General features: G+C 31.9%; 6 protein-coding genes, 2 long non-coding RNA genes and 1 pseudogene across 9 annotated transcripts; 3 read left to right on the top strand and 6 right to left on the bottom strand.

The window, feature by feature from the left end:
- Positions 1–30,357: 30,357 nt before the first annotated feature.
- LOC107956916 (GDSL esterase/lipase At2g42990) lies at positions 30,358–31,838 on the bottom strand. The gene is made up of 3 exons (XM_016892391.2): positions 31,390–31,838; positions 30,808–31,297; positions 30,358–30,727 (listed from the first exon to the last, which is right to left on the bottom strand). Exons 1-3 carry the CDS (start codon positions 31,807–31,809, stop codon positions 30,534–30,536), a joined length of 1,104 nt encoding a protein of 367 aa, XP_016747880.2. The 5' UTR covers positions 31,810–31,838; the 3' UTR covers positions 30,358–30,533.
- Positions 31,839–51,275: 19,437 nt separating this feature from the next.
- LOC107956414 (uncharacterized) lies at positions 51,276–52,327 on the bottom strand. Its single transcript, XM_016892094.1, has 3 exons — positions 51,711–52,327; positions 51,353–51,509; positions 51,276–51,308 (listed from the first exon to the last, which is right to left on the bottom strand). The coding sequence occupies exons 1-3, from the start codon at positions 52,325–52,327 to the stop codon at positions 51,276–51,278; spliced, it is 807 nt and encodes a 268-aa protein (XP_016747583.1).
- Positions 52,328–69,167: 16,840 nt separating this feature from the next.
- On the top strand, positions 69,168–72,002 carry LOC107955702 (60S ribosomal protein L18a). The gene is made up of 4 exons (XM_041116944.1): positions 69,168–69,374; positions 69,489–69,604; positions 69,705–69,768; positions 71,478–72,002. Exons 1-4 carry the CDS (start codon positions 69,360–69,362, stop codon positions 71,817–71,819), a joined length of 537 nt encoding a protein of 178 aa, XP_040972878.1. The 5' UTR covers positions 69,168–69,359; the 3' UTR covers positions 71,820–72,002.
- A 2,186-nt stretch (positions 72,003–74,188) lies between these two features.
- On the bottom strand, positions 74,189–83,644 carry LOC107955701 (protein VACUOLELESS1). The gene is made up of 15 exons (XM_016891497.2): positions 82,694–83,644; positions 81,666–81,959; positions 81,171–81,310; positions 79,662–79,767; positions 79,476–79,568; positions 79,146–79,235; positions 78,950–79,063; positions 78,744–78,851; positions 78,376–78,449; positions 77,847–77,901; positions 76,704–76,885; positions 75,820–75,949; positions 75,512–75,614; positions 74,754–74,851; positions 74,189–74,576 (listed from the first exon to the last, which is right to left on the bottom strand). The coding sequence occupies exons 1-15, from the start codon at positions 83,474–83,476 to the stop codon at positions 74,412–74,414; spliced, it is 2,535 nt and encodes an 844-aa protein (XP_016746986.2). The 5' UTR covers positions 83,477–83,644; the 3' UTR covers positions 74,189–74,411.
- Positions 83,645–85,180: 1,536 nt separating this feature from the next.
- Positions 85,181–88,542, bottom strand: LOC107955700 (uncharacterized). 2 transcript variants are annotated; one of them, XR_001700073.2, is made up of 6 exons: positions 88,113–88,434; positions 86,859–86,951; positions 86,584–86,694; positions 86,453–86,497; positions 86,295–86,354; positions 85,181–85,624 (listed from the first exon to the last, which is right to left on the bottom strand). It is a non-coding gene; the product is annotated as an uncharacterized lncRNA (long non-coding RNA). The 2 variants fall into 2 exon arrangements; XR_001700072.2 differs by lacking the exons at positions 86,295–86,354; positions 86,453–86,497 and having other exon boundaries at positions 88,113–88,542.
- A 20,427-nt stretch (positions 88,543–108,969) lies between these two features.
- LOC107955699 (uncharacterized) lies at positions 108,970–110,488 on the bottom strand. Its single transcript, XR_001700071.2, has 2 exons — positions 109,628–110,488; positions 108,970–109,336 (listed from the first exon to the last, which is right to left on the bottom strand). It is a non-coding gene; the product is annotated as an uncharacterized lncRNA (long non-coding RNA).
- Positions 110,489–111,953: 1,465 nt separating this feature from the next.
- On the bottom strand, positions 111,954–112,876 carry LOC107955698 (uncharacterized). Its single transcript, XM_016891496.2, has 2 exons — positions 112,493–112,876; positions 111,954–112,221 (listed from the first exon to the last, which is right to left on the bottom strand). The coding sequence occupies exons 1-2, from the start codon at positions 112,750–112,752 to the stop codon at positions 112,137–112,139; spliced, it is 345 nt and encodes a 114-aa protein (XP_016746985.1). The 5' UTR covers positions 112,753–112,876; the 3' UTR covers positions 111,954–112,136.
- Positions 112,877–115,849: 2,973 nt separating this feature from the next.
- On the top strand, positions 115,850–117,979 carry LOC107955697 (cytochrome b561 domain-containing protein At2g30890). Its single transcript, XM_016891495.2, has 4 exons — positions 115,850–116,654; positions 116,782–116,943; positions 117,248–117,396; positions 117,476–117,979. Exons 1-4 carry the CDS (start codon positions 116,508–116,510, stop codon positions 117,783–117,785), a joined length of 768 nt encoding a protein of 255 aa, XP_016746984.1. The 5' UTR covers positions 115,850–116,507; the 3' UTR covers positions 117,786–117,979.
- Positions 117,980–131,773: 13,794 nt separating this feature from the next.
- Positions 131,774–133,758, top strand: LOC107956392 (receptor-like protein kinase FERONIA; annotated as a pseudogene).
- The last annotated feature ends 10,421 nt before the right edge of the window (positions 133,759–144,179 follow it).

Here is a 144,179-nt window from a genome sequence, read left to right on the forward strand (position 1 = left end):
TATTTTTCGAAATTAAAATTTTCATTATTCCTAATTTTATCCTGTAAATTATTTTGACTTTCAATCCGATCCCTATCGAAACTGCGCATTTTGGGGGGTGGGAATTATTGCCTTTTCGGTTCCCCCTTGTTATTCACGTGTTCGGATAGGTCCTCCCCTCTATTTTTATTTCAAATCCACCCTGAACTTCTATTTTAGTTGCAATTTTGTCCTTTTCATCACTTTTGTTGTTTTTTTATATTATTACTATTATTATTATACTTATATATATTTATTTTATTCTATTATCATTACTATTACTACTTCTATTATTATTATTATTTTGTTACTATTATTATTTTTCATACACATATATTATTATTTATATTATTACTATTACTAACGCCCTTATTATAGCTATCATTATTCCTTTTACTATTACTATTATTATTACTATTATTACTATCTTTTTATTCTTATTTTTATTAATATTATTATTATAATCTTACTTTGTTACTATTATCCTTTTTTCAAATTATTGTTACTATTATTCTTTTACCATTTAATACATAATTATTAATATTTTCGTTATTATTATTATCACTATTGTATTATTATTATTATTATTATTATTATTATTATTATTATATTTTCTTTTCTTTTTTTTGTATTTACTTATACCTTATTATTTTTATATTAACTAATTTAATATATATATTTTAGCACACTTATTTTATTTATATATCATTACCCTTATTATTAATATTTCATCATTTATTTTATTTATATCTTTTTAAATAATTTTAAACTTTAGATTATTTATTATTTGTATTATTGTTATTACTATTTGTATTTACCATTATTATTACTATTATTTTCACTTTTATTACTATTACTATTATCATTTTTTTTATTTTCTATTACTATTATCATTATTATTGATACTAATATTAATATTCTTATTATTACTTTTATTATTATCATTAGTATTATTATTTTTACTACCACTATTATTATTATCAACATTATTATTATTATTATTATTATTATTTTCATCATTATCGTCATTTTTATGTTGTCATGTTTTATATTTTTTTATTTACTTATGTATTCGTTTATTTCATTTCCCTTATGCATTTGTTTTATATTTTTATATTACTAGCCTTGCTTTTATTTCATTTTTTATAATTGCTCATATTATTGTTATTAACACTGTCACACCTATTATTATGTTATTATACGTATTAGTACCATAATTTGCTTTTATATTTCACTATAAATCACGTCATAATTTTACTCGATACATTAAAATAATTCTTTCATAAAGCAAGCTTCGTATTTAGAAATTCGAGAAAATTGTGCCCTAACTTACTGGGTTTCGATTTTTCTCGTTTAACCTAAATAACGACATAATCCTCTTAAATCGTGACACGAGTTTTGAATAAAATACTTATCCTTGGAGATACGAGGTGTTGTGTCCTAACTTACTGGATATGACATCTCGTCACCTCGAGATGAGGTTTTTGCAAACAAAGGCAATATCCGGTATTTGAAAGTTCGAGATATCTTGCCCTAACTTATTGGGTTTCGATTTTTTCTCGTTTACTCTAAATAATCGAATACCCTTTTAAAAAGTTAAAATACACGAATTTCAAATAAAAGGCAAGCTCATTCTCAAAATTTCGAGATGTCGTGTCCTAACTTACTGGATGTGACATTTTATTACTTCGAGATGAGAAGGTCTTTAACATTCGAGTGTTTTTACAAAAAGATGGATCGTATTTTAAAGTCTTTCAAGTTTTCAATTTTCGACACTAAGACAGTAATTAATCAAGTAGGTACCAATTTTTGGGCGTTACAAGGGTGCTAATCCTTCCTCGTACATAACCGACTCTCGAACCTGTTTTTCTAAATTTCGTGGACCAAAATCGTTGTTTAAATAAATCAAATTATTTATTAAAAACAACCACTTTTACAAGGTGACCCGATCACACCTCATCAAAAAGGATTGATGGCGACTCCCCTTTTAATTTTCACTTCCAAACAAACTCGATTTCCGTTTTTCAAAAAAATGGTTTCGACAATTATTATCACAACCCGGAGTTATTATTATTTTGGTATTAATAAATGTTGAATTTAGATTATAATATAAATATAATAAAATAATTTATGACAATCTATTATTAATATTACGATATATGAAATATAAATTTTAATTTTTTAAAATAATTAAATATAAAATATTTATAAAATTTAATTTGAATATATAAATAATATTTATCTTTTATAATTAATATAAATGAAGGACTAATTTATAATTTTCCATCTAAATTGATTGTTGAAAGCTAAAACCTATTACTTTTTAACTTAGGCTTTTGGCAAGATTGTAATGTTTACTTTTTGCTTACAATGGGTTTCAAGCATCATCCATCAGCGGTTCAAACAAACAAAAATTGCTGAAGAGAATATAAGTTGAATTTTGAAGAAGGATATTGTTTGGAAGGGAAGTTTTAGATTTTGAACATAAATAGTAAAATGAATATAGAACATAAATATAATATTTGGTACTCTTCTATATATATATAACATTTGATAACTGAACTCAACATTTTTTCTTAATTCGATATTTAAGATTTTTTTAGTCTAATTTAGTACCTAAATTTGTCAAATATTATATAAATTACCCTAAAACACTAATGGGGTTAGTTTTTTTTTTATGAGAGGACAAAAATAGTTAATGTATGACTAATATGTGAAAGATGAAATGAAATTTAGTTGCATGATTGATTACATTTCTTCGGTTTTACTAAAGGATATGCTCAAAATTTACTTTTTATTAGGATTAATATTACTTTGACTATTAATAGTAAGAATGATTTAAAAGGTATAACATAATTAAAGCAGGATAGATGAAACACCATTTCGAGGTTTAGGAGCTTGATAATAACTTGTTGCTAACTATTCAAAAAATAAGTTAACAAGTGGGTCATTCTTATCCTTATCAGTCAGAGACTATTATCTTGTCTTTAAAGATGGCCCATAGGTGGAATCTTTGCGGATGTGAAGATCACAACTTTGAAGTTCTGGATTCACATTCATAACACTCATTTCACTATAGAAATAAGGAAAATCTTCGACTAATGACGAGACTTTGAATCATTTTGAATTTGGTGCTGTTAAAAAAAGTTTTGAGACTAAAAGCTTAAATCCCATAGAGCATCCTCTTCCGATAAGGTTAAAACTCCAATGACAAGCTAACTTTCGTCTCCCTATTCTTGTCCAAATAAATGTTTTTCTATGCTTGTGGTAGACTAGGTCGCACCTCTCACAGCTATTCTTGCCTATGATGGGAACAGTACCTCCAAATGTCCAGGGCTGGGCCTGGGGACAGTTCCACCCGTTCCTTGTTATGAGGGTCACTATTTCTTGGAGTATCTTTTTTTTTTTCATTAACTTCTTTGTTTATGCTTATACAATTAAACTTTTAGTAATGATGATAGATGTTTGATGAATGTACCACCTTACCATTTTCATAGCAAATTCGGCATATAGCAATTTTTATTTTTATATTTAAATTGCTTCCATCAATTAAAGTTGTTGTTATTTATTGGAGTTTTAAATGTTTAATATGAAATTATTTAATATATTGTCTAGAATTTTATATTTTATTAAATTAAGGCTCGGTAAGTATTTTATAAGAATATAATAAAATATTTAAATATATATATGTCAATTTTTAAAATTACATGTGAAATTAAAAAAAAAGTACACTAGTAATGTACAAAATTTCATGAGGTGGATTGTTGTAAATTGGCTTCTCAACCATAACTACGTTAGCATCCAAGTAAAATATCTAGTATTTTTTAAAATCTTAAACAATAAAATATAGTTAGTTAGCCACTCTAAATAAGTATAGTTTCTATTTTGATCACTCCAATTTTTTTTTAATTTGGTCACTTAAAAAAGAAAATTGATCAAATTGGTCACTTAAATGATAAGAGAAGGTTGAATATGTATTTCCACGTCAGTCACTCTAAAATTAGAATAAACTACCTATTAGTCACTTTAAATAGGGGTTGTTCTTATTTTGGCTACCCTAAAATAGTACGAGAAAATACACTGTCAGTCTTTATGTTACCATTTAATTGTGAAGTAACCAATTTGATCAATTTCTTTTTTGGAGTGACTAAATTAGGAACGACCACTATTTAGAGTGGCTAGCAGTGTAGTTTACCCAAAAAAATAAATTGAAGAATCACAATTCATATCAAATATGTAGAAACTAGTTTTCCTACTTGGTAATGCACGGATTTAGTTGTATGTATCAATTAAAATATATTAAAATTATTTTATAATTTATTGTTCAAAAAAATAATAGATAAAATTTAACTATTTTTGTATTTTTATTTAATATTCTAAAAAAATATTACAATTGTATACATTGATATTGGAAAAAAAAGGGTGCATAATTTAGGGCCTAAAATAAATAAATTAAAAGTTTAAAAAGGGACTCAATTGCAAAAATTTAAAAGTATGATAAAATTGAAAAATTTTAAACTAAACAAAAATATAATTACTTAAAATGCAAAAAAACCTCATTATTTTTTTACAAAACCCATATAAATACCTTCTTTCTATTTGGGTTCTCAAAAATCAATTATGCAAGGCACACAATCCTCCTCACTCGTTCAACTCTCCATTTTCTTTCACTTTTTTTACTCTCCTTAATTATGTTACTTTTTCCCAGAAAATATAAGGTTTCTATGGTTATTTTTGTCTCTCATCAACTAGGTTTTCTTAACTTTCACTACAGCGAGAATTCTAATCCGATAAAGTTGTTCATGTAATTGGAAATTTTGCCCTGTTAGTCTTAGAATTCTTCTCATTTTTCAAAGGATTTTCAAAAATTTCAAAATTCTTTTGTATGTAATAAAAAATACTAATCTATGAATTTTTAAAAAAATTAATTCATTTATAATAAAAATGATAAAAAAACTAAAATTAATTGGAATGGTTAATCTTGAACGTCTTGGGTCTCATTTGTCTTTGGATCTGAAGAGAGCAACAAAGAAGGTTAAGAACAAGATCATGGGGAAAATGATGATGATGAAATGGTGTTGGATGAGACTTTGCCAAAGAGAGTGTCCGATAAGGAGATGTTGATGAACAAAAGTGATTCAGAAAATGAATTTGACAAAGAGGATGTTGTTTTTCTAAATGATGATGAAATCTCTATTCATGAGGATGATGTTGAAATCTGTTTGGATAGGAAGTACCCTGAGATTTTGTTTTCAAAACATGTGAATGATTTAATTAATTAGAGTATGAAGAAAACATTGATTGTTCAGCTTCTTGCTAAAAAAAACAATTCAAGGCTCTAGATAGTAGAATCAAAAGTCTTTGGAATCTGTCAGGTGATTATCAATTGGTTGACCTTGATAATAACTATTTTCTAGTGAAGTTTGCTAGAAAAAAAGACTATAAGAAAGTTTTGATAGGTGGTCTATTCATGAGGATGATGTTGAAATCTGTTTGGATGGGAAGTACCCTGAGATTTTATTTTCAAAACATGTGAATGATCTAATTAATCATAGTATGAAGAAAACATTGATTGTTCGACTTCGTATGAAAACAAACAATTATAGGGTTCTAGATAGTAGAATCAAAGGTATTTGGAATCTATCGGGTGATTATCAATTGGTTGACCTTGATAATAACTATTCTTTAGTGAAGTTTGCTAGCAAAAAAGACTATAAGAAAGTTTTGATAGGCAGTCTATGGATAATTTATGGTCATTATCTGATTTTCCAGCCTTGGAGTAGAGAATTCACAATGAAAGAATCTAATTAGTCAAAGATTATTGCATGGATCTAGTTACTAGGTTTGTATTATAGGTATTATGGAAAAGGTCTCCTGAGGATTATAGGAGAAGTCATGAAAGTGGACTAGAATACTACTTTAGCCAAGACAGGTTGCTTTGCAAGGATTGCGGTTGTTGTGGATTTGAACAAACCTTTGGTCACATTTGTTGGTCTTGATGGTGTACCGTAACCTATTGAATATGAGAGACTGCCAACGGTGTGTTATGATTGTGGCAGATTTGGTCATACAAGTGAGAGTTGCTTTCATAGTACAAAGAAAGGTAATACAGAAGTCATTGGTCTGATAGTGGTTAAGAATGTTGTTGTAAATTCTATGAAATAGAAACAATCATTATGCGGTCATTGGATGCATGGGAACAGTCGAAGGAGAGATGTGGCGGTTGGCAAGAAAGGTAGGTTAGGAAAGGAAAAAATAAGGTAAGTGTAGTTTTTTCTCGATTTGATATATTGAATGAGGTGTTGGGGAAAGATTTTGAGGAGCAATCTAAGAAAGAGAGTAATGTTTTGCCACAAAATCTAGTGGGTGGTGCAAAATCCATGCAAACTTTACGTGGTAATGTAAAGGTTAATAAAGGTAAAATGTGGTAAGTGAGGGACCAAAATTATCTAAGCTTGTCACTAAAGTTTAGGTTACTAGTGGTGCATCGGGCAGTAGTTCTTCAGAAATTAATAGGCTTAAGGAGAATGAGCTTACTGACAATAGTGTAAGGCCCGTCACAATCATTGACCAACAAACCATGTTACTCATAGAGCAATTATGGTTGTTGATAGTGATGAGGATAAGAATGAGCTTCATTATGCAAGTCTAAGCTAAAAGAATTTGAATTCTCAAACTAAGGGGCGTATTAAAGGCATGAAAGAAATTACCAAAAAAAGGTGTTAAAATTTGGGAAAAAAATCAGATTACAAAACCCCCCAAAACAATTGTTGGCAGATTGGGATGATTTTGTTACTAGAGAACTTGACGAACAAGCCCAACAAATCAAGTAAGGATGGATTCTAATGCTACCGTGGTGGGTTCAAGGATGGAGGAAGTTGAATTGAAGCTTTTGGCAAACTTTGAAATTAATGTATTTGTAGAAATGCTTGAGGGAAACATTTTACGGTGAAATAGGAAGGGTAATCTCTACGATGATTACAGGATGTATAGGTTTTATGGTGTATTTTGTATATCCCTATGATCTATCATAATTTGATGTAGCAGATTAAACTAGTTTTTGTACTTGATGAGCATAAATACAAGAAATTTTATCATGTTTTAGTTAAAGTTTTTATATTTTAGTTTAAATTTAATAAAAATATATTTTGAGTCTTTTATTGACCTTAGGGGCCGCATGAGGCCTAAAGGCAAGCTAATGTACTTAGTAAGTGTGCAGGAAACCATTCAAAGGCGTAAGAACTCAAATCTGATTGTTGTGTTGCAACACAAGGAGTTCAATGTCACAGCATAACGAGTAGAATGCCAGAATTGCTATATTGCCTTTAGTGTCGCAACACACCCTTGAAGCTACCTCTAAACCATGCATATTTTTCCTTTGATGTCACGACACAGAGACGAAGGTGTCATGACTTCGGCTTTGTATAGGAAGCACTTACGAGCTAGGGATGTTTTGGTCCACACAATGGAAATTAAACATGAGAACGTTAGTTGAACTAGGGTTGAAGACGACGTCAACCCTAACTTTATAAATAGGCTCTTAAAACACTTGTTGATGACAACTTTTTACATTAATTTAGTTTTAGTTTTTCCCTGTTCTTAGGTCTTAGATTTCTTTTCAGTTTATTTCTATTAGCATTCGTCAAAGAATCTAATTTGTAGATTCAATCGAACTCTTTGTGGATTCTACGCTCATCAGTTAAATACAATCATCATTTCTCTTTACACTATATTCTTGAGTTACTCTTAATGACTATTTATTTTATTAAGTTTATTGTGTTTATGAAATTCATGAGGAATTAATCCTCTTATGGGGGATTATCGAGTGGAAGTGTGATTAATTAATTATTATGTAGGATTTTCTTAGCGGATCAACTATTTGTGAGAAGAAGAACTTAAAACCTAAGAAGTCATTTAGGTGAGAATTAACCCAAAATTGGTATGGCCTATAAGTGAACATCTTAGCCTCAAACCGGTCTGGATTGTGAGGTCGAGAGATAAGTAGATCTTGCCAACTCATTAGTTTAGTGAAAGATCGAGAGATCTTGCCAGGGTAATGACTAGTTGATTAAATAGAAACCTGACATCGGAATTAGTTATGATCGCTAAAGCGAACTAATCACCCATGTTTAGTTTTGATTAAGTTTAGAGATCCAGCTTTTTTTCGTTCTTATTTTATCCATGTTATTTCTTTCTTCAAGTTATAGGCAATTTCTCCCTTTTTATATTTATTCGTAATATGGTTTCTTTAAAATACTAAGTAGATCTATTTGCGTTTAGGTTAGAATTAATCTAGTACTTGCCTCCTTTGGGTACGATCTTTAGAGTACTCACCCACTCTATTGTATTACAACTTGACCCGTATACTTGCGGACATCACCTCTATATTTCATATATTTTAGTGTAGTATTCATACTCTGGACGTTAGTACATTCGGTGGCGGTCACCCTAGACTACAAATAGAAAGATTGAAATGGATTAAATTAGTTGAAGAATTTAAGGTAAAATCCATATGAAGATAAAGGACAATTGGAGAAGATGAATCAATGAGATAGTGGAGTATGAGTTTCCATCGGAAGAATCTTTCTGAGTAAATGATTGGTTATTAGGACCCATGAATGTGTTAGTAATTTCAACATGCCCAAAGTATCTGTCAGCTTTACGTATTGTACTACTTATGACCAAGAGTCGATTGAAAATAATGAGTTGAGAAATTGTAAGGAAATTCCAGGTAGTACTTAAAAGGTGGTCTAAATAAGGATTTGACTCTCTACAGGCTCGAAGGATGTCTCTTCCACCTGTGACGTGTTTATGCACTATTGTGATAATACGTTGGTTCAGAATTAATCAGGTAAAGGCAATAACGTAATAGACTTGTGGATCTCTGGAAAGGAAACTAGTATAATTATATGAAGGATTAGATGAAAGTACGAAAGTGATGTACGAAGGATAGATTGTGCAAAGGTACTCGTTAGAGATAGAGTTTAAGGGTCGTGATCGATAAGATTGATAGGATGTGTCATCTGTCACAAAGGATAAGTATTATTAAGGTAAATAAACTTTCCCTTCACTAAGTTCTTATGAATTCACTTCAGTTTATTGTGTTTTTAGGTTAGCTGATATGAGTTTGTACCTGGAGGGACGACGCCAGGACTACGCTAAGAAGTGGTAACTAAGGCTATTATGCATACAGAGTGAGTTATGTGGCATGATCAAAGAATGAAATTATGTTTGCAGATTTGTGAATTAAGGTACTTACATTAGCACGAAGTTGAAAACATAGATATCATTACAATTTAATTACCATGCATCGAACTTATAACCATTCATTGGACATACTTAAGAAATTCGATTCGAAATGAATCTATATAATGACCATGAATAGAAATTTTATTTAAGTAAAAAGGTTAAGTTACATTCGTAATAGGGCGTGACCTTCAATATTCAAGTCCAGTTTATTAGATCGGGTTTGGGGCATTACAAGTCATATGCCTTGCACGACATATGACACGATTGTTTGGCCTATAGCTTTTGATTGATTTTTAGTGCACACGTCCACAGTCTATTATAAGAACGTGTGACATATTTTTGAATATTTACACTTTTGACCCACACGGCCTTGGTGAGTGTACATGGTTGTTCACATGGTCGTGTGACTCCAATCCCACACGACATCAGTCTGTTGCACGGCTTGTCTACACGGTCATGTCTCCTATCCCATATGACCTTAACATTTCCACACGGCTAGGGGACATGGCCATGTGACCCCTATTTACAGATTTATCCTAACTTTTTTTTTTGTTTCAAAATGATCATTGTTTGATACCAGGTTGGTTTTATACTTTCGTAAGCTTGATATTAACTCGAAATTGATTGAACTACATGTTAAACTTGATCATATATATGATATGTTGATAATTAACTAAGATTCTGAACTATAATTTGTATGTAATTATTTGGTATTTGTTAATAGCATCATATTACTCGAGTTTAGTGACCGAACTAGGTAAGGGGTGTTACATTACGTGGTGGGATCGTAATACAGAAAGACAACTAATATTAGTAGATGAACTTAAACATGTCTTTAGTTTAATCAGAAATGAGCAAACCAATTGAGAGACTAATATGTTGTTTATCAAGTCCAATTATAAGGATGTTTTGTCTTGAGCACCGGAGCAGATGACTCCTAAAAGATAGTGACATAGATATGATTGACTGGATTGACAGTACATCAGATAAAACCCAAGTAGAATAGAACCTGAATCTATTTATGGATTTATTAACTTGTGACGTTCATAGTGTGACATATATTAATACTGAGTGGATGGTGGACTATATATGTGTGACTCGTTACTTTGATGTAAGTAAAAGCCTAAGTTCCAATAAATAAGGAACCGAAAACTGGTGTGTTGGGTATATGACTTCTGTAACATGTAGCACTATGCACAAAAGTGGAATTCATAGCACAAGAAATGGGTAAATTATTACCTCTCATTGGTATTACATGATAGATGAAAACTAAAAGTGGCCATGGTTGTTTGTCTTTGTGATGAATGACTTAATTACTATTCGGTAGTATTTGACTTTTCATGAAGGAAGATGTTATGATTACCATGAGATAAAATAGGATCATATAAATTTATCCCAAAGATATTAATGATTACCATGAGGGTACCCCACTTATGACAAGGTGATTGGACAAGTGTTGATCGAGTAACTTTCGTAATGGTATGTAATTGAGGAGAGCTTAGTCACAATACTATAGTGGAATGACTTTGTGACTAAATGAGTTTATAATTAATAGACAAAAAGCTAAAACTAAACTAGAAATTATTTTAGCCCTAAACATATATGTCCAATCGATCCCTCCGCTAGCTCGTTGAAATCATAAATGAATTGCATATAGAACAAAATAAACATAAATGAATGGAGACGATGAAGTTAGAGAAATGAGTTGCATTCACAAATGAATGTGTTTTCTCTCTGAGTATAAAAATTACTTAAGAATTAATTTAAGGTTTTCAAATTATTATTTAATTAATTATAATTAAATAATTGAAAATTGAAAATTAAATTAAATTAATGAGTCATTATGAATCCGTTGAAGATGGAAATTAAATATATTTCCTCGTAGATTCTTTTACGATAAAGTTGCCATGATTTTGATGGGAATAGAATTGGGATGAGAAAATTATTTAATTGAGAAATTAATTTAGTTAATTTGATTAGTTAAATTAATTTAGTTAATTTGATAAATTAATTAAATTAATTATTAATATTTATTTTGCGAAATAGAAAACAACTATTGGATTGGATAAAATTATAAAGTGTTTGGTCAAAAGTTCATGAAGCGCATATAATTGAACCCAATACATTAAAGGCCCAATACTACCCATCATGAATATAAAGGGCCACCCCTCTTTCAATTAGACTGGGAGGGTGGTTTCTATTTGATAGTCACTAAACTAACTATAATTACGACAAAGGCAAGGGCACCTATCGAACAATAGTATAGCTATGGTGAGTAGGGAATATCGTATCCACGAGGACTAAAAGTACTAGTAATTATTGTTTTTCTATTATTTAGCCTATAAAATGGGATAATTGTTTTTAATCTAAAATTAACTAAACTTATTTACTAAGAACGCAACAGAGAATGAATTGGAAAAATAAACGAATATAACCAATGAGATAGATAATAGCCAGGAGAGAATCCACCTAGACTTCACCTATTATTTTGAATCTGATTTAAACGATTTATTCACTTGTGCCTTGATCCATAAAAATCCCTAAATTATGTTAATATCTCTTTCAAGAGTAAGAACAACTGACTCTAGGTGGATTAATTGAAATCTCTTTTTAATTAAAACCCTATTGTCGCATTAACTCGATCTATCGATTCCCTTGTTAGATTTGACTCTAATTTGGAAGATTTATGTCGTCCTATTTCTAGGATTGCATGCAACTCCACTCAATTATGTTAGATCTACTCTTAAACAGGGACTTTTGCTCCACTGGAATAAGCATATTAAACTTGAATCAATATCTCAGAAATATTAAAACAAGAAATAAGCATACATAATTGAGAACAAGAATAAAGTATTTATCATATAATTTAGAAATCAAATAATAAGATCCATCATAGGTTTCATCTTCCCTAGGTATCTAGGGAATTTAGTTCATAATTTGGAATAACATCAACTTAAAGTTAGAATAACAACAAGACATAAAGAAACCTAATAAAACTTCTAAAGAAATTGAATGGAGATATTCAATCTTGAAGGATATCCGCTTCTGAAATGAATCTGGTGGCGTTCTTTGAGTCTTTTCTTCGTTCTTCTCCGCGTGCCCTCCCTTAGGTCTTCTTTTAATATGTATTTATAGATTTTAGAATGCTCAAAAACCCTAAAAATTGGGTTTTTCCACATGTTTGGGGAACAGGGTGCGAAATCAACATGGGCTGGCACATAGGCATTTAGCTAGCACGCATGGAAATGCCCAGGCCTTGTGGATCCTGGAAACAACTCTTTTTACTTGATTTTGGCTCTTTTTTCACTCTTTTCGCTCCCTAGTGCTCACCTAAGTAAAGAAACATGAATTTAAAGGATTAGGAGCATCAAATTCACTAATTTACATAATAAATCAACCAAAAATGCATCAAAAATGAGATTAAAAACATGTTACTTTTATGGCTTATCAGATATCCCCATACTTAAGTGTTTCCTTATCCTCAAGCAAAAGTCTCAACTCACAATTAAAATTAATCTTTTTCAACTGATAATTCTCATCAATAATGTTTCAAAATAATTCACAAATAATCATACATTGATAATTCAACTAAAAGAACACTAAAGATTCAAACAATCCAAGTCGAATATTTTTTAACCATGAAAACATAAGTATTTTCCCTTATCTAAGTAATTACCTTTAATTCAAAATCAACAAGAATCGACATCCTTACTAAAGATTCACCTCAAATCACTCAAAGTATTTAAGGTTCAAGAATAAACACTCAACAGTCAAACATGAAAAGTCATTACCATAGGCTTGCATGAAAATCAAATCTCCACCACTATAAAATGAGATGATACACAAATCAAAAGGTCTTTAAGAGGTTGTAATGGGGCTTATGTTAAGGGTGTGGAGAAAGGCTGAAAAGGTTGGTTAAAATCGAGATCGAATTGATAAATTACCAAACTAGAAAAATAAAAAATGTTGAATTAAAAAAATAATTACATCAATCGAAAACTATTCAAGAATAAAAACGAGCTTCTTCTTAAAATATGAATTTAAATGTTCAAGCTCAATTATAGAACTAAATAATAATAAATATATTTTTTCGATTTTCTTCTTTTTTTTTGGTTTTTTGCTTTTTTTTATCACAATAAGAAATAATTCAGCAAAACAAAAAAGAGTACAGTTAGGCAACTAACCAAATCAGACTCGACAAAAAAAAAAGAAACCAATAAAATGGGAAAAATTATCAACTAAAAAAAAATGAGTTTTGGGTTAACATTAATGGTTAAATAAAGAAACGATTTGTTAGGCTCAACGGGGTTCACTAAGGGTTAATTATGTAGGTAGGCTTTTTATGGGATAAGTGGATTAAAACCTAAGTGCCTTTATCATCTCAGTATATAAACTCAAAAGTGTGGTCTCAACATGCATAATTGAAGCAAGTTCTAGAATAACAAATCAAATTGGTACACTCATAACCAAATAATAAAATGAGCAAGAACAGTGTATACTCTAAAGGTTCAAAATCTCATAAAAAATTATGGTTTTGATGTCAAACTTGTAAATTTAAAACTTCAAGATAATACCTAAATTCAGAGAAACAACATAAAAATTTTAATTTTAAAAATAAACTTATCATGCTTGATTCTCTCATATCTTAAAGTTTAAAACAATCAATGCACAAATACCTATAAATTTAATCCAAAACATAGAAGTATGTGAAAATGACTTAAACACAAGACATAATTCAGGGATTTTCTAATAATTATATAAATAACCTCCCTACATTTAAGATGCACATTGCCCTCAATGTACAAACAGATATAATCGCAGTAGAAACAGAATATTGTAAGAGAGCGAGAAAATTGAAACTACCCTGAATATTAGATGAAATCCCCAGAATAATGAAAAGCGAAATTGTAGTCAAATCTAAATGTAATGCAAGATTCCAAGCAAACTAATAAGAAAATAAACACAAATAATAAAGAAGATTAAGGGGCTATAACTCGATTAGAAACAACCATAAAAATATATTTCAAAAGATAATAATGATAATAAGTTGAAGAAAATAAATAATAAAAAATAAAGCATCTAAACCAAAATTAAAAAAAAGATAAATAAACTAAACCAAAATAAAATAATAAAACAAAATAATAATAATAAACTCAATGATACCAATAAACTTAAAGGTAATTGTAATAATAATAGTAAAAAATACTAAAAAAATAGAAATAGCAAAAAAAAAATAAATATAAGTATAGGAATAATAAATTAAAAATAAAATAAAAAATTAGTAAAATAATAATAAATAATATAATAAATAATAATAAATAGAATAAAATAAAATAAAAATGGGGTGGCTTGGTTAGGGGAGAAGAAAAAGACAAATTAAGAAAGGAATTATAGGGTTTGGGCCAGACGGCCTTGTGGGGTATTTGCAGCCCGTGTGCAATTAAAAATTAACCCAGTTTTCACACAGGCATGTGCCATACCATGTATGTTTTCCTTCGCTTCTCCCACACCCATGTGAGATCCCACATGCCCATGTGGCCCGGCCGTGTCTCTCACACTATCGTGTACCTTGCCCGTGTAACTCTCTGAATTTGAAAAAATTAGCTCCAGGTTTCACACGGCCTAGGACACGCCCCTGTGTCCAAGCCGTGTGGGTCACATGGCCATGTCACCAGGTTGTATGTGTTTTCCTTCGTTTCTCCCATGCCCATGTGAGATCCCACACGCCTGTGTGGCTAAGCCGTGTGAGTCTCCAGGCCGTGTAACTCACTGTTGATTACCTCATTTCATACACGGCCTATGACACGCCCATGTGTTCAGGCCATGTGCTCCACACACCCGTGTGTCCAGGCCGTGTGGGTCAAAAACACACATTTTCTTCTTCTTTTTTATTTTTATTTTTTATTTTTAAGATTTTAAATTAGCATGCAGTTGAATTAAAAGTATTACCAAAAGTTAAACATTTAGGTTGCCTCTCGACAAGTGCTTATTTAAAGTCTAAGCTCAACTTACTTTATGCTCGCGCGGTCACTGTGGTTCGTAAAGTCGAAGCTCCTCTTTCTAGTTATTAATTCTATTATCAAAATAAGGTTTAATTCGAGTACTATTTACCTTAAATGTGACAAATTCAGAATGAGTTACCTTGACTGTACCGCATAGGAAGACATTTAGTACCATAAATGGTTCGATCCTTTTGCATCAAGCTCTGAAGTGGTAATTCGAGGATCCTTTTTTATCTAGAAGTACCTTGTCTCCAATCTTAAATTGGTTAGTTCTATCCACATGCTCATCATGGCATCGCTTTGGCTCTTCATCGTGTTTTCTTGGTTTCTTCTTGACATATGTCTGCCATTCATCTAGTTCATCGATTTGTAACATTCTTTCTTCATTAGTCATTCTGTTTCTGTCACATAGATTGGAACGTAGCTCTATCACATTTTTTTGAGGGGTTTCCTAAAAAGAAGTTTGAGCCACAATGTTATTCATATGAACTTGTATCATCATCTCGATCACTGGATATCTTAGCAGAATCACGAGCTTGGAGAGTAATCGTGCTATCACCTACACGTAGTATTAATTCACATGTACCAACATCAATAATAGTTCTGGAAGTTGCTAAAAAGGGCCGACCTAAAATCAAAGGTATGTCGCTATCCTCATCCATGTCTAAAATAATGAAATCAACTAGGAATATGAATTTATCAATTTTTACAAGTATGTCTTCAATAATACCTTAGGAAATCTAATGGTTCTATCTGCTAATTGAATACTCATCCTAGTTTATTTGCATTTCCCAAGACCTAATTGTTTAAACATTTTAATGGGCATGACATTAATACTAGCCCCTAAATCAGCCAAAGTATTATTAACATGTAAACTACCAATTAAATAAGGAATAGTAAAACTCTCTGGATCTTTCAATTTGTTGGGTAGTTTATTTTGTAATATGGCTGAGAAAACTATATTTAGCTCCACATGCGACGAATCATCTGACTTCCATTTATTTGCCAAAAGCTCCTTTAAAAATTTAACAAAATTAGACATCTGCGAAAAGCTTTAATAAACAATAAATTAATATGCAATTTTTTTAAAGGTTTAAGAAATTTACCAAATTGTTCGTTAGTGTGGTCTATGCAATTTTTTTAAAGGTTTAAGAAATTTACCAAATTGTTCGTTAGTGTGGTCTTTCTCTGTTGCATTTAAATATGGAACTCTAGGTTTATATTTCTTACCAACTGGTTTTTGTTCATTCTGGCTTACCTCTAACTTACTTTTACTTACCACACTTTCTTGACTCGGTTCTGGTTTAGGTTCAACTAACCCTTCTTCATCTCGTACAATAATTGTATGAAGTTGCTCCCTTGGGTTACTTTTGGTATTACTAAGCAAGCTATCTTGTCGTTCTAAAATCAACTTCGCAAGTTGACTGATTTGGCTCTCGAGCCCTTGAATCGACGCTTGTTGATTTTCAAGTGCTATTTTGGTGTTTTGGAAGCGGGTTTCTGACACCAAAGTAAACTTTTTCAGTTTCTCCTCAAGGTTTGACTTTTTCTCTTGTTGGTAAGGTTGTTGCTGAAAGCCTAGAGGGGGTTGTGGTCTTTGATTTCCTTAACCACCCCAAGAAAATTGAGATGGTTCCTCCAACCTGCATTATAAGTGTTACTGTAAGGATTATTCTGAGGTCTAGTATTATTACCCATATAGTTGATTTACTCATTCTCTGTGCTAGGACTGTAAGGTAAATATTCTGGATTGTTTGTTCTTCCTCCATTTGCATCGCATTGCATTACCGGATGTACCTTTGTAGAAACACATAAACCATCAATTTTCTTATTTAATTGTTCTACCTGATTTGATAACATGGTGACTGCATCTATATTAAAAACACCAGTTGCTCTATTAAGCTTTATCCACATGACTTGCCACTGATAATTATTTAGTGCCATCTCCTCTATAAATTCATAAGCCGCTTCAGGTGTCTTATTGTTCAGGGTACCACCGACTGCTGCATTGATTAACTGCCTAGTTGAGGGATTCAAACCGTTGTAGATGGTTTGAACCTATAGCCATAAAAGTAACCCATGGTGAGGGCACATTCTCAATAGATCTTTATACCTCTCCCATGCATCATATAAGGTCTATCATTCCTCAGCTCAACTGTTTAGCCAGTGGAAAGTACTTCAATAGGAATTTCTCGGTCATTTGGTTCCATGTAGTGATAAAACCTCGTGGTAAGCAGTTCAACCACTGTTTAGTTTTATTCCTCAATGAGAAAGGAAACAACAAGAGGCGAATAACATCATCAGAAACACCATTTATTTTGAAAGTATCACATACTTTCAGAAAGTCAGCCAAATGAGTATTTGGATCTTCGTCTTGCAAACCATCGAACTGAACAAATTGTTGTATCATCTGAATGGTGTTCGGCTTCAGTTTGAAGTTATTCGCAGCAATAGTGGGTCTCACAATACTCGATTCAGCCCCAGTTAGAGTTTGCTTGGCATAGTCGTACATAGTACGAAGATTAGGATTTGGATTTGCAGGATTCACAGCAACCACAAGAGGTAACTGATTATTCTGATTATCACCCATCTCCTCAGTGATAATAATAACATCCTTTTGCTTTTCTACTATACTCTGTTGACTCTGCTTCTCTATGATTTTTGTGATGTAACACCCCTAACCCGTATCCGTCACTGGAACAGGATTACGGAGCATTACTAGAACATTCAGAAACATTTACGGATAATTCATGTAAGTTACTATTCATTAACCGAGAATATTTATAATGTCCCTTAAATGGACCCTCGAAACCCAATACGAGAATTAGAAACGAGTTGGGACTTAATCAGAACCTCTAAGAATTTTTCACGAAAGTACAAAATTTTTCTAAGGTACAGGGCTCAGACACCCGTGTGGTCCAAGGGACATGCGCATGTAACCCTGGGACACCTCTGTGTTAGAGGCCGTGTTCGACCCCATGTAACTTTCTGACTTGCACACATGGCCATGCCACATGCCCGTGTGCTAGGCCGTGTGGTTAATTAATTTAATTTGAAATTAGGTGTAGGTTTCACACGACGAAGATATATGCCCGTGTTCTAAGCCGTGTGGCTTACACGGCTGAGATACATGCCCATGTCTCTACCCATGTGCTCAATTCTGAGCATTTTGTTTCTCAAAATTATGGTGCAGGGGACATACGGCCTGACTACACGCCCATGTACTCGACCGTGTGTCACATACGGTCTAGATATACGTTCGTGTGTCTGCCCATGTAGACAAAATAAAGCCATTTCTAGCTTCATTTCTCACCCATAATTTCACCCAAGACCTGCACTTGAAACACACAACAAATACCAACTATTCGAAGCATTCAAATTTAACAACCTTCATCATTCAACAAGGCATATCATTTCAAGCACAAGTGTTTATAACTTACCTTAATTTAACTTAGGCATTAACATCATTTGATCACTACTTAACATATATGTAGCTACCATAGCATGACCTTACAAGTATATCAAAACAACCATTGCTAGCCATTCCAATGGCTAGATTACAAATAAATCATTATCAATCCACTAATGGTCAAGTTTTCCTATACATGCCATTATACCAAAAATGACCAGTTGATAGTGTGACGATGCTCCAATGATCTCCAACCTTCACGAGTTTCCGAGCACTATAAGACAGGGGAAAATTAAAGGAGTAAGCATTACATGCTTAGTAAGTTTGTATAACGAAAACTAAACTTACCAATCTCGTTTATTAAATCTAAGTATATAATAACAAGTTTTCCATCCATTAGCAAAATTGCCTAAACGCATACACTTAATCAAACATGTTAGTTACCAAAATCTTCATATCGATCAAGTAAATATAGATTAGCTCATCATACAATATTCTTTCAAGACATTATCATTTCATCTCATAATTCTCATACCATGTCAAGATTTTTATGTCCGTTGAACCATTGAAATTCCGATGGATACTCAAGTAGTACACTCGAGGTGTACGATTCAATAATCCGTCAATTTCTTATTCAAGAGTACCCATTAGGGCACTTAATCAAGGAACGTACTCTCGAGCCACATATCGTATAACAGGATTACCAGTCCAGGCTAAATCTTTTATATAACGTATGCTCAAAAGAGCTCGATTAGGATTACCAGTCTAGGCTAAAACCTAATCGTAACGTATACTCGAGAGGTATTGTGTCGAGATTACCCGTCTGGGCTAAATCCTTTATATAATAAGGTCAATAGGACTACTCGTCTGAGCTAAATCCCGTCCGCAACAAATGCAGGACCTTATTCATTTCGAGAAAGCGCATATATTCATCGGAATTCAATATTCAATTGGGACTTAACCCTTTTTTCACCATTACAAGCATGTATTCAATTTATCATTATAGTATACAAGTAATGCACATCAATATTAATTATGTTACATACAAACACAACATTCAATTAACATAATTACATGCTCGATTAAGTTACACGAACTTACCTTGACACTTGTTCGCGTATTAAATCTACTAATCTGAAATATTTTCTTTTCCTCGATCTAACCTCGAATTTGTGTTGTCTGGATTTATATAAATAGCTTAAATCATCAATTTCGTATTTTTTATACTCATATGGACTCAATTTACGTCCTAGGAAAAATTACCATTTTGCCTATAACTTTTTCCATAAATTCCAATTTCGTCCCTAGGCTCGAAAAATGAAACTTGTGCAGTTTACTCCCTATTCCAAGCCTAACCAAAGCCCCATTTCAAAATTTACAGCACATGTATTCATAAAAATTTAGAATTTTTCATCAAATTTCATAACTTTACATTTTAGTCCCTAAATCATATTTTCATCAAAAATCACTTTGCAAAAGTTGTTTATCTATCAACAACCTCTCATTTCCTACCATAAATTTCTAATTTTCAGCATGTACATCCATGACTCATTTTCCATACTTTGATAACTCTTCAAAATGATGCCTCAAATAGATAGATTAAGCTATCCCAGTTTCAAAAATATCAAAAGTACTAAAAACGGGTCAAGAAAACTTACCCAATTAGGCCTTGAAAGTTTCCTCTCTCTCTCTCTCCTAGGGTTTCCATGTATTGTTAAGGTTGAATATGACAAAATAAGATGATATTTCTTTTTATCATTTTTAATTAAATAAATATTTTACTATTTCCAATTTAGTCCTTACCTTTTTCTATATTTCTATGGATGAGTCACTAAGAAAATCTACATACTTTTCTTAATGGTCTAATTACCATATAAGGACATCTAGATTTGAATTTCATAGCTATTTAATCCTTATAGCTACTAGAATTCAACTTTCGCATTTTATGCTATTTAGTCCTTCTCGTAAATAAACACTTAATTGATAAAATATTCGTATCAAATTTTTCACACGACATGTCTATCATATTATAGACCATATAATAAAATAAAAATAAATTATATTTTTGGGTTGGATTTCTGATCCCGAAACCAATGTTTCGATTTCACTAAAAAATAGGCTGTTACATTCGAGCTGTACTTTCAATCTCATTGTCAAGTAATAGTGGTCCCAACGAGTTTCTTTTAGTCATAAACTAAAGGAACCTGCCAGAAGCAACTAAAAAAAGTAGAAAATAAGAATTAAACTAAAAATAAAAATAAAAATAAAATGCAATAAAAATGGCTAAATTAATAAAAATTGAGTGTTCCTGATATTTTAGTCCCCGGCAATAGTGCCAAAAACTTGATTGTCACTAAACTAACTATAATTACAACAAAGGAAATCGCACCTATTGAACAATAGTATAGCTATGGTGAGTAGGGAATATTGTATCCACGAGGACTAAAAGTACTAGTAATTACTGTTTTTCTATTATTTAGCCGATAAAATGGGATGATTGTTTTTAATCTAAAATTAACTAAACTAATTTACTAAGAATGCAACAGAGAATGAATTCGAAAAATAAACAAATATAACCAATGAGATAGACAATACCCAGGAGAGAATCCACCTAGACTTCACCTATTATTTTGAATCTGATTTAAACGATTTATTCACTTGTGCCTTGATCCATAAAAATCCCTAAATTATGTTAATATCTCTTTTGAGAGTAAGAACAACTAACTCTAGGTTAATTAATTGAAATCTCTTTCTAATTAAAACCCTTATTGTCGCATTAACTCGATCTATCTATGGACTCCCCTATTAGATTTGACTCTAATCCGGTAGATTTATGTTGTCCTATTTCTAGGATTGCATGCAACTCCACTTAATTATGCTTGATCTACTCTTAAATAGGGACTTTTGCTCCACTGGAATAAGCATATTAAACTTGAATCAATATCTCAGAAATATTAAAATAAGAAATAAGCGTACATAATTGAGAACAAGAATCAAATATTTATCATATAATTTAGAAATCAAATAATAAGATCCATCATAGGTTTCATTTTCCCTAGGAATCTAGGGAATTTAGTTCATAATTTGGAATAACGTCATCTCAAAGTTAGAATAACAGTAAGACATGAAGAAACCTAATAAAACTTCTAAAGAAATTGAATGGAGATCTTCAATCTAGAATGATATCCTCTTTTGAAATGAATCTGGTGGCGTTCTTCGAGTCTTTTCTTCGTTCTTCTTTGTGTTCCCTCCCTTATGTATTCTTCTAATATGTATTTATAGACTTTAGAATGTTCAGAAAACCTAAAAATTAGATTTTTCTACGTGTTTGGGAAACAGGGTGCGAAATCGACACGGGCTGGCACATAGGCGTGTGGCCAGCCTGTGTGGAAATGCCCAGGCCATGTGGATCTTGGAAATAACTTTTTTTGCTCAATTTTGGCTCTTTCACTCCTTTCGCTCCCTAATGTTCACCTCAGTATAGAAACATGAATTTAAAGTATTAGGAGCATCAAATTCACTAATTTACATAATAAATCATCCAAAAGCACATTAAGAATGGGATTAAAAACATGTTATTTTTATGGCTTATCACTATTAAATAAATATTATTGATGTTATACTTATTTAACTAGGATTCACATATTTCTCTCTATAAATAGATGTCATTGGTATAGCGATTAACATAATGTGTTATACGAAAGTTTCATATACAAAAGTTTCTTGGAATTACAATTTCTACCAGTTTTTATTGAGAGAATTACTTTCCTATTGAAAGTAATTAAATTGTTTCTTGTCTTGTGTTTGGTTTGTGTTGCTCAAGCCCACACTCGACGCAATTCAGGGTGTGAGGATAGTGGAGAAGTTCGTTCAGTTGAAAGTTAGGAACGTTTCGGATCCGTCTCACACAAATTACATGTACTTTTTAGGAAAAAGTTTATTATTATAAATATCACAAACCAACTCAGTTTTTAAATTTTTTAAACTTGCATTGTGACTGAAAATTGTTTTCTAAATTGGAATTTTCTAACAATATGATCAACAAGTAAGGATTCCACAAAGAAATTATCAAGTTTCATATTATATAAACCATCAATAAGGTTTTCTGAACCTAAAACAATGTTTTTCTTAAATAAATTGAAATATGTCTAAGTGATAACTAGTATCCAAGACCAAATGATAAGTCTAGATGCCTTCAATCAAAGCCTTCATGGTTCCCTATATATAGGAAATATTTAGTTTGATATGTGGTTTGGATTGAAAGGAATCCATGCATCATGTTGGATACATGAGTAGTAGCAATGAACTCAAACCACCAAGTATTATTAGGAATTTTAATTAAGCTTGATTCGAAACATACAGAAACATAAAAACTACTTTTCTTTCATAACCAAGCTTTGCGTTTTGGCAATCTTTCTAATAGTGTCTTAGTTTCTTTACAGAAGTGACACTTATTTTCCATTCGTTCTTTTTTCTCGCCATTAGGGACATTCATAGATTAGTTTTTCTTCTTCTTAAACTCACTGGTTAAGTCCTTCATTAGCTTTTTGACCCACAAGGTTGATAGAATTACTTTATTGACTCTTTAATCTTGATTCCTCATGAACGAGCTTACTAGACAATTCATTAACATCTCACTTATCTTTAATAGTGTTATAGTTAATTTGGAATGGCCTATAATTTGGACGTAGAGAGTTTAATATGAACTATACTAAAAAGGAGTCATCCACCATCATTCCCAAGGTCTTTATCCGTGCTTCAATATTAGCCATCTCGATGATACATTCTTGCATTCCCCTTAACCTATCATACTTCATGGTGATGAGTTGTGCCATTAATGTACCGAGTGACTTATCCAAAGAATGAAAATTTTCTACCACAAGCATAAGATATGCTTTTGTGCTTTCAGTTTGTGAAATGGTGGCCTTAATATTGTTGGCAATAATCATTCGTAAAAATACAAGGCTCAACCTGTTTGATCGTTCCCATTGTTTATGGTATAACATATCTTCCTCACTACTTGAGTTAGTGATAGCAACGAGTTTTTCTTCTGATAGTGCTAAGTCAAGATCCAAAACACCTAAATGGAACTTGACTTGTTCACTCTATTTAGAGAAGTTTAACCCATTAAATAAAGGAACAGATGAAGCGTATGAATGAAAAGAAATAGTTGCAAAATAATACATAAAAGCAAAACAATACATAAATGCTCAAATATTGATTAATATATGCAAACAATCCAAGTATATACTAGTTCTCCTTTGGGTAAATACTACAATATACCATCATGAATAAATACTAATAACCTTAATGGACAAGTAAATAATTTTCATCAAATATACATGTTGTCTTTGGGCAGTCAAATGTATCTAACAAAAATATTAATTTGTCACCATAATTTTCACTATTCATAGGATAAATACTTCACCTTTAGACAAATTCCGAAGTTCTAATGAGTAGTGAAAGTCAACTATCTACTTTTTCATCATAATCATTTAACTAATTACATGAATATTAACAATTTACACATGCATAATTTAATTGAAATCCATAAAACTTTCTATTATAATCACTTTAGTAACTAACAAATTCACGTACACATCAAATTTTTTTTAAAAAAAATTACAACTTGAGAGGACAAAACTTTTAATCCCATTTATGTAAAATACTTAAAACGCTCATAATATAATATATCCTCAATTTCAATCATAATACTTAAAATATTAATAAAATAATAAAATAAAATTATGACCATTATCTTTAATCAATTTATGATATGTAGGCATCAATTAATTGAATCCTAATAACAAATATCGGCCATCATGAAAGTCATCGAGGGACACCACCTGATATGTAATCCAACAAAAAGGTTTCATGGTTTTAGACTTTAATAATTTTTTTAATATAACATTTAGTATCTAAATTGAATATTTTTTAATTTGGTATTTAAATTTTTTTTGTCCAATTTGATAGTTGAACTTGACGTTTTTCCTAATCTGATACCTAAACTTGATACTCTTTCTTAAGTTGGTACTTAATCTTTTTTGAGGTCCAATTTGATACTTAAATTTAACTTTTTTTCCTAATTTGATACCTATTCTTTTTTTTTGTTTGATTTGATACTTGAACTTGTGAAACGTTTTACAAATTATTCCAATATACAAATGATGCTATTTTTTATGAGGTAGCAAAAATAATTAATGTATGATTGAGATGTGACAGATAACATGATATTTTTTTGTACTTTATAAGTTTAATTACTTTAATTATTTTATTAATTGAAAATAATGAATTTCTTTTAATGTGAGTTTTTAAAACTCTTTTTTTTTCTTATTTAATATTAATTCATTAAGCTTATAAGTTCAATACATAATTTTTTAACATGAATTTACTCTAATATTAATAATATTTTATAGCATAACATTTGTTTTAATATCGTAGTGTCTTGTGTAATTTGTATAACATTTAATAAGTTTAGGTGCCAAATTAAACCTAAAAAAACTTAAGTACCAAATTAGAAAAAAAATGCTAAATTTAAGTACCAAATAAAACCCCCAAAAAAATTTAAGTACCACATTTTAAAAAAATTCATCTCAAATACCAAATATTATATTTTTTTTCACGTCAACAATAGTGTAAATATATAATCAACTCATGATATTTAATTTTTTTCATGAGAATTGTTTTTCAAAGTCGTGAGATTTATTAGTTTCATTAATCATAAAATAAAAAATAATGCACTAATTTCAAACGTATTTCAAGTGGACATTCATCTTAAGTTTAGTTTGAATCCCTTGTTAGAAAGGGTTATAGATTCTCTTACTCACAAAATCATATATATTTATAATCATCCTATTTAAAATATTTTAATCTAAAATTACTCTTTTGAATATTACAATTTTCACAAGTTTAAAAATTATTTAATGCGGGATTAGAGTTAGTCAATAAATTTGATGATGAACATTTGATAAATTGGTTTCTCCCTCTTAATCTCTTTGTTTAATTACACAAACCCTATATAATGAAAATTATAATTTTTATATGTATATTAAGTATTGAAACTTAATAAGTAAAGAGGATTAATTTATAATGATCAACTTTTAATTTAGTATATTCATCAATATTTAATTAAATAGATATAATTCAAAAATTATTAAAAATAAAATTTTTATTCCTTTAAATTAGACCATATTATTTAAACTAATTAGCATATAATTAAACTAAAATGTTACCAAGAAGTAAGAAGTAGCCATAAGATTTATTATTATTATTATTTTTTTTGGTGGTTTGACGTCCAAATCCTCACCTCACCTTGTGAAGTCGGGAGGAGGAACTCAGATAAATAAGGGATTTTTGAATAGATAGTGACGGTGGTGGGATGAAATTTTTCAAGTATAATAATTAATTTAATCGTGATAATTGGTTTTAACTATAATAAACGCACCACCCATTTTAAAGTACCTTAAAATTGTACACAAAGTTCGCAATCCAAAACGAAAGTGACCGCCACAAGGACCACATCACTGACCTGCTCACCCCTCGAGATTTACACACATGATTAAGCAGAGGACGGCTTCGGAAATTGAAGAGAGGCATGAAATGACTTCACCTCCACTATACTTCCCTTCTATTGGCTAAGTTGGCCGGTCAGATGCACCCCCAATCTCTTCTCCTCATCGCCATTTATGCTTTATTTGCACCCTATTTTTACCGTAGGAACTACCCTTTTTCATGCATGACTCTACATATTTCACCAACCAACTTGTTGATTTCTTATGACTATGATGGATTGTTATTTGTTGCTTTGTGAAGGACGTTAATGTGGATTGGTATATTTATCAGATCAATCGACAATTGAAAACAATTTGAGCAGAGATTTCGGACCTTAACAAATATAGGTTGAACTCCCAAACTAATTCTAATAAAAAAAATTCAAAGTATTAATCGTAACAAATAATATTAAAATTATTTGAAGCATTAAATCTTAATCATGCACTGAATTTAGCAGTTGGTCGTTGAAAATTATAGTTGTTGCGGAAGCGACGATAATATTAATAACAATATTATCAGAAATATTTAGATAATTATTATGCCAACAATTATACTAAGAAAATTCCCAGTTAAATTGGAGGGGTCACAATGGTCCCGCTTAAAACCCAACAACTAGACAGAACTCACTTAGATATTTATAGCAATAATAACTAAATAAATATAACCAACATAAAGCTATTAAATAAAAGCAAACAAATAAGAAATAAAATACCAGAGTTTTAACGAGGTTCGGCCAATTTAGCTTACGTCCTCGGACACTACCAAATTAATATTTCCTCTAGAAATATTACAAAGGAGAAGATTTTGGGATAATACAACCAAAGGGGGAGGGGTTCTATATATAACAAACCAAACCCCCTCCATTTCTATCTTTTCCTAATGTGGGATATTGCCAATATTCAACAAATCTCCACCTTGGCGATATTCCACATCTTCGAACATCTTCTCATAACACAAACTTCAATAGTGTCTTCAATTTTGCAACCAATCGCCTTCTTCCCTTTTGGTAGTTGTGCCAGCTTCCACATCTTGTTTTTCTCTAGAGATTGCATTTCCTCTTCCATTGCACCTAACCATCTATAATTCTCTAAACTCTGAATGGCTTCGGTGTAAGTGGATGGAATATTATCAACAACTGGAAGTGCATAAGCTACCATGTCAGTGAAACGAGCAGGTTTCTGAATTTCTCGTCTCTGCCTTCTGACTGCAATTGGCTCTGATTGCTGTTGAGGTTCTTGGGTAGAAACCTCTTCCTCATCTGACTCTGCATCTGCCAATGAAGAATCACTAGTGGTACCTTTTGCTGGAATTACCACACTCTGCTCAAACTCCACCTGCTGCGGAGTACACTCCACCTGCTGCGAAGTACTACTCACTCCTTCTGGATTTACCTTATTCAACATGGCAGATTCATGAAAGGTAACATCCCTACTGATTATCGTCTTCTTTGCCTCTAGACACCACAAACGATATCCCTTAACACCAGCATTGAAGCCCATGAATAGAGCCTTCTTTGCTCTTGGATCTAACTTTGATTCTTTCACATGATAATATGCAATAGAACCAAAAATGCGCAAGGTGTCATAATCAGTAGCAGGTTTTCCATACCATTTCTCCAAAGGAGTCTTGCCATTTATAGCAGATGATGGCAAATGATTGATGAGATGTTGAGCGTACGTCACAGCCTCAGTCCAAAACTTTCTATCTAATCCAGCATTAGATAACATACATCGAACTTTCTCCACAAGCGTTCGATTCATACGCTCTGCCACCCCATTCTGTTGCGGTGTTCCACCTACGGTGAAGTGCCTTACTATGCCACAATCTTGGCATATCTTCAGGAAAGGATCGCTTTTATATTCTCCACCGTTGTCTGATCGGAGAACCTTAATCTTCCTTCCTGTCTGATTTTCAACTTTAGTTTTCCACTTAAGGAAAACTTCAAGCACCTCATCTTTGTTCTTCATAGGAAACACCCAAACTCGTCTGGAAAAATCATCAATAAAGGTGACAAAATAACGTCTTCCTCCAAGTGATGGAGTCTTGGACGGTCCCCATACATCAGAATGCACATAATTCAGAATACCTTTAGTATTGTGAATCCCAGTGCCAAATTTCACCCTTCGTTGTTTTCCCAGAACACAATGCTCGCAAAATTCAAGTTTGCAAGTCTTTGTACCTTTCAATAATCCTTGCTTGGCTAGAGTTTGCAAGGATTTTTCACCAGCATGGCCCAAACGCATATGCCACAGCTGTGTTGCCTCAGCGTCCTTCTTGGTACTCGTAATTGCTGCTGCTGTTGTCCCGACCACTGTACTACCTTGGTAGTAATACAGATTGTTCTTTCTTATGCCTTTCAACATCACCAATGCTCCTGAAGTTGCTTTAAGAACTCCATCTCGTATTGTCACAACTAGGCCTTTAGATTCTAACGACCCCAAAGAGATGAGATTCTTCTTCAACTTTGGGACATATCGTACATCCCGCAAAATTCTAGTAGATCCATCATGACTCTTCAGTTTAATTGAACCTATCCCGGCTATTTTACATGTGTTATCATTACCCATGTAAACAACCCCTTCATCTAGTTTTTGAAATTCAAAGAACCATTCCCGAATGGGACACATATGATAGGAACAACCAGAATCCATGATCCACTCATCTGCATATAATGTTGAAGATGTCATACTAAGAGAAAAGTCTGACTCTGCTTCACTATTGCATTCTGCAACATTTGCATCTTGCGGAGTCTTCCCTTTTTTCTTCAATTTTGGACAATCTTTCTTCCAATGTCCTTTTTCTTTGCAAAAAGAACATTCATCTTTGGCAACAGCTCGACCTTTGGACTTTCTTCTCTTCCCCTTAGACTGACTTTGCTGACGACCTCTTGTTACCAATGCTTCCACTGCTGCTTCACCTGAACCTTTCAACTTATCCTTTCGGCGTAGTTCATAGCTATACAATGCAGCAGTTACTTCATTGAAAGTTACTTCCGATTTTCCATGAAGTAGAGTAGTTTCAAGGTACTCAAACTCCTCAGGAAGCGATCCCAACAACATTAACGCCAAGTCTTCGTCTTCAAAAGTCACATCCAAATTCAACAAATCAGCCACCAGCTGATTAAAATTGGTAATGTGCTCGTTCATCGTGGTACCAGGAACATAACTGAAACGAAACAGTCTTTTCTTCATATGTAACTTATTTTGACTGTTCTTCTTCAGAAATTTCTCCTCCAATGCTTTCCACAATTTACTTGCAGAAGTCTCTTTACTGAATGTATACTTCTGCTCTCTGGAAAGACATGATCGAATTGTACCACATGCCAATCGGTTGATGGTCTTCCATTCTTTATCATCAACCCCTTCTGGTTTTTCTTCCTCAATGGCAATATCTAGACCCTGTTGAAAGAGGGCATCTAGAAGCTCACTTTGCCACATGCCGAAATGACCTGTTCCATCAAAAATTTCCACTACAAATCTCGTATTTGCAGTTCCAATCCTCGGCAAAATGTACGAAGTGGAAGTTGTTGATATGGATGGTTTTTCTTCTGTCATTTTTGCCATAGCTTCTACTTAATAGCCACCAAATGTAGAATACCCACAAGCTTTAGGAAATGTTTCTGATGTGTAAGATCAGACTAAGCTGCAAACACAGAGCATACTACAAAACCTTGGCTCTGATACCAATTGTTGCGGAAGCGACGATAATATTAATAACAATATTATCAGAAATATTTAGATAATTATTATGCCAACAATTATACTAAGAAAATTCCCAGTTAAATTGGAGGGGTCACAATGGTCCCGCTTAAAACCCAACAACTAGACAGAACTCACTTAGATATTTATAGCAATAATAACTAAATAAATATAACCAACATAAAGCTATTAAATAAAAGCAAACAAATAAGAAATAAAATACCAGAGTTTTAACGAGGTTCGGCCAATTTAGCTTACGTCCTCGGACACTACCAAATTAATATTTCCTCTAGAAATATTACAAAGGAGAAGATTTTGGGATAATACAACCAAAGGGGGAGGGGTTCTATATATAACAAACCAAACCCCCTCCATTTCTATCTTTTCCTAATGTGGGATATTGCCAATATTCAACAATAGTACCATTATGGACAGTCAAATTACTTATTTTTATTCATAAAGGAATACATAAAAATCCCACATGCTTTCACTAAAAATTAAAAATTTACGAGTCACCTACACAAATTCACTCTCAATTTATTGCCATACAATGCCTCGCGTATTGGAGTTGGAAGAAATTGGCCATTGCCGAATAATTGGAGGAGATCATAGAAACGCTAGTTTGAGGGAAGGAAGCAGTTCATCTGACATTATCTTGTTTGCTCTTTCGGAGGGATGAAAGGCATCCCAAAATACATACTTGTCTGCATCTAAACAGGTGTGTGGAGTAAGGCGATTGCACAGTACCCCCGTCTCAAACAGCCCTGTTCCACAACATGCCGCTTCTGCAACCTCAAATCCTGTCACTCAGCCAACAAACTTCAGTCTTTATCCCACCTTATACCATACATATTCAAATGTGTGTCCATTAAAAACTTACCGTATCTGGAGGGTCGTGTGATCAACCGCGAAAGCAACTCATAAACATCTACGTACAACACTTTTAATCCTGGAAGTTCGATCATCAGCTTTACCACCGAAGCTTTTAACTTTTCATTGAACTCGAAAGCAACTTTATTGCGTTCCTCCGAGCAGCTATGAGGGTTTTTTCGGTTCAACGTTCTTTGCAGTGGCAAACACCCCATCGGTGGGAGTCCCGTCAGGGACAACTTCCGAGCTCCCAGACTGTAAATTTTCCTAATGAAATCCTCAGCATTGCCGATGAGGAAATCCTCGTATTTTGGAATGGTGAATTGGGTCCTCCTTTGAGGAAAGTTATAGTAGTTTATGAGGAAATCATTGGTCCCTACGCTTATAATATATAAGGCCTCGGAGATTACCTCATTCGCCTTTTCATCACCAAGATAGGCTCGTAGTTTGGTTTGGTAATCCTTGAAGAATTCCACTTCTTTCCATAAAGTAAACACTTTCTGTCAAATACATAGTCAGTCAAAGGGTTAAAGCGTTTAATGACATATAAGTTTGTGTTTTTTTTTAATGGCATATAAGTTCATTGAATTACCAGTATAGCAGCTGTAGAGTTGTCGTAGCCAGTTCCTGAAGAACCAAAGCAAACACCAGTGGCGAAGTCAGAGATGTTAAAGGTAGGGTCCAAGTAAGCCGGGACGATAGGTTTGAGCCCTAAGCCCTCGGATACGAAATCTGGAGGAAGCCGGCCATTGCAGAAACGACCGGTGGGGGTGCCACCGGGAAAATCACGGCCATAAGGCTCGAAATTGCACTTGGCAAATGTTGGGAGGTAATTGTTATTACCCGTATCAATAGATGAATCTCCGAAGACGATTATAGCAGGCACTGCATCTATAGCTTTAGAACTGATGGTTAAGATTTGAATGTAGAAAATCCAGGGAATGATAATGGATGATGCCATGCCACTTCGATAATCCCGGTGAGCATGGAGCAAGCTGCAAGCTACAAGCATTTATAGATACATTTATAAATTATTGTGCTAGACTGAAAAATTAAAACTATATAATAAATATATTTATAAAATATTGAATCAAATAATAAATGGGGTTTTGTTGAATGATAAACACAAATGTGAAAAGTAAGGTTGCCTAATGATTTTTTTTTTCACACTAACTCAAAAAAATTTACTTTAACTCTCTATTTAATTTTATAAATTTATAAATTTTATCAAATCACTCTAAAATTAATAGAAAAATTTATTTTTATTAACATTACTTTCTGCTATGCACGAAAATGACAAGTTAACATTTAATTAATTTTTAAAATTAAAAAAAAAATTATAATTTTTAAAAATAATTTTTATATATTTTTTAAATTTTTTAAAAAATTAAAAAATATTTAAATGTTGACATGTTATCCACGTGGCAATCCATGTTAGCAAAGTTAAAAATCATTAACTTTTCCATCCATTTTAGATTGATTTGATAATAAAAAAACACAAGTTTAAGGGCTAAAAAGGTGAAAATTATAATGAAGGGCTAAAATTACTTTTTTTATAAAGTTGGAAGGTCAAATAAGTCATTATGACTTCTTATTGTGTGTGTATCTTTTTCTATGTAGAAGATGTAAAATGATAAAATGCCCTCAAAATAATACAATTTACTTTATGAAGTATAATATTTTTGTCATTACTCAACCAAGTTAGTGTCTGATTGACTCGTAATACCAACACAATCAAGTGTTTAAATATATAGCCTAAATAAATTATGACAAGTATAAAAAAGATTAATCTTCATATATTGTAAAACGAACATTAAGATACTTTCATTATACCAAAAGAAAAGGCTCAACTTGTAAATTGGTACTTAAACTATACCATTTTTTTTACCTTGGTACTTCAAATTTTTTTGCTACAAATAATATCAAAACTACTTTTTTTTTTCAAGTTGGTACCTCCATTAGTTAAACCATTAAGTCTATTTATATATATAAAAAAAAGCTTAACCTACAAAACGATACCTAAGCTATGCCATTTTTTTCATTTTGGTACCTAAATATTTTTCTTGTAGAATATAAGAGAAAATAATACCATTTATCTTCTTCTTCTTTTTTTGTCACATGACAATTTCTAATTGATTATCTTTTATTAAATAGACTTGGGTTGAGTTTGGATGGATATATAGTGCGTTCACATGTGGTTAATGTAAAAACAATGGCGACGATAAAATTAGATATTATAGCGACACTGTAGCATGAGACAAAAAGTAAGTTAAAAGCACCGCAACCCACCACCCATCCAAACTTACCCTTAATAGGTACCAATTTATAAGTTAAACCTTTTTTAAAATAGACTTATGGTTTGACTAATAGTTGCACTAATGAAAGCACTAATTTGAGAAAAATTATAGTTTAGGTATTAATTGTAATAAAAAAAATTAAGTACCCAAAAAGAGAGTATACTTTAAGAGAATATATTTGGTACATTATCGATGAATTTTTTAGACTCTACAAACACGTGAGAGGTTAACAAATATCTTATAATATATAGTAAAATATTAAAAAAAATATTTTATGTCAATTTAAATACCCATTTATGAGTTAAAGTAAAAAGGAAATAGCAGCCAAAAAAATTGGGTGGAGATTTCCAGAGAATGAAAGAGACAGAAATTGGATCACGTGTTTCCTCTTAAAGTAGTTTAACATGCATTTCCCTGGCGCAAGGGTTTAGGGTTACTTAAATATAAATTATAAACCTCACATAAAATCATTAAAAATAAATTAAAGTATGAAAAATATAACATAATGAAAACATGTTTTAAAAATGAAAGGTATTAATTAGCTTCTAAACTTTGGTAAAAAAGAATTAATTAAGTTCTTCTAAGTCTTTAAATTCTCAAATTATATTAATTAAGTTATTTGACCAAAGTTTTTCATCTTTGACCATTAGAATAATGATATAGTTATTTTAACTGTACTGACATGGTGCTCCATATCAGTAAAAATATAAAAATAAATCTAAAAATTTATTTAAGTTTTTTCACCTGAATAAATTTGGACAAATAATTAAAATTTTTAAAATATTATTAAAATTTATAAAAATATTACAATTAATTTTCTTTAAAAATATGATATGTATATCAATGATTTAATTCTATTGATACCTTTAGATTATATAAAAATAAATATATAAATAAATTTTATTTTCATTAATTTTAATTTCTGAGTTAAGACTCTTGTTTGTTTACTCATTTAGTGAAAAGTTGATTCCTCCTTTGCCCATGGTTTTTTCCTATTTGAGGGTTTTTCACGTAAAATATTTGTATTCGTTCTTCTCCACTTTTACTATTTTGTTATTTATAAAGGTCGATCCCTAACAAATTTAATAACGTTTTACAAATTTATAATTTTTAAAAAATTAATTTATTTTATAAATTTTAAAAAATAAGTCTAAAATGAACCTGGACAATTAAAAGATTAATTTTTTTAATTTATTATGTTTTAATTTTCTTTATTTGTGCTCAAAAACTATAATTGGCATGGAGTGCCATGTTCTCTTTGTAACGATTAAAGACGGGAAAAAAATAATAGAGAAAGATGAAAAATGTTGCTCAAAGGATCTAATTCATACAATTTGAGAGTTTGAGGGATATTTGATTAAGTGTGTTTTCACATAGAGGTTTAATTGATTTTTTCACCAAAATTCAAGGAGTTATATACTCTTTAGCCAAAATAAAAGTATTGTTTTCAATTAGCCAAACATGTTTTGTACAAACAAAAGAAATAAAACAAAAAATTGAAAAATAAAAACAATATTTTTATTTTAAAAAAAATCAATATTTTTATTTTTCATTTTCAAAATACAGTTTTCTTTTTCTATTTTTTTTGAATGATCATATTTGTTCTTTTTGACTGACACAATACCTAGAACTACTAATAACCTCTCATCAACTCATAAATAGGAGGATAATGGATTTTAACTCACTCAAATTCACATCCGCTTGCAATGGCAACAATATCAATATCAATTGAGCTAAGACTCAATTTACAGATTCTTTTTTTATTTTATAGAAATTGAAAACCAACGTTAGAAATATGAGAAATGAAAAGATTTATATGGATTCGACCCATGTTTTATTTTGTTCAATAGGATTCGACTCATGTTTAATAAAATAAAAACAATGAAAATATGTTTATTGTTTCCAATTTTTGAAGCATGTTGTTTTTAACTTTTTTTTTAATAACAGAAATATAAGAATTAGAATAAAAAATTACATTTATATTGATTCGAATTAGGATATCATATTTAATATTTAAAAAATTGATAAAAAATATAACATTTATATGAATTTAGATGAGAATGAATTATTTTAAAGTTCAAACTTTTTTTTATCATTTTCACTTTTACAAACATTTTTAATGAAAACAACATTTTTAATTTTTTATTTTAGAGTTTTTTATATAAATAATATAAAATAATTAAATAAAAACTAAAAAAGGATAATGGCCCTAATATTTACCAATCTAAGCAAAGTCTACAGTGTAAAACTGATGATGTCTGATCAATCGGCGACACCCGTCTCCCTTGTTATCGATGATCTCACTTTTTAAATATATATATATATATATATTTGATGCCACCTGATCAATTGGTGACAGACCATCAAATTAGTATCGTCTAACAGCTCAGCGACACCGACCTGACGGTCTGCCGCCGATGTGACCCATCAATCACGGTCTCCCAACCCCCCACACATCTGAAGGAAGAAAAAATTGGAAGTTGCTCAAGGTCCCCCCTTCCCCCACCGAAGGTATACTTTGTTTTAATTTTTTTAGTACAATTTGTTATTTTAATAATAGTTTAGTATTATTAAAGTATGTTATTTTGTTAAAAAGTTAGTACTTATTATCCCCGAAAATCAAAATAAAAGTATGTTTTAATTTTTTAGTATAATTAGTTATATCAGTAGATGTTTAGCATAAATGTATGATATTTGTGTTAAAAGGTTAGTACTAATTATTTTGCATCTTTGATTTTTTTTTTTTTTAATTACAAATACTTGGATGGCCCTCCCTCCCTCTCCCCAACCGAAGGTCTCCCAAAAGAACAAGTATGTATTTTTTTTCTAATAAAATAATTATTATTAATAGTTTAGAATTGTATTAAAAGTTTAATTTTTCCTGTAATAATATGTTAACTTAGAAAAAAATTAAAATTGTGTTAATTTAGATATTTGTAATATTATATTTAAAAAAAATAGAATGGTGTATGACAATTCTGTAGCTTATGTATGCTTATTTTATTTGTAGTGTATTTTTTTTTTTAAGATAAGATTGGTAGTGCATGTTTATTTTAGTAGAAATGTTAGAATTTTGCATTAAGATAGATTTGTGTTGAAAGTAATATTAAGATTGATTTGACTAGTGTATTTTTTTATTTTAATAATAATTTGTATCTTTTAAGAAATAAAAGTGAACATTATATGTTCGTTTGAGTAATTAGATTTTTGTTAATTATGAAAATGAGCTTTGAAAAAAATAGTTGTTGTGATTTTCATATTGTTTATTTGTTAAGTCAATTATTCAAAATTTAAATTGATTGTGCAGATATCGATACGCGTTCTTTAATTACTGCAGAGGTTCACATAGCTAGGACGATCCATTTACCGGTAAGAGATGTTCTAAGGATGTCGCAATGCAATTAGGACTCCCCATGGACGGTGATGTGGTAAACGATTCAAGCCACATAGCAGATCTTGTGATGCTCTGCTATGACTTGCTTGGACCTTTCCCAATGATGGTACCATAAATTTACGGGTTTAAAACTTTTGTGGCCGAAGGCAAATTTTGAAATATTATTGGATTATGAGACCGAGATGGAGAAGATAAAGGCTGCTCAGGCCTATATACTATAGCTTATAAGGGGTACTTATGTCAGATTCCCATAATAATAAAGTTCACTTGATGTACCTACCCTTATTGACTAATTTGCAAGGTGCCCATTCCTACAACTAGGTTCGGCAGTACTAGTGACGCTATATTATGAGCTTTGTCGAGGAAAAAGCAAAGAATAGTCGACATAGGTGGCTGCCTGATACTACTACAATCTTGGACGCTATACAAGATGTCATTTTTGGCATTAGTGGGTTCCCAAGTACATGTGTTCCCACTTGTGAATAGCTAAAAAAAAAATTAAACTTGGATCAAGATTTTTTTCATGAAAATATGTTCTAACAAATTTGGTTTATATTTTTAGATGATATATTTTGAATATCAAGAAGTCGGAAACACTCATCGTATATTGACAGATGATCAAGGCATACGACGTGGATGGGGTAATTTATTTTTAAAAAATTAAATAATATTAATGTCATGTAATTAGTTTATTTATTAAATTATGTTGTAATTAGTATTTTAATCATGTGTTTAATTGTGCAGTTTGTGTAGATGCCATATATCGCACCAGACGTTGCTTTGGTCATTCCTTTGTTAGCTAGAGCCAATGTAATCGCGTGGCGTGTTAATGCACCCGTGATAAATTTTCAAATGGTGGAGTGGTACACCGAGGATCGGGTGCTTCATCAATTCGAGTGTCATCAACATATTCCAAACATTCCTATACAATTTGGCAAAGATGCCCACGGAATTGACAAGAAGGGGAAACATGCAAAGAATTGGGCATTAGAGTATGAACCATATATTGTGTTGTGGAACGTCTGGTTGGAGAAAAGACCTTATTTTGAATCATGTTTTCCTGATTTCACTTCCTTGAGGGATTATTAGCAATGGTACATGCGGAATGGGTTGCCTTACTTATATGGTAGCCAATTGATGGTAGTCCCTCCACATATGGAACGACGAGGTCCTCTACAAAGTCGTCATCGTTAGCCGTCTCCTCTTCCTCTACTACTCAAGCCGGCACTTTCATTGTCATACACACACTCAAATGATAGTTCCTATCATCCGAAGATAGGGGGTTATAGTTTTGCCCTTAAGTACTCAGGTTGCAATACACCAGAGATAGGCGATTGTAGTTCCTATCAACAACCGAGCTTACTAATGATGTTTAACATATTTATCCCATTTTCACCCTAATACTACACCTCTCCTGAGTAAACGTTTGTGACCAGTGATTTTTCGAGTTTGCTCAGTGCACCCCGAGGACCACTTATGGGTGATGAGAATGTCAGTTTGAGTGACATGGACATTGGCCATCGGGAGCACCTACAACGTGAAAGAAGGCCACCACAGCGATACACCCCATAGACAACCCTGTTAAACCATAAATTTTGATGGTTTTAATTCATATAATTCAGATTATTGTAATGTTCAGTTTATTTAAAGTTTGACTTATTTTATTTCAAGCTAAAGTTTATTGCATTTTAATAAAATGTTTGAAACAAGTTCATGCAAATATGCGTGCCTATCAAGTTCATTCAAAATTTTACAAGTTCATGCAAATATACATGCCCAACAAATTTATTTAAATATTTTACAAGTTCATGCAAATATACATGACAATCAAGTTCGTTTAAATATTTTACAAGTTTATGCAAATATATGTGACAATCAAGTTTATGCAAATATATGTAAATGATTGAAGTTGATACAAGAATGGAAATTCTATACATAATTTACATTATAGTAGACTGAAATGACTCTCCTGGGTCGTAGTTTCAATACTGGCATTTGTTTAGATTATGACCAGTTAATCTGCACACACCATAATGTTTAATGTCAACCCTCTCCCTTATGTCCATGTCATTTCTTATTCGAGTGACATGCGTGTGACCTCTAGGCTTCCTATAGAGACTATAGTCTGGGACCAACTTAAAAGTCGGTGGAGGAACTTCCCACGTTGACATATCCCTCATTGTTAGGAACTCGTTTCCGCAAGTACATAACGTGCGTTCCAGTGTGTTTACCTCATCGATATATTGTTCGACATTGATAGAGGCATCAGCGCATGCTGCAATGACGTGCGCACACAGATAATAAAGTGTTAGGAATTTTCCACAATTGCATCACTTGTTTAGGAGATCAACTCTTTATGACCTAGGCAGGATACCCAATGGACAACCGACAGTCTCTACCCAGTCGACAATCGACAGTTTCTATCACCCGAAAAGTTTTAAAATGTCAATAATATAATTCAATATTCATGATCCTCACTCTTCGACTATTGACCGCCATTGCCTTCCTAATTGCCTCGACATATACGAACCCCTCATTCATCTGATTTACTTTTTAAAACCCCATTCTCGGCATTAATATTTCATTCGGTAGAAAGTAGCTAGGAATACATATGCAATTGGGAAATGTTGTATACGCCTCAAAACCATGTTAACGACCTCTACCAGGTTGATGGTCATATGGCCTTATTGCAAATCGCCATCAAAACTTTGAGCGTATTGCCAAGGCTCCATACTTTCAAAACACTCCTATAATGTAGTATTTGTTTAACCTTGCATATCAGCTTTGAGGTCAGCCAGTCTTCGTCTGAACTGAGGTGGTTCTAGTTCGTACCCTGAACCGTTACAACATGTTATGTGTCATTTCACAAACTCTAAACATATGGAAAAAAATTAGACAGATATTTCATATTTTTGAATTCCTTATGGAAGTTCACCGCAATGTGCTTAATGTAGTAGATAGATCTCTACAGAACACCTGAATGCCTAATTACAGAAATTAACCTCTTTGATCTATTGGAAATGATGCAAATGTTTTCTTGAGTGACAACATACCTCTGAAAGTTCTCCAGGAAAAATTTCTACGACTTCATGTTCTCTTCTTCAACAATGGAAAATGCTATCGGTAGCAAGTTCTAATTCTCGTATTGTGTAACTGTAATAAGGAGAATCTGTATATATTTCTCATACAGCCAGGTCCCATCTACTTGCACAAGCGACTTATAATAGGAAAAGGCCCGAATACATAGATCGAATGTCTAAAACATATGGTGAAAACTTCTTTTCCCAAGATGTAGTTGGTTGTCCCAGTCATAATAAGGCAATGTTTGCTACTCAACAACAGTCCCTGAAACGTACTTTTGCATTGCAAAAATCCACCATTGGAGTTCGTTGTATGATGAATCTCAATTTCCGTACATCTGATCCATGGTCATTTGTTTAGCCAACCATGCCTTCCAGTATAAAACTTGGTACTGGTACCGTTCTTACATTTCGATAATCAGCACCGATACAAGAATTGTGGGTATGTCTTTAACCGTTGCCAATATGCAACTGCAAAGGGTTTTTGAATCAAGCTTGCGGTGGTCTTGCATCATACGTGCAGAAGTGCATGTATGAGGCCTAACATATTTCCACATCTATAACTTCTGAGACCTTTGTATAAATGTAGCTCGTACTCGCCACTTGCACCCTTCTGCCAACTTCCAACATTCACCAACATAGATTGTCAATTTAGAGTCAGCCACCCTGTAGTCGATAGACACCTTCATACTATAGCGTTTGATGGCATTACCACACTTGTCTTTGCTCACGAATCTTTGACCCCACAAACAACTCTTCCGATTCAAGATCTACTAACACCGGATGAGCATGTATTATGTCCGGGTACTCGTGTAATATTCATAAACAGGGTCTAGTAGTTTTGGGTTTTTTGGGGGGTTTCAATGTAAAACTAGAAATTTATAGGGTTTCTAGTAATTTTTAATTTAATTTAGGATGTTAATTTAATCTAAAATCGATTAAACAATAATCTGAAAAATTAAAAATTAATAAATAACATTTTCAAAAAAATTAATTTTAAAGATTTTAAATAATTATTAGTAAAAAATCAATTTGGGTTGAAAAAGAATTTTAAAATAATTTTTATTGGGAATAATTTGAGTAAATTTTAAATATTAATTAAATAGGATTTAATTGTAAAACAATGGAAAATTTAGAGTATTTGTATGGCAAATAAACCATAAATTTTGGAATTTTGGATGGAAATAATTAAATGGTAAATTAAGGGAAATGTGGGAGTGACTAGAGGTGAGCATGGGTCGAGCAACCCGGCTCGGCCCGAAGGCTCGCCCGAAATGTGAGAGGATTTGAACAAAATATAGGCCCGAAAAATGGGCTTGGACAAAAAAATAAGGCCCGTTTAAAAATGGGCCGGGCCTCGAGTAAGACATTTTTGGCTTGGCCAAGCTCGAATTCATTAAAGGACAAAAAAAATTGATTTTTTTAATATTATTTTCTTGTTATTTTCTCCCTATTTTGCTACCATTTTACTATTTTGTTGTTATTGTTTGGATTTGTATAAAACTTATTTTATTGTTAATTTTGTTATTATTTTAAAGACATTTGTTAATTTTGTTATTATTTTAGAGACATTTGCTTGTTAAGTTGCATTTATCTTAGTGTTATTTAAGTATACATGTTTTTTAAAATTTATTTTCAATTTGTTGGGAAATATTTATTTTGATGCTTTTAGTATTTTTAATATATTATATATATTTTAAAATTTTATAAAAATAATTAATATGGGCGGGCCGGGTCGGGCCTGGGTTTTAGCATTTTTATCCAGGTCAAGATTGGTTAAAATTTTAGGCTCATTTTTTGGGCCGAGTCAAGCCCAGGCCTAGCAAACGGGCTTTAATTTTTAGTTGGGCCCGGCCCGGCCCATGCTCACCTCTAAGAGTGACCATTAGACAAATTTCTCAATTTTTAAATTTCTGGTGGGTGGTTTCAATTTTAAAGCTAATGTATCTGGCCCACTTTTCACACATTTTAGAGCTTTAAAATTCGTTTTCTTTGTATGATTTTAAAGTCTATCATCAGAGAATAGATCCAGCCAATTTCCTCCTCAAAATACTCTCTCAATTTACCCGAAATTATTCTTAAAAGTAGCTAAAAATATTCTCAAAATTTCTCAAGTTTCTTGAATCAAGATTTTCAATCAACAAATTAGAGTGAATCAAAGGTAATATTCAATTAGAGTGAATCAAAGGTAATATTCAATCCTAAACCTGTTTTTATGATGATTAGAAACATTTTTACATGATTTGAGAGTCAACTAAAGGATTTTTATCAATGTCATCTTCTTCCAAGAATACATGGTTCTTTAATGGTAGATCTTGAATTTTTAGAGGAAATCCACAAATCAATGGATGTTCCAACTCAAAATGGATCTATTAAAAGGTTTTTGATCCTATTTATCAATATTAAACATGATTTTTGAGGTAATTTAAAGAAATCTGAATTTCATCATCTTCATGAACCGATTTTCCAGAATTTTGTGAAATTGATTTAAAGATGAAATTGATGCTTAGTATAAGTGTATTTGGTCTAGTATTGATAATTGAAAGTGTTTAGGAGGGCTGGATAGATCGATTTTGTGAGGAATCGAGTTTTCGACTTGATGTTACAAATCTAGTAAGGTACCTTTGTAAGAGTATTTCGATTAGTATAGTTAATTAAAATTCGTGTTTATTATAGCATTGGAAAGGTGGTCATGTCTGCTTTATCTCTATTGAAGCTCTAAATCTTGAAGAGGACCGAGTTAACCGAAATTGAAGCTTGGATTTGCTTGATTGATCACTTGATTGTGGTAAGGAAAGTTGGGTGGTGAGTGTTTCTAAGGGAATTAGTAGCTTAATTGATTATTTCAATTGATTAATTATGGTTGATTGGTTGATTTTCGCAAGATTAATATTAAATGTGCAAGAATTAAATTTTTAAGGAATAATGGTAAGTGAGCTTTTGGGTGGTGTTGTACAATTTGATTAGGTTAATTATGAGGATAAAGCATATTTATTGGAGTTTTTGGTCATGATATAATAGTGTTACAATTGGTAATTGAATATTGGAAAATGGCAAATTAAATACTTGATTAAATTGGGATGTTAAATAGCTATGTTACATGTTACACATAAGCATCTTGTCACATAAATTGAGCATAATAATGACTAATTTAAACGCTATGTTTGATTGAATATATTGGCAACATGCATGGCGGATTCATTGGATATAGTTGGCATGCCATAAGATTTGTGAGTACTCACCTTTATTTGTGACATTGTGAGCATAAGGCTCTAGGTGGACTGATTTGTTTAGAGTAGATAAGGGAGTGTTGAGCATGAGTATCCACTCATTGGGTTATTTGAGGCACTATAAGGGAGCGTATGCTTTGGCCCGCTCAACTTGGTGTATTGTATTTGATATTTGTAGGAGTTCGGAGATCTGTTTATCCGATGTATGATCACCCAATTAAGCCATGAGAAGTGTATGCCAATATATTTATATGTGATTATTGTTATATCATTCAATATTTGTAAGCCATGATTGATTGATTCTTGATAGTCATTAAGCATATGGAAATTAAATTGACATGTTTCTTAATTATGGCTGATAATTAGTGATTGGTCGGTTGTAATTTAAGCATGATTTGGATGTTGATTTACATGTCGTTTTTATTAACATTCACTGAGCTTTTTAAAGCTTACACCCTCATAATTCGTCTAGATAGTCGTCAAGCTTGATGAGATGAGAAAGATAGTTCCAAGAGACTTAAGCTTGTTATAGAATTTATTACATGTTTTAGAGACTGTAATTGGGCATTGTGGAACTCCCGAGAATTAGTTTAATTTTGGTTGTAATTGGACTTCAGATATTGAATATTTTATTTTGGATGGTTTTATAATAATTTTGAGGAATGTTTGAGTTTAATTATTGAATGATTTACGGTTTATTTTTTCTTGATAACATGGTGATTAATAACACGGTGTGTGTAAAGCATAAAATTTACACTAATGATTGTTTAATTGAAGCTTCCATGGAGTGGTTTACTAGCGACTAAGATACACCACTTGTTTGATTTCTTCGGTGTTTGATATGCATGAAATTGATTGCCTAATTCTATTTAATTGAGGCTTCATTGATGATAATAAATTCAATTGAAGGTGTATGTATATGTATGTTAATTAATCGTCGTTAAATCAGGTTTAATTGGCCATTAAAATATTTAAATTTGGGTTTTAAAATGAGTTTTTCTCAGAAATAGGAGCAGTGGTTTTCACACTGGTGTGTACCTGCCCATACGGGCGTGTGAGGGGTTGCACACGGGCGTGTGGAGACTGAAGCTATCACCTACGGGCGTGTTGGATTTCCACACGGGCATGTGCGATCGGTCTAAAAGTTTTTCATGACACAAACACGAGTATTTAATGACACACGGTCTGAGAGACATAGCATGTGGATTTTTGGGGGTTTGAATTTTTGTCTCCTTTAATTGGTATTATAATTTGTTTAAGTTACAATTTAATCTTGGAAATTCACTAGTCTAATTAGAGTCTTAGATGATAAGAAAACTTGGTAAAATTTTAGGATTAGTCTTGTAATGGGTAAAATTCGATAGGAACGCATTTAATTTATAATTCAGAATGGGTACTGATAGTTTGCATTTGCTACAATTTAGTCCTTAATAATAATACTTGAATTAGACATAGTAAACGAACTCAAGTTAAGCTGGAAATTTTTAGGCTTGTATAATTTGACTAAAAGAAGGTCGGTAAACACTTAGATCTAAAATTGAGTTAGTTTTACTATAGGTGGTAGAATGACAAAAATGCCTTTAGGTTAAATTACCTAGGAAAAGTTTAAAATTTGCTCATAATTTGCTTCTGCACTAATAAATAACTAATAATTAGATAAGATTAAGGTGTTATAAGGTCAGGGTGTGTCTTAGGTGGTCGTTAGCCAGAGAGTCACTTAAATGGCTAATGTAACGTTTCAAATTTGGGTCGTCCCAGTCGAGTTTGGGGTGTCATAACTTGGGGAACTTGGAAGCATCCATCGCATCAGGATTGACGATTGACCTATAAGCCTCGGGATCATTGCTATGACAATGCCATGACTCGGGTTTTGGACTGAAGAGGCATGATCATTTCCATCATCTGGTCGTTCGCTGTCGATATCGTCTGGGACATTGTCTAAATCAGGGTCACTAAAATCTTCACATTCATGATCAGAATAATCATTATTATCGGATTCATCTTCATCAAGCTCACCAGTTTCAATAAAAACTAGGTGTATCTGTAATCCACCACTGTACTGATATAAACGTCCAACGTCGAGATCGATGTCAAAACCGCGCACAGACGACCTCCTATTGACGGACGCACTAGGAACCTTTGTACGTGAGTCTTTAACTACATATTGTTGACTTACTAAGTTACATTTTCAACCGATTCCACATATGCTAACCTAACAAATAACTGAATCGATTCAGTGTTCACCCTCTTTGGTGGGCAATACAATGCGACCATTGTCTCGACGTTGTTATCGTCTAAAAATTCCATCTTGGTAAATTTGATAGGATTTGACGAAATTGGAAATTTGTAGAATAGTTTCGTCATTCTCCTTCCACAACACTGAAAATTTTTTTCACTGACCTTCTCTTTCATATCACCAACAAACACATTCCTATCGACTCTTATTCCTATATTCTAGCGAGTTTCAAAAATACAACCAATGGTTGTTTCTAAAATAACATCATCGGAATGAATTACTGCAAAAAATTGATTCACCATTTTTTTCTGAAACTGCAAAAAATACAACCAAATATCTTAGTACTAATCCTAACACTTAATACACTTTTAACACATAAATTGCTACTAAAAAAAACTAATTTTTACTAATAAAAACATTCTTAAAATTAGCTAAACAAACTAACCTTTTCTTTCTTCTTTTTTCTAGTGACCAGAGGAAGCTTCAGTTCTGTGTGCTTGAATATTTTTACCTTCAGATATGTGGGGGTTGAGGGACCAAACTAATCCCCTTTTATAATAATAAAAATAATATTTATACAACTTCTTTAAATCGAAAGCTGAAAAAAAAACCTAATATAATTAATTTTATCAGGTATTGGAACCCAAACCGTGATCGAAGGGTCACATCAATGGATGCTCCACCTGACACATCAACTTTAAAAAATATTTTATTATTAAATATTAGGGTGTCGCCTGACACATTGGCGGCCCCAATAAAAATTTTTTTTTTTCTGTTTCAAACATATAAAATATAGTGTATATTTGGGTGTCCAATACTAGTGCCGCCGATTGGTTAGGCGGCACCCAAAATATATATATTTTTTAAAGTGAGGTCATCAATGGTAGGGGAGAGGGGTGTCGTCGGTTGCTCAGGCGACATTGGTTTTACACTATAGTGTTTGCCTAGATTGATAAAAATTAAGGTCTATTTCAATATTTATTTAATTATTCTATATTATTTGGGTTAAAAAAAACTCTTATTTTGCATATTTTCATTTCCATTTCAAAAGAATATTTTCAAAACATGTTTCCTTTAACTTTTTCCATTTTTAAGAAAACAAAAACATTGTATTTTTAAGATGATGGATTTAATATCTTAGTGGCTGGTTGGGGAGTTTAAGGTGCCTTTCACCTATCACATGCCACCTTAATTTCTTGACTTAGCAGCAATTTCCTTTTTGGGTACGGATTGAGTTACTTTGAATTCTAATTATATAACATTCATATCTTTTTATTGTTTTATGTTTCAAAATTATGAAGTTGTGGAATTTATCTATTTTTAGATTGGAATTATTTATATATATGTATGTATATATATATTTTAAATTGTAGATTGAGCCCTGGTTCAATTAACATGTGCATTATTGTTAGTGTAAGAGGACATGGGTTCGAGCGCACTGAAGCACATTATCCTCCTATTTAAGGGTTGGGGAGGGGCTGTAGTTAGTTCTAGGCATTATGTCAAAAGAGCAGATATTATCATAACCTATAATGAAAATTTTCAAATAATATATATATTTCAAACTCAAAAATTTAAACTTTTTTTTTATATTTTTCGTATTCATTTTATGATGTATAATCTCATAATATGACATTCAATCAAGTGTGAAAGATTAGTTTAAGAATATATAAATATTAAAATTATACATAAATTTTGATTTTGTGTAATTTTATACATAAAATTATAATTTGATCTAATTCTCATAAATTATTAACCCAATTATTGATATAGTATTATTTTATGTTTATATATTGCACACGCATATAATCTTTTTTATCCAATATAAAAATAAATTGATGTATTTATTTCTTTAAATGTGTATAATTGAATTAAAATTAAAGTTTTATTTGTACTTTTGAACCAAAATCGAAGTTTTACATGTATAAAATGCACCAAATTAAAGTTCATATATCAAATTATACATTAAATTAAAATTCATGAATAGAATTGGTTGGGATATAAGACAAGGGCAAAAGGAAAAAAATCAAAGAACCCTCTATGTAACACTCCAAAAATTATGAGGTTAGAATTAATAAAATTATTAGGAAATGAGCTTTAGTCTAAGTGGAAGAGAGCTTAGTAATTCCTTAGTGAGCCAAGGTTTAAGTCTTTGTTTATTTCATTTTACCTCTTTTATTTTCAACAATTAATGAACAAAACTAAGCTAGTATAAGTATTAAATGTAGTAGAAAATAACTAAGAATGATTTTAGTTTAGTGGTAAGGCCTTAGCATATTTCCTCTTACACCAATGTTCAAATCATGGTTATACTCTTATATTTTTATTAAATTTCAGCAGAATGGGTAATTTGCTAAATCAACCCTCTAAAATTTGCCTTTAGTTGCCATTTGGTCCCTTTCCTAACCATAATAGGATTTTGGTTACCTTTTTTAACCCTATTTAGAATTTCTTTTCTCTCTTCTTTAAATACATCTTTTATCTTTTATTTCTCACATTTTATTTTCATAAATTTTTATATTTTTTTACTATAAATTTATTGTTGAAATCCCGAAACCTAATTCGACCCCGCTCAATCCGTTCTTCGTATCATTTTAGTGTAACTCCGTCAAAATCAGTTTCTAACGTGCCAAGATCGATAAGAGTTCTTATATTTAATTTTTTAAAACCCTATCATTCTAAAATAAATAACATTCTTGTCAATCTTTCAATTTATTTCAAATCTTTTACGAACTTTCCTGAAAACCTTGACAAATTTCGTAAATCTTGGAAATCGATATTAATTCATGCATCTTTGTCGATCAAAAGACCAGTTGTAGGTATCCCGAATCAGATTTGGGCGTAAAGATCGTCGCTTGAGACCCTGAAAGTCAGTGTGTGTTCTTTTACAAGAAAATCGAGGCAAAATCTAACCTAGCCAAGACGACACGGCCTGCCACAGGGGAGTGTAGACCAAATGGCCATGTGGCATTAAAACCCTAGGATTTTCACTTCTCACAAGGCCTGAACCCTCCCACTCAACCGTGTCACCTCTGTAGCTTAATTTTTTTTATTTTCTAACACAGCCTCAGTTTGTTACACGACCTGGGTGTTGAAAAAACATGATAAAAAAACAAAGTGGAAAATACATTTAAGGAAAAAACCAGAGTTTTAAAATTTTTTTAAAACAAGATCTTGGTTGTAAATATCTAAAGTAATAAACACTTAACATAAATTGTACCTTTTCTATTAGTCTAGGATGAGCGCTTCAACCGAGTAATCTTCTTCGCTATCCTCAAGCTCACATCTGCCGAGTGCGAGCTCGTTTTGACTCAGAAAATTTTTCACAAAAATTACTAGTAGGGTAATTTCATAATTTCTCTAGACTTTTGGGTCAAGTTGTAAATTAGAAAAATATCTCTAGAAATTTTCTGAAATAATCTCTTCAGAGAATTTTCTCTCTACAAGTTTCTCTTGAATTCAAATGTGTGTAAATAATAACCCAAAACTCTCTCTATTATTTTTTTTTCTCAATAATGGTAGAACACTACCACAATGAAGTAAATAACATATTAAAACACACCTACCCCCAATCAATCAAACAACCCTGAAAATAAAAAACCACTCACAAAACAGAGCCCATCCAAACACTAAACAAACCGAAATCCCCTCAAAAAGTATCTCTCTCTGATCAAAAGAAACAACAACCAAACATTGAAACACCATATAGACTCATACAACAACAAACCCATATTCTCAAACATTCTAAAAAAATAGACCCAACTCACCACCAAGCCTTAAACAAACATGGCCTACTCATTCCAGCACTTGCTAGTGTTTCTGCCATTTCATTACTATTCAAATTAGCTATTGAAAACGATATCTTTCCAACATAGGCAATCCTCCTTTCTAAGTCTGCAAATGTAGCTTGTTTCGACCATGATCTCCTTTTTTTTGTCCAAAATCTAGTTATAAACCACGCTCGAGCCCAATTCGACAATTAATGAACCTCCCTTCCAACCTATCTCAATAAAAATGTCCAACGCTGTAATGACCGCTCCTAATGCGTAATAAGGACCCGAGAAAAATACTCTAACACTACCTTCCTCATCCCTCATCACGCCTCCACAGCCCGAAGCACCCTCAGAAGCAGTTCCACCAGCGTTAAATTTCAGCCACCCATGTGGAGGATAACACCAACCTCTTGAGCCAGATTTAGAAAGACTGCACTTATATGGACAAAACCACCATAATCTCTCTTGAATCATGTACTCTTCAAAAGCAGCTCCTACCCATAATAATGCCCTCATCTTGGAATGAAAGATCAGCGTAGCCATCGACAACACTTTATTTTTAAACACCATCCCATTCCTTGCAAGCCAAATAGACTAACAAGACGTCGTAATTGCAATCAGCCAAAGACTCTTGCAAGAACCAACAAACTTCACTTTGAAACATGACGAATAAAATTCTTCGAAGTTGTTCACCTCTTTCCATCTAACGTCCCACCAATTAAAAATCCTCCTCCAAAACCCAGCAATAAATTTACACTTAAAAAACAAATGGTCCGTCCTCTTCAGCTCCCTATTACACCAAGGACACACATTCAATATGGTTCGTATTTTCACCCCTCTCTTTATTAAGAAATCCTTTGTAGGAACTCTATCTATAGCAAGCAACCAAATAAAGTTACGCACCTTAGGAGGGACTTTTAATTTCCATATTCTATCAAAGACAAAAATGGAATCATCCCCATCTCTCTCAAGCAGTAGTTTAGATAATTGTTTCACCGAGAACTCACCTTTAATATCGTGCGCCCATAATAGCTGATCCTCCACCTCCGGAACCAAGACCTCGCAACTCACCCTTTTAATGAGATGAAAAAGAATCTCCAATTCTCGATCCAGTAGAGGTCATACAAATAACTCTTCCCATTTAACATTACAGAAACCATTATTAAACGAGTAATAAAAAACTGAACCATTTTTTATTTTAGCTAAATAAAAAAGTCTAGGAAAATCCTGTTTTAAAGTACCATTACCACTCCATTTATCCACTCAAAACAACGTAGCCTTTCCATTCCCTATCTTCTAACTAAAATCTTTATCTCCCATCCAAGTATCCACTCTTGCATCCAACGAATTCTCCACTATCCCTCTCCAAACCGTCAACATTTCTTTCAATTTGTTCGTACTAAATCGCCATTGTTTCATATCTGTGCCATACTTGGCTAAAATCACTTTTCTCCACAATGCCTTTCTATCAACCGCAATACGCCATCTTCATTTTGCTAACAGAGCTTTGTTTTTTATCGCAAGATTAACCACTCTGGCTCCACCTTTTTCAGTTGGCCTGCATATTTGTTTCCAACTAACTTTGGCCATTTTCCGTTTTCCAACAAAGCTACCCCACAGGAAGCTTCTCCTTATTTTATCTATTTTTTAATAACTGACACTGGTGCCTGAAAAAGTGACATGAAGTAAATGGGCAAAGTCGATAATACTGCATTCATCAATACAATCCTAGTGCCCCACGAAATAACTTTACACTTTCAACCCAATAATTTCTTTCTAAATCTCTCAACCACAACCTCCTAAGTAGCAACTTTCCTCGAATCCGCTCCTAACGGTAAACCCAAATAACAGATAGACAACACCCCTATCTTGCATTTGCATAAAGCTTCTATGCGATACAAAAATTCCTCATTCACACCAAACCCCACAATGCATGATTTTCTGAAGTTTATACTCAAACCCAAAAATATCTCAAAACAACGAAGAATAGATTTCATATTTTCCACCACCCTTTCCTCAGCCTTTAAAAACAAGATCGTATCATCCGTAAATTGTAAATGCAAAACCATTTGATCCGGAATAACACCTTGAACATCTACAATAAGCCCTAACATCTCTACTTTTTCACCTTCGTTACTAGAATAAAAAGGAATGGTGATATAGGATCTCCTTGACGTAACGCTTTGCCAAAATTAAATTCATTTGTAGACGATCCATTTACAAGGATAGCAGCTCTCACTATAGAAACACACTCCATCAACCATCCAATCTATCGATCCCCAAACCCCATCATTCGTAACACTAATTCTAAAAAATCCCAACGGACGTAATCGTACGCCTTGGAGAAATTTAGTTTGAAAATCAAGTTTCCCCCAATTCCTTTGATTTTCTTTATCAAATGTATCACTTCATTAGCAATTAGTATACCATCAAAAATTTGTCTCCCTCTAATAAAGGTGCATTGTGTCTCACTCACCAATTCTCCTATAACCACTCGTAATCTATGAGAGAGGATTTTTGCAACAATTTTATAAAGAGAACTAACCAGACAGATTGGATGAAAATCAGCTATCTCACTCGGATTCTCCATTTTAGGAATTAAAGCAATAAACGAACTATTGATGGATCTTTCAAGCTTGCCAAACCTATAGAAATCTGACATCATTCTAAACAGATCCTCTTTAATGGTATTCCAATATTTCCTGAAAAAACACATGTTAAACCCATCCGGACCAGGAGCTTTCGATTCCTCACAACTCCAAACTGCCTTTCTAATCTCCTCTCTTGAAAAAGGTTCCTCCAGCTTCTCTACTTTAGTACCCTTTAATCTATTAAAATTAAGCTCCATCTTCATCCTCTAATTTCTCAAACGCCTCTTGAAATGATTTTTAAAAAATTCATACACTCTCTTTTTTAACTCTCTTGGTTCATTACACCAAAATTTCCCAATTTTCATTCTGTATATAGTCCTTCGCTTTGCTTTTATCTTAATAGCTTTATGGAAGAATGCTGTGTTCGCATCGCTTTCTTTCAACCACATCATTCTAGATTTATGACGCCATAACGATTCTTTGAATTTCAATGCACCCCAAACATCCGAATTCAATCTCTTAAGCTCCTCCATTTTGCACTCACTCAGTCTTCTTTGTTCACTAAATTCATCTAATACCTTAATCCTCTCTTCACACTTTAAAATATTATCTTCCAACATATTACAATTGTTCTCGTTCCATTTTCTCAAGACCCCCTTAAGCTTTCTCAACTTTCTAGCAACCTGACCATTCAAACAGTCCATATTATTCCATTCCTTCTCTATCAAGCCTGCACATCCCTCTATCTTTAACCATCCATTGATAAACTTAAATGGCCTGGGACCCCAATCGATTTCAGCATCTGCTAATAAAATTGGAATGTGATCAGAAACTGATCTCTTTAAACCCAACTGCTGAATATCCTTAATCTTAATCAACCAATATTCTTCCAGCAAGAACCTATTGAGTCTGCTTTTTTTTGTTATCATGTCCGTACCATGTAAATTTCTTTCCCAACAAAGGCAACTCAATGAGATTACAGTTATTGATAAAATAATGAACTCTCTAGACCCTTTCTCTGATCCCAAATAGTTGCTCCTTTCACTTCTGCAACGTACCACATTAAAGTCTCCTCCCTCCTAGAGAGGAGAGTTTACAACAAAGCTTTTTTTATATAGAGAGAGTTTAGAGAGTTCAATTATGATTAAACTAAATCACTTTAATATTAAATTAATATAATATTTATCAAGATAAATATTAGATTATATTTAATATTAAATGTTATTAAAATAATAGAATGTTTATCTTGTAGATAAACATTAAATTAAATTTAATATTAAGATAATTACTTCAATATTAAATTAATAAAATACTATTAAGATAAGTGTTAAATTAAATTTAATATTAAACTATTAAAATAATATTTTTTAAATAATTAATCTGAAATTAAATTCTCTAGTAGAGTCTCAGTAGGAGTGTAACTCTTCCACTGCTCAACCACCGACGACCAACCGCCACTGGCCATTGGGACGCCGCTGTCGCAACCACTGACACTGCCATGTCTAGTGATACAGATGCGACACCCTTACGGTACCCTGAGTCGGTTCAGTTGTTGTCAGTTCGATCTGAGTCAATGACGACCCAACCTGTTCGGTCTAGCCACTGGTTGGATGGTCGGCTCGATTTCACACACCAAGCCCGATTTGATCAGTTTTTGGGTTTTGGTCTCGATTTTAGGCTCCCAAGCCCAATTTACGAACTCAAGTTCAATTATCCATTGAGTCAATTGTCTGACTTGAAAATTAACTTCCAAAAATATCATATTAATTTTAATTGATTAATTTAATTTTACTTGATCAAGATTAATTTTTTCAAAAATCACTTAGATTTTCCAAATTAATTTTTCAGGAAAATTCTTTAATCAAATTCTCTAGTTGAACAATTCTTACGACCACCTAATTTAATTCCACATCGAATAAATCGACTCAATTAAAGTATGCCTAAAGTTGTAGAATTTTCTTCTGATTCAAATACAGTCCGATCGAGCTTTTGTTGAGCTAGCGGAGAGACCAATCAGACATTTACAATTACACTCTAGTGATTGCAATTATGTCCAGAAGCATCGTTCTAATAATTCGCAATTACTTAATCATGGAGTTAGTCCACAAGAAGTACCATGATTGAAAACTCTTTATTGTGTACTCTTTACGAAAGCAATTCATCCAACTGCTTTGTCCAATGACCTCATCATGTGTGTGTTACCCTAATAAGATATCCTTGATTCCTTTGAGTTAAATTTGTTCACTCAATACAATCCTATTTTATCTCATAGTCACCATTGTGTCTTCTTAATAATTAATATGATTAGTGTTAACAAATGACTATGATAAATTACTTGTTCGAGAACAAGCAACCCGTGATCACATTCTATGTTTATCAATACACACAATGCCAATGAGAAGATATCATTAACTCTTTAATTGAGCTATGAATTCCACTGTTGCTAGTAAAGCCATGCCATACACAAGTCATGTACCCAACATACCAACTATGGGCTCGATTATCTTTAGAGCATAAGCCTCCACTTATATCAAGACAAATGAGTTGCATACGCATGGTTAGTGACTAACTCATGATTTAGGTAAATCACACCATGAACGTTACAAGTGAATTAATTCACAAATGGATTCAGAATTAATTCATTTTAGGTCCGGTCCATGTATCATTCTACCAATGAATACATCTATGTCTTTACTCGTGGAGTCAACTACTCCGATAGCCAGGACTAGTCATCTCCCCAATTGGAATTCTAGACGACATAATAATTCTTCTCAGTATTTGAATCAAATGCTCACTTTGATTCTTTTAAAGGATTACGGACTCATTTAGATGATCTACTGAATTAAGTTATTTTTCTCGCAATGTAAATGTTCTTTACAATGTCACTTATCTTCAGTTTGAAGTTTAGACAATTAATGAGCTAATATTTGCTTGTCACAATTTCGCTATGCATGCAAAATATAAAAGATATAAATACAGAAATCATAATGGTGAAATGTGAAATTAACTTTATTTATTTATTCATCATTCAAATAAATAGAAAACAGTTACATGTTTACTACAATATGGACACATTTCCCAACATTGGGCACATGGCCATATAACCCTTCCACACAGCCTGAGCCATCCCACACGACCATGTGCCATTGTTTCTTAGATTTTTCAGTTTTGTTCAAAATTTTATGTTTTGTGCAGATTAGTCCTTGATTCCCAAACTAGTTTTAGAGTTTAATTTATGCAATTAAGTCCCTTATATTATGAATAATGCTTGATTTAATTGACTTTATTAATATTAATTATATACCCAATTGCATGAATTGTAAGTAACCATGTTTCTTGTTTTATACTTACGGTTTTTTTGTATAACATGCCTTATGACACCGCCAAGTTGAACCTTTGAAGAATATATGATTTGCCACTGAATTAATTGAATGAAAGCATATTTATTGTTGCAATATTTGATTATTTTTAATCATAATACTTTCTGTTGTGATCTGTTTTAAGCATGTCTTATTTTGTTGCATGGATTGGGATGTTTTGTAAGGAGGAAGTTTTGAAAAACTATAAATTCGCAAATCTGGTGGTTCATCCACATATTATCTGGCAACTTTTATCTTCAAAAATGTTGTGTATTCATAACCATCTGGCAATATATTAACCTGCAACTTTTCGTGGTTCATCCACAATCTGATGTGTACGGATGGACGAGTTTCGAGGAACTTGTATGCTATGTAGCGATGGGGTAGGATCTTACTTGTTAAACTGATTCCATTTGCATCCGAAAAGAATGAGCTTGAAATTCTGAAATTTTCGATATGATATGGTATATGTGTTTTTTCTTATTCATGGCGAAAATTTTTATGTTATTTTGATATACTGAATTTACTAAATATGATGTAAGCTATGTAAGTTGATTTAATATGTTTATCGGTTGTTTTGGTTGTCTTGTGATGGAACTCACACTGAGCTTCATAGATCACTCCACTTTTATTTTCATTCTTTCATATAACCCATCACGTTAAGACGTGGGCACAACATTCGGAGGTTCTTGGTATTATCATTTTTAATTCCAACACATTAAAGCTTAATCTTTTGTTTTAAATTTATTTGTGAACCATAATACTTTATTTCAAACTACGACATGGGATTTAGGGCTTATGTTTGCTTATTTTTGCATGCCATTTAGTTATAGTTTTTAATTTGGATATTAAATTAATATTCTTAGTAGTTCATGCATGAACCCTGATTTTTATTAAAAACCTAAAAACTTACCATCTTTTCTGCTGCTAAGTTAATAATTAAAACGTAAAGGAATAATAAAGCGACATTTTAACTAAGTTTTCTACTAAGTTAATTAAATGCTTTAAAATGATCATTTTCAAAAACTCTAATAATTTACAGGGTCATTTCGGTGACTAATATAATCTCCTGAATTTAGATCTAACGTCTAGACTGAATTGGAAAAATTACACTCAAAGTTTGTTGATAACCTACAATTTAAGAAACCATTTAGCCCAAAGAAAAATGTAAGATTTTATTTTTTATTTTTATAAATGTGGTAGGCAAAAAAAACATTCAAGGTCTTTAATTAATGTATTTTGGATTAAAGACATTATAAATATAATAATAAAAGTAGAGATGAAGTAATAAGGTTCATGTGTTTAGTAAGATTAATGAAAATTAGGATGTAGATTATACTTTTTTTGATTTTATTTTATTGATATGGATGGAAGAAAACAGCATTAGGACAACAGAACTATAACACCGCTAGCTTAATTAAGCACAACAAAACTACCACCAAGAACAAAACACATTTAGTTTTGGTCATACACTGAACTCAACATCGAAAACAACACTTAGCTTGCGGTCCTCTCACGCCTTCAATATCAAAATCCAACTTCAGTTGATGCAAAAACTTTAGGATTTTTGACTAATTTGTAAACACAAGTCCACCTCTAATCATGTTTCCTATTATTATTTTTATACCTAAAGATTTCTTTTTATCAATTCACTACTTGAAGTTTTCAACTGTGTATTATTTTACCCTATTAAGAAAAAGATGATGTGGACGTGCTCTCAGAGAATAAACTAGAAAATCAGAAAAAAAATAAGAAAAATAGAAAATAGCAAAAATTTCAGAAAAAAACTCAATTTTTTAAAAATTATATAAAATTCCTAAGAATTAAAAAATATTTAATTTTATTTTTAAAAATACGTAAAATACAAGAAAAAAGTAAAATATCAAATAAAGAGAAATTCCAGAAAAATATAGAAAATTAACAATATAGATATATAAATATCTATATCACTTTTTATTAACCTTAAAATTTTTCTTTTGGCGAAATAAAATTCAAGAAAATTTTTTAAAAATTGGAATTAAATTAAAAAAAGGAAAAAATTATATTATTGTTTAAAAATCAGAAAATTTTAATAATTATAAAAATGTCCAGAAATTATAAAATATACTTTTCCTTTTTAAAAAGATACATAAATTTCACAAAAAGAGTGAAAATTTACTTTTTTGAGTAGATAATACGTTCAATCATGTAACATAAAAATAGTTCCATTTTATATTTTTATTTATATATTTTGTATGAAGAAAATTAAGATGTAGTAAAATTGAGAAGGAAAAATCCGTACCTTCATATAAAACGAATTTTTTGGTGGTGAATTAATATATATATATATATATATATATATAACATTATGAGATGCTATAAGAATAACTTCATGCGAAAGGGCAAAGGTTGCATTCTTTGATGGTGGAAGTTAATTGACAATTTTATGATATATATATATATATATATATATATGTGGAAGGCTGCATTGTTTTATACAAATATCTTAATTCTCTTTTACTTTTTTTTTTTGAGATTTCTTCTTACTTTTTTTTTTGTATTTTCTCTCTTTCTTTATAGTATATATATTTTTAAAAAAGTACCTTTTTTTTTGAAGTTTTTGGAAATTTTATATAATTTTCCATTATAATTTTCTTATTTTTAAATTTTTTTGAATTTTTGTAGTTCCTCTTTTTTGTATTTTATGTATTTTTTAAAAATAAATTATATATATATGGTTTTCTTAAAATATCCATCGAGATCAATGACTAATTATCTGTGTTTTAAATTTTTCTGAGATTTTTCTAATTTGTTTACATTCTTTTGTATTCTCACTCTTTTTTGTATTTATATATTTTTAAAAAATAAAAGTATATTTTTTTTAAATTTTTGGAGATTTTATATAACTTTCCATTTTTTTCTAATTTTCTATGATTCTTTGACATATTTTGAATTTGTTTGAAATTTTTGGTTTTTTTTATTTTATATATTTTTAAGCAATAAAATAAGAATTTTATATAATTTTCTATATTTTCGAGCTTTTTTTCAAATTTTTTAAAATTTGTTAAAAAAGTAAAAACTGGTTACTTTCTTTTCATTCACGTAACTCTTCTTTTATATCTTTTTTAAATGCCGTTAACGGCTCAAGTAAAATGATACACGGTCGGAAATGTCACGTATTAAACTAATAGAAAATACTTTTGGGGTAAATTTCGAAGATAGTCACTTTTGTTTACCTTAAGTTACATTTTAGTTATTTATATTTAAAATGTTACGTTTTAGTCACTTACGTTAACGTGTTGTAATATTTTAGTCACTAAGCCATTAATTGCCGTTAACGATATAATGATAAGCTGATGTGGCACGTTAAATTATCATTTCAAACAAAAATTTTAGGTTAAATTATACAATTGGTCCCCATATTTTTTTCTTTTTGAGTAATTTAATTTTTTATATTCTTTTAACTTTTCTTTCATTTTTTCATTCTCTTCTGCTTCTCCCCCAATTTTCCTCATTTGAATTTTATTTTTTTCTGGAGGAAAATTATGATGTGGCATTAAACTATTAGAAAAGAAATATAAATGGCATGGCGTCATTGTTTCATACAATCCTGTCCCCATCACTTTAACCATTAAAATAACAGATCAATTAAATGGTGACACATAGCTGTTTCAGATTTAATCTAATAATTTTTTATAAAAAATAAAAATTATAAAATTAAAATTGATATAAACTTATAAATGTTATAAGGGTAAACTACCAGTCACTTTTGTTTATCTCAAGTTACATTTTAGTCACTTATGTTTGAAATGTTACATTTTAGTCACTTACGGTAATGTGTTGTAAACATTTTAGTCACTGAGCCATTAACAATGTAATTGTAGGCTGATGTGACATGTTAAATCATCATTTCAAACAAAAAATTTAGGTTAAATTATACAATTGGCTCCCATATTTTTTTCTTTTTGAGCAATTTAATTTTTTCTTTTATGTTTTTTAACTTTCCTTTTATTTCTTTATTTTTCATTCTCTTCTGCTTCTCCATTTGTTTTCCTCCTTTCTCCATCACTTTTAATGTAGTTTTTCTATATTTTCCATTTGTTAAATCTAAAGGGTAAGAAGAGAAGGAAACTAAAGAAATAGAAGAAAAAAAATAAATTGTGCAAAAAAGATAAAAGTATAGGGACTAGTTTTAACAAATGGGAAACATAGAAAAACTACATTAAAACAGACGGAGAATGGAGGAAAACAAAGGTAGAAGCATAAGAGAATAGAAAATAAAGGGAAAAAAAGTTAAAAGAACATAAAAGAAAAAACATTAAATTGCTTAAAACAAAAAAAAATATGGAGACAAATTGTGTAATTTAACCTAAAATTTTTGTTTGAAATGATTATTTAACCTGTCACGTCAGCTTACCGTTACACCGTTAACAACAATTAACGGCTCAGTGACTAAAATGTTGTAACACGTTAATGTAAATGACTAAAACGTAACATTTTAAACATAAGTGTCTAAAATGTAATTTTGATGTGAAAATATTTATTTTATTATTATTTTAATGTCTATAGCATGTTAGTATTATCGTATAAAATTTTCGTTAAGAAATTTTACCGTTTGCATGCTTAATTCGATAAAAAGGACTAAATCAAAAAAGGTGCAAAAGTAGAGTTCTAGTAGCTAAAGGTATCAAATGGCTATAGAACTTTAATGTAAGAGTTCTTATGTGGTAATTAGACTATTAATGAAGTTAGTGGAATTATATGACTTGGTATTAGTCAAATTTTTTATGTTTTAAAAGGTTATAAAGGTAATTTGGTAAATAATGATAAAAATAATAAAACAAAGCCAGAGTCTTTCTTTGTTCATCTTCAATCGAAATTTAAGCTTAAGATAGCCATAGGAGAAACTTTAACATTCATTCATCTCTCCTAGCTTGCATGGTAAGTTTTTTTGTCCCGTTTTTATTGATTTCTATGTTTTTGGAGTCCTTATAGCTTAATCTAGCTAGTCCATGGATTAATTTGTAAAATTTTTAAAAGTATAAGAGGTTGCCAAGAATGAATTCATATGGTTTTGATGTTTGATGGAAGAAAATGGATAGTTTTTGTTAGATAAACAACTTCTGTTAAGTGATTTTTGATGAAATTGTCAATTAGGGATTAAATTAAAAAAATAGAAAATATTCATGGTGAAATTGTGAAAAAAATGAAATGTATGGCTTGCTAGGAACCTATATGAAACTTTTCTATAGTGGGTTAATGGAAATTGCATGAATTTTTATTTTATGAGCTAGGGATTAAATTGTAATGAAATTAAAATTATATGGACAAAAATATAATTTTGCTAAAATATGAATTTGAATTGAATTGAATTGAATTGAATTGAATTGAATTGAATAATTATTGATTTGAATTGAATTTATTCATTTAGATCAAGATAAACCTCGTATGGCTTTAGATCGAGGCAAAGATAAAGTTTCAAATTAATCGACTCTATTTCTACGTTTTATCGTCGAAGTAAGTTTGTGTAATTAAATAGTGTTTATATGCTTTTATTTGAAAATTTATATGTGTTGCAGACTGTCATGAAATTATTGTCATATATCCAATGATGTTGTGTCGACTACCAAGCCCCGTTTGAACCTTAAGAATTCATAGGATACAAATGACATGACATTAGGGTTTACATGTTTCAGGTGCTGGTCTTAAATGTCCTACCAATGGCTGAGGTCCGACATGTGTTGCAGATACTTCACAACTCGTGTGAGCAGCATTGTGTAGCTACGTTCCAACCTCAAATGATTCAACGAGTATTATTCGAAAAGGAAATGGTAAGAGAACAATATGAATTAAGACATGTATATATATGAATTTCTTTGATATGGTGATACATGGAAATTATGTAAGTTAAAATGGGTGACAAACTCAAATAATACATGTTGAGATTAATGACTATCCATGTTATTGTGCCTATGACTTATATTATGTATGCTAACATGTTTGGTGTAGATGCTAAGGCTTTGGCTAAGCTTTGGCTGGATTATGCCATGCTAAATTTAAATGTTATATAATGAAATAGTAAGTTAAGTTTTACATTATACGAACTTACTAAGCATTCATGCTTACTTTGTGTTATTTTCCATGTTTTATAGTGAATAGGAAGCTCGTTCGGGTTGGTAGCTGTCGGAGATCTATCACACTATCCATCAGCTAAATCGGTAGATTTTGATGTTTCTAAGTCATGGTGATAATGGCATGTATAGTTGTTTTTGTTTGATGATATAGCCATTTATGTTGGCTTGTAATTATGGTCTTTTGGGTGATTGAATGGTGTTATGTTGGCATGTATATATTTGGCCTTGTAATGGTTGTTATTATGGTGTTTATGGTACTTAAATGATGAGGGTTTGGAATGGTAATTAAAATGCATACTATGAGTTGTTCTTTAATATGTTTGGGTATGGTCATTTTGGTATATGGGATGTAGTTGACATATATGGCTAATGGTGCTAGTGTTTAGTGATGACAGATGTTAAATGGCCAATTTGGTATTTTAAGTGTGACTTTGATATGTGAAAGTAGTGGTAAGTTTTGGCATGAAGTTGGTTACAAGTTGGTTGATTTATTCCTAAATTATGCAATTGTATAATACATGTTGGTTGTTGTGATTGAGGTGCCTTTTGGGCATATTGGTCGTATGAACATATACCATATTGCTTTATCTTGCTTATGTGTGGTTTAGGTATACCTTGAATGCTTAGTTATATGTGAAAAAGGGTTATAGGTGTGTGCATGCTTTGGGTGAGAAAAATGGCTTGGAAATGTCCTATTTTTCATCTGCACGGCCAAAGACATGGGCGTGTGTCTCAGCCATATGTGACACACGGCCATGCGACACGGCCGTATGTCCCTACAAGTTTCAAAAGGTTGCAAGTTAGGTTGTTACACAGCCTAGCACACTGCCTGGCACACGGGCGTGTAAGGCCATTTCGAAAGGTACACGACTTGGCACACGGGCGTATGGCTTGGCCGTATGACCCAAGTTAGAGTGTTACACGGGCACAGATACGGGCTGGGACATGGTCGTGTGTCCCTATTTCGAATGCCCACATGGCCTAAGACACGGGCGTGTGTCTCAGCCATGTGAGCCACACGGCCGTACGACCCCTGCAGTATGAAAATTTTCAATTTTTCCTTAAAAATTCTATATGTTTTTTATTTAGTCTCGACTCATTTCTAATATATTTTTAGGGCCTCGAGGGCTCGTATAAGGGACAATATGTATGTCATGGATTGATTTTACTATGAATGATGTTGTGAATTAAATGTTTTGAATTTTTTGATAGTTTTGATTTGTAAACTTCGATAATGCTCCGTAACCTATTCCAGCGACGGATACGAGTTAGGGGTGTTACATCAATAGTCGAAAAAGAAGAGAAGAATCACTCAACTTTATTCAATTTTGCCCAATTTAACTAGCCAAATCTTTTTTTAATATAGGTACTTACATAATAATGTTTAAAATAAATATAAACTCCAGAAAAATATAAAAGAGTTTCGCACTAATAATTTAATCTATAGCCAAACTAAATCTAATGAATAGTCAATAAATTAAAAACTTTAAAAACTAATTAAATATTCAATTTTACAAGTCATATGTAATTGAAACTTTAATTACACGAATAAATAAAATATATTAAATAAATTTCTAAGTAATATAAAACTCTAAAACTTAAGCCTAAAAAATACTCAGATCCCATCCAAAAATAGGCCACAGGTTGGTGGATGTTTCATCTCCTGATAAGTTCGTATCATTCTCCCTTCTTCAAAAAAGATTCACCCTGGAATCCAAACATTATGTGAGGAATGGTATAATTGTGCTACTCCCGTTAGATTCACAAAAACTTCATATGTATCTTCTCTTACTGTTGTGGGTTGAGAATATTACTTCGATTGCTCTCAGCCTCTTTACAAGAGGTGATCTCACCACCTAAAACCCCTCATAAATTTTAATTTTCATTAAATCAAAGGAAAATTGTAAGGGAAATAATGGTGCATCTAACCCTTCAAAACTAGACTCTAGTGTCATGGGGCTAGATCTTTCGTCTCGCAATCCATGCGACCTTAGGCGATCCGTTCATTCCAAACTTGCCTAAGTCAGCCTTAACACCACAAGTAAGGATTCCCTTAGAATTCCTCCAAGGCACTAATTTGTATAGCGAAAGCAATTGATGCTAAAAGAAGCTACAAAGGAACAACAGAAAGCCACAGAAAATAATGCACGAGAGGTGTTTGAGTAAATGCTCTCCAAGAATTCTATTACTCTTAAGAATTCAAGTTATAATGGATTGAATTACAAGTGAGGAGGAGGCTTTCTATTTATAGTTGAGCTCCCCCAAAACCTACGGTCCGGATTAAGTTACATCGATAGATAAGATTAGCCTTATCCCTTAAATTATGGGATTTATAAGATACACCATATCAAATTAAATCTACAAGATATGATTTTACTAAAAATAGCATATGTTGCCATATCATCATTATAGGACCAACCAGGTTTCAATCTGACAGGCTTCTCCAACAGTTCTTTGAATCGGGTTAGTTTTCGTGGGATAAATGATCCCCATCTTATCAATAGACCTTCATGGGGTGCATCTTGTGCCATAGCCACGAGCTTGGCCTGTGACACTAGTATATAACTTTTGAATTTATCGCAATTTACAATTCACTATCATTATTATTACAATTCTTCTTCTCACAAGATATTTCAATTAAACAAACTTAAAATTAGGAAATGACTGGAAAATTAAACCAAAGCTCCCTCAAAAATTTCTCTTCATGATAATCCTTCTTTAGACAATCATATCCTAAATGGTCTTTTTTACCGTAATATCAACATTCATAATTTGTGGTCCAATTGGTTGGAAAAAAAGTGATAGCTTGCACCTTGTTATTCATTTTATCATTGGTCTTGGGTTTTGTGCTTCATGTCTTATATACATTTTGCAATAATTTTCACAAATCTTTTTAAGAAATTTTTTTTGCCATCACACTAATAAACATCGTAAAAAAATCTGTAAATCGCTTTGAGTTCAATGTTTCAAAACGAAACCCTTGAATTTGATACCACAGGATATGAAAATCCAAGATCAATTAAAGTGGAAATAGAATTAAAGAGTTCAAATTGAATAACTTGTAAAAATAATTAAAGAGATTAAAGAAAAATGGGAAAAAGATCAAACTGAGACAGAAATAGAATTTATGGCCTTAGATGGGAATTTGGCCAAAAGTTTTTCCCTCATTTTTTTTATATACTTCATGTTCGTGTTTTACAGTCCATGTTGAGGTTTGTGGCTGCCCCTCCCAACAATGTTGTCTCTAACATTCAAACATAAGTCTTCCTATCACATCCCAAAAGTAGAGCTAAAAGAGTAGGGATAAAATTTAGATTTTATTTTTTTAAGCATAGGGTGAGAGAATTTAGAATGCCTTAAAAATTAATTTTGTTAAGAAATTAACAAGAATAAGCTTGTTGGTTTAGTGGTAAAGCTTTAACTTATACTTAAGTCTCAAGTTCAAAACTATTGTGCATCTTTCAACCAAAACATTTTATTTTCTTATTTTTACCCAAAAAGTACCAAAATTTCAAACTAGCCTAAGTTAAAAACTGCTTTTTTTTTAAATTTAATCCTTAACTTAAATCAAACCTAATTCTAAATGATTTCCTAAACATATTACAATTAGGGAAAGAAAGTTTATAAATAGCTTATCTTTTCAAACCCTAGAATTTTTATCTAGAAAAATTTTCAAGAAAAACTCCCAAAATCTTTCTTTTCTCCTCCATTACCGAAACAATTTTTAACCAAAGATTTAAAGGTTTTAAAATTCGTCCCTCTCCTCCCAATAGATTGTCTTTTCCTTCATCTAAAACCCTAGGTGTGTGAACCCTATATATACACCTAGATACACAAACCTTATATGTGCGAACCCGTAGATGCGAACCCTGTATGTGTGAACCCTTTATATGCGAACCCTATATGCGTGAGCAGATCCTACATGTATGAGCCCTAGATCTGTGAACCCTTTATGTGCAAACTCATATATACGAACCCTATGTGTGTGAACCTTATATGTGCAAACCTTAAATATGAAAACACTATATGTGTGAACCTTACATGTTAACCTATTATGTATGTGTTAGCCGAACTAAACATGTTAATATCCCAATGTTAATTTGCATGAAGAAACTGTATATGTGAAATTGTTCACATAAAGTAATTGAATATGTGAAATATGAATTAATTGCATGCCAATGATTATTAGTATGAAAATTCATACACTGTATTGAAAGGTAAATGTGCTTGATAAGCATAGTAATAGATTATTGATTGATAAGTTGCATGACATGCTGAACTTATGTGCATGATTACGTGAAATCGAGTGTGAAGGACAGAGGAGTTCTATAGGAGAAAGTGGCAATTTAAATCCACACCGAAAGTCAGTACTCCACGAAGTAGACGACGATGTTATCAAAACCAGGTAAACCAGGATGATAGTTTAAAAAGCCATCAAAATCGGGCAACCAAGATGGTAAGTTATTGTAGTAAAAGTCATCGTCATCGTCACCGAGAGATTCAGGATGGTCAATTTTTAACATGTGTTTCAGTGTGTCGAGCGATGCTCGGAGGCGTATAGAATGGATGGGTGGGAACTTAAAACTAAAATTGCATTGCATCATGAACATAACATGTTCATGCATTGATTTACTGAATGTTCCTTACATTATCTTAATTGTTATGTTGCTATAAATTGAATGCTTTATTGTTTGTATGATCATATGTAGCGGTTTAAAAATTAGACTCACACTGAGCTGCCATACGTTCACTTCCCTTTTTTCTTACCTTTCAGTTAATGCAGGAAACTAAGACTCAGAATGACATCGGAGGAACCTTGGACTAGCAACTTATTTTTTATTCTTATTTTAAAGTTTCCATTAAAAGTTTTCTTTAATCGCTTTTAGGGTTGTAATTATTAATTATTTCTTGCTTTTATATCTTAGGTTTGGGATTGTTTAGCTTATGAATTCTAAGCACGATATTTAGTTAATACTATGATAATTGCATGTTATTTGGTTTAGAAAACTATTACTCTTAATAATGTTTTTCATTGCTTTACAAATACTCTAAGTTTTGAAAAGTCTTTTTCAACTTTAACTGTTTTTTCAAAACTTTACATTAATAATAGTGTAATTGAATTGCTAAGTAAAGCCGGTTTAATTAAAGAATATTTCCCCTTAAAATAGAAGAGCGATTTTCATACAATCTAACTCAAAGCAAAAGATTGACTTTATAGGATCACCTCGGTGATCAATATAATGCCTTCGACTTAACCGAAACTCGTAGGTTGGGTTGGGGGTTGTTACACCTCCCCTTCTTTTAACACACCTAAGCTAGGGAGACGAAAGAAAGAAATAAAAAAAATGTATATTTTTTTAGAAATTCTAAAGTAATGACTTAAAAATGATAGTAAAAAAATTCAATAATAAGAGATAAATTTATCTTGTGAAATCTTAATAAAATAGTGATTAAAAATATCAATAATTGAACTATCTATGAAACTCCTAGAAAGATTTCTAGAAACATCGATAACTAAGAAATAAAAGAAAAATTACTCCACTCTAAAAAGAAACTTTCTTCCCACAAAAAAAGAATGAAAACTTCATGTTTATTTAATTTTGTCCAATTTAACTAGCCAACCTCCTTTCATAGATATTTACATGATAATGTTTGAAACAAAATATAAACTCTAAAAAGTAAAAAATTTGGCATTCATAATTTAATTTATAGTTGAATTCTATCTAATAAATAAAAAAATAAATTAAAAACTCTTAAAACTAATTAAATATTTGGCTTTACATGTGTTATATAACGGGTACTCTAATTAAATGAATAAATAAATATAAAATATGTAAAATAAGTAACATAAAACTTTAAAACTTACCTAAAAAATATCCTAATTCTACCCGAAAGATAAGTTATGTTTTAGAATATTAGGTTGATGTCAACCTCAGATAGTATTATAAGTAAGATAGGTGAAATTAAGGTTACTACATCAATTGTTGCATAGAAGATGAAAAGTACGAGTTTGCCATATTTTGAGAGTTTAGAATGAAATAGCGGATCATATGGCTAAATATGTTGCAACAAGAAATTTTTTGCTCTAGTTGTTTGAAGTTCCACTAAGTTCAATAAAAAATTTGTTGATTGTTAATCGTAATAATTCTAGATCAATTTAATATTAATTGTTTGATGTAGTTGCTTTGTTCCGTGTTTTTTTTACCAAAAAAAAGTTACGTAGAATAAACACAATTCCAGAGCTAATATCAACTTAGAGCATTAGGAATAATAACAAACATCGACTTTTTGCCGACACTTGAATTTCTCAAAAAACTTCTTGCCCTATATTTTTCTAGAGTTGTCTCAATCTCACTTAAGGTCTTAGGTTTGACTCCTTTCACTATGTCTCTGATTTTTTTTGTTTTTTTTTTTGTCAATGGAGGAAAAAAAAGGGTTAAAAGAGGAAAATATCTTACAATATATTATTTTTATTATTAAAATTATTTATAAATTAATAATTTTTAAAGTTTTTTTATTTTTTCAAGGTAAATGATGTGACGTTGTCACATATAATAATCTTATACTATCACGTCATTTTTTGTTATTACATTACAACCATTGGCTAAAAAAATTCAAATACTAAGCTGGAATAAAAGAAAAAAAAAACCATAAGTATCAAGTTAAAGTTAGTGTCAAGTTCAAATACCAAACAAGTATTTAAGCCAAAATATAAACTAAATTTTAGTTAGTTTGATTTATTTTGGATTTGATCAAAGTATCATTCATGTTTCTTTTATAGTTTATGAAAACTAATATTTTGGGGATCTGTGATTGATTTCTCGATAATATTATCTTTAGTGTTTGAACTCGAGTTCTCTCACTAAGACAACAATATGTCTTCTCATTATACACAACACTTATTAGTTAATTAGTATGAACTTTAATGTAATATGTATTTTTAAAATTAATACAATATATATTTTTTTACAATTGCACCAAACACAGTCCATATGCCATGGATAAATTTTGTCCATTTCTTTTCAATTTCTCGTTTGTTGACTTTGTACTAATTTGATTTTACATACTAATTGTTTGAATATTTATTTATACACCGTATTATATTTGTAATAGTAAAATTTTTTAAATAAAATTATCGTTAATAATTTGTATTAAAAAATAAGGGTAATTATTTGGTACACAGACAGTGAAAAATTCTCATTCCACAAGCGAGGTTGAGATTTTGTCACATATTTTTTTTAATTTTTTTTTTTAAAATACAACTCAATTGCACATTACAAAATCTCAAGTCAAAATTTTCCACTACCTAGGAGGGTTGAGCAAAAAATCGACCAAATTGAGTTGAACCGATAATTCAATTTTTTTATAGTTCAGTTTCGGTTAGATAATGTCATTGAACCACATCAATTTGATTTTGTTTCAGTTTATTTCATTGGACACCGAAAAATCCAAAAAAAAAAAGAAAGTTTAAAATTTTCAAAAAAAAAAAAGCCAATATTTTTTGAACATATAAGGCCAAAACAAAAACCCATTTAGAACCTAAAACAAAACCCATTGCTTTTAAATTCTAAAAATAACTTTTATTATGCTTTTACATATCCTATAATTAAAAAAAATAAACCCTAAATCTAATTTGAGTGTCAACCTCTCACAAATTCATTGTTTATTTATTATTATTATTATTAAAATTTATAAGAATTCAAGTGTTCATCTCAGTTATACTTAATACGTACTGTATTTATTCTTCAATTATTATTATTGTTAAAACTTTTAAAATTTTGGTTATCAATTAACATTTCCAAGTTGAACTATCATTACACGTTGAGAGTTCTAAAATATAAATGATTTAATATTTGATTATGTTCAATGAAGATCGAGAGTAATTAAATTAAGGTTTAATTAGATTTTTAACAAATATTTATAATTATAAATTTTACAATTTATTTTTCATATAAATTTATTAATTAAGGTTTTATGTATAATTGAAAAAAATTTGTTAAATAGTGTTTAAAAAACATAAAACAAAGATAAATTTATCTAATTAAAGTTGAAAAGTCCAAATCCAAAAATAAATTTATCTAAGTAAAATCCAAAAGCTAAAATCTGAAAAACAATATAAAAACTTGAAATCCGTACCAATTAAGTATGGTTCGATAATAACCGGTTTCTTATGTTAATTGGTTGAGTTTGCTTTGAAAAATGAAAAAAACAAAAAAAAATCAAATACTCCAACTCAATTAAAAAACTAAAAAACAGAACCGAACCGAGCCATCTCACCCTTCTACCACAGCACCGGAAAAATATTGGAAGATGGGCCTTCTATAAAAAGTTAGAATTTGGGTGGATGAGGTACTAAGGCCCAGTTAAGCCCCAACAACTTAAAAAGAAAGTATTATCAGGGTTTTTTATTCAGAGAGAGAAGCAAAGGGAGAAACCAGGAAACCAAACCAAACTAGTGAGCCGCAGCTTCTCTTCTTCTGTATCCCAAAATGGTTGCTTTTAGGGTAAGTTCAAATTTCTATTTTCTTTTCTTTTTCCATTTTTTTTGTTGAGAAAATGGTGATGGGATTTTGGGTTTTGATTTTTGATTTTTGATTTTTCTTTGAAAAAAAAAACAGTTTCATCAATACCAAGTGGTGGGCAGAGGTCTTCCTACAGACGCAGATGAGCATCCCAAGATTTACCGTATGAAGCTTTGGGCCACTAACGAAGTCCGTGCCAAATCCAAGTTTTGGTCTGTAAATTTGCAATTTGCTGATAATTCCTGATTTCGTTTGTTTTGATTTCCTTGATGAGATAGGGGATTGGAATTTTAATTTTGGTTCCATGTTTAGGTATTTTTTGAGGAAGCTGAAGAAGGTGAAGAAAAGCAATGGACAAGTTTTGGCCATCAATGAGGTATTCAACCTTACTTGTTCTTCAACTTTGAACCCCCCATTAGTGTATGGCTTAAGCAAGTTAATTGCATTGCATTTTATCATATAGGAACCTTATATTATATTGTTCATTAACTTCTACTATTTAGTTGTGTTGATTAATGATGAAAGATTACAGTTACTCTGTTCATTCATAATTGGGAGTTACTGCATTATGACATACAAGGTGTTTAAGAAAAGAGGGGGAAAAGCAAAAAATGTTGGCCTAATCACATAATTTTAACTTGGAGGTTCTCTTATGCCTATATTTTAAGAGAAAAGGTGTTGTAAATAAAACACATTGATTTTTGGTTCATTGTTTATTTTAGAAGAGAAAGCATTTTAAGCATTAATATCTTTCTTAATTTGATTGCTTTGTTTACCATATACTAGATGTAGAGTTGTCACTGCTAAACATGGTAGGCTTATGTTCTATCCTCTCGGTTTAGTTTAGCCAGATCTTGTTTCTCAAGAGGGAATGATGTTTCACCATTTCCATGTATATGGAATTAGACATTTTAAGCCACCCGAGTTAATTTTTGTGTGTGTTTTAAGTGTTGCATATTGGATAAGAAATGTTCTATTTTTTTTAAAAAAAATTATCTTCACATACTTGAGCTTGAAATGGTCTTCATCTAGAAACATGTTTTGATCAATCAGTTTGATTGGATTTAAAAGAAGCATCATGCTAAATGAATAGCCTTAGATCTAATCATGGATGGTATTTAGTTATTCATCTGAGCCTGGTATATGTCATTTGATGCCACCAGAATGAAGTACCACTGTGAGTGAAGATAAAACCTTAGATTTTGAGAAACGAAAATACTTCTTAAAACTCTCTTGTACCGGGAGTTTGGATGTTTTGGAGGTGGGACAGTTGAGCTATGTGAATGAGACTAGGGACAGGGGTAAGGATCCAAGTTTCGGGCACAGTAATTCTTGAAATCTCAAAACAGGGGAGTCGGGGACACTATCCAAAAGTCGGACACGGAGTCTCCCATTTAAAAAATATAATTTTTTTCATGCCTCTTATAACCTAATTTATTTCCAGCTTTGCTTTTCTTTTGAAAGGTGTTTTTTTTTTCTTTTTCTTTTTAAGCTTTAACTTTTGGCCCATTGTGAATTATAAAATAATGGGCTGGTCTGGAGTCTGGACCGGCGTCAAAAATTTTATAAAAAACCCCTAGAAAAGTGAAAAGTCACAACATTAGTCTTCTTCGCTATGCCGCCTGCTGCTGGGGCTTTACTTAGCAGATTTTTTTTCCTTTTCCTCCAGCAATTTCTTTGTCAGAAGTCGTCGATGGCCGACGTCATCGCCTCTGCTGTGTATACACCTTTCTTTTTCCTTTCCTCCTGTTTTTTTTTCCCTCAGTTCTCCCTGCATTGTGTCCGTTGATTTTTGCTGGATCTGATCCGTTTCCAGTGTTGGAATCCATGTTGGATCGTGTTGACACCGGTACAACACCCCTAACTGCCAAGTCCGGGTAACAGAGTAGTTGAGTAGAGTAGACAACATGCTTACATATTTACCCGTGCTTTATACCTTAAATTAGTGTCAAACCTTGTAGCAATGCATTTGTGCTTTGATGCTGGCTCACTTGTGTTCCTTTGTTATTTTAAAGAGAATGATGCATTGTTCCTAAATTACCATGAAACCAATTTTTTTCTCGCAATAAATGTTTTTGATTGCAGATCTTTGAGAAAAACCCTACCAAGATCAAGAACTATGGCATTTGGCTGCGATATCAAAGTCAAACTGGTTATCACAATATGTACAAGGAATACCGAGACACAACCCTCAATGGTGCTGTAGAACAGATGTACACTGAGATGGCGTCTCGTCACCGGGTGAGGTTTCCTTGTATTCAAATCATCAAGACAGCTACCATCCCAGCAAAACTTTGCAAGAGGGACAGCACCAAGCAGTTCCACAACTCCAAAATCAAATTCCCACTGGTATCCAAGAAGGTCAGGCCACCAACTAGGAAGCTCAAGACGACATACAAGGCAACCAAACCCAACTTGTTTATGTAGTTGTCTTTCATGGCTGGTGGTGATAGGTCTAATGCCTTATAGTTTGATTACTTCCCTTGTTAGATTGAGAGGGGTTATCAAATTTTGAACACTCTATATTAACTTTTATAGTTCTTTTATGTTTCGAAGATTGTGTTTTGATGACTTTACTTTTTAATTTAATGAACATGGTGAATTTGCTAATTTCTAGTTGGTGAATGATCTGTATAATGCATCTGCAATGCATGGTGCGGTTACATTTTATTGTGCAATTTGATATTAACTTTAATTTGGTGAATTTATTTGAAATTTTGGTTGTAATTTAAATATATACATAGAACTTTAATTTTAAAGAAAGAAATGTATCAATTTATTTTTAAATGGGGTAGATATAAATATTTTTGTGTAATATAATATAAAATGATGCAATACTACTAATTGTATCAATAATTTGATTCATGTATAAAATTGTACAAATTAAAATTTATGTATGTAGTTACATATTAAATCAAAATTAAAATATAATTTTGATATTTATCTTTTTTATTTTCTTCGGACTTTTTATTGTCTTTAAATATCTGCATTAGTGTGGATCCTAGCATTTGAAGGATTTGAGAGAACTATTGCATCAAAACCAGAAAATGTGGGAATTTGAGAGAACCAATAATTAGTCTAAAATCGAGAACTGGTTTATGCGGAAAAGCTTGAAAAAACTGATGTGTTTAAACTTTTGGCTTAGTTCGGCCAAAAAGCATCCACTTGGTTCATCTCTACGTATGGTGGATCTGCAACCTGTAGTGCATCTTGACCTCACGAGAACCAGTGAAGGGTGAACAAAAATGGAGAATGAAAGATACTCGAAAATTGTGGTTGTACTGGACGAGAAAAAAGAACCAATGAACGTAAACGAGGAAGTTCTAGGCTTCAGCACCACCTAAGAAACTTGAAAAATTTACCCTGACGATGAAGTTCTAGGCTTCAGTTTTTATTTTTTTTATATAATAGACAATTTTTTTTTTTGGTTACAAATCTGGTTAACACCACGAAAAACTAGCATAGATACCTATTACCCATTAGCCCGTTATGAATGTGGATAGAGTGGAGGAGGTGCTTGATATTATCAAGTGTTCGTTGGAGATTTCATCCTACTTTAGTGCGTTCACGAATGATATTCAACCATTTTTGTCACTTCCAAGAAACTTACGTGAAGAAATATTATGATTTTTTAGAGTAAGAATAGAATGGAGAGTGAGAAACTTGGCCTGAATTTTGTTGACAAAATTGAAGCTTCCAATGGACAAAATCTGAAAACCGCTATAATCCTGAACGATAGTAGCTCCACCAGTCATGTTATTTCGCCTGCAATTGACATTGCAATGTGGAGAGGGAATTTGCACCTGTCTCAGGAGCTTGATTCCTTGACTGATGATTTTGCGAAATGTCTAGAGAATCGTGCAGGCTTTGAATCTTGGGAATTGCCCTATTGGTGAGGGTTCAGCCATCCAAAAGATGAGTTCAGTCCTTGATTCCAAATTATCCAAAGGGTACAAAACATGTAAGTGTAAAGTTGCCTCGAGTTAAAGAGAATCAATGTTGTTTGAGTCAAGCCATTGACGAAACTATGAAGATAAAAGGAGGAATTTGGAGGGCAAAAGATCAGAGGACAAAAGGAGTGTCGAACCAGACAGCCCAAGCAAAACATCATTCAAGGAACAGGTGTTTCGTAGATTCTCTAAAAAGCTTGCAAAAAGGACAGAGATTATCAGCATTGGAGAGCAGATCCTTAGGTGGGAGACAAATTATGGAGTTTTTCCAGAGAAAAATGACAAGCATATCGACGTGAGTGGTTGAACTAATTGATAAAAGGAGGGCATAAACATTTTTAATGGAGAAGCGACGTTGAAATCGAATTTCCAAATAATTTTATCTTCTCCATATATCGAGAGTGTTCTGCTAAATATAATAAACAAATAAAAAGAATCAATTTTAATATTTCAATTTTCTCATGATAGACCGAGCCTTTCAACACCTTAAACCATAAGAGTAGGGGCTGAATCCTAATTCACACCTTATAAACCATCAGTTCAATCACTGATTCGGGTTTAGAAGATGACCAAATTCACAAGTTCTTTTATGAGCTTTGATAGGGGTTGTAGTCCAAGGAAAGACTGGTACTTGAGGTGTCATTGGAGCTGAAATGAGGTCCTTTTCGACAGCAAACTATGAACGGTGCCACAACTGATCGCTACTCTGTTGTCAAGGGTGACATGATATTTTCCCTAGACAATTAACTGCAACACAATATCACCTATAGGCAAAAGATAAACTCAAGACCAGCGAGCCTCGCATCATAGCATCCCATCCAATACTTCTATAACATTGAAGCAATCTCACTGGAAAAGATTTAGACTACTTGCACCAAGGCAACACTCACAAATTTATTGTCTGTTACACTCAATCTGCAATCTCTATTTCTCTTCATAAATGTTCCCACAACACTAGCTTTTCTACCTTAAAACAAGCAAAAGAATATACACAACAATACCTGAAACTGCAAAATCATTTGCATTTATAATGATGACAACGTTAATGTGATCATCTATATATATATAACTATGAAACACCTTGGAATGACAATCGATCCCGAAGAGTGTCAAAAAGTGAGGAAGCTGCTGCATTTTGTGCAAATGTTAATTTCAATCTACCCAGCAATTCACCATCTTTTGCTTGAGAAGCTGCATCAGCAGCTTCTTTGGCCATGCCAATCCTAGCATATGCCTGTCAGTCATAACCATAGACAGATCTTGAGCAAGGATATAACGATAAAATTTTATTACATCTACTCTAATCAGAAACAATATCACTTGCAGATCGATTAAATAGAAAAGTCAAAACCAATTATAATTCCCATGAAAGTGGGAGAACTAAAAGATCAAATTAGACATGTATTGTTACCTCGGCCCTTTCACGGAGATCAGCAAGCTTGGGTATATATTTTAGAGCTTCACCTTTCTCATCAGCATCAATGCATGCCTCAACAAATGGCCTATAACCTGTTTGATGCAGACAAGTAAAAAAAAAAAAAAAAAGAGATACCGTAAAACACCACTAATAGGCCTTGCAGAAAAATAGGAGAAGAAACACTCATTGTTGTGAAAAAGCTAATTTAATTCATGTATTCGAACAAACTCAACATATTTTACAGCATGAACTATTTCTGCACACATACTCTTCTGAAACAATAAAGAAGTCAAAGGGAGACAAGCATTTCGCATATGAATTAGCTAATACACAAAAGTACCATATGTTTACTTCACAAAAATAATTTAGGCTAAACCTACTTAAGAAACAACTAACTAAACTCTTCTTTCTAATAAATCAAGTTAAATTTTAATGTAAACAAATTTCTTTACTTTTCCCATTTTACTTTGTTTCTTCCTTTTGTATAATTCTTTTATCCCAGCCAAATCAACAATAAGGATACAAAAATTGGGAAGAACGTAAACCTTAAGAAAATCCAGCCTGTATCACTTCATCTTGTGATGTTAATTTAGAATCCAAGATCAGGTAATATCAAGTAACAAAGATCACTTGCAGACAATGCAATTATTATATTTTTCATAATAGCAGGTAGCCTAGATCACTTGCAGATATGCTTGATTTATGTCACCTATCTTCCGCCCTGTAATTGAACAAGAATGTTGATAGCTTACCAATTGGTGGTCTCTTCTCTTTTGAGAACTTCTCAAGAGCCTCCCAATCTCTAATTGTAGCCAAAGCAAAAACTTTAAGCCAATACCACCTCTTCTCAGAAACCTGAGACAAGAAAGCAATAAAGCAACAGTTATGATTCAATAAGTAATTTGAGCAATCTAAAAGGATGATGCCTAAATTGTCAAAGATGCTGAAGAATAAATGTTATATGTTGTGTGCCACCAAGGGAAATTCTTTCAGCAAGATAGAATTTAGGGGAAGATTTTTATGTGTGTGGCTAAATAGAAAGTAGGGGCACTTTATGAACCTTGAACTCGGTCTTCACTTTCATTGCAGCACGATGATTCCCCAGAACAATACATGTACGTATAGTATCACTGATACTTGAATCAACAAATATGGCCTGCTTTGTACTTACTTCTAACTCATGTTGTATTCTGTAACATAAATAGGTAACCATATTAGTAGGCAACTCATTTTAGAATAAAAATAAAAAGAATATTGAATGAGAAAAAAAGTACATCGATTTGCTTATAATGGTTGGAAACTAGGACGGACTATTGACAAACTATAATCTTCAATCATGACATAAAATTTCCTTTTTCTAATATAGTCTACATCTTGCTTATGAGCACGGAGAATCCATCCTTGGCTTTATTATCCCACTTTTCCCATATTGGAGGGTTTTTTTTTTTTTTTTTTTTTTGTTGGTGGTCAAACTTAAACTGATATAAAGATACACCATCACTTCATTCTTCCCACATATTAAGCATAATAGACCAACAGAAACATATGAACCTATAATGTCGACTCTGAAAGTAGGAAACAAATAATTTGAATTCTAACCCATCTTAAGAATCACATTAAAAACCATTTGGCAGTAGACCACAGGCTTATCTTTAAGAGAGCTGAGAACAAACCACAAGGTGACAGTCTTGTCGCTTTTCTTTAATAATACAATATTAAGCATCCAACATAAAACCAAATTAGCATCAAGCACAGATGGGAAAAAATACTTTGCCACTACCCCAAGTTTTGGCTTTTACATAGACATTATCATGTAGTTTATGCATCTCATCAACTATGATAGGCATTTGTAGTTATTTGCTAATTAGTTTAGGCCACTCCAATTGCAATTTAGTTTGGAGTTTGATGCCTTGAAAAAAAACACAATAAATTGATATCCCTCACCTCAACAACTTTGCATGCTCCTCAGCAGCCTTGGACTCAAAGGTATGTTCCTTGGTTTCTGCAAAAAGATGCTGGGCCTTGTCAATTAGTTTTATGCGTGGACCATGAAGCGGGGATCCTTTGCTTGCCATTGGATTTTTTCCAAGTTCCCATGACTCCTTCCACAAAAGAAATGCAACTTCCTACAATACAACAAACTTTACATCAAAACAAAATGGACAATCATTATTCACATATCCAACCAACTATAGAATTGTAACTTGGTCGGTCTTTGATGCATATTTAAGCTTTGACCAGTAGAAAGCTTAAAGATGAACAAAATTTCAACTTACAACAGAATGATGGACTGAATGAGCAAGGAAGAGAAAGAAATTCATCCTTTTGTTTTCCTAGCCATTTATGAATTTACCATCAACCTTTAACTTCCCCATCTCTTATCTACTGTTCTGATGGCAAGAAATGCCTAGGACGTCTTCATTGCTTAATATTAGATATTTAATTATTCATTCATTCATCATAGCACTTGATCATTTACACAGAACAGGAGGCACCTGGTTTCATGCCTGAATTTTATGCATAGTTACCTACTTATCTCCTTGAAAAATTCCTCATAGATCAATTAGATTGGCAAATTAAAATATTGCAGGGTTGTTAGTGGTCACGTCAAGCAGCATTTGATAACAAATACGAATTAAAATCTTTGATCCATAAGGAGAGCCTACACCAGTAAACTTCTTTGATCCATGAAATGGGTAGTTGACAGAGTAATAGAGGTCAACAAGTTCAGCCATAGCTGAAAATTAAGAACTCATAAAACTGATAACTGATTGAAATAATCCACAAGTCTTTGATAATCAGTAAACCTTGTATATTATATCATCTGAAAAATTAGCATACTCGATACTCTTATTATCAGAAACCCAAGCAATCTAATGACTTCAAAGCCGGGATATCTTTCCAATGCCAGATATCATTCAACAACAGACAATATCTTTTTTGGCAGTTGAATCTATTTCTTATAAACCATAATAAGAATCAGCAAGAATAGAAATAACAATAATGATAATAACACCAATAACATCAACAATAATTCTAAGAATGATAAGTAGTATAGCAACAAAAGCACCGAAAGCTAAAACTTACTTGAAGTTGTCCAGTCGAAAGAAAGAAATCTTTCAAAAATTCATGCTTATAGCACCTGAAACACAAAATATCATGAATAATCAACAATAAACATTGACCCATATAATCAAAGAATCTGAAAATTACAAAATACTTGATAAAAGCTTCATTTTGACCACCATTATCAAATAAATGACCGTAATAGCTCAATGGCCACCAGAACCAGAGCAAACACCTACTCAAGGAAACAATCCAAAATTGACAATAAAAGCATACCTCCTAAAATGATATAAATACAATTTTATCATTATTCAATAACTTCCACTACTTAATACTATAAAAGTATAACAAGCATCTAAGTGGTGCACCATGTCTTGCCCCTTGTATGATCTATTCAGCCTCTCAGATAACGTATCACGTCTAACAAGATCATGATTACATGTAGCCTTTCATAATTTTAATTTGGACATTTATTTGCAAACTCAAGTGCTATTAAAAATAAAATATTTAGGAATAATAATAATAATAATAGTATTCCTTGAGTACCTACCTTGCATAAGATATAAACAAATCACGTGGTAGGGGTCTAGCCTGAATCATTCCAAAGAACTCCAAAGGTGGCCTCTGCATGAACAGAAATGTAACCAGTTCAAAAAAAATTTATTGGCAACTCCATGTCTAGTATCCCCAGGCTACTCATGACAGGTAATTAGAAAGAATTCAGTGAGGAAAGTCAAACCAAGTCCTTTTACATAGATGATGGAAACCCTACAAATTTCAAGTATCACCAGGCTACTCATGACAGGTAATTAGCAAAAGACATACAACAAGGAAAGTGAAACCGTCTCTAACCTCAACATTTATTAACTTAATTTTACAGTTTGTGCAACAAAGTTCCTTGTTCTATCAAAACAGTACCTTTTGCCAGATATGGAAAAGAACAAGATAGACAAGGTCAGTGTCACCGCTTTCTGTTGCCTTCATCAAAGCAGTATCTTCTTCTCCTATGCTTAACAGAAGCGGCACCTGAAGTGAAATGATCATAATCAACATGCTTAATATGGTAAGATCTCAAACAGCACCTTGTAAACAAAATGTAATCATATAAGGATAAGGAATTTAACCTGTTTAGAGGAGCGAGGTTCATACTCAACAAGCATAGCAGCTAACTTTCGCCGGCCATTCTTATCTGCATGAGCAGCAACTGCTGCATATGATATCCCTCTGCATAATTTTAGCTGAAACTCAAAAGGCACATTAATTCAGGTAATGAATTTGCATGAAATCAAATTAAAAAATAAACCAACATTCTTTGGCTACCTTATCAAGGAGAATTTCTAAGAGAGTGGCATCTGGAATTGCTAATGAAGCTGTTATCTTCGAGCATGCCCAATGCATTATCACCACCTCCTGAATGAAACCAATCAGTGGAAAATGAAATCTTATGTATATCATTTTATACTTTCTACTTGCCCAATAAAATGCAGCAATTAGTTCAAGTTATGAAAACATAATAATTAATGAAGGCCTAACCTAATTCCCATCAAACAAATGAAGTTTGGGTGCAGTCTTATGGTTTAACTCTCCTTCTATGTATAAAGCAAAATTTGTGGAAATTTAATATCGGCAAAATCAGTGATCCAAACTTACTTGATTCATTCCAACATACTCTGATATCCGTAGTGCAAGAAGGTGGCGATGGGCATTAATCAAACGAGCAATCAGCACAGATGGTGTAAGCAACTAAGAGAAGCACATTATTCAGTAGGGAAAGTTAAAAAATAAAAATAAAAATTCAGAATCAAATTTAAAATGCAATCATTAAATCTTTAAGACCTTATATTGATTAATACTGAGAAGGATGCCAATCTCAGGATCACGCACAGCATTTAAGACCCGCAAGGTTTTACACATCTCCTGAATGCGATCACGTTGAAAAGTACTGCCAAAGCCAACTGGATATCATTATCAGGAGCATAAATCATACGGGAAACAAAACATCCACGGTAGAAGGTAGCTACAGAATTAGTAAATTATCATCACGATAATAATAAAAAAATGCACCATGGCTAATATAGGAAAAGTGGAGATTGCAGTAGCCAAAGAAAACCTAAAAGTGAAGAGAACTATGCTGGCTTCCTAAAACCATTTACACTTCTTGTAAATACAGCCTACAAGGTGTAGTTGGCTTACCACATGCCTTCCAAAATGCAGGGAATGTAAAGAGGCACGTGGAAAACTTTAGAACTATGTAAACTGGACAAAGAATAATAAATGTGTGGGCAACAGCTTGATGATCTTTCAACTAAAGATTCCAAATCAAAATAAGAACAGTAAGGCTCATTTTCAGATATGTGTTGCTCAATAACAACATAAATTGGTAAAATTACAGACTTAAACTAAGCAAATTTCAATCTTGTTTGACAACCATATAAACAACTAAAACAGTCAGCAAAGAAAACCTAGAACACATCACCCCAAACATGTTTCAAAGTTTGTTTCTCATACACCATACAGCGCTTGATACTGTCCAATGTTCCCCACCGTGTTACTTTATTACCTGTCACTGCACTATACAATTTTTTATGTGCAATTTCAAAGTAATTAAGGATAGTGTTGGATAAATGGGTTTCCAAAATTCAATATATGCAGTTCCCAAACAAATTAACCAAGTTCAGTTCTTCACTTTTAAATACATAAGATGTAGATTCATTTGTGTGACTTCAATCTTAAAAGGATTTAAAACTAACAGTAATAATTCAAATTTTGATTTCAAATACAAAAAGTTCACTTTTATAACTCAGCATATAACCACGAAACATATTTGATGTTTTACGATTAAATTTTTGCATTTTTATAGGTTTCAGTTAAGGAATTAATGGATACCTGCAATGCATTGTCTGCTTATGATATTTAAATCTATATAAGCAAAGAAAACTGAACTCGGTAGTTGCAATCAGTTTGATGATATTCATCAGAACTCCATACAACTACAAAAGGTATGCATATGAATTACATCTAAATAAGTTTCCAGCATCATCTTATCTTAACCTCCATTCTCATTTTTTTTTTTTAGTAACACCACCAGCATAAAATGTTAGATTCCTAAAGCTTTATGTTCTATATGCATCCCAATACTTTAACAAAAGCATAACCATTCTATTTAAATTCACTGAATCCATGGTTTTACATCTGGAGATTATCAGTCGCAGAACAATGACAAGTGTCTAGTTTAGTGCTAAACATGCAATCAAAGGAACTCAAATCAAATTTCAAGATGCTTTCATTTTCAAAACAAGCAGCTTGATCTAGCATCATATCAATCAAACAAGAATTCCAACTAACCTGCAGAAAGCTTGTCCATAGCTTGCAGCTCTTAATAGAGTTCTTTGACGTGAAACATCAAATTCATGACCAGCAGCATCAATGCAGGCTTCAACAGCCTCAGGCAAGGATGACTGAATCAATCTCAAATTTTCATCTGCCTGATAATAAATAGGCAACAAAAATATCTTTAAGAAATCATGCCAAGAAAAAATCATTCCGCCTCAACAGCAAACTCATTTCTTTATCGTTTCTTCTCTGAACTGTGGTTATTTTAGAGGAGAATGAAAAGGGGAAAAAATCATGATTATTAGGATAGAAAGGATAAGAAGCCCGCCAATAGCACTTAACATATTCTGTGCATATACACCAACATACATCAGCAAATTTTAAACATATATCAAGCAGCAATACAGCTAGCTTTATCTTGCAGCAAAGAAATCAGCGAAGTTGGCAACATTTACCAAACTAAACTCGAAATCAAATATTTCTCTCAGTAAAAGAAGGCATTGGTACCTTGGCACTTCTCCGGTCAAAATGATCCAAGGCATCATAAAGCAATGCAGCTGGTGATGTGCTACCAATTTTGAATATAGATACAGTAGAATCTGGAACCCGTTGCAGAAACTCCAAACTTGTGTTCGATAAAATCCTCACTCCATCACACTCTGGGATCAAAAGCAGTGGCTCATCGTAAAAGTAATGCACTGGATCTCCCCGAGGGCCCACCATCAACAATGGTGTATCATCCCAATATAGAAGTACACTATCCAGTCCACACCAAGCTAGCTGCTCTGGAGGAAGAGCTGACTGTATATGCACAATTAATCAATAACAAGCAAAAGTAAAAACTGAAAAACAGAGGTTAAAATTCTGAATGAAGGAAACAATTAGTAGCATTCAGATTCCTCCACAGAAATTAAATGGATTCACAACATTTCCATCAAAGCACTAAAGTTCACACAGTTATGAAACATCTATAATATCTATAACATCACTCATTTCCACGCATTAAAATATGAATTTCTAAAGCTCCATTTATCTCTTACTTCTGTTCTTGTTTTTATCTCTTAAAAACTTCATTTAAAGCAAAAGCAGCTAGCAATTAATTAAAAATGATCAAATGAATAGTGTAACTTCAAATTCTAACAAAACTGCTCTACATAAAACTATGATCATATATTTTGTTCTCTGAAAGAATTCAAAACTATTCATATATTTTGTTCTATGTAAGAAGGCAATCAGAAAAAGCAACAGCAAGTGGCACCAAACCAAATAAATAAAACTGATCAAACGCAATCAGATTTATTGTCCCTATAGAATTTTAATGATTTCACAAACATTTTTATGAATGTTATTGAAGTTTTAAGCAACATTAGTACTACCATCTTGAACATTTCTACTTTCATCATTTCAACAAATCAAAAAACTTCTAGAAAATTGGGTTTTTATAAGTTGTTCTCTACAATCAAGATATAAACATAAGTAATTACATGAACCAATTAAAAAACAAAAAAGCGAGGAAAGAAACATATCGAACTAACCTCACAATTATACTCCAACAAAACTCCCTTGAAATTAATATCCGTCACCAAAATCCGCCCATCATGCGTAAAAATGGCCAAATATTTGCCATCCCAAGAAACAACCATTTTCTGAACCGGACCCTGAACCGCTTCCCCATCCACTCTCTGTACTCCATCTTCATCCACAATCAAAATACCATCACCAACGCCGACCAACACTTCCACATTCCCCGAAACCGTGTATTTTGGCTCGATAACCGCCATGCAATTGGGCAAATCCTCCGCCCCCGTCTCCGCAAGCTGGCAGGGACGCATCACCTTAAAATCGGGGATGCAAAACAACAACCCTCCTTCGGTCAAGCACACAACGCCGTTTCCCCAAAAAATGCATTCCACCACGTTTTGCTCGAAACACTCTTTTCCGAGCGTTACGTTGGGTTCGATCGGCTCGGCGTGGATGTTGTAGCGGTAAACGGTGCCGTCTTGGACGATGCAGATTAGGGTTTGGTCTTCGGTCCAGGACATGCCGATGAGACGACCGCCGGGGTTTTTCCATACGGTATCGGAGATCAGGACGCCGGAGGAAGAGAAGATGCGAAGCTTCCGGAGAGCTGATTCGGAATAGAGCTGGACGATCTTGGAATCGTCGCGGATGACGGCGATCGGGCCACCGAAGGGAGCACAGGCGACCTTGTTGCGGGATAAGTCAATGTTTTTCCATCTCAAAGGGTAGAGCTCGGGCTTGCGGTAGTAGCGGTTATAGAGGAGCTGCCATTCTGCAGCTACTGAAACATTGGCCATTTTATGGTTTGAGAGTGAAATTGAGGAGAAATTAAGAGGTTTGGAGAATTATGAGAGCATGATGTGAGATCGGGGTGGGGAAGGCAGCGATTTGCTTTTCTTTCTCCTATTTTCTCAAATATCTCTGTTTTCAGAATCAGTATTTTTTTATTTTTTCGATTACTTGAAGATTTGAATCAGATTAATCGTTGGTTATTTGAATTTATCAAATATTATTTTGTTAAATTATTTATGTCAAAATAATATAGATTTTAATTTTTTTTGCAATTAATAATTCTTTATTTTGTGAAAAAATAATTAATAATATACATATTTAATTAAACTGGTATCATATTTAATTATATTTTGATATTTAGCTTTTAAGTAAATTTATTGTTTTTTAAATAATTTAAATTTTACAAAAATATTTAATTAAACTATAAGATGTTTTCTAGATAATTGAACATGGGAATTGGGTTAATATATTTATTATTTACTGTTTAATAGGATTAATATATTTATAATTTTTATAATATTGTAAATAAAATTTTATTTGCATTAAATTATAATTAAAAAAATATTTTTAAAATATTTTTATATGATAAATATTAATTCTATTATAATTTTAATTTATTTAATATAATCCCTATAATACATGCACTTACTAGGAACTTTAATCCATTAGTATCTTTTGTGCTTTAGCAGATTAGTTTTTCCCTCCCCTTCTTCCCACTGTTTATTCCCTCCCATTTCTGCATTTATTGTTATATATTTCCAAGTTAATTAGTTGTTCACTGTCCTACTTCACCATACCAAGTCACCATTAGTTTTTCAATTTTTTTAATAAACATCTATTGTATTAATTATTTATTTGTGTTAAATTATTAAAATAAATTTAAAGATTAAAATATATTTTAATTTTACTTTTATTTTTAAAAATTCAAATTCTTTATTTTTTGGATTTAAAAATGTAGATTTAATTGTTACGATAATTAAAATTCTTATATTAAATTTACTTGTGCTGAAATTTTAAAAAAAAAATCACTTCGTAGTCATATAAAAATAAAAATAACATTTACGTTTGGTTCACTGTAATGGGATAAGGCTGTAATTGAATAGAACTGCAATGGAATAAATCTGTAATCAGTAATTCAACTGTTTGGTTGAATGGAATAGAATAGAATTGTAATAGGATTCTTGTGTTTAGTTGAATGGAATAGAGTTGAATAAAATAGATGTTGTAATAGTATAAGGAAAAATACTTAAATGACCAAAGTACCCTTAACAAATTTTTTTATATAGATAATTATTGTTATTGTTATTAAATTTTAATAAAATTATTGTTAAATATATTTTAATAAAAATAAAAATATAATTATTATTAAATACAATTTAATAAAATATTATATAATTTAATAAAATTCTTAATATAATCATTATTATATGAATTAAAAAATCATAATATATAATATTATAAAAATAATATATAATCTACTTTATTATTTTTAAACTGTAATACATATTTAATGTACTAAAATATCATTAGTGAAACAAATAATTTAATTATTCTACAATAAAAAAATAAAGTATTAGAAGTAATAAATTGCTTGTGATTAAAAAAAATTAGACACTAAAATAGAATTAATGATATAATTTAAAAGTTAATTTATGAGTTAAGTAATAATTTTAATCGATACTTTGTTACCTATAACAAACATTATAATGTTGCATTTCACATTCTCATTTCATTTAAATTGTGAGATAAGGAAAGAGTATCACCATTGTCAATGGAGATTCCCATTATTTTTGTAGTTTCTAAAGGTCACTTTCTCAATACAGGAAAATTCTCATGACATGTATCATTCTTGTGATTTCATGCTAACCCAGCTCCACCAAATCTCTAAACTTGTATCTACAATAGGTATGCTGGAGAAGTACTCACATGCATCTCCGATTATGCACTTATCAGCCATCAAGTTGAATTTTTATCAGTATTGCCTTCTTGCTGTGCTTTAGAAGAATCTTCCTTTTTCTCCATGATCTACTGGATACCCTCTTGATATCCTTCTATGAAACTCTTAAGAGCATCTCTATATGCAGAAGCCTCTGTCATGTATAACCTCTGTAAAGCAGGCCTCAAAGTCTCCACCCCTCCTCTTGCAACAATCGCTATTAAATCATTTTCATAGACAACATCAAAACAATGTAAAATTCAACAAGATAAACTATAATACCAGGAAAATAAGAGAGAAAAGGGTGAGAACTAAATAAAGCAAAATGCAATCACAAATGACTCTGAGCAGCAAGGGGAAAAAGAAATCGATATTATACCACAACAGTAACTTTGAAAAACTCAACACTAAGGTTTTCTACAATAAAATTGAGGTCTCTCAAAACTGTGAACTTGTTCATCCTGTTGAGCCAACAGGCTTTTAGTGTAAGAACTAAGCTACTCCAGGCAAGCCAAAAGTATCTGCAAGGAATATCGATGGGATATTGATAGGCATATAACCTAAGTTTGACACAAAACTAGAATATAAAAAAGTGAAGTTGAAATAAAACTGACACTAGCATAAGGATACTTCTTTACTTTTCACTCGCTCTCCCAAAATGGAAAACCTAAGGCTTTGCTTGGTTGCAGAAATCTAAAAGAAAACAGCAAACGGAACCATGTTTCCAACAAAGCACATCAATATTTTCATTTGACACTAGTATCCCTTGAATGCAAAAATGGAGATTAACCCATTAAGATAATACGGTACCTAAAAAATGCCAGGCTATCTATTTTTCCTCTAGAAGAACTTTCGTGCAATAAAAAAACGATGACAACTCTTCTTACTTTGCCAAACCAAAGCCCTGCCATCTTATTCTACCAAATTTGTCAAGCAGGAAAATATACCTTCAAACAAGTGAAAAAGCATCTTCTCAGACTAACAAAACAGAACTGTATGAATATTAGTTATGTTCTTGATTAGGATATAAGAAACTTTTGATTACCCCAGTTAGAAGGTTCAGTATCTTATGTTCCTGTCTTGTGAAGCTCTAAAAGACAAAAATATAAAACATAAATCCATGAAGAAAAATAACACATAAAAATTAATAGATCATATGCATAAACGAAAACATACTTGATCCAGGCTTTTCAACTTCCCTCACAATATGGGTCATTCTGGCCTTATAACCCAAGAATGCAGTTAATCTGCATGGCTTAGTAGGATCATCTTTAGGGAAAGCCCTCACTGAAAACCATAAAATAGTAACATAGACTAGCAATTACAAATTTGGGTACAAGTCACAAATTAAAACACAAAACAAAAACAAGTTAATGTATTTGATCTAACAATTACAGCTATGAAATAAACATTGTTAAACAATTAAGAGGGAAAACTAGGGGAAAATGAACCTTTTCCTCGATGTCAGAAGGCTCTTTTCCTCTGGAGAAAGCCTAATGACTGTGCCTCAGATGCTCAAACTTGCGATGAGACATGCTTATTCACTAACAAGAAAGCAGCAAAATTCATCTGAACTCAATTTGTTTCTTAACGTAAGCTATAAGCCACAAATGTGAGCAAAGCTCCATATACAAAATTATTTGAAGTCAATATACATGTTCATGAAATAATCACATTAGAAGCAAAAAAGATAAACCCAAATACGAAATTGGGTATTTGAAGATTTCAACAATTACCCAAACATAAACTAGAAAATGGAAATCCACTGAATTAACCTGAACATATACATACATGTAGACCAAAACTATACAATCCAACCATAAAGTCGACAACCGGAATCCATTTGACCTAAACCCAAATTGATCCAAATACAAAATGACCAAAACATGAGCTTCAAATCCAAATCAGCTGGTCATAAAACAACCAAAACCCAAATAAAAAACAATCCGAACCCCAAATTGGCAAAACCCAAAATAAATGAAAATTTTAAAACTTAATTTGATTCAATCTACATTGATCCTACTCAAAATCAACCCAAACTGACAAACTGTTAGATCTATAAAGACGTATAGGAGATTACAACAAAATTCAAGCTAATAGGTAAACAAATAGATGGATCTGCTAGAAGTAGAAAATTGGGTTGATTAAAATTGTATTGATTAAGCTAAATCAAAATCCTTATTGAAATTTTGAAACATGACAGATCCATTTTGAAGCATCATAAAATGATTAAAAATGATTTTCAGAAATAATTCAATAAAATAAGTGTAAAATGAAAGAAAAAAGAGTTGAATCTTGATGTTGAGACATATGAAGAACAACAGATCTAGCGAACTGAATGGAAATGGATCCCCCAAAGACCAAAGGCCTATGGCGTAAATTAACGTACGCCAATTCTCGGGCTCCTTCGGTATTTCTTTCCAAAAAAAAAACCATTTCTCTTAGGATTTTTGGCAAAAAAAAGCCCTAATCGAGATTCCAGCCTTGATTTCTCCAATCATGGGGAAAATCCAATTCACATACAATCGCAGAAACTGAAGCTTACATCAATATGTTTTCACACCCCAAGATTAAAAAAAACCAGAAAAGTAAACAAAACTTATTAGCAAATAGACTAAAAAAAACTTGAAAGCTAATACCTATTATTTCAACTAATTTAACAAAAAAATTTAAAAAAAAAGAAATCAAAATGAGAGAAGAGTTACCTGAGGGAGGACTGCCGATTGTTTCTCTTCTCAAGTTTCCATCTCAATCGAAAGCCTTGTTGAGGGTTGGAGTTAGAAAAACGATTCTTAATTGAAGGCCTTGTTAGGGTTTGTGAAAGGGAGATAGAGTTGGTGAGAATAGAAGCATGAAAAAGAGGGAGACAAGTTTGGAAGAAAATGGGAAGAAGAATGAAAAAAGAAGAGATTGCTTCAGACGTGAGAAAGAGAAGGGTAAAGTTGAAAGTCTAACATAATTTTTCATCCAGACATTCGTTGAATCCCTATTCCTTGGGGAGGGTGCCGAATTGTAAACGGCACTTTTGCGTTAAATAAGGCTGTATTGAATGAGACTGTAATAACCCATTACACCCAACCAAACAAAATTTTAATGAGAGGCCCACTGAATTCAGCTGTAATGACTTACCATTACAGCCAACCAAACATGCTGTAAAAATATTTATGTAGATTTAAAAAAACTATTCATTCGAATATGTCATGATAAATGTTTTTTTGGTTGAAATAATGTTTCCAAGAAAAATTGACGGTAGTATTTTGATTAAAATAATTAACAATATTAATATTTAGGCTAAGTAATGACATTATAAAAGTAAAATAATTAAAGTATGTCAAAAATTAGATACATAGATTAAATCTCACGGTTTAGCATAGTGTGAGGGTTAAAACTAAAGTTTGATCATTGCTTATAATATACAAAAAAGAAAAAGAAGCAAGGCAAACCTAAATGAAATTAAAAAACTAAGTATCCGTATCTAAGATTTTTATCACATCAAATTATATATAACTACATAATATTTTAATCAAAAAAATCAATAATTTTAACTATTTGAATTAACCTTTTTTTCCGGAATAAATCTTCAACTTCTATTTTATCTTCTCTACCTTTTTAATCTTATCGTGCACCTCTTTTGCTCGGTGGCATTTGAGTAGACACCAACTTTGTTGCTCTACCGTGGCATAAACCCCATCCTATATTCTACCAATGCATATTGTAGTTTTAAGATTCATTTACAGGTTTTAAGTTACCAGCAATTTGCTTCTGTGTCAGAACTTTAACTCTAAATATTTGTTACTTTTGCAGCCAAATATGTTGGTTGTGGATGTTGAGAAGTTTGCATCACCCATTCCAGGTAATTTTTTCATTATTTTCTCGTATTTCTATCGTGATATTGGCCACGTCATGTGATTCGATTAAATAGACTCGAGATTAGGTCAAGTTTGAAGGGCCTAAATATAAGATGAGAACGTTCAAATCTATGCAACGTGTACAGGTGGGCTCTTTAGGCCTAAAATTTCGTCCATATTATTTTTATTACACAGCCTTTTTAATCCTAATTTAAATTTATGTTGTTGCGTTTTTAATATGTCTTAAAAGTATATTTTTTAAATATGGTAATTTTTAGTTAAATTGGTTGATAGTTTAATTAGTTAATTTTATTGCATTTTAAACGTGTCTTAAAACTAGCTATCTAATATGTCCATTTCATTACAACTTTATTATTATGTTGTTTCTTTACATGTTTAATGTGTTTTCATTTCAGCTTTATTGTTTCATTTTAAGGTGTCCTAATATCATGTTTAATGTGAGATTTAATTTTCCTAGGAGAGTCCAATGGCCTACCTATTTAAAGTTTCAAAGGGCTGCTCGTTTTTGTCAAAAGGAATCAAGAGTTTTCACACCATGTGGCTATTCGACTTTGCAAAAGCATCAATTATGTTCAAATGTAAATATGGTTGTTCGTGTGGGCTAGAAAGTGACCATTCGGTCAACACAAGGAGCCTTAAATACACTGTTCAAATTGAAGGAATGAATGGGCAGATTCTAGAAGCCGAATTTATTACCCAAGATGAACAAACATTTGCTTATGAATAAGGGCTTCTTCTGCGGCGTTTAAAAAAATATTTGCGACTCCAAAGCACTTTTAAAAAAAAACTGTGCTAAATAAATTATTTTTAGTTGAAATTTTTAATTTTTTAGAAGTGTTTTTTTTTAAATAAGAAGATAAAATTTTTAGTTTTTCATCTCTTAAAAACACTTTTAGTACTTAATTACTTTTTCACCCCTCCAATAACATAGTACTTTCTCTTTTTTTTTTGATGCTTAATTATAAATGTGTTAAAATTATTAATTAAAAATAAAAAATTTTAAAATACTAATTACAAATATTTAATGGTTATTTAAATATTTAAAATATAGTTTATATATTCTAATTAAATTTTATAAATAATTAATATTTATTGCTTAAAAATATTTAAAATTTATATTTCATATATTAAAATATTAACAACAAGTTATAATAATTTTTTTATATTCTTACTAAAATATAATAATATTAACTAATTTAAATATTATTTAAATGCATATTTGTTACTTGATAATAACATGTCTAAAATGGACATTTTATTTCTCAAAAGCACTTTTTGACAGCAATGCTAAACACTTAAATTTTAAACCAAACTTTTCAAAAGCACTTCTCAAAAGCATTGCCAAACTAACCCTAAGGATGCATGTATGGATGGCATGGGGGAGAAATGTGACTTAAATGTCATTCAATGGATGAACATATGTCATTGAAATCGATTCATATATGAGGTGATTCATGTTACTTATTAATGGCCAAAATTGGTTATTCATGTCCTAGTTTTAGTATAAATAGTTAGCTTGTGAACATGTAAAGGTTAGACAATATAGACTTTTCTGATTATAAACTACATTTGAGTTAATCTCTTTGTTCTTTACTAAGAACTTACCGAACTTATCAAGAATTCCTTTCTTGTGGCGTTCACCAAACTGATATTATCATTTTGTTCACCTTCCTAAAGTGTGGCGATCAACCTTATACCTTTGGTTCCAATCTCATTATAGATAGTGGGTCAAGGTTCTTTCCATCCCTAAACTTTTCGACTTTAAACAACCTTATAGAATTTGAGTCGTGTTGTTATATAACATTGATTCTTTTCTGGTTCGTTTACATTCGAGATTTAGATCCAAATTTACTTTAGCACTATTCTCTTCTTAATTCTACCAATATCCGAGCAAGTACCTATTTAGACGATCGGGCACATAAAATCGTGAATCAACTCGTAATGAGTTCACGTCAATTTCCTTGTTTGCTCTCATATTTTACTTTCAAGGTCATAACTTGTTTGCTACCATGTTTTACTTATAGCTCATTTCAGGGTCATAGCTTATTACCAGTTCAATAATTTGCACAAGTTAATATTGTTATTGGCCTTGTTTGGCGATTGGCTAATAGCTGATTGTAGTGGCTAATTTGACCAACTGATTCTATTAACTATTTATTTAAAAGTATTTGCTAAAACTTAGCTTAAAGCTGATATGTGTAAAATGACAAATAAGGGCATGACACATTTTATTGTTAAATATTTATTTGTTTATAATACTTTAGTCTTTATTGGTGAAATTATTGAAATAAAATGCTATTACCAAAGAATTAAAACATCCATTATGGAAATTAATTAGTGAATATTTTTGATAATTTAAATAAACAAATTTCTTAAGTTATTTATTTGCAAATATTAACCTTGTGGAAATTGATAAATATTAATAGTATATATACATAATTGTAAACTATATTTTTAGTAATAATTACATCATGTTCTTAGTATATAAATTAGTGATAATTATGTCACACTCTGGATAAATTTGTCGAGTAGCATATTTCAATTAATATAAAGTTGCATAAGAAACCATTTTACACAAGTAAATTGAAAATAAATTAAGAGTACATAAATATTCAAGAAATAGATACATATCCAAACAAGTAAAAACAAATATTTAAGAAACACGACGTTGTTGTCTAGCTGCAATCAAACTAGTAGTGAAGTCATTACGAACTTTTGTCATTTCATTAGTACTTATACGCTCAACTTCTTGAGTGGAAATGCATTCGGCATCCAAAAATGCTTTGGGAGGAATAAAATTCGGATTTGCATCTATGACTCTAAATGTTAGGTCAAGAAATTTACTTAATCTGATGTAGTTATATAATGCAAATGCAACACAAATTATTCTATTTTGATCTTGAGACGAATATATTGGCATTTTCGCTAAAATCTTCCACCGCACCTTTAAAATGCCAAATGCCCTCTCAATACAACTTCTTAATGATGAATGAATTCGATTGAAAATTTCTTGCAGCATTATTGGATTTGCACCATGGAACTCTGATGGGTGATACCTTATCTAATCATAAGGTGTCAAATAGCCTTGTCTTTTAGGGTACTCTTTGTCTACTAAGTAATATTTGCCTAAGCTTGACCAAATAGAGCCACAAATTTAAAAAGCCTTCATTTTAAAATTAAAATGACTATGCACAAACAAATAAGAATAAAATATTAACTAAAATGGTGAAATTTACTTGGAGGAGGTTTTGGAAAATTTAGACTTGGGTTCCCAATTGTATCTAGAAAAATATGCGAACCGTGAGCTGATCACTCCCAACCACTTAGCACATATGTAAAAAGCAAATCAAAATCACATGTCACCAATACATTAACGGTAGGTGTCCCTTCCTTCCTCTATAACACAATTGATTTTCCTCACAAATTATAACATCTATATAAGTATCATCAACTGCTCAAATGCAATCCTAAAATGAAAGAATTTATTATGATATGAGATATTGATAAGATTGCAAATTATCACTATTGAATAGAATATAAGGAACAACAATAACTATAAATAATTACCTTAAAATGTGGTATATATTTGGTATCATTGGCAATTTGTGAAAGAATTTCCTTGAATTTACAATCTCTCAGTCGTATTATGTCTCTTGACAAACCATCCATGGCATCTAAAACCTCTTTAAAAATTCTACTTAGAATTTCACTAGAATGTTGAAATCGCTCTTGGACATCTCGATTGGAAGCTCCCTTACTAAGTATAAAGACAATTAAACCCCATTCTCCAAAGTTGATATTCTATATGAAGGAAGCAAACCATACTTACATTCTAAATCCATGTACAATTAGCGAAATGTGCTTTGTGACATTATAAACATGTTAAAACAACGCTTTTCATAACCATTCAACAATTTACATCCATTTTCTCCTGTTTGAAAAGAAGTCATGCATGGCTCATGTGTATGTACTTCACATAATAAAGAGATATATAACTAAATGCAAAAGCTACCAAGTCCTAGAATTCACTATTTATGCGCCTCTTACGTATTCTATTGCATATTACATGCAAATCCATGCCTACAAATATATATAAACAAACTATAATTGCTTCAAATGTCGCCCACATCAAAAAATTAGGAGAACAAACATTGCTTTAAAAAAAATCAAAAGTAACAACCAGACTTTAGATAAGCCACTTTCGCATTACAAATAAGATCCATTACAAAAGGTATATGTAGCATGAGCTTGCTCTTTAAAATGTCATCACATATTGCATCAAACAACAAAATTTAAGCAAGCATACATTTGCTAATTACTAACTGAAAGTTGACTTCAAAATATGTTTACAATTCGATAATAGAACTAACTAGAAGATAAAAACTACATTAAAGTTAGTATGATGTTTATTTTCCCTCCTCATACAAGTATTTAATCCAATGAAGTCTAGCATCATCATCTGGTAGGCTATTATGAATTGTCCTTTTCTTGGGATCCTTAATCAAGGTGCAAGCAAAACAAAATTTTGGAGTACTAGGTATTAAGCCAGGCAACGATACTAACTTTGCTAGAGAATTAATAAGTGTGCGTGCTTTAAGATTCATTAACTCCATATCTTTAATGCTCCTCTCAATAGCAACTTGAACCATAGCATCAAGTTTTTCCATCAACATTGTCGATCCTCCAACCCTTCCAAAGGATTCAGTCTTAGAACTCTTATTACGTCCAAAAGCATCATTCCCAAAGCCTTGTTTGTTTCCTCTTCTTCCAACTCCTTGTTCATTAAATTGTGGAGAATGAGAGGGGGAAGGAACTAGGCTAAAATCATTCCAAACTTCTTGCCATCCCATATTAGCTTGGTTATGGTTAAAACCATTATTCTCACTCATTACATCATCATAATCATAAGGTGCATTACCAACATTATAATTTGGGAGAGAAAGGATATAAATTGTTTCCTTTTCACGCTCACCAAGAGTAAACTGAAGAACCTCTTGTGCAACTAAAACTCCAAACAATTGTTCTATCTTTTATTTTAGTTCAGGTTCAATTCCTTCATCTTGAAATGCTTTAAAATACATATTTTCCTATATAGCAAGATAAATTACATCAATTCTAAAAATTTAAATCAACTTAGTTTGTGTAATTTTTTGACAATAAAGTAGTAAAACAAGTGTAGATAAATAATCTAACCTCAATTTTTTTCATCCATCACTCCTGACTAACGTTTATTGTTCCCTTTTCATGATCCCAACCTAATTCTGTTTCCCTTCTTTTCAAGGCTTTCCAAAGGCTCCATTTATTGCTCATCCAATCCCACTTGTTCTTAAGTTTAGCCTTGTCATATGCTAAGTTGTCTTTTTTTGAAACTGCACTTCTATGATCTTCCATAGCATTCGTTGTAAGATCGTTGTACCACATTTTCCCTTTCTTCTTTCAACATATTGGATACACAAATCACAAAATATGTGTACATTTACTTTCAACCAACTAGCTCGACTTACATATTTCCCCCCCATCTTCACTTTCTTCATTGTCCCTTTTCTTTTTTGATGCCATCTAAGTATTATATAACATAATTAAATTCACTTATTTTTATTATATACCTATAAAAAATTTTGGAGCAAAAACACTTAGCATGTCTAATAACCATTATAATCTAATAACATTACAATCCAATACAACTAATAATAATAAATACCAAGTAGCCCATAATATAATTTGGTTAGCTTCTGTGAGACAACAAAGCATTTAAGAGGATGTAATTTTGTGTAGATATTAGAGACAAATGATAATGCAGTGAAACTTATGACATCAATAACAAACATTTGAACAAGTAGGTAGCCAATGAAATAGAGACATTGTAAACTAACCTCAAATTCTCAACTGTAATCTTAGTTTGGAGGGGCTTCTCTTCTCTTATCATGCAAATATTTCCTATGCAAAATCATTTAACAAAATAAAGAAAAAGAAAGAAAATATTAATGATAAGAGGCAATGATGGATGGAAAAAAAAAGATTTTAGAACAAGTATAATGTAAAAATTGAAAATATAATGCAAACTATTTTTGATGTAAAAAATAAGATTTTGGTAGGAAACAAAATAAACTATAATTGATGGGGAAAACAAAAAAAAACGACTTACAAGCAAAAAACAACTACATAAACTAAAAATATTGAATTATAGGGACGAAAAAAAAGTCAAATTACAGGGAGAAGAAAATTTGACTTACAGGGAGGAAAAAATTAAACTACATGGACAAAAAATTAGAATTATAGGGACCAAAAATTTAAATTATATGGACAAAAAAAAGACGAAATACATGGAAAAATGGATTAAAAGGGAGAAAAAATCAATTTACAGGACAAAAATTTCGACAAATAAAGGTACAATAATTTAAAAACATAGAAAGAACTAACCTTAATTGATGAAATCATCTTGCAAATGAATCTCCATAGTTGAATTTTGTAGATTCATGGTGAAGTTTTTTTTTTAGATTTATTTTGGACTTTGGAGGTGAAAGTGAAAATGAGAGAATGGAGACTAATGATATCTTGACACCCCTATTCGGTTTGAGAGCATGTGGCAAAGAGAGTAATTTTTGAGCAAGTATGGTAAGATATGTCATTACACATATCTCATTCTCAATCAACTGTGAAAAACGTTGCTCATCCTTGCAAATTTTTATCTTGGAGGTCTTAGCTCAATAGACTCTTATAAATCTCTATTCACCAAACACTATAATTAGGGGGCTTAACTGCTCAATCTTCCATTTGTGCCCAAATAAGCTAAAAAAGACCCAAAACTCTGTTTACCAAACACCTCCATTGTGAGTTCAATCTAATTCACCTTTTCATTGATTATGTACCCCAAATGAGAAAACTGGTTTTGTAAATGAGAATCAACTTATTGTTCATGTCCAAGTTGAAGTCATTCAAGGGTTTGATATGAAACCTTCAAATTTAAATGGTCAGCTTTAAATCTGGTTTCTTGCATTTTCACCATGTAATTTGTTTTTATGGTCATGATTGGATATATAAATTTCAAGATTTACTGATCCATATGTTAAAGGGACACTTAGTTGGAAAAATACTGTTTAGAAAACATGTTTGAAGCACAACGAAAATTTAAATTTTTTCTAAAAACTGAGTCATTATGTTATTTATGGAAATTAACCTTCTTTCCCAAATTATACTCATGTTTTCTAAATAGGCATATTAGGCCATTCCCGACTTTCAACCTCTTGATCTTATTCGCTAATTTTGACCTCGCTTTGCTAGAGTATGGACTTTATTCTTGAAGCTAAAAACTTTCTAGGACTAGAAACCGATTACTCAAGAAAAATAGATTTATTTCGCATGGAATAATTTCGTGGTTTTCTGACAGAGTGACCTTATAGGTGAATAGTATAATTTGTCCTAGCCCATAATCTCTATTTATAGAGTAAATAACAAGAGTTTCAATTGAATAAAGTGTTAATCGAATAATAATATTTTAATAGGAAAAATACACTCATACTAGGAGTAATATAGATGGGCTTCAATAATACCCTCTTTTGAGATTGGGTTTGCTCCTCACTTATATGTATAGGGCCTAGTTAGATCTTTTCATGTATTGCGTACAATTATATGTGTCATCTGATCTTTAAACAAAACTCACATAATTTATCCAACTCAATAATTTTTTTCCTATAACCCAAATATTATCTATTCAATTAATTAAATTATTTAATTAACTTAATTAAATTACTTTTTCGATCCAATTTTGATTCTATTAAAGTCATAACGACTTTACTGTATTAGAATCTATGAGTAAATAAATTTAATTAACTTGTTCTTATGAAATTTTGATGACTAGTTAATTTAATTTCAACTTCAAACTTCAATTATTTAATTACCAATAAATTAATTTAATCTCTAGGTGATCTCTTGTTCATGGCGAGAAAATGCATTTACAATGAGCAGTGATTCATGTGATCAATTTCTCTTATTCGTTGTTTCATATTTCTACATAATCAACTCAAAAATGCAAACCATCAAGGATATATCGAGCTAGCAGAGGGATTGACTGGACATATATAATTAGGACTCAAATAATTTATAATTAAGTTATGGTTACACGTATACTAATTACAACATTATTTAGTTTGGGGTTATTCTACTAAAGTACCATGACTAGTTCTCCCCATTACATACCATTATGAAAGCTACTTATCAAGTGCTTGTCTAATGACTTTGTCATATGCGTGTTACCTTCATAGGATAACCTTAATCTCTTTGGGATAAAATTCGTTTTCCCAATATAATTCTATTTTATCTCATGGTAACAATTACATCATCATTTATGAAAAAAGTTAGTTACTAATACATGATAATTAAATCATTCATCTTTAGATAAATGACCCATGGCGACATTACTTTTCCATCTATCATGTAATGCCAATTAGATGACATCATTTACCCTTTATTTGACTATGAATTTAATTATTGTAAGTGAAACTATGTCATGCAAAAGTCATATACCTAATGTACCAGCTTTCGGTTCTATTACAAATTGGCCTTACGCTTTTAATACATCAAAGTATACGAGTTATGCACATATAGTCTGACATTTATTCAAGATTGAGGTAAGTCGCACTATGAATGTTACAAGTCAATAATTCATAAGTAGAGCTAGGATTTATTCTACTTGAGTCCTGCATGATGGATTGTCAGTCTAGATAGTCAAGTCTATGTTTCTATCTTTTGGGATTCATCCGCTTCAATACCCAAGACAAGGTATATCCCTAATTGGATTTGATAGATGATATAATAGTCTTTTAATAGACTTGCTCAATTTTAATTAGATCATGGATCATTTAAATTAACTACTAATAAATGTTGTCTGTATTCTCGCATTATGATCCAACCTCTTAATACAACTTAATATTAGTTAAACGTTAGATAACCATTGAACTAATATTTTCTTTCTATTTGTTTTGCATGCAAAAAACTAGATATGAAATTTTATTAAATCAATTTCTTTAAAAAATTACAAGTACATTGACAATATTACTACAATAAGGGCACTAGACTCCAACACACTTGGGCTTTATAGATTTAAGACATCTTTTGTAGAATAAAACTATCTCTTAAATGGCATGAGATATTTTTTATCCCCATCTAACATGGGAGACATCTAATGTACTAATTATACAAGTTTTTGAAAAAGACCATTTATATGATGATAGCCTTGGGCTTGTATCTGAATATCTAAAATAACCATATTGTGCAATCACGTTTGAAACCTTCAAGTGAAATTTCTTTTTGGTTACGCCTATTATACTTTCTGTGTCCTATTGCCTTTGCCATTTGTGCATCATGTTGACAACCCTTTCTAGTTGCGCATTAGTTCACTTTAGAAATTGCACCTATTTAGAATTATTTCGTGCATGTACCCTTGGGATTGTCAACCTAATTTAGGGTCAAGATTGAGGTTGTATAAATTTTTTTTGAAAATTAGGGTACACATAAAAGTTCAAAAATGGACTAAATTTTCTATTTAGAGTGACATACATTAATCCTGAGTGGATGATGGACTATGTATACGTGACTCGTATACTTTGATGTAAGTAAAAGCCTGAGTTCAAATAGATAAGGAACCGAAAGCTGGTGCATTGAGTATACGACTACTGTAATATGTAGCATCATTCACAATAATGAAATTTATAGCCCAAGACGTGGTTAAACGATATCCTCTCATTGACATTACATGTAGATGAAAAGTAAATGTGGTCACGAGTTGTTTGTCTTTGTGATGAATGATTTAATTAATATACGGAAGTAATTGACTTTTTATGAAGGAAGATATAATGATTACCATGAGATAAAATAGGATCATACTGGGAGAACAGATTTATCCCAAAGAAATTAAGGATATCTTGTGAGGGTAACACACTTATGTCAAGGTCAATAGATAAGCATTGATCGGGTAGCTTTCGTAATGGTATGCCATTAGGGAGAGCTTGATCACGATACTATAGTGGAATAGCTTTGAGATTAAATGAGTATATAATTAATAGGCGAAAAGCTGGAACTTAATTATAAATCATCTGAGCCCTCTACTAGCTCATTGAAACCAGAAGTGAATTACATGTTGAATTAAATGATCAAAAATGGATAGAAATGATAGAGTTAGAGAAATGAGAAAAATTTGGAAATTAATTTGGTTTTTTCACGAAGGATGGAAATAACCTAAAAATTAATTTATAGTTTTTCGAATTATTATTTCATTAATTAAATAAAATAATTGAAGTTCGAAAATGGAATTAAATTAACCGATCATTGTGAATCCGTTGAATATAGAAAATTAAATATGTTTTCTCATGAATTCTTTTGTGGTAAAATTGCCTTGATTTTAACGATATAAGAATTAGGTTGAGAAAATTATTTAATTGGAAAAATAATTAATTAATTAAAATTACTTTATGATGTTTATTTTGGAAAATGGAAAAATATGTATTGGGTTGGATTGAATTATAAAGTGTTGGGTTAAAAGTTTAGTAAACACTTATAATTGGACCCAATATAGGATATGTCCGAATCCTCATCATAATACATATGAGAGGAAGCACACCCTATCAGCCGCCCTTCTCTCCTAGTTCAATTAGGGGATTGATTTTTTCTATTAAATAGGCATTAAATGCATTCTACTAATTCAAATAGGGTTTTACTTTCTCTCTCTATAAATAGATGACACCGATAGGGCTAAAAATACAATAAGTTACACACAACTTTTGAGATATTGTTATTCTTTCCGAAAATAGTGAGAATTTATTTCTAAGTATAAACTTTATTTTCCAGGAATAACAATTTTACCGGTTTTTATAAGAGAGATTTATTTTCTTATTGAAAGTAATAAAAAATATTTTTGGTTCTGTGTTTGGTTCAGAATTAGTCAAGTCCATATTGGAAGCAGTTCATGATATGAGAATAGTGGAGAAGACCGTTCGGTTGAAAGCCGAGAATGATAAGGATCCATCTCGCTCAAAGCATAGGTATTTTCGGGAAAATTTTATTATATATATCATAAACCAACTCAATTTTCACGATTTTATTTTTCCACTGTGCAAGAAAATCATTTTCGAACCAAATTTTTTTCCAACATTAGCCTACCATGGTTGGCTCTATTCATGGAAGATAGAGGGAAACCTATCTACTTGAAGCTTGGTGACCCAATGAAACACTCTAATAATTTATAGTTACCAGGGTAAATATTATAATCCTAAGGATAAGATTGTATAGAGTTTAAATTCTTCAAGGCTTCTATCTTGTAGATAGGTATTAATCTTAGTTGTTGATATAGTTCAATATGTACCATTGCATTTTAGGGAGCTAGACCATAAATAAAGGTCTTCCCCTTCATTTCTAATCATTCAGAAACTTAGAGATTGTAAGTCATTCTTGTGAATAGGGAGAATATTTACTCAAACAATTATTGTGCTTTCTTTTTTGTGCCTTTCTCTTTTATTTTTTTGTCGTTTACTTTGCTTACTAACTTTTGTATAGCATCAGTACCTTAGAGAATCCTTATCAAGATTCTCATTTTTGAGGGTTCAGGTTGGCTTAGACAAATCTTCCTAAGGCCAAATGGATTGCTAAGCTAAAGTTTAGTCCCGAGATACAATGCATAAAAGATGCAAGTTAGCATTTCCCCCTCCAAAAAAAACCCTTCATCTTCAACTCTTTCCTAATTCCTAAAAACCCTTTACCACCTAGACTTCATTAATTTGACTTCATCTATTATTATAAATCTGAATTAAATGATTTATTCACTTGGTATCTTGATCCCTAAAAATCTTTAAATTATGCTAATATCTCTTTCGAGAGTAAGAGCAGCTGACTCTAGGTTGATTAATTGAAATATCTGTCTAATTAAAACCCCTATTGTCACATTAACTCGATTTATGGATTCCCTTATTAGATTTAACTCTAATCCAGTAGATTTACGTCGTTCTATTTCTAGGATTGCATGCAACCCCACTCAATTATGCTAGATCTAATATTAAATAGGGACTTTTCCTCCACTGAATTAAGCACATTAAACACGAATAAATATCCTAGAAATATTAAAATAAGAAATAAGCACACATAATTGAGAATAAGAATCAAGTATTTATCGCGTAAAATAGAAATTAAATAATAGAATTCATCATAGGTTTCATCTTCCCTAGGTATTTAGGGAATTAGTTCATAATCCTAAATAAAAACATCTCAAAGTTAGAAAAATCACAAGAAACAAAGAAACTCATAAAAACTTTGAAAGAAACTAAAAGGAGGTCTTCGATCTTGATGGAAATCTGCTTCAGAGTTGGCTCCAATGGTGTTCTTCGATTTATTTATTCAATATTGTCTGATGGCTCCTATATCTCTTCTTCTATTTGATATTTATAGATTTTAGAATGCTCAAAAAGTCTAAAAATTGTGTTTTTCGCATATTTGGGAAGTAGGTTGCGAAATTGACATGGACTGGCACATGGGCGCTTGTCCAACTCATGTAGCTCACATAGGCGTGTGCCCAGCCCATGTGGCTCATAAAATCTACTATTTTCTCTAATTTTCACTCGTTTTTCGCTCCTTTTACTCTCAAATATTCACCTAAGTATAAGAACATGAATTCAAAGGATTAGGAGCATCAAATTCACCAATTTGCATAAATAATCATCCAAAAATACATTAAGAATGGGATTAAAATATGTTAATTTTATCATTTATCAATAGTCTCTGATAACATGTAGAATATCTTTAGAATGATGACCACATATACCACAAGAGCTGTCATACCCTATTCCTCTCCTAACACGCTCTACATTAGTCAAAAGCTTCTGATTTAAAATAAGCCATAAGAAGAATCTAACTATTTGGGGTCCCTGAAATTTCCATTGAAGATTCCACTGTGTATCCTTCGGTCTCCAATTCCTTTCCTGAATACGCTAGTTAGCACTTTTTAGTGGGAAAATATCATTTGAAGTCTTAGTTCAAAAAATCTTATTAGGGCCTGTAGATGGGTGGGGTGGGGGATACTCACAATGCACCTAACAATTCCTTCTAACAACCATAGACGAAAAAGATCTAGATTCTAAGAGGCCTCATTATTTACCATTTCACTAAGTATGTAATCTAAGTTAATATTACAATGGCCCGGAATATGATCAATCAAAGGGCCCACATCCAAAATCCATGAATCTCTCCAACATCTAATGATGTTACTTTTACCAACTGACTAACACAAATTTTCTCAAATTAAAGGTCAAACTTTTGAGACAGCTCTCCAAAGAGTGGAAAAATGTCCCTACAAAATTTTATCAAGTAAAGCCTCTTTTATACCATATTTGGACCTAAGAACTTGAACCCATAAAGCATCCTTGTTAGAGATTAAGTTGGCCCTATCTTCGTCATGAATGAGGTATTCTGGTCTCTTAGATGTCTAATGTCAAGTCCTCCATAAGATCGAGGTTAACAAATAGACTCCCAATTAACCAATGACACCTTCTGATGGCCTACATATGATCCCTAACTAAACTACCCGACAATGCGCTCAATCTCATCACAAAAACCTTTTGGAATCATCATGAGCTGCAGGAAGTAATTAGAAACAGATAATAGAACTGATTGTGCCAAGGTAGCTATACCGGCTATAGATAACTTCTTATCGTCCCGTCTATTCAATTTGCTATGAATCTTATCAACAACAAAATGTAGAGTACTTCTTGAAATCCTTTTGTGAAGGAGTAGGACACCCAAATAAGTACCTAGATTGTTAACCCTCTAAAATCCAAGGGTTTCACTCAACTGTAACTTCAAGGCATTAGACACTCATTTGGAGAAATAAACGTCAGTCTTTTGAACATTAATTCGATGCCCAAAATACCCACAGAATCTCTCTAAAATATCTTTGAGAACTAGAATCTGTTGAGGATCTACACGACCAAAAATGAAAAGATTGTCTGCAAAGAACAATTATGAAAGGGATAGGCCATATCTCGATAATCTAATAGGCCACCAGAGGCCACCCTCTATGGTATGATTAAAACTTTGACCCAACCATTCCATACAGAGAATAAAAAGGTATGGAAAAAGTGAACCTCTTGACAAATACACTTCGCAGGCTTGAACTTTTGCGTTGGAGATCCGTTCCATAGCACTTGCATGGTAGAATTCGTAATAGTAGACATTATAACATTAATAAGCATATTGGGAATACTTGCAACCCAAAAAGAAGCATCAATAAACTTCCACTGGACTTTGTCATATGCTTTTTCCAGATCAATTTTAACTAACATCTAATTCCTATTCCTATATTTACTCCGTATCAAATGTATGACCTCCTAGGCAATTAGGATATTATCAGTAATGTTACTCCCTATAATAAAGTCTGTCTCTTCCTGGCCAATGATCTTGGGAAAACTATTTTAAAACAGTTAGCTTTGACCTTTATTATCAATTTATACATCATAGAACACAAACTAATTAGACGAAATGGAGAAAAGTTCTTGGGATTACGGACTTTAGGAATGAGAACTAACAACGTGTTATTTAACTCGGGCTCAATACTCTTATAAAAAATACCTATTTCACCCATTCACAAATATCTAAACCAATCAAATCCTACTACTTCTGGAAAAAAAATGCCTGGAAGCCATCACTCCTCGAAGCCTTCAACGGTACCATATCGAAAAGGGCTTCTTTGATCTCATCAATTGACACATCCTTTCCTAAAAATTGAGAATCACAATTATCCAGATTAGGGAAAGAGTTAGGAGGTAGCATACTTATGGGTCCAAGTTGGTCTCCATACAACTTCTGAAAGAAACTAATAGCTTCGAGTTGAAGGGTTTCATCATCATAGATCCAAGAACCATCTTCACTTTTCAAAACAGTAATACAGTTATATTTCCTTCTTCGTAGGGTACGAAAATGAAAAAACTTAGTATTATAGTCTCCAAATTTAACCACTCACATCTAGATTTTTGTTTCCAAAGAAGTTCCTCATGGTAGAGGACATTTTCCAACTCTTCACGGGTTTCCATCTCTGACTGTAAGAGTGAACTAGAATTAGAAACCTCCAGCTTCCTTTGTAAACTAGAGAGCTTGTTCACCAAATGTTTTTTGCGAGTGTCTAAATGACCATAAACTGTTCTATTCCACTTCTTGAGTCCTATAGAAAGATTAGAAAGGGAGTCTACCAAATTTCCATGAAACCCCCATTGATCTTTAACAAAACCTAAAAACCTCAGATGCTCCAACCATCCAGCTAGAAATCTCAATGGATGATCCTTCGAAATTCTAAGCTCTGGTCTTATTGAAAGAAGAAGCGGTCTGTGATTAGATTTAAGTGTTGGGAGATGAGTAACTACCGTGTTAGGAAAATCGTTAAGCCAAGCTTCATTTCCAATAGCCCTATCTAATCCCTCAAAAATCCCCCTTTTTATGCCAAGTAAAAGAAGGACCACGAAAACCCAAATCATGCAAAGCCGCAGCATCTATAAATTCCCTAAATAGAGAACACCTCACACCTCTGACCCGTCTACCTTTCTTCTCATTATTAGATAAAATGACATTAAAGTCCCTAAAGCTAACCAGGGAGTCCTTCCTAGTAGAATAGTAGTATATAAACCTTCCCAAAACATTTTTCGTTTCTATCTATTAGGACTACTATACACAAAAGCAATAAAGATAGAGTATTATTGAGAGCTGTCGAAGACCTTGACCAAAATAAATTGGGGGTGGTTACGAACCACCTCAACCCGAATCGAATCTTTCCGACCAATCCAAATTCTTCTTGAAAATTCAACAGCTTCTACACGATGAGAAAACTGAAAGCCTAATTTAGAAATAATTTATCAGCTTTTATGCCACTAATTCTTGTTTCTAGAAGACTGATAGTATCTAGCTTATGTTCTAAATTATTCTTGCTAAAGATACGCATAAATTTAATACTAGCACATCCTTGACAATTCCATGAAAATAAAGACAAATCCATAATAAAACTGCTAGGTAAAAAAAGTGATTCCAAAACCTTTATTGACCAGAAGGAGCGGATCCTTGTAAACCTTTCCCATTCTTTTTAAGAGCGTCCGAATCACCAACAATATCAATTTGAAAATTAATAAGCTCAATCATAAAATTCATGAAATTCTAGAGTAAAGTACGAGAATTACCAGAGTTCTTGAATTTATCACCCCGGTTCCAAAATATTTTATTAAGAACTTTTTCACTCTTACTCGGATCAGTTTTACCACCAAACCCCCGACATTTACCAACAATAATACCGCCTCTAACAGTTTATTATTGCTATCATTCTTTTTTTAAAAAAAATTCGCACCTACCGAACTCGAGCTATCCTTAAAAAGAGACTACTGAATGCTTATCCGGATCCAAAACTCCTTTTTCCAAAGGACCTCCATTCCCATTGGAGCTGCAAAAATAGGATTGGAAAAAGTCATTGAATTAGAAGTCGTATCTGTCAAATTATTTTTCTGATCAGATAAAATTTCACTGCAAATTGAGACTGGTGCTGCAATTAAAATTGAATTAGAAAAATTAGCCTGCACAGCAAATTGGGCCACATAAAGTTGGCCCACCACCTCCCCTCCTTGATTTAAATTTCCCAAACCGTTGGGCTGGTCCACGCATGTAATGGCCTGCTCCTTTAAAAGGTCCCCACCTGCGTTGGAGTTAGCCGAAATCAAGGTCCCGCATTGCCCAGGACGCGTAGAAGAAGCCAACAATTATAAAAAAAATAAAGATAAAGTAGGATTAATCTCCTTAAAAATAGCTTATAAATCTATCAAGATATGTGTAAAGGATAAGCACAAGACTTATCCTTAAGTCAATCTCAATTTCTTTAAAATTCTAAATTTGACCATAACTATGATGTACGATAAATCAGTCTTAAGAATCTATTTGCTTATAGAAACATCACATGAAAAAGTCTAAGTCAAATAAATCAATAAAACACCTAGGTTGTCCCGACGTTTTGACTGATCAGACATTGAGTCTTTAGTGCTTGGACAACTTTGGTCCTAACATCCTATTTTTCGTTTAATAAATTTTATTCATCCCTTATTACCCTACCCCATTTTTTTTATTTTATGAGTAAATTATACCCAAAGTCATTGAACTATAGTACGTTTACGCTCTGGTCTCTAATTATTAAAAGTTCTTATCTAAAACATTGGATCGTTAATATTATCGTTGAAGGACCTTCTCCATTCGCACCGTCGACACCAATTAAAAGTTATTCTTCCCCCATCTTCTACGACTTAGTTTTTTTTTATGAAACAAATTTAAATGTTACGAATCTGCAAACAAAACCAAAAGGTTTTCCTCTTCTCCAATCTCAGATACCGATTGTTAGATCAACTTGGATTAGAGGATGCTCTTGTACTCATCGATGGGTATGTGACACCATACCTATTGTCAGATCGTCGCTTGGAGCTCACCAGGTAGACTTTAAAAAAACTTAATAGCCCAATGACTTAAATGAAAACTTTCGAATAGTTCAATAATTATGTAGTAACTTTTTGAAGTTGAGTAACCAAAATGTAAACTTACTAATAATTTAGTGACTTTAAATGTAATTATATCTCTTTTACTTTTAATGTTTTCATATCTTTTATCTCTTTTACTTCTACTGTATCTTATATTGTCAGAATAAGAATGTAAGGGTAATTCATAAATTCAACGAATTGATGGGTTGAACAATCCAACAAGAATCTTAAGCTTACTAAATTGATAATTAATAATTAAGTATGTAGTTTCTTGAAATTAAATAAACTTTTCTTATTTCCAGTTCCTTTTATTTCAATAATGTAATAAAATTATTATTGAAAAGAAAAAAAAATATAACTTTAGGGCAACTTTCATATTTTCTCATTAAATTTTAATTTCTCTATTACATTACAACATTTATTATTTGTTATTAATTTGCTGCTGCATTAGTTTTTTAATCTTCCGAACCCCAAACAAATTAGTTCTACATATAACAATAGTATTTGATAGGAATAGTTGTTTAAGCATGATATTTGATGATGCATCTTTGGTAGGAGGATTAATAATTTAGTTCTCTTTATTAACTTTGTAAGGGTTTTGTGTGATATTATTTGTTGCAGGTTTTGTCATCATTTTCAAAGGGAGATTGTTAAGAATTTTGGTTGATTGTTACATTTGGTTGTTCCAGTGACACCTCTAATTTGACCCTAGTCGGAAAGTGGTTACGGGATAAGGGTGTTACAGTTCCATTCTTTGTAATAACAGAAAGAATGTTTTGCATGACTTAAAGTTTTTTTGTATAGTTGATGTTGTTAATTAATATTTTGGGTAACAAATGCAAGACCTTATGTTAAAAGGAGTGGTTGGAAAAATTATAATTTATGGGAACTATGAGGCATATTTTTAATTGATAAAAGTAGAGAGTTAGAATCATAAAATTATAGTTTCATATTCTACTCTATGAGACCTTTACAATGGTATATCATATGTTCAAAATGGTTGAGTGATGAATGAAAAATTGATGTTCAAAATAAACTACTTGTGAATATTTGTTGAGAAAAAAAAAACTTAAATCTCACATTGGTTAAAAATTAAATCTCAAATACTAGGAATATGCTCCCAATTTGCTGTATTGATATTCTAATATTTAAAAATTAAAATAGATGTATATTTAAATATATTTTTAAATTATTAAAATTAAATTATCTATAAATTGTATATTCATTTTATTTTGAAGGTATTACAATATGTGTTTATAGTGAAATATCAATTTAATTTCAATTGGTTAATACTTAAAATAATGAAAATTAAAGTACACTTCATAAGTACTAGAAAATTATATCTTACCAAAAGATATATATGTTTTGAATTCTTAGTTGTTTGTGTAGTTGTTTGATTATTAATATTTGTAATTTTTTGAAAAATTTGATTAATAAAATTTCAATGTTTAAATTATTGTCCTTTGATATACTAGTTTTCAATGGTTTTTGCGCGAAAATAAGAATGTATGAACAAATATTGGCTTACTGATAACCTAACTTTTAATTAATATCAAGTTGCATCATGTTGTTGGATTGTGATGCGAGAAGACAACTTATATTAGTAAATAAAATGGTTTATAGTTTGAATAATCAAAATTGAGAAAATTAATTCAAGAGACTATTATATTGTCTGTCAAGTCCAATTGAGTAGATACTTTGTCTTGGGTAGGAGTGTAAATGAGACATTGGTGCCCGCAAGCTACTCAAGTTAGACTAAAAAAAAATTCAAACTCAATTCAGTAATTATCGAGCCAAGCTAGAGCAACTTGAGTTATCGGTCAAATTGAATTCAAGCTTAGTAATACTTGACTCAAACAACTCACAAGCCTTATCGAGCTTTTCATTTTTTTATATTATTAAATTACGTTTTTGCTCTTAATATATATTATTAACCTTAAGCTGAATTATTAAGTCAATCTCAAGCTTTAGTAAAAAAATGGTAAACGAGCTTAATTGATCTTGAGTAGATCGATTATATCTCGAGTTGAGCTCAAGCTCGAACTTGACAATATTTGGGTTTGGCTCAACTCAATTAAACCCTTAGTATTGGGTATCAAAATAGATGACTCCTAAAAAGATAGAGACATAGACATGATTATTTGGATTGACAATATATTGGATAAGACCCAAGTTGAATTTATCTTATATCCACTTATAAATTTATTCACTTGACATTTATATTGTGACTTACCTTAATCTTGACTTTGAATGTATTGTCATTGTAATAGCCAATTTTGGCCCCAAAAAAACTCAATTCAATAAAGCAAAATAAAACCCAAACATAAATAACAAATGGCCCAATAACAAACCCAAGTTACCTAACCCAACAACCAAAATGAAACCCTAGCCCATTACAAAGAAAAGAAAACAGCAGCAGCCAGCCCCCCAAGAATGCTACTGCCGAACTTTTGGCCAACCATTGGCCACCACGCGTGCCGCCTTGCCTCCTCGCGAGCCAACTGCCATCGCCTGGCACCTCTCTGACACCTGCAAAGAAATTTAATACAACAACAGAGAACATGCAGAAGGAATAAATAGCAAAAAAAATAAAAAGAATAGAAATGGAGAGTTGCTTAACTCGGCTATAAAAGCCGAATCACTTACTTTGTAATTTTTTACACACACATTTGAATTAAAAAGAACAGAACCAAAGTTTAAGGTTGATCTCGATATTCTATTATTTTGTTTTCCATTCATTTTTTTTATATTTTTAATACAAATCCATTTAAAAAAAAAGTGGACATAAAATAAATAAAGGGAAAGGGAAGAGGGTCTCACCGTAGTCGCCGGTGGTTTTCGTCGTCGGAGGGCTCTCCTTCGTCATCGGGATCGGACCGAATAGGGAGGGGAGAGATCCTCTCTTTCGCACCTTTTGGGCTGAGAAGGCTTGGCCTTTGGGGACGCTTTAAACAGGGGCTAGAAAGCCAAGCTCGCAACGTCCCAACTACCGCCTGTGGTGGCGCCGTGACAATGGCGGCGACGAGGGTTTCAAAACCCTAGCCGCAAGGAAAAGAGGAGAGGGAGAGAGAGCAAAAGCTATCTGTTTTTTGTTTCTCAAAAAAATGGGCTGCAAATGAAGATTTTTTTTTTAAAAAAAATTTTGGGCTTAAATATACTGATGAAATGGCACTGTTTTGGTGATTGGGTTCAAAGGCCAAAATAACGTCGTTTTGGGACCCTGAACCGCACGACCCGACCCATACTCAGGGGAGATCCGCGTATTCCCTTTAAATGGGAAAATATCCGCATTGGTCCCTCCGCATTTTCGCGTCCTTCAATTTAGCCCAACCCTTACTTTTATTTTTTTTAAAATTATCCATACAATTTTAGTTTTAATTCATTTCAGCCCCAAAACAAAGCAGCGCATAGAAGGGTCTGGGGCATTTGCTATTTCACCCCCTGAGATTTTTCAACTTGCTGCGATTTGGCCCCTTTGCTTCATTTTTGCTATTTCAAATTTATACCCTAAATTCTGATTCATTTTCAATCACGTCCAAAATTTATTTAATTCATTTGTTAACTCTTTTTTTTTAAAAATAAAAAACGTTTCATTTATATGTCATGTTAAATATTCTATATGTTGTTTATTTTACATCTATTTTACTGTTAATTCAAATTATTATTATTCATTCTAACTTGTTTTATGTACTGCCTATTCAAAATTGTTTTATTATGAATCTTAAATCACCTTATACATATATATATATATATACTGGTTTCTAAATTATTTCATATATATTATTTACTTTAGATTCTTTCCCCATATTATATACATACTGCTTTTCGAATCTTGATATATATATTGTTATTTTTTAAAAAAAATACTGTTTTGAATGCTGTCTATTTCAAATTTCCTTTTACATATTATTTTAAACTTTTAGTATATAAGTTTTAGATTGATTTATTAATTATTTTAAATTATTTCATATGCCTTATTTTAAACTCTTTTCATTTATTTTAAATTATTCTACTATTATTTATTTTAATATTCTTTATAATATTTATTTTACACTTTTATATTTATATATATTATCTACTTTAAAATATTATATATATATATAATCTGTTTTTTAAACCGTTTTATACATCGCTGATTTTAATTTTTTTTTTACATTATTTTGGAACTCATTTATTACCATTCTTGAAATCATTTTACATTCTATTTATTTTAATTTGCTTTATACTTATTTTATTTTTAAGATTGCTATATATGTATTATTTAATTCATTGGTTCTGATTATTAGAGTTGGTATTTAATAATGTATGTTGTGTGATTATTGCCATTGTGTATTTTAATTTGTTGATTTCGTTTTTTTTTCTTGTATTTTTGTCGTTTATTTGTGTAATGTTTATTCATGCATCATCGTTCCATGTCGCACTATGTTTTTATTTCATATCGTCACCTCATGAATCAAGTCTCGTTACATTCATCCAATAAATCATTTTATCTTAATCCAAGCAAACAACGTACGTCGTTTAAATATTGAATTCGCTATTATTCAACACAAAAATTTTAAAACAAGACAATGTTTCGCGTTTTGGAATATCGAGAAATTGTGCCCTAACTTACGGGGGTTCAATTTTCTCGTTGATTCTAAATTGCCAAATATCCTTTTGAGTTTTAAAACATAAGGATTCCCAATCAAAATTAAGGACAAACTTGTGCTCGGGAGTTCATGGTATTGTGTCCTAACTTACGAGATGTGATACTCCGATATCTCGAGACAAATAAATCTTTAACAATCGTTTTGGTCTAATTCAAGCATTTCTTAAAAAAAAAAATCAACGTTAATGAAAAAGGATCACATTTTAAATCCGTTTCTGATTTTTCAACTTTCGACATTAAGACATTAACTAATCAATTTGGTACCAATTTTGGGCGTGACGAGGGTGCTAACCCTTCCTCGCACGTAACCGACTCCCGAACCTTTTTTCTCTTGAGTTTCGTAGACCAAAAACACCGTTTTAGTAAACTAGCATGTTTTATAAAAACAAAGATGATCCGTTCACACCTAATAAAGATCAGTGGCGACTCCTGTTTTAATCTTCGCTTTCAAACAAAATTGATTCCCGTTTTCAAAAAAATAGTTTTGACAGTCACAAATAGTAATTAATATATGTTTATTTCAAATATTAATTTTTTATTCTTAACTTAATTCTAATTCAAACTGTACAGGCTCAATTATGCCCTGCCCAAACTAAAAGACCAAACCCAATTAAATACAAACCCTAAAGCCCAAATCCTAGCCCCCTGCAGAGAAGAGAAAACAGCAGCAGCCCTCAACCCTCAGCAGCACACTCGGCCAACCAATGGCCGCCTCGCGCACCACCACCGGCATATGCTCCCTCCATGCGTCTGACACGCCCATACCCTGCAAACACAAACAACAAAAACAGCAGCCACAACAGAGGAATAAGAGCATTTTTTATTGTTATTGTAATCGGTTATAAAACCGAAGGGAGAAATTTTGAAAGAAGAAAAGAAAAACACTTTGCAAACAAGATTAATCAAAAAAAGAATAGAATTTTCGAAAGGTGAATATTTTGTTGGTGTTTCAGTTTCCGATTTTCTTTGCATTCTATTTTGTTTTCTTATTTTTTATTTACGAAAAAATAATAAGGGAAAGGAGGATAAAAACACACCTTCGATTAGCCATTTGGGTGCGCTCCGGTGTCCTTTTGCCGATCTGATGGCCGTCGCACCCCTGGGGTTCGACCAACGGCCGTGGCAGAGGGTGAGGAGCCGATGGGTCCTCCCTTTTCCCTTGCGTTGCTGTGGTCGTGAGTGTTCCTACTTCAAACCCGTTCAAAAAGAGGGTCGAAGAGACCCTTTCCATGTAGCGCTGGTCGCCGTTCGCGGCATGGGACATGGGGGATCTCCCAATGAATCCATGGTCGGCCATGGAGGAGGGATAGAGAGCAAGAGACGCTCTGCTGTTTTTGTGAAAATGGGGGGGGGTTTAAAACCTAACAGAGAAGAGAGAAAGCTTTTGGAATTTTCTGTAAAAATGGACTGCAAAAATGGAATTTTCAAAAAAAATTTAGGGTTAAATCTGCTGCGTGAAACGGCAGCGTTTTGAAGGGTGACCTAAGTGCCCAAACGGCACCGTTTTAGGGGTGCCCGTTCGCGACCCGACCCGTACCCGGGGGGATCCGCGTTTTTCCTTTAAATGGGAAATTGCTCGGCCCTTTTCTGATATTTGATTTAGTCCCGATTGGCTTTTTTTTCTTTTTAAATTTAGCCCGATTATTTTATTCCATCTCTGATTTGATCCCTGGACTGAACATTGAAACGCAGCGCATTAAGGGTTGGGGTAATTGCCCAGTTGACCACAGTTTCTTCGCGCGTATCTCAATCTAACCCCCTGGCAGTTTTCTATTTTATAATTTATACCCCTTTTTATTTTTATTTTAATTTAGCCCTCACCCTTTTATTTCAAATTGTTTTATCATGTTTTTATACATTTTATTTGCTGCCATTCAGATGTTATATTTATTTAGTTTAAAATTTCACGTGTTACTTATAAGATTTGTCACATTGTTCATTTATTTGAATGTGTATATATATACATTATTTATTTATGTTCCCTTTTGTAAACTGTTCACCTTTTTAGTTTGCATGTTTGTTTTAAATATTTCACATGATGTGTTAAATTGTTTTGTTTTTATTGTATATTTTATATTATTTTATCTTATGCCGAAAACATTATTCATAGCAATTTATAAACCACCAGAGTACCATTTTTAAAAAAATCATCTTTTGCATTATTTATTTAAAATTTATTTCATTAGTTTAAATTGTTTTCATGTACCCTTCAAATTTCCATTTGTTTATTCTAAAACATTCTATTTATTATTTATTATAGGATTTTCTTATATTACCCGTAGTATGCTTTTATGTACATATATTATTGGTTCTAAAAATTATATGTATTATCTTTTCTTAAATCGCTTTATATACATTATTGATTTTAAAAAGAATTTCATCTTTTATTTTATTTATTTTTAAACTCGTCTATTAGTTTTCTTTATGGTTTTATACTTTATTCAATTTGACTTGCTTTGTACTATTTATATTTTTTAGATTGCCAAATATGTTTTTGTTCATTAATTGTTAATGTTAGTATGTGAATGATGTATGTGAGCCATTATTGTCATCGCATGTATCATAAATTGTTCACTTACATTTTCACCTTGTTGTTGTATATTTACGTGACGTCATCCATGTATTATTGTTTATACTCATTCTCTCGTATCTCATATATTTGCCTCACGAATTAAACCCCAATGTATTTATCCAACAAATCACCTTATTTTAACCCAAATAAATAACACATGTTGCTTGAATATTGTATTCGTTACTATTCAAAAACAAAATTTTCCAAATAAGGCAATGTTATGCATTTTGAAATATCGAGGAATTGTGCCCTAACTTACGGGGTTTCGATTTCCTCGTTGTTTCTAAATGGCTAAATATCCTTTTCGAGTTTTAAAACACGAAACTCTCATTTAAATTAAAAGACGACCTTGTGCTCGAGAATTCATGGTATTGTGTCCTAACTTACGGGATGTGATACTCTGATATCTCGAGATAAGGAAATCTTTAAACAAATTGTTTTGTGCTAATTCAAAAATTTTAGAATCGATATTTATAGAAAAGATCGTATTTTAAATTCATTCCCGATTTTTGATTTTCGACATTAAGACACTAACTAATCAATTCGGTTCCAATTCTTGGGCGTGTCGGGGGCGCTAATCCTTTCTCGCACGTAACCGACTCCCAAACTTGTTCTCTTAAAATTCGTAGACCAAAATACTGTTTTAGTAAACTAAAATGTTTTATTAAAACAAAGGTGATTCAATCACACCTAATAAGGATCGGTGGCGACTCCCGTTTTAATTTTCGTTTTCAAAACCAAGTCGATCCTCGCGTTTTTTCAGAAAATGGTTTCGACACAAACTACACAGATTCAAACCAGCAGTGTACACCTTGATTTCGACAAAAAAATGTTAAGCATTTATATTATTTTCAATAATAATATTTCTGAAACATTGCAATTTTTTTTTCTTAATAAATCTCGATTAGTACATGTTATTTTTTTCATAAACTAATATCAGAATAGTTTAAATGTTTTTAAATTAAAATAAAATTCAATTAATTCTAACTCAAATCTAAAATCACAATCTTTCGACTCAATTCTGGGCGTAGTAATAATTTTCTTTAACTACTTACAGATTATGATGATTCGCAGATTACCAAATAGAAAAAAGGAAGTAGTTAAAGAGTTCCAATCAACTGAAAAAAGAAAAAGAAAAAACCCTAACACACTTGATTATGCTTCAAATACAATTTGTCGATGGCGAAGAGGTTGAGAATCATTGAATAAATGATGAAATCTCCCAGTTCTAGAATTTAAATACTTTGATTAAGTGTTGGCTTTGTCACTTTTTAACCAAAACTTTCTAAAATTACAACTGAACGAATCCATTTCATGATCATGCTTTGGCTTTTGAATCACATGTGAGATGCCAGCAACTGTTAATATAGTAATGATTGGGTCATGTGTGAGTCCAACACTACATGAATACAATGTCACTCTAACCATGTTTTTTATACACGATCAAAGGTAGAATGAAATAATAAGATGTGAACTCGTGTTAATAAATATATGATACTGTATAAAAGTTTTCTTACCTTTGATAAGGTATGAAAAGTGACACTTATCCTAAAGTTCAAAGTTGAGAATAAAATTATCCCTTTCTCCCAAAAGTTACAGGTTACCATTACCCTACAACTATGATAGAAAACTGACAACGAAGATTAAATGAGCAGCTACTTTTACACTCTTATCTTATAGGTAAGAAGTCCAACAATAAAGATAATAAATCCAAATGATTATCACGAGGGACCTCAAGGAATTTTGAGTGCACTATTTGATGATATGAACAAGGACCACCATCCCACATGCATATTTCTACACAAAAGATTTCCCTCCACAACCCCGAAATTAAAGTTGTATTCTTTACATTGCTTTTAGCTTTTGGAATTTATAACCATCCATGGAAACAAAACCTCTTTTTCCTCATAATTTCCTTGTGCAAAAATTTTCAGAAATACGTAGTAATTATATATGTGTGTGTGTGTGTGTGTATTGTATGCTTGGAGTTGGTGTAATAGTTATGTGTTGGATGTAAATTATGGAGCAATAGGAGTAGTGGGAAGCAGTGAATAGTGTGTAGTCTGCCAATGTCCACCCTATAGTCTCTTCTGATTGTCTTCTTCTTCTATCTTCTGTATTTGAAATCTAGCCTCACCTTTTAGCTCTGAAATTCCACCTTCTGCAACACCTCATAAAAGCTAGTCCAGAAATGAACCCCACATGGTTAAAGTTGTGAACTATTCGAAAATGGCCCCCAACCCAAACTATCCACTTCCATGCAATATGCACAAATGAATTGTATTTAAAAGATACCACTCTCTGGCATGTTTTAAACAAAAGGGTACATTCTGAAAGCTACACTTCAGCTTTATCAAATTTATATATACATTTACACAATCTTTTTCCATTTTATTATGTATGAGTCTACATAAGAGAGGATTTCCCTGTCTTTTCAGCTCCATTTGTCTTCATCTTTTTCTTTCACTAATAGAAGAACAATGCAAGTTCTGGTCGGGAAACTGTTCCCTTTCACCATGTTTATATGTCTTATGAACATAATTGTTCTGCCATTAGTCAGCTCGTCATCTCAACAACATGTGAAGTCCATTGACAGCATTGCAGATAAAAAGGATAGCATTCATAAGGTACGGGATTCATGTTCTTCACTTAGCATCTTATTATGAGTAACTGAGTTCAGATATATTGCTTTCAGTTTACAAATTAAGAAGCTTGAGAATATTTTGTTTCTGGTTTTGGCTTCTTATTAAATAGGTGAGTCATAAACTGATGTTTGAGATTAGACTACATGGATTCCTCCTTTGGGCATCAATGGGGTTTTTGATGCCTGTTGGGATACTTGCTATTCGAATGTCAAATAGACAAGAATGTGGAACAAGGCTTAAGATTCTTTTCTATGTTCATGTAGTTTCACAGGCAAGTTCATCTTTACTGTTACTGTAACATCAATGCTATATATGTATATATATTATGAATGCTTGAGAAGCAAGAAGAGGGTAATGATTTTATAAACAAAGTCGATCAGCAACCCATAGAATCTTCAACCAGATGTTCCCATTGTAATATAATAATAGATCGGTTAGATATCTTAAGACTTAAGTGAAGACGGCACATTAAACAAATAGTTTAGAGAATGATTAATAGTGATATTTACTACAAGACATGATTCTTAAAAGTATCTTTTATTCATGCATTGAAAAGTTAATTTTTGGTTCAGCAGATCCTTTCTCTACTTATTTCAACAGCTGGGGCAGTCATGTCTGTCAAAAACTTCAATAATTCCTTCAACAATCATCACCAAAGACTAGGGTTAGCTTTATATGGTATCATATGGTTACAAGCCTTGACTGGGGTTCTTCGCCCATGCAGGTAAGCGACCATATCTCCCTTCTATTTCGGGAATTTCATGACATTCTAACACATATTGTGCATAAAACATTCACTGCAGGGGATCCAAGGGAAGAAGTGGATGGTTTTTTGCACATTGGTTACTGGGAACTGCAATTTCCATTTTAGGTATAATCAACATTTACACTGGATTGAGGGTGTATCATGAAAAGACATCAAGAAGCATAAAGCCTTGGACCATAGTTTTGACTGCAGAAATCTCTTTGATTGCTTTCGTTTACTTGTTTCAAGACAAATGGTTGTATATTCAAAAGCAAGGACTTATTTTGGGAGATGAATCAGTAACACCTAAACAACAAGATAGTTCATCCACTGAGAAGCAAAAGGAATCAAGTAGTGAGAAATGTTGAAGAAAATAAAACATTTTAATCTGTGAGTTAATTACTAACAACTGAGTATTTTTCGTCCATTCTTTTTCCTTTTACGATAATCTTATACACAAGACACATTATTGGTTGGCTTATTTGATGATATTTGTTGGATATTTATGAAAGAAGGTATTGAGACAGAAAGCAAAAAAAATAAAGAATGAACTTTAATTTCATTAACTGGCATTTTTATTCACTGATTTTAGTCTAATCAGTAACCAAAACATCTTGTCAATATTTTATTGTTTCAAATCAAGTTGGCAACTTACAGATTAAAGATTTCGCATGCATAAGCTTGCTTAACATAGCTTGTAGCTTTGGTGACTTCGCATCTTTAATGAGCTCGCATTATTGATGAACTTATAGTTTTTTGTGAGCTCACACATTTGAGTTCACAATTTTGGTGAGCTTGCAGTCTTATGAGTTCGCACGTTTGACAAGCTTGTAGTCTTGGTGAGCTCGCAGATATAAATTCACAGTTTTGGTGATCTCTTAGTCTTAATAAGCTCGTAGTCTTAATAAGCTCACAATTTTATAGAACTTGTAATTGTGCAAATTGAATTCACTAATGCATAGATGGCCACCTTGCAACAACTTTGCTATTACTTTTTTTTTTCATCCTTGTTACCCAGAATTCATTTTCATTTTCTTAATTTATGTTACTTATTCAAGGCATATTTAAGTATTGACGAATAACAAAGACCAAGCTCAACTTGTCAAACTTCGATGGAGACTCCTTCAAAACAAGCATTCTCTATGACTCTCATTCTTAAAGCTAAATATCTTCACGGAAGATCACCCCTACGAGGGCCTCAACTTGGGTCCTTCTTTGATTGCTTCAATCGTTCCCTATCAAACAAACTCAGGTTTGTTGATCATACTAGGATTATCCAAGTCAAATGGCAACCTCATGATGATGGTTGATACAAACTCAACTGTGATCAGAAGCCGGCCGGGGTTTGCATATGTGACCATGAAGGCAATTGGATTGCCTGTTCTCATAGAATGCTTGGGCTTTCTTCTAATATGGTTGAGCATTGTGGGGTTTGCGTGATGATCTTTAACTTGCTATTAAGTTGAATATTTCCCCCATTAATATGATCAGTTTATTAAAAAATAATTCTTCTAAAAGTCCCTTGCTTGATCCCTTAATTAATGATTGTAGGACTTTCTTGACAATCTTTTAGAATAGACGACTTCTGCGTGAAGGAAATTGTTTCGCGTATACTTTTGCCAAGAATCCTAACTGCTCCGAGGGACTTACAAATGATTATGTATTGGAACCCACCCATTGTTTGAAAAGTCAAAAAAGGTGGGCACCAAAAGTAGAAAGTAAAATTGGTTGGCAAGTTGGGTTAAAAGTTGGCATGGGATAATTGCAATTTTGGTCCCTAATTGTATAGGGACATTGCAAGTTGATCCTTGAACCTCAACTATAAATAGGCCTAACCATTTCTTACTTTCTTCATCCCACACTTGCCATTCTCTACTTAAGGCAATTGTTCTCTCTCCCTATTTGTAAACTTTCACTTGTATTTTTGGAGTGAAATATATTTGGTAGTGCCTGAGGACGTAGGCAAAATTTGCTGAACCTCGTTAAAATTCTAGTGTTCTTTATTTTTGTTCTGCATATTTTGCAAGTGTCATTGTAGTAAAATTATTGTACTGAAAAATCACACTAAGTTCAATTCCCAGGAAAGAGAGGTGGATCACGAGGATCGCTTACATACCAGATCTTTCCTAGCCAGAATATCCCTCTATCGTAATTTAATAGCACAATAAATCACTACAATGACACTTGCAAAATATGCAGAACAAAAATAAAGAACACTAGAATTTTAACGAGGTTCAGCAAATTTTGCCTACGTCCTCAGGCACTACCAAATATATTTCACTCCAAAAATACAAGTGAAAGTTTACAAATAGGGAGAGAGAACAATTGCCTTAAGTAGAGAATGGCAAGTGTGGGATGAAGAAAGTAAGAAATGGTTAGGCCTATTTATAGTTGAGGTTCAAGGATCAACTTGCAATGTCCCTATACAATTAGGGACCAAAATTGCAATTATCCCATGCCAACTTTTAACCCAACTTGCCAACCAATTTTACTTTCTACTTTTGGTGCCCACCCTTTTTGACTTTTCAAACAATGGGTGGGTTCCAATAATCTCCACCTTGAAGATTTGATTAGGATAATCTTATCTTCACACAATTCTTTCTGCCTTTGACAACAATACTTGATAGTGCCTTCTTCAACTGTTAAACTTGCAGGATATTAATCAAGTTCAAACAATGTTCGAACTTGGTTGCTGTTACCACCTTGGTCATCATATCTGCGGGATTATTTGCAGTCTTGATCTTCTGAAGACAAATTTTCCCCTCTTCAATAATTTCCCGCACAAAATGGAATCGTACGTCGATATGTTTTGTACGTGCATGATAGACTTGATTCTTTGCTAAATGAATAGCACTTTGACTATCACAATACACGTTAATATGCTCCTGAACCAACCCCAAGGTTTTAGCCATACCTTGTAACCAAATAGCCTCCTTTACAGCCTCTGTTACAGCCATGTACTCGGCTTCTGTGGTTGACAATGCAACTGTAGACTGTAGTGTAGACTTTCAACTTATTGGTCCTCCAGCAAGTGTAAACACATAACCGGTGGTTGATCTTCGCTTGTCCAAATCACCGGCATAGTCAGAATCAACGTACCCAATAACACCTTTACCAAGTGTATTATCCTGCTTGAACAGTAATCCAACATCCACGGTCTTCTGAATATACCGTAGAATCCATTTCACAGCTTGCCAATGTCCTTTTCCAGGATTATGCATATACCTGCTCACTATACTAACTGCCTGTGAAATGTCGGGTCTTGTACACACCATTGCATACATCAAGCTACCCACTGCATTAGAATACGGAACTTGCAACATGTATTCTCGTTCTGTATTCGTCGAAGGAGATAGTTGTGCAGAAAGCTTGAAATGAGAAGCCAACGGGGTACTTACAGGTTTGGTCTGCTCGTTCATGCCAAACTGCTGTAGTACTTTCTTCAAATACTGCTTCTGAGACAAGCTAACTCTGCCATGAGCTCTATCTCTACATATTTCCATGCCAAGAATCTTCTTAGCTTCACCTAGATCTTTCATCTCAAACTCGAGATTGAGTTGAGTCTTCAATCTCTCAATCTCAACTTTGCTCTTAGATGCTATTAGCATATCATCAACATATAAGAGCAAGTATATGAAAGTTCCTTCTTGTAGCTTCTGAAAATATACGCAATGATCAAATTTACTTCTTGTGTACCTTTGCCCTTTCATGAACTGATCAAATCGCTTGTACCACTGCCTCGGAGATTGTTTCAATCCATAAAGCGACTTTGTCAGTTTGCAAACCCAATTTTCTTTATCAGCAACATTGAATCCATCAGGCTGAGTCATATAGATTTCCTCTTCCAAATCACCGTGTAAAAATGCTGTCTTCACATCAAGCTGAACTAGTTCAAGATCGTATTGCGCAACCAAGGCTAGCAAAATTCGAATAGACGAATGCTTCACAACTGGAGAAAACACTTCATTGTAGTCTATTCCTTCTTTCTGAGCATAACCCTTTGCTACCAATCTAGCCTTGTATCGAATTTCATTTTTACCAGGAAATCCTTCCTTCTTTGCATATACCCATTTGCATCCAATTGCCTTCTTTCCCTTGGGCAGTCTCACCAACTCCCAAGTCCTATTTTTATGAAGAGACTGCATTTCTTCATTCATAGCTTGCTTCCACTTTACACCATCAGAGTTACTTATTGCTTCTGTGTAAGTGGAAGGAACATCATCATCTGCAATTGGAAGTGCATAGGCCACCATATCGTCAAAGCGAGCAGGCTTACGAATCTCTCTTCTTGGCCTCCTATATGCAATTGAATCTTGTTGCTGTAGAAGTTCTTGGGTCGAAACTTCTTCATCATTTGTTCTTTCAATATTAGCTGGATCATCATTAACCTTTTCAAACTCCACCTGCTGCAAAGTACTACTGGTTTTGTCATCCTTTTGTGAATCCTCGTTCTTCATCATGGTTGATTCATCAAAAGTTACATCTCTACTGAAAACAATCTTCCTTGTATCAGGACACCAGAGACGGTATCCTTTTACACCACCAGTTATACCCATGAATAATGCTTTCTTTGCTCTTGGGTCTAACTTAGATTCTTTTACATGATAATATGCAGTGGAACCAAAAACATGTAAAGAATCATAATCAGTAGCAGGTTTACCAGTCCACATCTCCATAGGAGTTTTTCCATTTATTGCAGCTGATGGCAATCGGTTAATTAGATGGCACGCATATGTAACTGCCTCAGCCCAAAATTCCTTGCCCAATCCAGCATTGGACAACATACATCGAACTTTCTCCAGTATAGTCCGATTCATGCGTTCTGCCACCCCATTCTGCTGTGGTGTATCTCGAACAGTGAAGTGTCGCACAATGCCCTCATCTTGACATACTTGTAGAAATGGATCATTTTTGTACTCAGTACCATTATCTGATCGAAGTCGTTTGACCTTTCGACCTGTCTGAGTCTCCACCATCTTCTTCCACTTCAGAAATGCATCCAAAACTTCATTTTTTCTTTTCATTAGATACACCTATACTTTTCTTGAATAATCATCAAGAAAAGTGACAAAATAGTGCATACCTCCCAAAGAAGCCACTTTGGTAGGTCCCCACACATCACTGTGAACATAGTCCAGAATTCCTTTCGTATTGTGAATTGCTGAACCAAATTTTACCCTCGTCTGCTTGCCCAGAACACAATGTTCACAGAATTCCAATTTGCAAGAATTTGCACCTTTCAACAAGCCTTGCTTCGCCAAAGTCTGCAAAGCTTTTTCACCAGCATGTCCCAATCGCCTATGCCATAACCTGGTAGCCTCTGAATCTGCATCTTTCGCAGAAGCTGTTGATGTTGATCCAATAACTGTACTTCCATTTAAATAGTACAAGTTATTTCTTCTAGTGCCTTTCATCACCGTCAATACCCCAGCTACTACCTTTAGTAATCCATCTCTCAAAGTGATTGTGAGCCCTTTAGATTCTAGGGCCCCTAATGAGATGAGATTTTTCTTCAAGCTGGGTACATAGCGAACATCTGTCAGAACTTGGATTGAGCCGTCATGGTTCTTCAATTTGATTGTACCTACACCCATTGTCTTACAGGCACTATCATTGCCCATAAAAACAACTCCACCTTCTAGTTCTTCAAGACTAGAAAACCAGTCCTTATTAGGACACATATGGTAAGTACATCCCGAATCCAATATCCACTCATCCGTTTGACATGCCATTGCCATGCCAACCAAGCTAAAGTCTGACTCCTCATCATGCTCCGCTACACATGCATTAGAAATAGACTTGCCCTTTTGTAACTTAGGACAATTCTTTTTCCAATGCCCTTTCTCACGACAAAAGGCACATTCATCTTTGGCGGGTCTCCCTTTGGACTTACCCCTTCTACCAGGTTTGCTGCTGTGTGAACGACCTCTTACTGTTAAGACTTCTGCAGTTGTATCTCTGTGATCTCTTTTATCTTTCTTTCGAGTCTCAGATCTATACAACGCACTACAGACTGCATCAAATGTGATTGAATCTTTCCCATGAAGCAATGTGGTGGTAAGATGATCATATTCATCAGGAAGGGAATTCAACAACAATAATGCCTTGTCTTCATCTTCAAATTTCTCATCCAAATTTAGCAAGTCTGCTAAAATTTTATTGAATGAGTTCACATGGTCATTCATCGACATACCGGGTGCATAAGTGAACCGAAAAAGTTTCTTTTTCATATAAAGCCTATTTTCAAGACTTTTCGTTAGAAACTTTTCTTCCAATGTATCCCACAGCTTCTTCGCTGATGTCTCCCTCATGACGGAGTACTTCTGCTCTTTGGCCAAACATAGGCGGATTGTACCACACGCCTGTCTATTGATCTTGGCCCACTCCTTGTCATCCATCTTGTCAGGTTTTTCTTCAAGGGCTATATCCAGCTCTTGCTGACATAAGACATCCAGGATCTCACACTGCCACATACCAAAATTATTGGTACCGTCAAATTTCTCTACTTCAAATTTTGCATTTGTCACAGTAGTCCTTGCTGATGACGATGCTGCTGCCATTTTTCTCCTCAATCCCAACTACTGTATACGTGAACAGTACCGTATACGTGAATAGTGCCGTATACGTGAATAGTACCGTATATGTGAATAGTACCGTATACGTGAATAGTACCGTAAACGGTCGTATTCCCCAAGTACGAACCTGGCTCTGGTACCAATTGTTGCGCGGAAGCGTGTGAAAGAGTAAAATTATTGTACTGAAAAATCACACTAAGTTCAATTCCCAGGAAAGAGAGGTGGATCACGAGGATCGCTTACATACCAGATCTTTCCTAGCCAGAATATCCCTCTATCGTAATTTAATAGCACAATAAATCACTACAATGACACTTGCAAAATATGCAGAACAAAAATAAAGAACACTAGAATTTTAACGAGGTTCAGCAAATTTTGCCTACGTCCTCAGGCACTACCAAATATATTTCACTCCAAAAATACAAGTGAAAGTTTACAAATAGGGAGAGAGAACAATTGCCTTAAGTAGAGAATGGCAAGTGTGGGATGAAGAAAGTAAGAAATGGTTAGGCCTATTTATAGTTGAGGTTCAAGGATCAACTTGCAATGTCCCTATACAATTAGGGACCAAAATTGCAATTATCCCATGCCAACTTTTAACCCAACTTGCCAACCAATTTTACTTTCTACTTTTGGTAGGAAAGATCTGGTATGTAAGCGATCCTCGTGATCCACCTCTCTTTCCTGGGAATTGAACTTAGTGTGATTTTTCAGTATAATAATTTTACTCTTTCACACGCTTCCGCGCAACATTATGTTATTTCTTTTGATATTTTAAATTTTATAGTTTCTATTCTTAAATTGATTTCATTTGAGTACTGTAAAAATCAATTAAAATATTCAATTTAATTTGTTTTCAATTGGGTACCTCCTTTTTTTTTTTAAATACTGATTCCATTAAATCATTATTGACCAATAAATTAGACCGACGTAACTAATATCCCCCCATACCAATCCCCCTATAACTAAAGCATCAGCCAAACTATTCCCTTAACGAAAACATCAACAGATGACACGACAAACCACCTTACAATAAGGTTATCAAAAGATTAAAAACATCCGATAATGGCCAAGCTCTGAAATCTGGACTAATTCAACAAGAAATTACAGCCCAAGAATCAGATACGACATACAATTCTGATGAAAATTTGCATTTTTTGAAAAGCTCGTACAATTATTAAATTATAAACTATTCTGTAATTAGTATAGAAAATATAATTTCTGCATAAAGGGTAGATCGAGTTGAAGAGAAAAAGCCGCTGTGACACATCGGATTGAACACCTTGAGGATAAGCACAATAATTACAACCCTTCGGGACAGCAAAAAAGCCTTTCGCTTCGTAAGTTTCACTCTTTTTTTTATTTTAATATTTTACATGCGTTAGTTAATAAGTTATAAAAAGTTAAAAAATGATTTTCTAATGTAAATATTTTTAAAATTTTTAGAGCTAAGACTAAATAGATAAATTTTGTAAATGTTGAACATTAAATTTATTGAATTTTTTAGAATAATTAGAACTAAAATGATAAATTTTACAAAGATTGAGTGCTAATTTATTTTTATATTTAAGATTAAATTGATAGAATATAATATATATAGGCATTAGAGTACTAATTTTGTTACTAGACCAATAAAATAAAGCTCTCATCAGCTCGAAGTAACTAAAATATTTAATTTTAAAAAGTTTAGTGACTAAATAAAAAAAAATTAATAGTTGAGTGATCAAAGTAGAAGGAAAAGCATAGTTGGGTGACCAGCATTTTTATAGTTTACCAATAAAAAAACAATTTTCAACATGGAAACATAATTATTTAACACAAAAATTTAACAGAGGAGCTAATTTGTACATTTCGAAATATATAAGGACTAATTTGCCCATTTTTTCAATAGAGGGGCTGGAATGCAGTCCATCCCTAAATATAAGGACTTCCCTAGTATCTTTATCGACAACCAAACAATGTGATATTATTATTTATCTATTCTATTCAATCAGCCAAATTATATAATACCTATTACATCTCTATTCCATTCTCACGAAGTAGTTATTCAATTCCAACTCTATTCCATTCTAGTGAATAAACATGATGTTAAGGTTCACTAATCTAATTGGCACGAATTCAAATATCACAATATGCATATTTTTATTAATTTTTATTAAGATGAAAAGACTAAAATAACCTCAAATAATATAACTTATACGGAAGAACACTTTCATAATTTCTCTTGGTTGAATGATAAATTTAAGATTTTATTAATATGATTGATGTGGGTTCAAATTCCATAATTAAAATAAGTTATACTATTTGAGGGTGCTTTAGCCTTTTTATTTTAACAAATTAAAATAAAAAGGCTAAAGCACCTCAAATAATATAACTTATTTTAATTATGGATTCTTTAATTTCCGTAACTAAATTTGGACTCGATTGATGGGTGATACCAACTTAATAAAAGGCTTAATAAATAGAATAGAAAATATAATTTAATAATTGTTTAGATTCATATATCTACAATCTATATCTATAGTCTACATAAAAGCACGAGTTTAGAAAAAAATTTGAATTGGTGAGAATATATTTTATTTTCCATCATATCACTAAATTCACATTTAAAAATAATTATAATTTAATAAAGTTGTGATGATTATACATAAAAAAATATGATAATTATAAATTTAACAATAATTATAATTTAATAAAAATTATGATAATTGCACATTTAAAAATAATTAAAATTAAAATTACTATTATTAATGAACATAAAAATTAGACATACATAATTAACCATTTGACATATCTTAATTAAATAATCAATGCACAAAATTGAAATAAAAGCATTCTAATCGACTACAAAAATATATAATTAGGTAATAATTTGCAAATTGAAAGTTACATCTAATAGCAGTTTTCCCAAAACACAATATAATTATAAATCAGTCACAAGATAACAACTTAAAATAACAATAAAGCATTATCTAGACATTCAATAAATAGTGATTGCATTTCGATTCAATGTTTAAGTTCATTTAATAGTTTTGCCCAAATCACACAAAAAAGGAAAGACATTCGGACACACGAGTGTCCAATTGAACATCAAACGTTAGATGAAATTTACGCAAGCTCCAACAATGGCAGCAATGCTCTACTACGCGATAAACGTGACTTAATCAATAACCAACTAAACATCAGATGGCTAAAGCACAACAATGACAATATTCCTAAACACTCAAGGCAGTCCGCACAATGAACAATAAGCGATGATGAGGACCCCTACACTCTATAGCATGCTGACTATATCCAAAAAAAACTTTCAACTAACTTTACAGGTGTTTAATCAATTATTAAAGTAATAATTTTAACAATGATTTTCAGAAAATAATCAATTAATAAAAATAGCAGCTAATAATAATAGCAATCATTAAATTTAATTTAATAAACTACCACACAAGTAAAATTTCAAATGCAAGGAATTACAACATCACAATCACTAAGTTAATAGTTTAATTATAACGTTAAAATATTTTAAAATATAAAGATCATAAACCGAATTTCGTTTAGAAGCAATAAACCCACAACGAGCTTCAGGATAATTTGTAACAATGTATAAAATTAAATTCCAATAAATAATCAAGAGAATAATTTAATTAAAATAAACAGATAGATAATCATGTGTCCAAAATAATCAAAATTATTATGCTTTTTAAAAATTAAACTAAATCACATATATAATGAGTATTAAATTTAATACATGGAAGAGCACATCTAACTGAAGTGAAATATGAATTAAGATATATCTTTATAAATGAATAATAAGTATTAATGCTCGTTCATTATCAAAATATATGCTCCACTATTGTTTTCAATTCATTAAAGAACAACTGCCATTTTAAATTGAATCTGAATAATCAGATAAATGTTAAATTTCGAGGGATTTCGTGGCATGATGAATTTTCAAACTTGATCCTGATCTCCATTATCAATCTAGACCCTCTATAAGATCCATGATCGGGACTACAAACAACTAAAATAATCAAAACATAATGATGAAGATAGAATTAGAAATTAACATATCAAGAACAAATGAGAAAACAATTTTTAGATAAAGGTAGGGATAAACGATCAAATTATAGTTCAGATGGAATCGACTTATTTGGCCAATTTACCAGCTAGAAGGTGGACGACAGAGCAGAAAAAAGGTTTTGGCGCAACGATTTTCTTTTCTATGTACGGCAATCGATTCTTGATTGAAGTGGTGAGGAAATGATAGCAAATAACCTAAGTTTGGAGTTTTAACGGCCAAGGAGAGAATTTGCATTAAAGCAACCCCTTTTTGATGGCAAATACATATACATATGTTATGAAATGGAAATTAGTGGTGCTGGCGGCAAGGGAAACGAGAACAACTAAAGGAAAATTTTGTGGGTTAAGGGCTTAGGGCAATTGGCTTTTGGCTTTTGGTCAATTGACAACATAAAGCCTCCACAATTCTACCTTTATTAAGATTAGTTCCTAAACTTTTAAAACTTGTAATTATTCTAAAATTGTTTTACCTAAACCCCTAATCCCATTAAAAACTCTATTTATAGCCTTAATAAAAAAATAAAAGGTTAATTACAAGTTTAATCTCCCACAAATTTTTGAAAACTCAATTTAATTTTTAAAACAAAATCGAATTTCAATTTAATTACAAAATCAAGCTAAAAATTCAAATAAGCATGTAATCCTAAGAATACTAAAAATCTAAATTTTATCATTTAATCCGAAATCCTCGAAATAATTTATTTTATTTTTTATCGAAGTTGTACCTATTCGACACAAAATCCGAAAACAAAATTAAATGTATGAAAAAATATTGTGATAATTATAATTATAATTATAATTATAATTATAATTTAAAATAATTAATTAAATTTGGTTGATATAAATAAAAGTTGGGCTAATTTTTTTTTTCTAAATTTGTGTTGATTTTATTGATGTAAAATAAAGTTCTTATTTAAATATAATTCTAAACATATTAATTATCACTTAGTTAATATTAAAGTTAATTATTTTAATTACCTATTATTTTGAATAAGATTACTTTGCTTTAATTATTATTGTAAGTTAAAACTATATTGTATGTTAAATATGTTAAAAATACTTTAGTTATTATTTGAAACTTTTTTATTTATAATATTTAAATAAATTAATATATTTTAATTATATTTAATAATTCAAATAAGAAATATTATTTTAAAGTATAATATTTAAAAAAATAATTTGCAGGAGCATCTTTTAATAACCTCAACTCGCCAGGATGCAGCGACATCTCTTCTTGGCTACCCTCTGATCTTCGTCGCCAACGCATAAGGACTTTGGGCAGCAGACAAATTGACTACATTAATGCTGTCTAATTCCACAACAATCCGTCGAAAACCTCTGAACCAAGCAAGTTCCAAGCCATAATTCAGCTTGGAGAATATTCGGTATTCCAAGATTCCTACAATATCCAAGACTCCATTGTTCGTCATTATCCCGGAGCACTCCCCACTCAATCAATCCCATTTCTCACCTCCATAGCGTCATCCGTATTTAGCTTAATCCACCCGTATGTCTTATGTTCCCCAACCGAGATGCTGTAATATGTCTAGCCCAAGCCCTACTTTTGCTAATAAGCAAGTCATATCCATTATAATCAAATAGAAAATAGTGACTTAAATAAAATTTTTTAAATAGTTTAGTGATTAAATTATAATTTTTTTAGTTAAGTGACCAAAACAGAAATTTACCCATAAATTAATAAATAATGGTGTAATTTACCCAAAATTTAATTACAAAATTGGTCCCCATTAAAATTTGAAAATTTAATTTAATCCCCAATACTAAATCATAATTCAATTTAGCCTCAAGATTAAACTAAAAATTCACACAATCCCATAATCCATCTTCAAAGAATTAAAAATTGTTTACCATGAAACACAGATCAAGGGACTGGATAAAATTAGGTGTCTATACTAGGATTACATAGGGTGTTGAATATAACTAGAACAGTTCACACCATGAATGGTGCAAAGAATCTCTAGATCGATATTTCTGAAGGGTTTGAGGATAAGTTTTTGCAATGGTGTGGACTACATGGTTTCCATGTGTCATTGTCTCGTTGTTGTACATGTATTTATAAAAAGAGAGTGGGTGGGCATGGGTCCTAGTTATTGGGTTTCTTACTCTATGGGTGTCGTGTAGAGTTACGAATGTCAGTTTAAAGTATTGTTGGAGTTGACTTGAATGGATTGGGTGATATGCTCGTCAAACTAAAATGTGATGAGTTAAAGAATGCCTTTAAAAACTCTTAACTCATTTATTTTCAAAGAGTATGTGGGTCAGCTTGGTGTGCCAAGGTGCTTGGGTGAAGGATATTTCTTTTCTAGTGAGGCTATGAGGCCGAGCTCCATGGTGCATAAAATTGAGCTTTGCCAAGTTCTTGGTATCTTTTAGATGATTTGGCAAGAAGGTTTTTTGTACCTTTTAGAATCGAGTGAAAATTTTTTCAAGTTAACGAGTCCTATTTTATCATCCTAACTCAATATGAAATTTTATCGAATTGAGTCTAGTGAAATTAAAAATTAATCATATCATATTAAAGTCTTTTTACAATATGATAAACTCAAATAATTAATTAACTTATTTAGCTCCCAAAATTATTATTTTAGATTTTTTTTAAAATTTTAACTTTTTTATATATATTTTTATATCTTTTAAAAGTTTTGAAACTTTTATAATTATTTTGAATTTATTAAAAATTTGCTCATTTTCAAAATTGATGAAGATCAAAGAGGTTTCACCCCAATCTATTATTTGAAATATTTGCATTATTCGAATTGTAAAATTTAACTCTAATCGTACTCGAAACTCGAATTATTTTTTCGAGTTGACTCGAATAACTTAATTCGATTAATTCAAAATTCAAAATTTTTCAATTTTTTAATCAAATTAAATTTTATTAAACCCTACAAATGAAAAGTAATTGTAATTATTCAAAATTTTTACCTTACTTACAAATGAGAAAGTAATGAAATATAATTTTTATTTTATTTGAGTTAACGTGTAAAATAAATTGCCATTATACTGTACATAAAAAAATGGAATTTGTCATCATATTTTAGTTTTATTGATATTTGTTCCTGAACTTTTGAAATTAAGATAAACTTACCGCTCAACTTTAACTCTATGTTGAAATTTTATCATTTATTGAATTTTGAAATTAAAAATTGATTTTAATATTTAATTTTAATTTTAATTTTAAATAACTTGAAGAAAAATATTAATAAAATAATTTTTAATGTTTTATTTTAATAATTAAAAATAGTGAATTACTTAATATAATGTTAAATATTAATAAAAAGACTTCTATTTATAAAAAAAATATTTTTCTCATGTCATTTTTAATCATCATTTACAAGTTAATTTCTACATTTAATGGATGTCTCACATATATCATATACATTTAAATAGTGATGATAATTTTATTAGATATTAAAAGATTAAAAAGTAATTGAGTGTATCTTAACATTCAAATGATTGGGTAAAGACATGAATGCGTACCCAAATTATTACAACATTAAATCCAAAATTCCAAATTCATTAGTCGCCTGTATTTGATTATTCAACTAATTCAATTCCACTTCTGTTTTTTTCCACTTTCTTTCAAAACAAAATACAAATTTAATGCTAAAGAAAAAAATAATCTCAGGGCATCTTAATATTTGGATAACTGAAAAAGTCAATTGTTGTTTGACTAAGTCCACCGTTTCCCATATGCAGTAGAGGAGAGTGATGATAATAACAAATGGTTTTTAGGTTTTTAGTGACATTCTCTGGATTACACATAAGAAACAAATGTTAAACTCTACTAACTTCACTAATCAATTTACGAAAATGGGAATTTGAAAATTCAAATCTACTGTAACTGACCCTTTCCTGCACTGCATCTCCACTTCACTATTATACACCAGGCGGTGATGAAGGGGTACCTTTTATAACACAAGGAATCATGTACACCCTAGGAAACAACGCTGCCCTTGAGATGATGTATCGAGTCAATGTGGGTGGGCGGGAAATCCCGCCAAATGGCTACACTGGGATGTTCCGGGGCTGGTCAAGTGACGACGGATATTTGACAACAGCCAAACCAAGTGTTCTTCCTGTTAATATTAGTATTAATCTCAACTTCAGCAGTATACCATCGTACTCTGCTCCAAAGGAGGTTTATATAACTACCAGGACCATGGGGATGAACAAGAACCAGCATAAGAACTACCAGCTGACGAGGGAGTTTCCTGTTGATTCTGGGTTCAATTACTTCGTAAGGTTACATTTTTGTGAGTTCCAACCAGAGATAACCAAAGAAGGTGATAGAGTGTTTGAGATCTCATTGACTAATTTAACTGCAGAAACTGAAGCAGATATTATACGCTGGAGTGGTGGTAATGGGATTCCATTCTATCAGGATTATGCGGTGGCAATAGGAACAAAAGGAAATCAAAAGCAACAACATCTCTCTATTACTTTGCATACTTCGCCAGAACGGAGAACTCTTTATTCAGATGCAATCTTGAATGGCCTAGAAATCTTCAAATTGAGAAACAATTTTGATTTCACCTGCCCTAGCTTTGATCTTATTGGACCAAACGTTCATCATGTGAAGCAACCGGTTATGCAATTAGGAAAGAAGAGGACAGCAATTGTTGCTGTTGTTGCTCCGATTTTTCGTTTCATCACACCTCTTTTACTTTTCGTGATTTTCCGGATATGTTCCAATAATTTTGCCAACAGCAGCACCCCTGTTCCACCTTCGGATATTTGTAGCCGCTTCTCACTGAGGGAGATCAAAATAGCTACTAACAACTTCGATGCGAATTTCATCATCAGAAGAGGCGGATTCGGTGAAGTCTACAAAGGATTCACTAATGCTGGCTCCACCCCTGTTGCAATCAAACGCTTGAATCCAGGTTCACAACAAGGGGTGCTTGAGTTTAGGACTGAAATCGAGATGCTTTCCAAACTTAGGCACCAAAATTTAGTTTCTTTAATCGGTTATTGTGAAGACAACCAGGAAATGATCCTAGTGTACGACTACATGGTTCATGGGACCTTGAGAGATCACCTCTACAACACTAGTAATCCCCCTTTACAATGGGAGCAGAGGCTCAAGATGTGTATTGGTGCTGCACATGGGCTGCACTATCTCCACCGAGGTCCAAACCACACCATCATTCACCGAGACGTGAAGACAACAAATATTTTGGTAAGTGAGAAATGGGTGGCCAAAGTATCTGATTTCGGATTGTCTAAAATGAATGACTTATCCAACACTCATATCAGCACTGCTGTCAAGGGCAGCATTGGGTACTTGGATCCCGAATACTACCGTCTTCACAAATTAACCGAATCTGATGTCTACTCTTTTGGTGTGGTGTTGTGTGAAGTGCTAAGTGCAAGAGCACCGATAGATTGAAATGCTGAGGACCACATGCAAATAAGTTTAGCAGAGTGGGCACAACATTGCTACAACAATGGAAGCCTTGATGAGATAATTGATCCTTATTTAGAGGGTCAGATCAAGCTTCCAAGTCTATTAAAATTTGGTGAAGTAGGTATAAGTTGTTTGGCTTCGGAAGGGATGAAAAGGCCGGCAATGAGTGAAGTGGACCAAGTGGTGTATGGACTTGAGCTTGCATTGCAGCTGCATGAAAGTGAAATAAATGGAAACGATGCGAATCATGTAAATTAATGACTCATCTTCCGTAGATTATCATGTATTGTTTTCTAGTGATAGAGGATCAATGAGAGTTGGTCGGTAGATTAGATACTTTAATTATTTGCACATTAATTGTGGTATTAATTCCAGCTTTTCGTGAACAACGGTTGTTAAATTAGCTACAAGTTGTATCATGCATGTGAAATCTTTCTAAAACATTGTTAATATATATTTAGTTAAAATTTACCACTCGACTTTCTTCTGTAAAAGACTTTATTTCAATAACTTATTATCAAAAACTTCATAGGTTTAGACATAAAAGTTAAAATCTTGTGTTGCAACACAAATAATATATTTCACAACATTTTATAATTAAACTTTTTTAATGGAAAAAGAAAGTAGAAAAATCGAGTTGTTTTTGGTGTAAGACTTTTCCAAGTCTTCATGGTCAACGTCTGTAGATGAGTCTTGCAGGGGGGTGTACAGAAATTTTTTATTTTTAATTTAACCATAATCTTAATTTAATATTTGATTTAATGTAATTTAATTAACCCATATATTTTTTAAGTGCAGCATGTATAGTACAATTACAAATATAAGTCAATTAACTATAAGCTTAGAATTATAATAAATGAATTGTTCAAATAATCACTAAGTAAAATCAAACTATTACGATGCTAATGAATTAAGAAATGACATAATCCAAACTAAAATCAATAAATTGGAATTAACTAAACTAAAACTCTAACAAACAACGGACTCAAAAACTTTCATATATAATTTTCAAACTTGAATATTCAAGAATCCCTACTTCTACCAAATGAGTCAAGTTCTCGTTAGGGATTAAGCCATATTTTAAATCGTGAATAAGAGGTCATGAATTCATGCAGCACAATGATGCAATTTGTTGGAAAAACGATTGTATTAATATCATAAGTTTTAGGATAAATTCTAAAATTATACATAAATTATATTTTAATGTGTAATTATACTCATGAATTTTAATTTTGAATAATTTTATATAAATGAAATTTTGATTTGATCCAATTCTTATAAATTATTAACATAATTATCGATATTATATTATTTTATATTTATATATTGCAATAATAAATAATTATATTTATCCAATACAATTTATTTTTATAAATGTGCATGATTTAATTAAAATTAAAGTTTCAAGTATATATTTAAACCATAACTAGAGTTTCATGTGTATAATTACATCAAATTAAAATTTATATATACAATTGTACATCAAATCAAAATTCATATATTATTTTAAGATTTATTCCTATTTAATAAAGAGTACCATTTTAAAGGTTTAATCTATAACTATATATTAAAGGAAGGTAAAACCGCGTTCCTCCTTTTGTGGCATACACTCATCTGGTTTTTTAAATAAGTTCAAAATTCATATTTAATTCTTATATTATAATTTTTAATATAATTTAATCTTTATGTTTTTATAATTTTATTAATTAGTTCAAATCGTTAATATCATTTTCTATTCAATTAAAATATTACATAGTTATATGTAATTTGAAAGCGAATCTTTTTAACTTCATAAATTTAAAAGATTAAATTCTTGAAAATAAAAGTTGGAGGACTAAATTCAAAATAACGATGTGTAAAAACATAGAGTTATAGTTGTTTGAACCAATTGAATTAGTCGAGGTACCAGTCCGAAAAGAAGCATCATACCACTACGAGTTGGTAGAACAAGTCTAAAAAATCGATTGAATTATTTTTTTAAATTTTTTTATTTTTATATTTTTAATAATTTATTTAATTAAAACGTACTAATTAGTAATCTAACTGGTTCAAACATCATTTTGATTCAAAAATCTTTGCGTAGAATATTTTTAATATTCAAATTTTTATCATATAACTATACTAGTTTATTTTTAACTGTGTGAGATTTCAAATATTAAATTTAATTTTAAATTTTATAAAAAAAAACCTTTAATTTTAAATGCTTTTGTCTTTTTTCTTAGAGCGTATTTTTTTTTAATTAAATAAACTTTCAGGTGGACAATAGAAAATTGAAATTTGAGAATAAAATTCAAATTTTAATGAATTAGAAGTATTAGCAGTTCTATTAAGATGTTGTCACGCTTAGTATGATGCTTGGAATATTTCGATCTTTCTTCCTGGTTATCTATCTGTTTTTCCTCACCAATGGAGAATCCAAGCAAAACAACAACTTTTTCCCTTCAAAACCTCTTGTTTCTGCTGCTTCTTTGTCTCCTCTTCTTCTTCGGTCAATACCTTCTGGTTCCTGTTACAACAGATTTCAATGTTAAGCTCAGGGATTTAAATTGCAGCCGCGGTCGCGTTTTCGATTGTATTGCGTTTATCGTGGTTGCGGACATAACGGATGCTATTGCGGTCACTGCGGGTATCGCGGTCGTGAATTTTTTTAAAATTTGCACAACTTATTATAAAACATAATACTTATAATTATAATTATAAAAAGTCACTTTTAATGATTTTTAGAGTGTTTTCTAACACTTATGAACTTTTATTAATATGATATGAGAACACAACTTTTATAATCATTAATTATTCTTATATTTATTTACGAATTTTCTAAGAATGTTTTATTAACTAATAACAAAGTAAAAAAAAAAAGAAATATTAAACATTTATCATATTTAATAAGTTTGAAAGTTTTTATAGATAAAATAACTGAAAATTCATTCCTAGAGATATCTTCAATATTTCTTGACAACTTTGAAAATGGTGAAGATATAAACATTCTATGCTGCAAAAGGAAAAAAAGGAATAGATAAATGTATAGATTCTCATTGATTATTCCTATTTCCTACCACTTATTCTCACTCTCATTCTACTTTCATATATAGTTTAACACGTTTCGATTCTTAATTATCTTTTCATAAAATATACTCCATTCATTTATCTAAAGATATATTTTAAATGTTTTAATATCATTAAAATTAAGAACATTAACAAAAGTTTTCCTTAAAAAAAATATACCTTACAAATAATGGTAGTGGTATGATTTAGTTTTCACCAATTAGTGGAATGACGAGGAAGATCAGATCCTTCACCTTCACTTTGAGAGCGTTCTTGACTAGATTCTCTTGGCCTTTGTCTAAAAATATATCCAAAAAAAGTAACATTTTCACCTTGGTTTTCATATAATTGATGTGGAGGATATATTTGAGGAGGAGGATATATGAAAGGTGGAGGTGGGTGATACATTGGTGGTGGAGGATGCATTTGAGGCTGGTATGGCACATCATAATTAGGAAATGGTGGATAATAACCATATGGTTGTGGATAACCATGTGAAGGTTGAAAATATGAAGGTTGTTCTGGTGGATAAAAACCTTGAGTGCTAGTAGATGAATCACTATACCCAAGGTTACTTGAACTCGATCTCCTACTAGATGAAGAGCCTATAGAAGTATGCTTTTTGCCTTTTCCTTTTGATGGAGCTCTAGGTTCACTTCTATCTCTCCTAGGTTCAGGAAACATATTTCCATCAAACTCTGATCTATCACGGAAATGTCCACTAGTGGTACCAACCCCATATTCTCCTTCATACTGGCTAGAAGACCTAATTTCACCTTTATCAACACTATATCCATCATCCTCATCAATTGGACTTAAACTACCACCATCGAGTTCATCGCCACTCTGACTTGGCGTTGAACTAGAACTTGAATGAGACAAATTTTGTTGTTGAGATTGATTAACATCCATTTCATCATTAGAAGTATCCACAGGCAACACACCGGCATTTCCACCATCTAATAATGGATTTTCTTTCTCATGAAGCCATTCTGATAGTGGATCAACATATTCAAAGATATGATCAAGGCTGATAGGATTAAAACTAACGTTTATATCATCAGTGCTCATTCTTTTTTGATGCCTTATCTGAAGCCTCATATTATAATAGGTAAACACTAGTTTCTCAAGTTTTTTATACTTTAACCTATTTCTTGCCTTGGTGTGAATATAACTAAATGTGCTCCAATTTCGTTCGCAATTTGATGCTGAAGTTGTTTGACTAAGCACTTTAATTGCTAATTTTTGTAATTCGGGAACACATGTGCCATATATTATCCACCACTCAGCTGCATAATATTATTTAAATTTCAAAATAACTTCAAAATGTACAATATAATTAAATAGTTTAATTAACTGTTTACCCGGATTCATTTGCTTCCAAGCTCTTTGTGCTTGTGGAGTACCGAATGTCTCATATTTATCTCTAAATAGTAACAACTGCATAAATAAAAGATAGGGTAACAATATAAAAAAAATAATTCTATTTCAAATTATGTAACTAAGTTACAAATAATAGTACTTGAATCTAATCTGATTAACCATTCTGACTTGAGTATCAAGAGAAGGTTCTAATCTTTCAATTACTGATCGTGTACCTTCTAATGTTTCTATTAGTACATTCTCAGAATGCTCCACCCCAAATTGAAATTGAGGATTGAGAAAATAACTTAAGTATAGTTTATAAGAATATCATCAAATAATAATAATCTAAAGCTTTAAATAATAAAATATAAAAATATTTCTTAATTATATGAAACATTTTATCTTACTAGCTGAATGTAAGTCGGAATGTATAAAATTCCATCTATTGTCAATAATCTATTCGTACTCGGTGAAATATCGACAATCTTGTTGAATTGCTCGTTTAGCTCTATCAACAGCTTCATAAATAAATCTCATTGTTGGTTTTTCATTGCTATCCACAAGTCTCAATACTTTTACTAGGGGCTCGTAAACTTTTATGAGGTCATTGACTTTTTTCCAAAAATCTTTTCCCAAAACAATTTTTTTGGCTTCATAAGCAGGCCCTGACTTTTGCTGTCCCCATTTTGATTCTTTAAATTCCTATATATTCATAAGAAAAATTTTAAAATAATATAATCTAAATTATTTGGAACTAATAAAATCATTAAAGGTTGCTATATTTAAGTAACTATATTAACTAATTATAAAATACTAACCTTTGAATTAAACATTTCTCTCAGACCTTGCTTTTGTCTTGTTATCTCTTCAAGTTGAATGAAATGAGTTGCAAATCGAGTAAGAGCGGGTCGAAGTATTTGTTTCCCTTGTGTATACTTCTTTATCAAATCAATAGTCCAAATGTGATTATATATAAAGCAAGTCACTTTCTTTGCCTCATCTAACACTTTTGCTACACTGGACTTTTTCCCAATATCTTCAAGGCATAAATCTAAATAGTGAGCTACACATGAGGTCCAATATAGATGTTTTCTTTTCAACATTAATTTTTTTCCAGCAGCTTTCATTGCTGCCTCATTATCATTAACTATTTGGACAATGTAATTTTCTCCAATTTCTTCTACAACTGAATCTAACAAATTGTAGTAGAATTCAACATCTCTACTTCGAACACTTGAGACATCTACCGATTTCCAAAAAATGGTTCCTTTACTGCAATAAATAAGGAAGTTAATGATGTGCATTTGATTCAAACTGTTGGTCCAACCATCACACATTAGAGTTGCACCCAATTCTTTCCAATGAGTCTTTAGTCCATTTACACAATCACGAACTCGTTGATACTCTGACTCCAAACACACATCTGAAACCTCATAGGGTGTTAGGAGCTTTACACCTTGTCCAACTTCTGTTGACACTTGAATTAAGTTATACAACCATAGAGAGCTTGCTAATTGAAAAGGAAGTCTTTCATATATTAAAAAATCTAGATACCGCTTCACCTATCTTCCTTCGAAAACTCTTTAAAAAAGAGTCATTGACCTTTGGTTGCTTTGAACTTTTGCTTCTAACCAATTCAGGTATAGCTCCCCTTAAGGTAAACTTAGACTCGCTTGAGATGGATTTACTTGTTCTTTCTCTATGATATTCTCTACCTGATCCATGAGAAGATCGCCCTTCTTCATACATGTTATTCCAACCACCAGTACTTCGTCTGAATTCTTCCCTTTTATGCCACTCGTGTTGTGATTGGATACTTTCTCGAGTTGCTTGCCTTATAGCAGAAACCTCATCAATGAATTCCTTGTGTTCATTCTCCTCTTCTCTTAATTAAGATAAGAATTCATCTTTTCTCCTTTTTTTGTCTATTTTTGTAACACCCCCTAACCCCAAACCGTCGCCGGAACAGGGCTACGAGACATTACCGGATATATCAGACAACTTATGGATATTTTACAATTATTATAACATTAATAGTATAATTGAAGAATTATGTCCCTATAATAGACTTTCAAAGCCCAACACAAGTATTAAAGTGGAATGGAACGGGACTTGTTCGAGTATTCAGAGATTTTTTTTTACAAAAATTTCGACAGCATTTCTTCTTAATTTTTACATAAAACCCCCTGCAAATTCAAACCAAAAACCAAACTAATCCAAAACCAATGGCACAATCAAAAACAATTTAAACCTAAATATATCTAAATAATAACCAATTCATTAACATAGTCATTTAATAACTAAACATTCATAATATTAATCCAAATTAACTAATAACTTCACTTATTTTTCATTCCAACTTAATACCAAATTATATAATATAATATTCACCATTTTATCAAACTAATAACAAAATATGGTATACCATTCTTATAACCAACATTGCAAGCATATCTATATAACTTATAGAACACCTAGTACATGCCACTTTCAATTAAGAAAGAAAACGTCACCCAAAATTTGTTGGAGTCGGGATCGTTCAGATGCTGGATCGGGGTACTAAACTCCTATTAACCTGCACACGGAAACAACCGCACGCTGAGTATTCCATACTCAGTGGTATTACCATAATTCAAATTATAATAGCAATAATTACCAAACATGTAACTATCTAATTTCACAAATATCAATTCATTCTTAAACTTTCATTAATTAATAATAACGATACAATTTTTAGCTATTCTTCAGTTTCCATCACATATTACATGTAACAATTTCAATCAATACATGAACATTAAGTTCATGCCTTTCATTTTCAATATCAATTTCAATCCACTATTCAACTTTTTCGTTTCTTTCAATATTTCAATAATATAATCAATCAATTTATTTTAAATTTCTCATTTTAGATATTCACCCTATTAACAAATCAGGACTTTGACAGATACACGGATTCCAACCCAACACACCAGTATGGCACATTCTGCCTAAAACGGTACACAGTACCTGATCAGTATATGACGCATAAAGTGCCTAAAACGACACACGAGGTGCCTGATACGACACACGAGGTGCCTGAAATACGACACATAAAGTGCCTGATCAGTAAAGCAGGCAAATTCCGGTACACTTCCAGATCCTATGGCATGCCAATTATATCCGACTTAGCCCGACTAGTTAATAGGGTATTTCAATTCTCAATTCACTTTCATTTCCATTCCAAGATTACTTTTCAATTAAAATTTTCACATTCAAATCAATTTACAATTCAATTATACATACACATTCAACATTCAATTCAATTCTCATTCAACTCAAATATCAATACTTACCTTATAATTCACTTATTAAATATAGAATTGATATAAAACATTTAATAAAAATTAATTTGAATTATAGTAATACAAACCGTAAATTTCTCGTTTTAATCCTCGATAGCTTTCTCCTTTCCTTTGTGCGCCGATGTCTTGGGTTCTTTGTTAACTACGAAAATAATAATAATTTATAATCATCAATATAACACAATCTAATTTAATCCATGAGCCTAAACATGCAAATTTAACCATTTTTATGCATATAATTCCACTATTTACTTATATGTTCATTCAAAGCTATCTACTTGAGTCATTTTTACTAAATCATTTATATCTTGAGTTCGAAAACTCCAAATTAAGATCCACTAATTTTCCCTGAAACTACACTCACATATCTTCTTACCATAAAATTTTTAGAATTTTTGGTTTAGTCAATAAGTACAGTTTATTCTTTAAAGTTTCCCCTGTTCTGCTGTCAAACAGTTCCGACCATTCTTCACTAAAAATTAATTATCTCCTTGTAAAAGATTCGAACGATGTTACTGTTTAATTATATTAAAAATAGATTCAATAAGGATTTTAAACATATAAATTCAAACCCATAATTATTTTTGTACAATTTTTAATAATTTTTCAAAGTTAGAACAGGAGAACCCGAATTCATTCTGATCTTGTCTCACCAAACTTATAATATCTCATGATTTATAATTCCGTTGCTTAAAGCGTTTCTTCTATAAGAAACTAGACTCAATAAGATTTAATTACATATTTTTTCTCATTCTCTAGTTCTATTTATACAATTTTTTTGTGAATTTTCAAAATCAGAACACTACCACTGCCCAAGATTGTTTTGTAAAAAATGTTAATAACCAAATTTACAACACCAATTCACACTTTATTTCTATTCAAATTTCATTTAAACTCAATTTTAGCTATTAAATTTTCAACATATTTTCCTAATTTCAAATTTTTCTCAATTTAGTCCCTAAAACACATAACTTATAGTTTACTTTACATTTCAATCTCTATTCTAACTTAATTTCATTCAATTAAACCCTTATTTCATCATTTTGTTCATCATGAACTTTGTTTAAAAACTTAAAAACTTCTAAACTACTAACTTAATTCTATCAAAACCTTGTTTTAATACTTTTAGAACATCAAAATTAAGAGAAAAGGACATGATTGAACTTACCAATTAAACTCCAAGCTTCAAAAACCCTATTTCCCATTTTCTCTCTTTTATTTTCTTCTTTCCTTCCCCTGCTCGAATGCTTTCTGTTCTCTTTTCTCTATTCTTTTTGTTTCTTTTCTTTATTCTGTTTCTTTTATTCACTTTAGTTACTAATAATATATAATAATAATTTATTATTTATTTTTTTACCATCCACTTGTCAAAATTATACTATATAACCAAGTAAAAATCTTAGATTTTTACTCCTTTTGCCGCCTCATCTTCCCAAATAGGCTTAATTCCCTATTTGGTCCTTATTATTTCCTACTAATTTATAATTAAACTTTTACTCCTTATTCAATTTAGTCATTTTTACTAATTACTCTAAATTAAGCTAAATCACCTAATTTAAACCTAATTAAACACATCGCTAAACTCATAAATATTTCTAGTAATTATTTCGAACTCGATTTACTAAGACGGAGGCCCGATAATGTACTTTTCCGATGCACGTGAATTTTGGGTCATTACATTTCTCCCCCCTTAATAAATTTCGTCTTCGAAATTTACCTGAGAATAGATGAGGATATTGTGCTCTCATCGTTTCTTCCATACTATGACTCCTCCATAACACTTTTACTAGAGGGACCCGTTTATTTCTCAGCTCTTTTACTTCTCGAGCTAATATCTGAACCGACTCTTCTTCATAAGTCAAATCAGACCGAATTTCAATATTTTCAGTAGGAATAATGTGGGAAGGATCTGATCTATATCTCCGGAGCATCGAAACATGAAAAACATCATGAATTTTCTGTAATTCTGGAGGTAAAGCTAGTCGGTAGGCAACAGGCCCAATTCTTTCCACAATCTCATACGGCCCAATAAAACGTGGACTTAACTTACCCTTTCGGCCAAATCTCAAAACTTTCTTCCAAGGTGATACTTTGAGGAATACTTTATCACCAACAGAATATTCAATGTCTCGCCGTTTCAAGTCTGCATATGATTTCTGCCTATCAAAGGCTGCTTTCAATCTATCTTTAATCTTCTTAACTATTTCTTCTGTTTCTTGAATCAATTCTGGCCCAATCATTTTTCTTTCATTCAATTCTGTCCAACATACCGGTGATCGACACCTTCGACCATATAATGCTTCATACGGAGCCATTTGAATACTAGATTGGAAACTATTGTTATAGACAAATTCAGATAATGGCAAATAACGTTCCCAACCTGATTCAAAATCAATGATACAAGCCCGAAGCATATCTTCTAATATCTGTATTACCCGTTCGAACTGTCCATTTGTTTGTTGATGAAAGGCCGTACTAAAGTTAAGTCGAGTACCCAATGATTCATGTAGCTGTCTCCAAAATCTCGATGTGAACCGAGGATCTCGATCTGAGATTATTGACACCGGAATACCATGTAATCTAACAATTTCTCGAATATACACTTCTGCAAGCTTCTGCAATGACCAATCTGTTCTAACAGCTATAAAGTGAGCTGATTTTGTAAGCTGATCAACAATTACCCAAATAGCATTCTTTTTACTTACCGACAATGGCAATCCTGTAACAAAATCCATTGTAATACGATCCTATTTCCACTCAGGAATGCTAATAGGCTGAAGTAATCCAGTAGGAACTTGATGTTCTGCTTTTACTCGCTGACATGTCAAACATTTACTAACATATTCAACTATGTCCCTTTTCATTCCAGGCCACCAATATAATTCTCGTAAATCACAATACATCTTCGTTCCACCAGGGTGCAAAGCA

This window comes from Gossypium hirsutum, chromosome A07, assembly GCF_007990345.1.
Source record: "Gossypium hirsutum isolate 1008001.06 chromosome A07, Gossypium_hirsutum_v2.1, whole genome shotgun sequence".
In the NCBI taxonomy this organism is placed as follows: Eukaryota; Viridiplantae; Streptophyta; class Magnoliopsida; order Malvales; family Malvaceae; genus Gossypium; species Gossypium hirsutum.

Coding starts and splice junctions, on each gene's coding strand:
- LOC107956916 (XM_016892391.2), bottom strand. CDS start 31,809: ATGCTTGTAGCTTGCAGCTTGCTCCATGCTCACCGGGATTATCGAAGT. Junction 31,298..31,389: donor ACTCTACAGCTGCTATACTG/GTAATTCAATGA, acceptor TGTATTTGACAG/AAAGTGTTTACTTTATGGAA. Junction 30,728..30,807: donor CACACGACCCTCCAGATACG/GTAAGTTTTTAA, acceptor GCTGAGTGACAG/GATTTGAGGTTGCAGAAGCG.
- LOC107956414 (XM_016892094.1), bottom strand. CDS start 52,327: ATGATAACAAAAAAAAGCAGACTCAATAGGTTCTTGCTGGAAGAATAT. Junction 51,510..51,710: donor AGAGAGTTAAAAAAGAGAGT/GTATGAATTTTT, acceptor GTGTTTTTTCAG/GAAATATTGGAATACCATTA. Junction 51,309..51,352: donor ATTTTCATCCAATCTGTCTG/GTTAGTTCTCTT, acceptor CCTCTCTCATAG/ATTACGAGTGGTTATAGGAG.
- LOC107955702 (XM_041116944.1), top strand. Junction 69,605..69,704: donor CGTGCCAAATCCAAGTTTTG/GTCTGTAAATTT, acceptor TTCCATGTTTAG/GTATTTTTTGAGGAAGCTGA. Junction 69,769..71,477: donor AAGTTTTGGCCATCAATGAG/GTATTCAACCTT, acceptor TTTTGATTGCAG/ATCTTTGAGAAAAACCCTAC.
- LOC107955701 (XM_016891497.2), bottom strand. CDS start 83,476: ATGGCCAATGTTTCAGTAGCTGCAGAATGGCAGCTCCTCTATAACCGC. Junction 81,960..82,693: donor TGTTGGAGTATAATTGTGAG/GTTAGTTCGATA, acceptor GTGCATATACAG/TCAGCTCTTCCTCCAGAGCA. Junction 75,950..76,703: donor GAGCATGCAAAGTTGTTGAG/GTGAGGGATATC, acceptor TTTATGTTACAG/AATACAACATGAGTTAGAAG.
- LOC107955698 (XM_016891496.2), bottom strand. CDS start 112,752: ATGGCCGACCATGGATTCATTGGGAGATCCCCCATGTCCCATGCCGCG. Junction 112,222..112,492: donor ACCCAAATGGCTAATCGAAG/GTGTGTTTTTAT, acceptor TTGTGTTTGCAG/GGTATGGGCGTGTCAGACGC.
- LOC107955697 (XM_016891495.2), top strand. CDS start 116,508: ATGCAAGTTCTGGTCGGGAAACTGTTCCCTTTCACCATGTTTATATGT. Junction 116,655..116,781: donor AAAAGGATAGCATTCATAAG/GTACGGGATTCA, acceptor CTTATTAAATAG/GTGAGTCATAAACTGATGTT. Junction 116,944..117,247: donor ATGTTCATGTAGTTTCACAG/GCAAGTTCATCT, acceptor TTGGTTCAGCAG/ATCCTTTCTCTACTTATTTC.